Below are 144,179 nucleotides of genomic sequence, written 5' to 3' on the forward strand. Positions count from 1 at the left end.
TGTTCCCACAGAGTTGGATCTAGAGACCTCATTCCCAGTTAACAAGGGTTGGGGGGCTCTTTTCATGGACATGGTACTGGCAGATTAGGTTTAACAAACCTAGCTCTCTTTAGGTTAGAAATTAGGTTCATCATGCTAGGGCACTAGGGCCTACTTCACATTCATTTCATATTACATGTTATTTCAAGATGGTGGGGGCCTTTGTGTTCATGACTCTCGTTTTTACCATTCCGTTTCTTGCATTGTTCATTATCCTAATCATTGCAGCCCATTCAATATACAGTAGATTGCAGTCTTGTTAATAAAACCTATTGAAAATGTACTGCATCTCCTTCATTGCCTGTGTTTGACCGAGACATATTGTTCATGTGAGAAAAGGGTAATCTCTGTTTAACCACGACCTCCCTGAGATGTCGCACTCTTGAGTCCATGTAGAAGGGCTGCCACAAATCACCTTCTACTGTTTTTGGCTTTGGTGAGGTACTGCTTGGGAGCTGGGAAGGTTGGGCCGACAGTTGTGACTTGTTGTAGGATTGGCCTAGTCACCTACAAACAAAAGTGCTGTCATCCCTAAACCAGCAGTCTTGCCTAGAGCAAGAGTCAAACTACGACAATTTGTAACAGCATCCTCGTCAGCACCAGAACTCGCCCAACCGTTCTGCAATTCAGAAAGAAGCTGAAGACCTACCTCTTTCAAGAACACTGCTCTGCTATCCTGATATATAAATACATCCTTAATCGTAAGTCAGGGCTCCCACATTTGTTCAGCACTGTGATACTCTCTTGCTAGGTTCGCACTCTATAAATACCTACACGGACGTGAATATAAAGAAAGCATGCCTCAAACTGGCAAATCATGTGACTGAAGGTCTTCAACTATCTTTTTTGGTGGAAAGAGTGGGTTTTTCCACAGATGCACAGAGGGTGAAGACGCTGAATGTTCCCTAGGTCCTGAACATGGCCACACTGCCTGGAGTGGCACACTGGGGAAAAACACTGGACTAGAATGCAGCTCACTCGATTGCCTGCGGCTGAGACCTTTTAAAAAATTCTGCGTATCGCCTTTGTGTTTTCCCTACACGCTGTCCACAAACAGACCCATCCCATTGCCCACAGCTGTGAGTTGACTACTCTTCTCTCTAAAAAAAATGCACGTTCCCTATTCTGGGAGAACGTCTTCTATGTCCTGTGGTGTGGTTTTAACTGAGGGGAGTAACCTATTGGGGATTGTGACAAGGATTGTTTGTATGGTGTATTGGGATATGTGGCGCTGAGTTTCGTTGGTCAGACAGGTTTGTGACTCCTCTCTTTCCAGCTGTCCAGGACAATCAGGTCAGTGCTTGGTGTCCATTCCTGACAGTGTTTTTTCTGCTCCGTTCCTCACAGATACTGTCTGGGTAGCTCTCAGTTTATGCGATGTGTTAGAACAGATGCTTCCACCACACCTAGACTCTATTAGACTTTCCTTCCTAAGAGGTCAGCCTGGAGTGCCCAGAAACAGGTTAAGTGTTTAACAGTGACTTCCTGTTGCAACTTCCCTATTTGGGTTTATTAGGGCCAGAACCCCTGCTCCTTGAAGTACTTGAAGTGAGCCTCCTAAGCTCCTTCCCTCCAATTAATCTAATCTACTTATCATATTCCTTCACCTATTACTCTAGGGAGCATCAAACACTTCTGGATGATGTCTACCACCAAAGTGGTAAATAAAGCTATTAGATGTTAGTAGAATGGAGGAGTCCTTAAAGCCTTTTGAAGCTTAAATGACATGGTCGTAAGGAGGAAATATCACCTTTTAATAGCTATCTCTCCAATGAAATTTATTTCACAGCCTTGAAAAAGTGGTATAGACCAGTGGTTCTGTGGACCTCCACTGAATCACTACCAGAACCCAGGACCCCACTAAATCATTACTGGAAGCTGGGGACCCCAGTATAAGCATTTATGATGACCTGAAACACAAAACAATACACAAAAATACAGAAATAAGAATTCATCAAACTAATACATAGATTATGACAGTTTGAATTTAATGCATAAACAAATAATAAGAAATCAGAATGTGAATGGGAAGGTTAGAGCTTTTCTAAATTGAATTTAGGTCACTCATCGTCCATACTATAGCCTGCTTAATGCACTTGTACTGCTCCTTCAAATCAGTCTGAGGATACTAACTTAATTTCTAGTCTTCTATTTGAGATTCCTTCACATTTACAGACCGTTTTAAAAATATGAACTTTAAATTTTGCTTTTTCATGTACATACACTTTATTAATCTGTTAATATTATATAATTTTCCAAGCAGTCGTGGACACTCTGGGTAGGCTTCAGGGAAGCCTGTGGGTCCCCGGGCTATAGGATAAGGACCAGTGGTGTAGATGATGTCTCTGATGAACACTAGAGTAGACAGGCATTTGCAATGCAACGGGTCTCACGTTTGCTCGTGTTAGAGCTGATAGCGTTGTAAACTCCTAACCCGACTTTTCACTGGTAATGAAACCTATCGGCAAAATTGCATTTATGTACTAACCGGAAAAAATGCAATTAACTGTGAAACCGGGTCGATATTATGTAAAGCGCTCGACTTCTGCCAAGCAAGATCGCGCTGGGAAAAGAGAGGAAAAAGTAGTCCACGAGCCGGACAGAAAACAGCGAGCCTCGCATGTTTTCTGTACTTGGTCGATGCGCTCGAGGAGGGCTATCCACCGGAAAAGGCATGACGTGAGCATGCCTTCCACTAATGAAATCAAGCAGATTCTAAATGGCAAGCCCACAAGCCAAACACAAACACTGACATGACGTGGACAGGGCTCCGAGCCCTTTTTAGTTACATAAGCGTCTCGCTTAGCGAAACGCATGCGCAAGCGCATGCGACGCAGGCTCGACCCTAAAAAAGGGATCAGACACTTAATATCACTCATTTTAGCCATAACCATTGTCAGACCAAGAACACCGTTTGCATATCTATGCACTGTGTCTACCTAATACAGCATGAACATTATTGTCATCTATTTACTATGTTTACTCAAAATGACATGTTGTAAAATTGTTCATAATCAAACGAGCAAGCATTTGGAATTGTTCATAATAAAACTGATCATTTTATATGACCCATTTAAATTAGATTTTGTTTTTGTCTTTGTACTTTTAAATATTTATATTGTGTTCCAGACAAAATAGGCCTCACTGCAATTCAGCACTTCTTACCAAGATATCCATAACTGTGACCTAATAACAGTCTAATAAATGTGCTTTGGCACTTAGTCAGGGTGATGAAGTGCCTCATAAATACAAATATGGTTTGTTAGCCCTGTGAAGGTTTAAAATTTACAAACTGATGTTAGCAGCAAGTGCATAACTTACTGAATGGTTTATTATAGGACTTTGTGACATAAAGCTCAAATAAGGATCTCTTCAGCAGACACACACTAGATCCCACTGTGCTATATTACTGTCTCAAACACAGCCTGTGGAGTTATACTTATAAAAAGTGCTGCATATGATATATTTTATGTTGCTTCAATCCTGTGACCATCTGGTAATACATAGATTTCTGCAGAAGGTGCATCCACCAACTGAGCTTTTTCACTGTTATATATCCTTAAACTCTGGTTACTAGTAGCTGGGAGGGTTTGGTTGGATTTCTTGCTCCTGATAAAATCTGACTCCCCTACTTTGAGTTTTATCAGGTGTCATAATATGCACCTAATCAGGGAATCTGGGGAAAATATGGATTTTCATGCTTACTGCACCAAAAACCATGCCACAGTAAATACTGTATTCTCGTTCCCTGGTACGTTCTGACAGGTTTGACCTGCCTAAATTTAACAAGGATGTGACCTTTATTACACTGTTAATTACAGAGACATTGATTCATCAAACGGCCTGGAATAACTGCCATCACAAACCATCTGGCCTCAATACCATCACAGGAAGTGACATCATATGATCTTTGACCCCAGATCTTGCAAGGAAATTATGTCACAAGATCCTAATGACATCACCATAATTGATATAGCTGAAATTATGAGCCCTATAATAATTACATGACTAATAGAGCACCACAAGTTACCAACAGATGCATGTTTTAGATGCTATAAATATTTTAAGTAGTGCACTCGCATGATATGCCAGGGGAACATTAATTTCTCTTTTTATCACATGAAAAAATAAGTGTTTGTAAAGAAAACAAAAGTCCCACAGAACAACACTCAGAACTGAAATATTGTTACACCACAAAGTGTCATGATTTTTTGTTTCCCATAGTGAATATATCTATCAGAAATATACTGATAAAGAACAGGAACATGCAAAAAAGAGATTTCAACAAAACAATTGTTGTAGCATCTATCTGTATTATTTCATATGGACCATATATTTAACGTGTACTAATGGCACTGGTTTATTCTGCATTGTTATTACTTTTTGATGTGCAATAATTTGTAAGGCATTATCACTCATGCAGTGCAATCATTTTTCATGCATTCAAAATGATGAAATATGTCAACATTGTGTTTACAAATGTGCTTCTTAATTTATTTCATCCTTTTATTTAATCAGAAGAGTAGGCATTTCTCTGCTGAAGTTATTTAATGTATAGGCCTGAAAGGGAAATGAAGGCCCTGGTACCAATTGAAAACTGCAGACGGTAAACAATGCCCCTTTATTACACTGTTTACTTTCTTTTTTTGGCACTGATTTTGCCACCTCTAATGCCAGGGAATGCAGAGGCAGTACAAGGAGCCACAAGGGGTGAGCCAGCGTTAGCATTTGCTATTCAAGGGGCACCAGCGGGCAGCTGGGGTAGCAATTGCCATCTCTGGTGACCCCTAAATGATGTCCAAAAGTAATTACTGGGTGTGTAATTAATGGGGCAGTAATCTCCACACAACTCAGAGTTTCGATCCTTATACAAACATGGGTTAGCCAAGGATATCAGAAAACTAGTGACACTCATAATCAGGACCTCAGAGATGCCTAATATGCATAGATCTCTCTGACATGTGCCTTAAACCACCTAAGGCACCTTAATAGCAGATACACTTGGCCACCTGATAAATACCAGGATAGGACAGTGGCTCATGCTTCTACTGTGGTAAACCAGAGACCTTGAGTCTCATTCATCAGGCTTGGGATAAGGCAAATTGATCTGAGAATTAACCATCACACTGGGACACCGTATTATCAAACACGGTCTTATTGAGCATTGTGACTTGAGTCTGCAGCCATCTGGCTGGTGGAACAGCGTAGCTTACCAAGATGCAGCTGTATGAATTTTCTCTAATGCATATGTGATGAGTCCATATCATTCTAATGTGAGCACCCACGGGCCACGTGCTAGAGTGTACAAAGGTAACTTGGGCTGTTGCGTGTGGGAGTGTGCCATCAAGTAACGTGCATAAAATTGAGTAATGCTTTTAGTGACCCAGACGTCAGCAGAAGGTGACAAATTATGTCTCATGTTTAACAGCCTAACGTAGAAAGCTGCTGTAAGGTAATGCCGCCTTGGCATGGTTACCCCCTAACTTTTTGCCTTTTGTTGATGCCAGTTATGATTGAAAGTGTGCTGGGATCTTGCTAACCAGGCCCCAGCACCAGTGTTCTTTCCCTAAACTGTACCTTTGTACCCACAATTGGCACAGCCCTGGCACCCAGATAAGTCCCTTGTAAATGGTACCCCTAATGCCAGGGAAGGTCTCTAAGGGCTGCAGCATGTCTTATGCCACCCTGGGAACCCCTTTCTCATCACATGCACACTGCCTCACAGCTTGTGTGTGCTGGTGGGGAGGAAATGACTAAGTCGACATGGCACTCTCCTCAGAGTGCCATGCCCACCTCACACTACCTGTGGCATAGGTAAGTCACCCCTGTAGCAGGCCTTAGAGCCCTAAGGCAGGGTGCACTATACCACAGGTGTGGGCATATGTGCATGAGCACTATGCCCCTACAGAGTCTAAGCAAAACCTTATACATTGTAAGTGCAGGGTAGCCATAAAGAGTATATGGTCTGGGAGTTTGTCAAATACGAACTCCACAGTTCCATAATGGCTACACTAAAATCTGAGAAGTTGGTATCAAACTTCTCAGCACAATAAATGCACACTGATGTCAGTGTGGAATTTATTGTAAAATGCACCCAGAGGGCATCTTAGAGATGCCCCTGAATACCAGTCCAACTCCTAGTGCTAGGCTGACCAGTTTCTGCCAGCCTGCCACAACCAGACGAGTTTCCGGTCACATGGGGGAGAGTGCCTTTGTCACTCTGTGGCCAGGAACAAAGCCTGTACTGGGTTGCTTCTCACCCCCCCTGCAAGAACTGTAACACCTGGCGGTGAGCCTCAAAGGCTCATGCCTTTTGTTACAGCACCCCAGCTAGTGGAGATGCCCGCCCCTCCGGCCACTGCCCCCACTTTTGGCGGCAAGGCTGGAGGAGATAATGAGAAAAACAAGAAGTCACCCACCAGTCAGGACAGCCCCTAAGGTGCCCTGAGCTGAGGTGACCCCTGCCTTTAGAAATCCTCCATCTTGAGATTGGAGGATCCCCCAATAGGATTGGGATGTGCCCCCCTCCCCTCAGGGAGGAGGCAGAAAGAGGGTGTAGCCACCCTCCAGGACAGTAGCCATTGGCTACTGCCCTCCTGACCTAAACACACCCCTAAATCTAGTATTTAGGGGTGACCCTGAACCCAGGAAATCAGATTCCTGCAACCTACAACAAGAAGAAGGACTGCTGACCTGAAAGCCCTGCAGAGACGACAACTGACTTGGCCCCAGCCCTACTGGCCTGTCTCCAGACTCAAAGAACCTAAACAGCTACGCATCCGACAGGGACCAGCAACCTCTGAAGCCTCAGAGGACTGCCCTGAACCGAAGGACCATGAAACTCCAGAGAACAGCGGCACTGTTCAAAAACAGCAACAACTTTGCAACTTTCTAACAAGTTTCAAAGAACTCACTCTTCCTGCCGGAAGAGTGAGACTTCACACTCTGCACCCGACGCCCCCGGCTCGAGCTCCAAAGAACCAACACTGCAGAGAGGACTCCCAGGCAACTGCGACCTCGTGAGTAATCTGAGACGACCGCCCTGCTCCCCCACAGCGACGCATGCAGAGAGGATCCAGAGGCTCTCCCTGACCGCGACTTCCTGGAACAACGAACCTGACGCCTCGTCCAAGCACTGCACCCGCAGCCCCCAGGACCAGAAGGAACCGAACTCCAGTGCAGGAGTGACCATCAGGCGACCCTCTGCCTAGCCCAGTCGGTGGCTGGCCTGGGAAGCCCCCCTGTGCCCTGCCTGCACCGCTAGAGTGACCCCCGGGTCCCTCAATTGATTCCTAATGAAAACCTGACGCCTGCTAAGCACACTGCACCCGTCTACCCCTGTGCCGCTGAGGGTGTGTTTTGGGTGCCTACTTGTGTCCCCCCCAGTGCTCTAGAAAACCCCCCTGGTCTGTCCTCCGAAGACCCAGGTACTTACCTGTTGGAAGACTGCAACTGGAGCACCCCTGTTCTCCATAGGCGCTTATGTGTTTTGGGCCTTCCTTTGACCTCTGCACCTCACCGGCCCTGTGTTGCTGGTGCAGTGACTTTGGGGTTGCCTTGAACCCCCAATGGTGGGCTGCCTATGCCCAGGAAACTGAACTTGTAAGTGCTTTACTAACCTCAGAAACTTAACCTTACTTACCTCCCCCAGGAACTGTTGATTTTTGCACTGTGTCCACTTTTAAAATAGCTTATTGCCATTTTAACTAAAACTGTGTATGTTACTGCTCTAATTCAAAGTTCCTTACTTACCTGTGTGGAGTACCTTGCATTTTATGTATTTAATTTAAATCTTGTGGTTCTAAAATAAATTAAGAAAATATATTTTTCTATATAAAAACCATTGGCCTGGAGTCAAGTCTTTGAGCGCGTGTGTTCCTCATTTATTGCCTGTATGTGTACAACAAATGCTTAAAACTACCCTCTGATAAGCCGACTGCTCGACCACACTACCACAAAATAGAGCATTAGAATTATCTAATTTTGCCATTATCAACCTCTAAGGGGAACCCTTGTACTCTGTGCACACTATCTCTCACTTTGAGATAGTATATACAGAGCCAACTTCCTACAGCTGCATTGACATATTTTAAAAGTGCTCATGTTTTCATTTGTGGTGGTCACAATTGTGCCTACCAGATTTAACAGTCTGCTAATGAAAATGAAATAATGCAAAAGTATATTTTAGACTCTAGACTAACTGCTAGTATCAAAACTAATTTGGTTTTCTAATGCTAAATGTGTGATTTATGAGTTTAAAGTTCTGTGCAAATGAGTATATGTATACGTGTTATACGTGATGTGATGCATTACCAAAGTTTTACAGTTTATAATGAAATGTTTTACATATTCTGATGGTATATTATTAATGCTGAATTTACAAGTTTGCATATTATGTGTGTTTTATTAACAAATGTATTAATGCATTTATATTTCTTGTGTTAGCATAACTAGGCCTGCAGAGCTTGTATTTGTAGTCATATAAAGTGATGAATCATTGTTCTTTCTAATGTGAATTTTTCCACTAGGTTCTGTTTTCATGAGTAACAGTAGGTTTTTTTTTCGACTGCACAGAGACTTTTAGTTAAGTAACTTTGAAAAAGGAACATCAAGGCCTATGGACATAATGTGAAATAAATTGTTTCAACTGACATACAGATTCTCATGGGACTGAGACAAGTCTGTTGTACACCCTGGGAAGAAACTGGATTGTTACAAGAAAAAGCAAATTGGTACAGAACTGTTTTGATTCACACGGAAAGAGGAGACAATCTCAAGCTGGACACGAGAAAGTACCGGACTGTTGCAACCTGACATATTATTGACTTTTGATTTGATGGTGCCCCTTTTTTGTTGTGTGAAGCCACTGAACTGACAAATCAGAGCCATTTGTGTGATTTTCGATAGGGATGGACTTTGTAAGTATCAGTGAGTCTTTCTTTGGCTCTTCAGAACTTGTGACTCTGTGCAGTTCTCTCTCTGCACTTCCTGATGATGCCCGACTGGACTTTGCTGCTGATCCAAATGCTTTACTGATGAAGAATCCTTGAATGCTGTCACTTGGAGAATAGGATCGGCTTGAGGTGCTTTCTAGGAGCGGGGCAGCGCACGCACAGGGGCGAAAGGGAACGTTTTTTTTTTGTAAACACCTGGATCGTTGCCGCTTTTGCCGCCACCACCGCGCTGCTCCTCTGGCTCCTCTGTTGCAGGCACAGGCTCCGGGCCTGCCCTGCGGCCAATCCTGACGCTGCTTAGAGCAGCATAAGGATTGGCTGGGAGCGCCCAGCCAGGGTGCTCTGAGGCAGACTGGGAGCCTGTGCATGCTCTGTCCTGCCCAGCAACACAGTGCCGGGCTGCGGAGAGCCCTGTGCGCATGTGTGTTTGGCCAACCCGAGACGGCCGGTCAAACATAATGCGCATTGAGAAGAGTGCACGTTGCATGTCACAGCCTGTGGCCCCGCCCCTTTTACTACAAAAAAATAATAAACATTATTGTATTGTAGTAAAAAGTTTGCAGCAGCTGCTGCTGCTAGCGGGGGGCGACGCTCCTCCGCCCTAGCAGAGGAGCCGGGTCTGTTGAAGAGGTAAAGCTCCCTGCTCCCTGCTGTACTCCCTTTTCTAGAATAGAAGCTAGCATGCTGACACTCACCTATTTATTTTTCTAGTTAGTAATCTATAGCTCTAGATATATTATTTCCAAATTATTTTTGTCTTCTTTTGCATTTTGCCTGCATGTGTTTGTCCCCACCCATGCATTTCCTAATGTGGTTACCTATAGGGGTAACCTATGTCCAACCCAAAATGTGCATACTGTGCTTAATTGAACTTGACTAGTGTTGATGCAGTCTGACCTGAGATTTGTTTCTGTGTTTCAGATTATCGCTTTAATGATATGTATTTTTCTTCTTGGAAGCTTATTTTTGTTAATACTGTGAAAACTGAATTAATTACCAATAAATTTGCATTGATTAACTGTCAAGAATTTACACGAATTAGGATAACGTAGAGAAAATTGTGTGTCATGGAAAATGTGCCCACTGATGTGGCCATCATGAGATGTACAACAACTAATAATGAATTCACGTTTATAGTCTAAATGATGTGCACATGTAGAATAAAATGTGCTGGTGGGTCGCATTAACATTTTAGTACTATGCTTAAATAATATTAGGCAGTGATCAATTACGAGGTTTGGGCCTAGTCGACAGAGCCTCATGTTAAGTTACCTGGCATGGAAAAATGTTCGTAAATGTTTCATAAAAGCCGAGAAATAATATTGTACATTGTTCACAAGGCGCTGACCAAGCGATTTGTAAATGTCTTAAACTTTCTCATGAGAACTGCCTGTTGGAATGTCTTGCGCTAGAAAATGTTACTTTGTAAATTTGATGCGTGAAGAAGAGACGTTCCCAGGAGCTAACAATGGCCGCAACTGACTACTAAGGATCACCACCAAAGAGTTGCCTGACGAACCTGACGATGGGAACAGGAGAAGAGGAGCCAATCATCGACATGTGAAAGACTGTTTAGTTATATTTTAGATTTATAGTTTACAGCCTATTGGTCCTACTGTAAACTTACGATTTTCTAACCAATTGCAATGTGAGAAAATGCCTAAGGGACTTTAGTATATTCAGACTGCACTTTGTAGGAGGGAGAGCCATTCCTTCCTGTCCTTGCTAGAGTCCTGTTAGTGGAGCACCGCAGTTCTATGCATTCTGTTACATTGCTTGAATGCTATTTCCTTAGCTTGGATGTCTTATAAGTTGGATCAGTTATCTTAGAGCCCAACCGTGGTTGAGCCATCCCTTTATTGCCCCTTTATTGATGCTGACCCGACGGATGTCCACCTGATGAAGTAACCACCTCTTGCTGACTCATTGAGGAGAGGTATAACAAAATGCTATTTTTTTGTGCTATATTTGTAATTTCTTTTAGACTAATCTACGTGATAGCATTGTTAATCTAGGGAAATAAACATTTTAACTTTACTAAAAGGTGTGGTTAGTCATGGCCAGACGGGTCGTGGAGCGTAAAGATTACTGACTCCCAAAGACAGATGGTGTTCATTGAATATGTTGTTCATATTGCTGTTGAAGTCATGAGCTATGGTGGAATCACTCTAAGCGTAGTCAAAAGGTCCATTGAACCTCTAACGCGCCCCCTTATCAATTAAATTATAAAGTACCAAATAAGGCCAGGCTCGCTTACAATACTAATTTGATTGAATTTGTTTTGCTGCTTTGGGCAGCCAATGGTGTTGATATAGCTTTATAATTTGATTTTGCGAACAGTCTTCATGACATTAACGTTGTGGTGATAAAATAAAGCTTTGAAACCTTTCATTGATTGGAGTCTCCTTCCGTGGCTACATTGGCTATGGTGTCTAAATTAATTGTTTGGGTGGTGTTAATGTAAATTTGTGTATGGTTCACCACTCTCTTTCTGAGTCAAAAGGTCAGTCGATCTCATTGAAGCGTTTGATTCCTGTGAAGGATGAAAAACACACCTGCATGTTCAACACATGTGGCCAAAGCTTGAGCAGTTCAACAATGTGCGTACTCTGCAGAGCTGTGAGAAGAGTTGTGAGGAAGTTGGCTGCAATTATCTATTAAAAACTTGGGACTCCACTACTGTGCAGCATCCCCCCCCGCTCAGTCCAACCGCTCTGCTAGGCACTGCTCAGACCAAGTAAACTACTACTCTACCTTTGGTATAGGCTGTGTGCCTTTTATGGGATGCCTGCGACAGAAAGGGGCATAGCCTCCATTAGTGCTGCCGGTCTAGTGACACCGAGGTCCAAAGGCCTCAGGAGCCCACTGAATTGTAATTATTTAATTAATCATTCAAATAGCAGCCAGGGCCACAGTACACAATAGGTTACACTACTGGTGCCAAACCTCCTGTGACTACCTACAGGGACCAGGGCATTAAATTTTCCACATGTAGGAAAGGCAACCCTGGGAACCACTAAGTGATGTAAAGCTATTTTAACCTTGGTTGTTTGTAGCTTGGGAAGGCGTGCTTGGGTGTGGGCAGTTTCTGTTTGTTTTTCAGTATCTTCCACTTAAATGTGTCTTCTATGAATCTACTTTAGTAAGACTTTAATTATTGTTGATATTGGTTGTTGATACATTTTGACTCTTCATAGCATTCCCAGTCACTTCCAGTGTTGTCACCGATAGGAAATGTTGTTGGCATTATAACCAATTATCAGGGGATTAACAACTAACTTTGGGTTCCAGACTAGAATGCTACCCAATATAAAGCACGTAATGTCTTGTCAGTGGTAATAATTAGTATACAAATACTATTACAATGCAATAACTTCACGTAATGTAATCAAATAAGTTAATCAGTTCTCACTACTGAGTTTTCAAAATGTGACTACTCTGGATAAGCTCAATGCAACTTAAAAGATCATGTTTCAATGTTATTGCAACAAGCAAGGCAATTCGATCTTCCATAAATAAAATCAACAACACGAGACCTAACTTTAACTCCCACCGACACGGCCTACTAAATTTTAGCAATACAAGAATGTTCCATACATGCCAACATTTCGAAATAGGATGGAGGGAGATAGTAAAAAAAACAGTCGAGGTAATTTATTTTTTTCCATTAAGATTAAAACAGAGACAATGTCAACTCTACGCTGGCTCACACAACGCATCTCTTGTTCTGTGCCCAGGCACCGAGTCTCAGCCTAGTCCTATTTTTATTTCCACGCTTCAACACTGCAGCTATTGATACGAGCCTTCCGTGGGCTTTCCCTAAGCTGCAGTTCAGCGTGGAATGTCCCTGTCGGGCTCCCGTAGTTGTGGAATGGCACGCCTCCGCTCGGCTTCCGGCTGAGCCGTTTGCTGACGTGCCGCTCAGCTGTGCTCCTCTAGTAAGATGGCGCCGCAGGTCAGGCAGTGTTGGAGGCTCGTGCCCCGGCTCCTGGCAGCTTTGACCCTCGCGCTGGTGACGTGCGGCGGCGCGCGGGGGGAGGACCCGCCCCCTAGTACCGTGGACTTCGACGTGAGACCCGGTGGGCAGGAGCACTCCTTCTCCCGGAGCCTGGTGAGTGATGGGGGATCGGAGCGCCGCAGGAGGGGATGAGGTCCCTGCTGAGGCTACACTGGGAGCTTTACCATTGGTGCACCAGGGAGTAGTTAGGAGGGACCGCTTCTGCTTGCTAAAATTATTTCTTTAGCTGTATCCTGCTTGTAGCATGTTTTACTCTGATGCAAGTTAATGGGGAAATCAAAAACTCCCATTTTTTTTTCTATACAATTCTCCCGCTTAGGTGTTCCCACATATTTGGATGCACGTGAATGGGACCCTATTATGTTACCTGGGTCTCTGTGTGATCTGAGCTGCATGATCCAGTTCTCCTGTTTGCAAAGTGTTGCTTCCTGGAACCTTAATCGTATTGGATCAGTGGATGTTAACAGGACTACATTGCCCAGAATGCATTTTTTTTTTTTAACTGAACGCTCAGGTCTAATGTCAGAGTTCTTCTGCGGACATTTTCTTGGAGAAACTGGCGTAGGGGATTCACCGGAAGGACACACACATGGAGTGACTTCAGAGGGAGGTCTGTGGAGGGGAACTGAGAGGGAGACTTAGAAAGGTCTGATCTACTCCTGGCTCAGAAGGGTGGAATCCTAAAGCTTCTCAGAGGTCCAGAGAAGAAGCTGTGATTGGACACTGGAGGGGACTGAAGGGAAGGCTGGTGGCAGGCTAATGCTCCGGTTACTTATCTGTAAACTTCATTACTTTGAGTCGAGGGCTTCCTCGCCCAGTCAAGGTTCATCAGGTGATGACTGTGGTAAGGAAGGCAGAGGAGAAGGTAATGCCCAAGTTAATTACTGGTAATCATCATTAGCTCGCGCCAATGTCTTCCTCGCCACAGTCAAGGTTCATCAGGTGATGACTGTGGCGAGGAAGGCAGAGGAGAAGGTAATGCCCCAGTTACTTACCGGTAATCGTCATTACTTCGTCAAGGTTCCTCAAGTGATGACTGTGGAGAGAAAGGCGGAGGAGACGGCAGTGCCCCGGTTAATTACTGGTAATCTTCATTACTTTGAGTCAATGTCTTCCTCTCCACAGTCAAGGTTCATCAGGTGATGGAATGTGTCGAGGAAGGTGGAGTGGCATTACCTTCTCCAATTACTTACCGGTAATCTTCATTACCTCGAGTCAATGTCTTCCTCCCCACAGTCAAGGTTCCTCAGGGGATGACTGTGGTGAGGAAGGCAGAGGAGAAGGCGATGCCCCAGTTACTTACCGGTAATCTTCATTACTTCGAGTCAGTGTCTTCCTCGTCACAGTCAAGGTTCCTCAAGTGATGACTGTGGAGAGAAAGGCGGAGGAGACGGCAGTGCCCCGGTTAATTACTGGTAATCTTCATTACTTTGAGTCAATGTCTTCCTCTCCACAGTCAAGGTTCATCAGGTGATGGAATGTGTCGAGGAAGGTGGAGTGGCATTACCTTCTCCAATTACTTACCGGTAATCTTCATTACCTCGAGTCAATGTCTTCCTCCCCACAGTCAAGGTTCCTCAGGGGATGACTGTGGTGAGGAAGGCAGAGGAGAAGGCGATGCCCCAGTTACTTACCGGTAATCTTCATTACTTCGAGTCAGTGTCTTCCTCGTCACAGTCAAGGTTCCTCAAGTGATGACTGTGGAGAGAAAGGCGGAGGAGACGGCAGTGCCCCGGTTAATTACTGGTAATCTTCATTACTTTGAGTCAATGTCTTCCTCTCCACAGTCAAGGTTCATCAGGTGATGGAATGTGTCGAGGAAGGTGGAGTGGCATTACCTTCTCCAATTACTTACCGGTAATCTTCATTACCTCGAGTCAATGTCTTCCTCCCCACAGTCAAGGTTCCTCAGGGGATGACTGTGGTGAGGAAGGCAGAGGAGAAGGCGATGCCCCAGTTACTTACCGGTAATCTTCATTACTTCGAGTCAGTGTCTTCCTCGTCACAGTCAAGGTTAATCAAGTAATGACTGTGGCGAGGAAGGTGGAGGAGAAGGCGACGCCCCAGTTACTTACCTGTAATCTTCATTACTTCGAGTCACAGTCATCGCCTGGTGATTTGTGGCGGTGGTGAGTGAGATGAACGAGGAGGTAATGTGTACAATGAGTGTTTGGGTCTCAATGTAATCTCTGGGTGCACACTAAGGCCGTAAGTGGAGAGACCGGTTTTGTGGGGCCACTGAGAGGCATCCAAATGGACTGGAGGGTCTTTTGAAGGGAGGCGATTGAGAGGGCTCATCTGAATGTGGGGCTACTACTGGAAGGCTTTTTTGAGAAGAGTCTGATGGATGAGTTGTGAGGAAAGTTTGAGGTTGCTTTTGAAGAGAGTATTAACTGTTGCCCTCTCACTAGTATTTTCAGTGCCAATAAATAGTATTTGTTTTCATTTTGAAAAATAAATACAAAATGAAAATGCATAAAAATGTTAATGTTGTCTACACTTGTTTTCACAGCAAATGGAGGCGGATTTGCCATCTTAAAAATAATACAGTTTCACTCACTCCACTATTTTAGTTTCAGTTCCCGGTCTTTCCAGAACTTCCAAAACACACAACCTGAACTACACTCTATGTGCGAAACTCCAGAACTTGCTTTTGATTGAACTACATGTTTAGGATAATTGCAACTGAAAATATCGAATAAGCTCCAACCCACACCTTGTTATACTGATAATTGCCCTCCCACTTACCTTAACATAGGCTGTTGTCCTAAGCGTCAATGGTGTGAAGTGACTGTGTTAATGGAGATCGGATGATAAAACATCCTGACAGATGGAGAGGGGTCTTAACAGAAAGAGCTTAGAAGAATGCGAGCTCAGCGAAGTGAAAATTAGTACTTTCATATTCAAATTCCATGTGCCTTTAAACATGTTATTAACTGAGTGTATGCTTTACAAAGAACTGATGTAATTAGCTTTTATGAAAAAATGGAGGTGTAATTAGATGATATTGCTTTTTCCGTTTCCTTTAAGTGGGTGGTGGGAGAAGGCTGCAGGATTCTACAAGTGCTTTCATATCAGCCTTGGCCTTCAACTTCCTTATTAGAGAAGTCACCTAGGAATTTCACTGCATTAACATGGGTCTCCCACCCCCTTAGACCCACATACACACCCTCTTAGTATTTATTTGCAGCCTAGATGACACATCCCTAGCATTAGTCTCACTCATTGAGTGCGCACACATGGTTGTCCACCATGAGCCTTAATCTTGGAGTATAGACCTCTATGACCCCACTGAAAGTGTACCCCTGAGTGTTCGTCCCCCACTGACCGCAGAATCTTGGCATGGGTCTCCCAAGGACCAAATGTCTTAAGCATAGATTCACCCCGGCCAGAATGTTCTTGAGTGCAGGGTTATCTGCTCACGAAACACCATCTGATCCACATCCTACGTGCTACTAACACCACACAACTAACCTTACACCTCGTGCCAAGCCTGCATGTTCCCAGAGACGAGTGGTAATGGGCTATTCCTTGACAGCCCATAGTCAGATAGCAGTACATTCAGCAGGCTACCTACAGTCGTCAAGCAGCATAGTTTCAGGACATTCACAGTGATAGTAGAACACACTCAAGGCAGGCGTGTGCTAGGCAAATGCCAGCAACACATCTGTGAAAACAGTAACTACCCTAAAGAGTAACACACTGAAAGACTATGTAGTTAAACAACTCAGAGTAAGAACTTTTTGATTCACCATTTGTTGGTCTGGCTTGTATTCATGGTCTGGCCCTTTGGTGCCAGTCAGAAACACAATATCTTGTACAGCATTTATGCAGCATGAGACAACCAGTAAATAAAGGTGAAATGGGGACAAAGTTGGGGCCCTTGGCTGACGATAGAGACGTAGGAGGTCTGAGGATGAGCAAACGTGTTGCAGAAGGTAATGGTCTGATTGCATGGAGATTGGAACCAGAAGGAGTGTTGGTGTTACAGAAGAGATGGGGACTTGAAGCCTATGGGCAAAATGATGCCCGAGGGTGAGATGATGAGGTAAGGCTTTGGGAAACAGGGCAGAGTAATACTGCCATTGTGAGAGAAGGCCGCAGGAAGCGAGAATGTCTGAGGTAGCATTGTGTGCCTTCAGAGAGGAGGGAACTGGACAAAGGGCCTACTGTTACTGAGATGGATTCCTGGGCCTGCTGAGGACAAAACAGATTGAGGTGAGAGTGTAGGTTAAAATAAAGAAGCAGATCTTTGTTAGTTGAGAACTAGCTTGAAATACAGACCTGCCAGGGCGGACCCTGGTGAATATGTAACCCCCAGGAGTAGTAAAGTTACTGAATTGAGTTACCTTATGTAGCATTTGTGAGCAAGGGTTTGAGAGCGGACTCAAATGTTCACAAAATGGCAAATTGGGCGCGTAGTTTGGGGAAATTGAACACCAAGTAGCTATTCACCACTGTCCGAACATTGCCCTAAAGAATATTGATAATACATTTGCATACCCTCAAGGTAGCACTCCTGTTTCACAGCTGAAAATAGTACTAAATCTTCATTTTTGACAACACACCCTTGAAATCTTTTATTATTTTCCAAATGCCCTCACTATTTTATGTAGGAATGTAAATTTTGTTTTAAGTGTATATAATGTTGAAATGTTATTCGAACCTGTAAACAGAACATGTCTCATATATATATATATATGAATCATATTTGCTATAAACAGCCTGGAGAGGAGTCATTGTCGTTTTACCGACTGTAAACGTCCGCTGAGCTCACGGACAAGGGAACACAAATTATTGAACTTATAGTTGTGAAATTTACTTCGAGAATTTTGCTAAATTTTACACTTATGGTTGACAGATTTTGGAAAAACACAATCTAAATATTTGCAATTTACATCAGTACTTTGACTCTTTCGTTATTTACACAATGCTGTAAAGGCTGCAATGGATGCCCCTGGCATTTGATGCACTGAAAATATTGCTGTGAATTGTTCATTTGATGCACTGATAACATTGTTGTGAACTGCTCTTGTCTCCGTTTCAATAAGAAGAGATGCTTTTTGTGTTGCATGCCCGCCTTGGCACTTAGAAACTGTTTTGCGTCTGTGTTAGCGCCTCGTCTGAAATTTCCCTGCGCCGATCCTTTTAGCTTTGGTTGGGTGGGCAGTTGTATACAGCATAAAACTTTTCTTTTTAATGTGGCACCTGCCACTGCAAGAGCTTTGAAAGTCTTTTTCGGAGAATGCCACAAGCTTCTTGTCTTTCTTGTGATGCTTGTATGACATTGCGTACGGTGGTGCTCCATCCGGCTTGCAGCATTCTTTTCATATTTGTAATACATGGAAACTAAGCGCTATGTGTTAAGATAGCTAGATGTTATAGGCATTAGCATTCAGGCTGTTGTTTAGTTGTAATACTCTTTAACCAACGCTAATTGCCTGCCTCTCTTTGTTCTTCTCCAGGGAGAATGCACATGTGCATTCTCTTATGCTGCTCAGGGAGGCACCAATGAGGTAAGTGATTAAGGCCTTGGAGCGCCTTTCTGTGCATGGGCTCAGGCAGCTTCTACTGTACGGTTTCCAGGACACCCGGGGAAGATGTCTGCGAGACACAGAATTTGTTTATCACACATTGGGGTTTGTGGTTGGATGATTTGTCTAGCAGCTTCCCATCTGTGACAATAAGTCAATGCAGACTTCTTTCTGAATTTTTGGAGGGCATTAATCATGAACTCGTGTACAAGCATGCACAACTCTAGCTTCACTCACTTTTCTGCTGGAAGAACAAGATGAGGTGAAGATGATAATCATGCCTTTTTGTTTGTTGCCTTGAGATTGGGACCTCACCTTTCATCTTCTGCCAGCAAAAGCAGGCCCTGCTGGAACAGTGGCACCAAGTGGCCACATGAACGTTGGTTGACCAAAATGGAGGAGGCAGGCGTGGCGGAAGTGACATCATGCACACGTTGACGCCCCCTAACATCACACTGCCTGTCCAGCCTTCTAGCCCCCTATGGCAAGAGTAGGGATGAGAGGAATCTCCAGTTAGTAGTCAAGCTCTCAAAGCCTCGTCTGCTTTCTGTTCAGCTGCTACCCTCATGACCCATGGGAGCATCGGATAGCGGGCACCACTCTAGGGCCAACAACGGGTAGCAGCTGTCACACCTAGCTTTACCTAGCGAGATCCGTGAAAAGCAAGCATGGAGCCGTAGTCACAGTTTAATCTGGATAGTACGCAGCACGAGCGCAATTGCTCGCTAGTCACTGGATGGAGGTATTGATCGTTGATGTGACATAACGATTGCCTTTGATTGGCATGTGGCTTTGCAGGTCGTCCAGACACTGTGAATCAGTCCTTCCTTCCTGTCAAGTTGATGAGCCTGTGAGGTCTGGCAGATGATAAACCTGAAACATGAGGTGGCCAGGCCTTTAGCCCATTTGAATGGTCAGTGTTCATGTCTCAAATTGTCGTGCTTCTCCAAGGCCACTGATTTTCTTTCCTTTAGGTACAATTTCCTCTGAGTCCATGAGTGCAAGCAAGGGCTTTATAGCCTGACCTGTTTTATAGCTTGTCCAGGTCGTTGCGTGTGGTGGACAACTCATGATTATCATTTGGGTCACTCAGCTTAACTTGACCGCAGCAGACTTTTTAGCCATAAGGTTACCATGGCTTTCACCGCACACTTATATGTGAGAAGATTGCACCTAGACTGCCCTATAACCACTTCCGCTCCACATGTAAGGGTAAGGAGAGTGCAATACAATTTCTTAATTGTTGCCAGCATGCGTTTGGGAGGTGGCACAAGAAATGCATTTCTTTCTTCCTTGAAATAGTCATCTTAACATTCCTCTCTAAAACATTGACACACATTTGGCACATTTTGTTGTCAGTTGTAAAAAAAACTCCTCCGCAAAAGTGTGGTGCCTGCAAGCTTGCCATCTGCGCAAAAATATATATTTTTTCCATTTTTGATGCTTGGTGAGCTTTGAAACTTACACACAAACTATAAATTGCATCTGAGTTGCTCTTTCGCTTCTGTTTGCAGCAGTGGCAGATGAGTGTGGCTCTCAGCGAGGGTGGCGGCCTCTTCTCCTGCTCCATATGGAGGTAGGTCTTGTTGAGTCTCTAAGCTTTAAATGGGAGGTTGGGTGAGAGGCGATGGACCACAATTGTGGCATTATTGGATAATGGCATTTCTTTCGTGGGATGTTGTTGCTGCAATATCTTGTGCTGTAATAAACAATGGACTTGACTAGGATAGATTTGCAGTTGGTACTATAACCTTTTGTCTTTCTGGAGTAGATTAGGTTCTGTGGAGAAATGTATTCTCATCTGGTAAGACCGGGTGCTAACGATTGACCGTGCACAATACGCCGTGAAGCCGGATATGTGGGGTGAAAGACTGTGGAGGTGCAGTTCTGACTGGGTGTCTTTATGCAGTGACTATATCAGATGGGATCTGTATCCTGTGCTGTGTGGTTTTATTGAAGGCATTGTGCCAGGTGTAGTAACACTACACAGGCCACAGATAGAATGCGTCCCAAGAGGAAGGGCATCCCAGCAAGACCTGACCATGCATGCAGTGAACCTGCCCTAGGCAGCCACACTGCATGTGGTGATACAACACCGGGAGGCCAGTTAGTGGCAGGCTCGCGGTGCATGTGGCGCCCCTACCCTACGAGGTGGGATCATGTCCGGCATCGCATTGTGCAGGGTGATACAACCCCATGGGAGAGGTAGTGGCAGGCATTGCATTTCATCCAGCGACACTGCCCCGGGAAGTGTGTGGATTCTTGGTGTTGTAAATGTGTGTAGGAGTTGCAGGCACCGGATTGCATCTTGGGGTCCTCCCCAGGAGGTAGTGTGTGGATTTCTGGTGATGTGGTGAGATTCTCCCAGGTGTGTGGTAAGTGCAAGCATTAGATTGTATCTAGAGGGTGCTCACAGGGAGACCCTTTGTGCATCCGCAGTATTGTGATGTGTGTGACAACACTCTCCCTTAAAGTGTGGCAGTCATCTGATTGCACTTGGAGGGTGCTGCGAGGGTCCCCGTATTATAATTTGTGGTGATCCTGCAGGTGCTGAATAGTGCCTAGGGTGCCTCCCGGTTGTCGGAGATATGGCAGGTCCAGTCCTCCATGTATGAGGGGCCTCGCTGTGGTGCACCTTTTGAGGCAACCAAACCACAATGCGGCTTTTGCACCAGAAGACAATGTAGGAATCACCCAGCACATTTAGTGGATGGGTGCAATATGGCTACAAGAGGGCTAGTGATTTTCATAAATGTCTTGGAAAATAAGTATTGGCATCAACTTGACCGTGGCCTGGCAGACTGGATGTGGAATCTGGCTTTGTGGCCAAATTAGTTAAGGTGTTACCGGGAGACGTGGGCATTGAACTTTGTAAATATTTGGTTTGAACTCCACAGATGGGACCTGCTGCAGGTATGCGATTAGTTACAATACGATAAGTTACAATACTTCAATTCTTCTTTATGGGTACTTTCTTATTTTAACAAATGTCCAAATTAGAGAATGCAAACCTGGCAAAACTAGTCACTAAACTGCCATTTTGGAGCATTATCAAAGTAACACAATCCTTTCCCATGGAAATCCTTTTGTGGAAAAATATTTCAGACTTTGTTTGGAAACCTGTAACGTGGCTGTGTGTTTAATCTTTCAGTTCTTAAGACAATAGGACTTATAATAATGAATAAAATAATACAAATAAAGGGTATGTAGTTAATGGTGGGGAATAAAAGCCATCAGTGCCATCTTTTCTTGGTGGGGTGGGGACACTTGTCCAAGACTTTGGATATTAATACAGATGTATTGTGAGTCCCTCACACATAATGTGAATAGTTCCTGTGACCCTTCTAGAGTCCGTCTCTCAGTTGACGCTTCATTCTTAGTAAATTCTATCTTCTCTGTTGAAAATGCAGGATGCATTATGGTGGTTTTATGTCACATATCTTTTGTTCTTGCCTCATCCCCATATAGGCCTCAAGGGGTCTCCTATTTGTACTTCATGCAGTTCAAAGTCGAGGTGAAAGGATGCACCATCGAGTATGCCGAAGCCTATGTAAGTTAAAGTTGAGTAACTTATTGTATGGAATGGGCTGGTTGGAATGTCTGACTGAGTTTATGTGCAGAGAACCTACAACCAACCACGTCCTGGCTGCCAAGGGTAGGGTGAGCTGACTACTGTGGGCTATCAAACTCATACCAGTCATCGGTGTTCAAAAAATCCCAAACAGACAAAGGATTTAAAGAGAAGCAAATTAACATCATTTCCATCCGAAGCAGCTATTCTCAGCAAAAACTGTGGGCGAAACAAAAGTTTTCTCAACTTGTCTTCACTCTTTTGATGTTATCAATGAGACGTGGAGAGGAACCTAAGAATATTTTAAGGCTGAGCCTTGAATACTTTGAAGACAGCTATTCCCGAACCACAAGTGGTGTCTAGAATGCATTCTGAAGTCATACCTCGTGCCTGTTAAACTAATGACTTGTAGAGTCGTATGAATCGTGTGTGTCAAGCTGGTGCAGATTGCTTTCTTGTTACAAAATGACTGTGGTCTGTCGCGTGGAGAGGGCGGATAGAGATCAGTTTTAGAAGCCTAGACCGTGTTTTGCTTTAGGGTTCTGGGATGTTAGAGATGCTACTTGGATAGGATTTAAGAACACTGGGCAAAGCCTCGGCCCCAAAGTGTGGAAGGGAGTCTGCAGCAGAAAAGGCAGCGAGGGAGTGCCAGGGGAGATTTAGCATCAGGATGGACGGAGACTGACTGCAACAAGGAGGATGCTGTGGGTGACTGGCGGCGGCAGAACGAAGATGGCGCGTGAAACTCCACAAACAGGAGGGAAGGAAGGAGGGAGAGAGAGGAACAGGTTATTTTTATATATATATATATATATATATATATATATAAAGCAAGGAAGACTGAAATGATAGTGGAGATGGCAAGGAGACTGCCATCAACATAGCTATTGAGGAGGCCAGTGGCAGCACTGGAGAGAGTGAGTCCCAGCAGCAATAGAGTGCTGATTGCGAGGTAGAGTGGCAGCGGCTGAGTGAAGCTGGTGAGGGTGGTAGAATTGAGAGCAGAGAAGGAATGGTGAGAGTAAGAGACAGCAGCTGAGTGAGTGAGGGTGGTGAGCGAGTCTGGTGGCGGAGCCAAGGTGGCACGGAGAAATGGCAGCCACGCAGAGGAAGTCTGGGAGCAGAATGGGGTCAGCGAGGCAGTCTGACGGCGGCAGAGAGGGGCAGGGAATGGAGACTGTGGGCAACAGAGTGAGAATGTCAAGCGAGAAGGGTACCAGAGGGGTGAGTTGAGAAGCTGGCACTAGCAGACCGATATGAGGAGGGAGACTGGCAGCAGAATGGTGTGGCGAGGGACACTGGTGGTGACGGTGGCAACAAAGGTGGGTGACCACGTACAAATGGCGAGGGGAATTGGCAGCATCTGGGAGAAAGGCGAGGGGATGCTTCAGCTCTTGGTGGGCATCAGTAAAAGCGGCAATGTGGGGCGTAACCTTGAAATATGTCCGCTGCTGGTTTGTGCCACTGAATCTAAAACAGTGTGAGAGCATAGTGGGTGACCGCTTAGCCAGTGGATCTAAAGTGAAGAGAGGGCACGGTGAGTGAATGTCCTGGTAGTGGGTCTAAGGTGGAGAGAGCACACAGAGTGACAGCTGAGCCACAGCACAGTTCCTTTATGAGGTTGGGTGATGGCATTGTTGAGATGTCTGCTGGTGTTTGTGGGATCACCAGAGGCTCGCTAAATCAGAGCACCCGGACTAGTACTGTGCAGAGAAGGCAGACATTACTCGATTCTCGTTCCCACGTGCAAGTGATCTGCATCAGTTTTCTGTGTGAATTTTCTTTCAGTCTCAAGCGGCGTCGAGTGACCATAAAGACCTCCCGCTGAAAAGGGACGAATACGAAGTTGGTCAAACAACAGGTCAGTGTTCGTGTGTGTTTGACAAATCGGTGTGCTTATAAGGTGCCGACTGCCCCTGGAATGGTTTTCAGGGCACACTGGGTCTGACTCATACAGAAAGGGTCCCAGAAGCAGCATCAAATTGCAACATGTTGCACTTTTGTAATCCCCACCCATTGCTTGTTTCTACTTGCCCATCACCATCGAAGTCCAGTGGTTCTTACCCTTTCGAATAGTCTGTTGTTCTGCGGGCAGTCCTTCTGTTGTTGGTGCCCCCTCTGTTCTTTTGTGGAAGGCCTATAGCTCAGCTGAGTCTTTCATGATTCTCTCCTTCGTGAATCGAGACGTGTTTTATATGCAATATGGTCTCTGAGTGCAAGGCGCTTTGACTGGTGTTTGCTTTACTTGCCTCCACAACATGGTCTTCTTAAATCCCTGATTTTATGGGAGTAAGTCTCTTTGTGGTGTACTCTCCTTCACTGCGTTGTATGGGGTGTTCGCTTTCCCTGCTGGTCGCCATTTCCTAGCTGCTGCCAGTAGGGACTGTGTGGTCCAGAGTGGTCTCTGATGAACACACTAATATGGCGTAGCGAAGGGCCTGGGACCCTTACCTGCTTGGCTGGGATATGCGCCATTAATTTAAATGTTTTATTATAACCCTGTAGAATGTCTTGTGAAAATATAGACCTCACCATGTTTAGGGGACAGTTATTGCAGTGGATGCTTTTGTAGTCCATATTTTTATAAACCATCAGATCTTTCCCTCTCCAAGATTACATCCAAAAAAGTCTCCTAAAAAGTGAGGGCGCGAGGGGAAAAGTATAAGGACGTCACTAGCGGGTCCTCCCCAGTGCTTAACTTGTAAATAAAAACGTGCCGGTTCCCAGAGATCTCCTCTGAAACACGTGGCTGCTGCAGTTTAATGCGCGAGCACAGAATACTGAGGCAGCGTAATCCTAACGCCAGCTCGGACCCCTTCAACTCACTCCCACGGTTTTCTGCTTTCTCATTTTGTGACGCTATTTCGTTTTTCTCTTCCTCCGTCTTTCCCCTATGTATCTTTTGCTGGCAGTAAATGCTTGAGTCAAAAATAAGTGGCGGTGCCCCGCACCGGAAACCACTGGGTCAACTTAGGCACTGGTCCTCCCAAAATCAAATTTTACTGAGAGATCAGTGACTGGCCGCAGTGGCCTTGGACCGTCTCGATCCAACGGGTACCAACAGGCTCCCCCTGTCCAGAGTACAGTTCCATTAAGGCCACGGTACATGAACAAGCTCCAGGCTGGGATAGGGACCCAAAGGGGATCTTTGAGATGATGGGCGACCACAGTAGGGTTGTGGTACACGACTCTAATAACAGCAGGTAGAAGATGGATAAAGGAAAACCAGTACCCCTCCACCCCTGCCCTTTCCCTGTCTGCCAAAGTTGTGCTATGAGATTAAAGCTTTTTCAAAAAACGTGTTAGCCACTGGCTGGTCAGGTGACTGAGATGGGCTACTTCACTCATTTCCTTCTGGCCACGTGCATGGTACGATTTTGAGGCACTGTAGGGGTTTCACAGCTTGATCTCTGTACACACAACAAGGACATACATCCTGCAAGGTTGGGCACTCATGGCAGACTTCCCCCCCACCCCCAAAGGGCTCTGACCCTTTAAGGACATGTTCTGTGGCACACAAGTTGACTCCTTTGTTGATGGAGCATAGTTACTTTTCATCGAGGCATGCTTGCTATTGCTTCAATGTCCAAGAAGTTTGCTGTTGAACTGCTGTTCAGTTCTGTATTGGCACCTTGCAGGTCTCTATGCAGTCCAAACTGTGTGTTTTTCACTATTTGCATTAATCCTTGTGTTCCTTTGTGTTCCAGTGACGCACAAGCAAGGGAAGTTCAAGTCGATGCTAGCCAAGGTTGTGATTGTAGCGAAACCTCCGCATCACGAGCTTTGATCCTGGATACAAACCGTGCTGGCCTTGGTCTGCGCAGTGACAGGACATGTCGCTTGTTGGTGTTCACCTGCGCCAAGGATTTGTTACTGACGTGTTGGACTCTGAAGTGAAGGATGTGGCAGAGAAACTATTTTTCAAACATGGACACATGAAAGAAAGCAGCCTTTCCCAGAGGAGTAGTTTTTGTCAGGTTGTCGGGTTGGTATATCTTTTCTTTTTTTTATTTTTTTTTTTATTTAGGGGAAGGAAAGATCTAGCTGTCTTTTTCAAAAACGGGTCCTGAGACTTCTGCATTCCCAAAAAAATGACTGTAAATGAGGGAACAAATAAAGCATCGAGCTACATTTTCAATAAGCGACATCCGTGCTTACTTTCCAAATTAGTGGATCGAACCCTCACTTTTTCCTGCGCCTCTGCCTCTTGGCGCAAAACGAGAAAGCTGGAAATCCTGGATGGGAATGCAGGTTGGCTACTTGTGCTCGCTCAAATGTGCCTTTTCTGTTGTACCCTTATCCCCTTCTCTGGTGGTTGGTTCCCATTCATTGGCCAGATACATTTTACAGTATTTGCATTGACTTTGTAGGAATGAGTCCCTGGGGTCGGGGCGCTGCATTAAAAAGTTTGAAAACCACTGGTCTGGACTGACTTGCACTTTCATTTGACATCTGTAGCTCCTCAACAAGTTGATTGTATCACCCGTCATAAGGATGTATGGGGTATGCTCTTTTATGGCAGATGTATATTACATCATGGGAGCAAAAGATTCACCTTCACCAAAGCTGTATATTGGGTTGCTTTAGGAATTCTTTTTCAATCCTAATGCTGCCAGCATGCACCCTTACCTGCCTGAACACAGTCTACTCTTCCTGTTTGCTCCAAGGACATCCCTCCCCTGCTCTCTAAGCACTGATGTGTGATTGCACCTACTGGTGGGGTTTGTAAAGTGTCAGCCTCTTCCCTTGAATGAGTGAGATCCTTTCAGGCCCTCTAACTGCACGCTTCTTGTACCTGCAGCGATTACCAAGGCATCCGACTGCTGTCTACACCGTGCAGTGCAAGCCTTGGGCTTCTCGTTGAACACGTGCTTCTTTCTGTCCTAGAAACCAGGGTTGCTGCTCTCTAACAGCATGGTTACTGGACTTGCTGTGAGTTCATTTGGTGGCTTTGGTGCTCTCTACCAGCATTTGTCCCGCAGTCGTCTTACAGTGCCAACTGCTTGCCTCGTCTGCTTGCCAGGGATCAGGCGTGGTCCCTGCGTGCTCTGACGCTGCATGCTTATTGTATGTGCCCTCAGGACATGGTTCCTTGCCTGCACACTAAAGGAAGGCAGGCTTGTCCAGCCTGTCCTGGAAACACTGAGGTCCTTGGATGCTGCATGCTTTAATGGTAAAGTCCAGGACTTCTGTCTTACTGCAACATTTTGGTAGGGTCCTTAAAAAACCCATCTTACCTGATTGCTCTTACTGCAAGCTTGTGATGGCTGCCTTGAGACCAGCAAGGTCTTCGATGGTTCTCCAGCTACAGACCTATGGATCCTCCCCAGGAGATGCATGGTTCTTCACAGCCCTTTGGTTCTGGTACTTCCTGGGGAAACGGAATCCATCTTGGCAGCCGTGAGACTGAATGCTGATTGGTCTGTTAACTTCTGACAGCAGTCCTTGCGCGCGCTCTAGAGCACCTCACGAGTTGATTGGTTCGCCCGTAGCATCTGCTGTCATAGCAAAGCCCTGGAGCTCACCAGGAGTTCACGCATGTTGTACCCGCCCTTGACACTGCCAGGTACTGACTGAGCGTACTGCAAGCTGGGGGTGCTTGCCCTGAAGATGGCAGAGTCCTTATTTGATGCAGGATTGTGGCTACATTACAAGCCCGGGAAGAGCGTGCGTGACTCCACCCTCACTGCTTGCCTATTACACCTTAACGGGAGATAATGATGACATTAGATTTATTTTTAGTGCTGTGTACTTCCTACCTCTGCTTTAGAATCTGCAATCTTTTTAATTTTCTCCCTGGAAAATCATGCTTTTATACTGATTCATTTAAAACCTGGTCTGCGGCACGGATGTAAGTGTCACCGGAGCAAGGATTGGAAAAGGGATTGTTCCCCTGGAGCCCAAGCCCGGCCCCCTGGCTTCCAGGAGCCGTCGCAGTGGGGATCGCCAGACGGGCCCTTCTGCTTCCTTCAGAGCGGTGCACAGTGTATGTTCGCTTCAGATGAGTGCTCTTATCAAAGGCGCCAATGACAGCCTGCTTTTACCTTGCCCTGTGGACAGTTTGAGGATCTTCCATAGAGCATGTGCCTGCTCGACCTGCCCTGCAACGAGCGGCCCAGCCTGCTCCCTGCAAGCGCTTGCACATGGTCTGCGCTGGGCTGCTTTTTAGCCCGATTATGGCGCCTGCACAGTAAACTGTAATGCTGCCCCCCACCCCCTGCACCTCTGGTTTATGTGCTGTGCGTAACAGCAGTGGTCATCGCGCGGGACCTAGAAACACTTCCTGCTTGGGACATGTAAGATGCGTAAATACCCCCGCAGTACCGTCCTAGAGTTCACTGAGTAACCTCCTGCCTGCTGTGGGCGCCTTGGAATCGGCCCTAGGCTGCCCGGCGTAGCTGCTCGCACCCCGGATGTGCTATTGAAAAGTTACCCTCCCAGTTCCAGCATGCTTACTGGTCCAGTCGCTCTGCCAGTGGAGCCCTTGCTGGCCCTCTACAACATTTGTGGTTTGGCCCGGCTTCCCATCGCGGCTGTCTACGTGATCTAATGTTACTAATTATTCTAAACCTGCATATACTTTACTTTGGATCCATTCCAAAGTGTATTCCTCTCTCATCTCATGTTATTGGCTGTTTTTTGTATCATTCCGCCTCCTATGAAGATCTTGCATTGTAATGCTCGAGGAGCTATTTTGCACCTGAAAAGACCACTGAATCGTCACACACTTTTCTTTGCCATATTAGTAGGGGCTACAGAAAACATTTTTTAATCTTTTTTTTTTTATCACACCAAACTATTTTTAACGTTTTAGTTGAGGCTTTCATTTTACTTACTGGAGTGCTCCATACACATTGACAAACAAGCATTGGCAAAGATCGGAAGCTTTACTGTGCCAACACGTATACACACATGCTGTCTGCATACTTTTGCTCAATAACACAAGAGTAGTTGGCTCTGCTGTGTCAGTTGCATCTGTTCTAGTAACTGTGATGTGATTGGTGGTTCCATTTTGCAGCACCCTTGTTACTCCTTCATAGAAATCGTGCCCCTCTACGGGGCGCCTTCCAGACCAGATCTTCAATGTCAACAGGGGGAGGCCTTTGCTTGCTCCCTTAAACAGCACCTGCCCAGGAAACCGTAGTTTTTGGTTGCTGGTACAGCACTGGTTTCTGGAGGCAGGTGGCCCTTAACTTCTGTGAATAATTGCATGCTTATTGTGTTTTTTCCTAAAAAGTGATGCCCTTCAGCGGTCCTCGCTCAGCCCAGTCCAGTATATGTGCTCAGGGACACCCTTGGTTGCTCACAGTACCCGCATGCTTGTTGTACCTGCTCGTGGCGGTCTTTGGGGCGCACCACATCCGCTCGCCTACTGTACCTGACCTGGAGTCGTGATGTCCTTGGCTGCTTGCAAACAATGGGTCCATTGTCCCGTTGCAGAAACATAGGTAACCTTAGCTGCTATCAGCGCAGGTGTGGTCCCATGACGAAAACTCAGCAGCTCTGCCTTGTCATATAACTCATTCAGTTATTGCCTATGGTGACACCTACGTCCTTACGTTGATGACGCGCATTTGAGAGCGCACCTCTGGAACTGAGTTCAAGGCGATCACCCCTACATTTTCTGGCTTCTGTTCTTGATCTCGCATCTGTGGAGGTTTCCTCTCCAGGGGACAGTGCGCCCCTTTACATTGGCGGGTCTGTTTCTCTCTTGTGCCAAGTTCTGTCAGTATGGTAGCTCTTTAATTACAACTCCTATTCCAGTGGTCTTCAAACTTTTTATTGCTGTCCCCCTCTTCTCCCCCCCGCCCCCCCAGTGGAAAAAAAAAACCTCGGGACCCCCCTCCGAGTTTTTCACACATTCTATTAAATTGGCAATGTTTAAACATGTCTAGACTTATTTAAACATTGCAATTAAGTTCTGTTACTGTTTTAAAAATGCAATCAAATACATGATGCCAAAAGTACTATTCTGGTTAGGCAGGCCTTACCTAAAAGCATCCACAGTGTGATTATTAGAAGCGGGGGTCGGTGGGGATTTTCAAGAGTATTTGGAGTCCCTTCCCTTTTGACACACACTGGCCCATGACAGAGCGATTTACTGCTGCTCATTTTTTCAGCTTAAATCAAAGCTCTGTTATCAGCATAATGCTGCTTTTGGCCAGAGCATTGTTTACCCCCCCCCCGGGGATCACTTGAGCCCGGCCCCCAGTTAGAAGACCCCTGTCCTATTCTGACTACGGGAAAAAGAAAAAAAACATACAATTAGGGTGCAGGCATGACCCTCAATGCCAAGAAAAGAAAGTTCTAAGAGGGCAGGGGTGTTTACACTAGCAGCAACAGGCCTGTTTTAGGATAAGATATTTATATGACGTACTGAGCTAAAATATTAATTTAATGACTACCTAGATGCTGTGGCAGGGCTGCTTATGGCACCTTAGAAGCATGTAGTAGGTTTAATCTTTGATGCACAGGAGTATAAACTATCACTGCAGTGTAAGGTCATGTCATGATTATCACAAGCCTGTGCTTGTTGGGTGTTTCTGTGCCATGCTGACCCCTCAACTGCGCCCTATGGCGCATGGAATCTTGGTGACCTGCACTTAATGTAAAATGGATGACCAGTTTAGAGCACACAGACTAGAAAGCGCTTGGTAGATGGATGCTGGCTACACAGGCATGGTAAGGCATGGTCAGGCATTAGGAGGTAAGGGTGCGTAATGGGTGGTAGATGTGCACGTACGTGGAAGCAGAAAAGCTCAGACGAGGAGCACCGGGAGGTGCCTTCGGGCACTGCCAGCAGACGCAGCGATGTGTAGACACTGGGTAAGACTGGCAGACTGACCTAGAGAAAAAGTGTTGTGGAGAAAATATGTGGGCACAGTCACCAGGAGACTAGGAAGACCTAGGCATGCGCACATGGGTGGACACTAGAACGCCCGCCCGAACACACCACAAGATCCAGGAGACAGAATCAGAAAGGTATAAGAAGGGCAATGGCAGCGGGTACAGGATCAGTGCATCTCCAAACCAGCCTTCAGGAAACCCCACGTTCAAGTGGAACCACACTATCTAGAAACCCACAGCCCTACATGGTTTTAGAAGATACTGTATAGTGGATCCTCTGCTCTGCAGACCTTGGCTTGAGTTTTTAGTAGTCTACCAGTAGTACAGTTTGCGTTCTGTTGCTCATGTGCAGACCGCAAAGCAACCATGGCCAGGCTCCTACTAAGATCAGTGGACTGGTTAGAGGACTTATTCAGGTTTAATGATTTCATAGTTCTAACATTGTCTGACTTTGGAGTAAGTTGTGCTGTAACTGGTTGTCATCCAACAGAAAATCTTAAAAAACTTTATTTCAGAACTTTTTTTTCCCATTAAACCCTCTCAAAACCCTAAACCCTTTGAGTTACCCAGCAGCCACCGTCTTTGAGGTCTACGTCACTTCTGGCCATCAGCATACTTAAGAGCCATTTTATGTCTTCCTGCGGAGACTATATGCATACAAATATATTTTAAGGTAGATTGATGTAAACATTTTTCTAAGTGTGTTTTCTACAGCTTGCCTTGAAATCCCATTGGGCTTTCTGCGTTCCCTCTCAGGTTTTGGTATTTCTATCAGTTTGGGCTGAAGAAAGCACAAACATTTTAAGAGCACATGAAAACAGCCATGATTTAGGGTTTGGCAAAGCATTTGAAGTTGAACATCTTCCATCAGTCTTGAGCAAGGCTCTTGTCCTTCTCAGTCTTTGCGTCAGAGCTCGGTTGATGGTTAACAGGCAGCATCACATGATCTTGGGGCAGGATGACATACACTTCGGCTCAGTGGTGCCCCCCCCCCCCCACCTTTCACAATGGAACAGATAGGGGTTCTCTCCCCTCCAACCAGGTAACTCCAGTATTTTGGTGGGAAGATCCCAACAAGGGGCCAGACAGGCTGTCCCATTCTCCAGGGCGAAGGGCAGCCTCTGTGTTGTGCAGCCCTGCACATGGTGCCCCAAATGGACAACCAGTGGCCAGGTGTGGAGAACGAAAATGTCCACAGTGATCCCACGCACAAGGGTGGGCAAGGACCCCAATAATGGAGCACAGTGAAAGGACAGTAGGCAGCCTCTCGGCCTGGGATATAGATAAAAAGGCCTCTGCGCCTCAACTTTATCAGACTGCCACAACCACCAGGCCGCCTCAGCTTGGCAAGACGGTGGCTCTAGCCGCTTTTACCATGGTTGGGGTACTCTCTGGGTGTACTCCCTTTCTGCAGAACTTCCGATTGCAGACCACAATGGAGGAAAAACAGTGCCTTTTGGAAAAGGGATGGCCTAGCTTTTCCGGTTCTTTCAGAGAATTTTTGTCCAAACTGAAAATGTACTTAGCACGTGGACTAAACGAATCATTTCAGCACGTGTACCCAGAGCCACTCCCATGGCACTCTCTGTTTAAAGCTGAGGCTAGCTGGACCATATAGAAGGGTAGGATGGAAGCTTTTCATTCAACGACACTGGATGGGCGCTGCCCCATGGCAGGGCCCACCAGCCTTTCATACGAACGAGCCCTTTGGGAAATCTCTAATTTGGTTTTGTCTCTAATCCAGCAGACCTCTTCTTGGCAGGAGATGTGGCCTCATAACTTAAGTTGGTTATTGTGGTCCAACCTGGAATCGTTCCCAGCCTTTCCGACTAGGCCATATCACGTGATGTTTCACCCCTCTGCAATCAATTCAATTATCTGCCAACATTAGGAGCACTAAGGGCAGCTCAACGCTGGGCTATTGCTGTAATGAATAAACAACTGACAGTTAATAAAAACAGAGGTGGCAGATACGTCAGAGCCATGATTGCCTCTTATGGTCCATGGAGGCGTCTACTTGATGGATGGACGGGACCCACCGCCTCCATGTTGTATCCAAGTGAGGCCGAATGGTGCTGCTGGGAGATGCTATAAACAAACTGAAGACATGAGCAATAAACAAGTAATGTGCTGAGAATGTGAAATATGTTTCATTCTGTTAGGTAGAGAATTGGGTGGGTGGAAGCAAAAAGGGAACTGTGGCTGAGTTCTGTTCTTTCAGTCGTGACTGTTTTCTCTGACCAAACTGGGCTTTCATTCAGAGACACGGATGGCATATGTGGGGCATTTTTAAATAGTCTATGCCGGTCAGAAGGGGTGAAGTCTGTGCATATCCAGTGTCAATGTGCAATGAATCTGCATTAAAACCTGATATGCCTCTCAAATTCTGCACTTCTGTCTAAATATCTGGGAATCCTGGCACCTAGTGGTGGGTTAAGCACTGCTCCTATAGATGTTTGAGTGACCTACATGCACTACCTTATATGTTCCACTTTTTCTGCCCATTAGTGAGAAATGGGTCTTATTTCAGCTCTGGTTTTGCTTTCAAACCTTTTTAAATCAAATCAGGGTTTGTAAAGCGCAACTACTCAACCGTAAGGGTCTCAAAGCGCTAAGTGGAGTTGTCCACTGAGCTTCATTTGAAGAGCCAAGTTTTAAGGTCCTTCCTGAATTGAGGTAGTGATGGTGATTGCCTGAGGTGCAGAAGCAGGGTGTTCCAGCTCTTTGCCACGAGGTAGGCGAAGCATCTTCCATCAGCCGAGGTCCTCCGTATTCCCTCTGGCATTTCCCACTCTTATCTCTACTTATGTTCAAGCCAGATAAGTTCTACCTGGCACTTTTGTCACCAGCAGTTTGCAGATGACCAGTGTGACGTTCTGCCTTCTGTGTTGAAAACAGCCACATGGTCCCTTCTGGGCTCTGTGTGCCGCCATCATTAGAAGGATTATCTGACACACGTGCAGACCAGGAGCCACCCTCTGTTCCGGGAGATGCTTTGAGGAGTCGAGATCTCACGCTTGTGGCCTGGGGGCCAGCATGGTCCTGGGTGGACTTTCTGGTCTGGGAAGCTACGAGACACCCTGTCCTGGGATCCGTCCCCACCCACGTGCGGGCCACCATCATGGCGCATACTCCAGGTGTGCGAGTAACAATGCTAAGGATGAAAGTGCCTGGTGAATGACTACCTCTTCCATCAGATTCAGTTAAAAAGTTCTAAAATACGTCCTTGCTTTGGTCACATCGAGAGGCCACACACAGTGCGCTCTCATTGTTTTCTTTTACTCCTGGGCCCTCTGCTTCGGAGAGCCCCGCCAGAGTTCAAGAAAATGTACTTCTTTGCCCCACGTCAGAGTTTGACGCGCTATATAAATGATACCATACAATTAGTGCCTGAAATTGACGTGTTAAGATGCAGGTACTCATTAGCCCGGAGTACGTGTTTGCTGCTGGGATGTGCAGGCTCTTCCCGTTATAAGAATTACGCCCCTGCTGTTAAGTGCCGGTACTCTGCCTTTCAAACGAAAGAAGTGCTAGTGCTCTACCTGCGAATTTAAGACGCTAACAAGATCCCTGCGTCCGAGGGGCTGAGCGCACACTGCTCCTTCCCACAGCTACAGAAGCAGTTTCCTATCCGGCCACGAGGTGGCGTGCTATAAACATGCTGATAATGAGCTCTGCATGTGTTGTGGGGCCATTAGGAAAATGGGCATTTTCGCACGGGCTCTATGCACTTAATCATTCACGCACGTCAGGATATAATGCAGACGTGTGGGTGCAGATATGATGTCACTTGAACCAACCAGGAAACTGCATTATGTTTAATGTGCATTAAATAAAAGCCCGTCGTTTAAAAACCTAAGAGACTGTGTGCAAGGGTGCGTGGCTGTGCTGGACTGTTGCCAGGCGCCTAGGACAGTACCTGTCCGGAGAATTTAGGGGCATATTTATACTCCGTTTGCGCCGAATTTGCGTCGTTTTTTTCGACGCAAATTCGACGCTAAACTAACGCCATATTTATACTATGGCGTTAGAGGCGAATAGCGCCAAAGTTCCCGGAATGTGCGTCATTTTTTAGCGTGAACCCCTTCCTTGCGTTAATGATATGCAAGGGAGGCGTTCCCGTCTAAAAAATGACTCCCAGGCCTTTACGTGGTATTTATACTCCCGGGCAAAAGAGACGCCCGGGAGTGGGCGTGGCTAAAAACGGCGCATTTGCGCCGCTTTTTAACGCCTGGGTCAGGCATGGCGTTAAGGGACAAGTGGGCTCAAAATGAGCCCACAGTGCCCTCCCCTGCCCCCCAGGGACCCCCCCTGCCACCCTTGCCCACCCCAGGAGGACACCCAAGGCTGGAGGGACCCACCCCAGGGACATTCAGGTAAGTTCAGGTAAGTATTTTTTTTAATAATTTTTTTTGGCATAGGGGGGCCTGATTTGTGCCCCCCTACATGCCACTATGCCCAATGACCATGCCCAGGGGACAGAAGTCCCCTGGGCATGGCCATTGGGCAAGGGGGCATGACTCCTATCTTTACAATGATAGGAGTCATGTTGATGGGGGATGGGCGTCGAAAATAAATGGCGCAAGTCGGGTTAAGACGATTTTTTCGACGTAACCTGACTTGCCCCATTTTAAGACGCCCATACGCCATTTTCCCCCTACGCCGGCGCTGTCTGGTCTACGTGGTTTTTTCCCACGCAAACCAGGCAGCGCCGGTCTGATTGCGCCGTCTAACGCCATTCCATAAATACGGCGCCCGCATGGCGCTTCAGAATGGCGTTAGACGGCGCAAAATTTTTTGACGCTAAACTGCGTTAGCGCAGTTTAGCGTCAAAAAGTATAAATATGGGCCTTAATGTGAAAGGACAGACCCTTTCTCTCGCTCTCAACTACAGGGACAAGACCTGACAGCACCGGTGATAAATACTGTGATATCTGTATTTGCACGATACAGGAAGTGCAGGTGCTGTAGCTTCGCAGCGCTTTCAGTCTCCCAGGGTGTTTTTCGCTACTGTCCCTGGCTTTTTATCACAGACCAGAGTTTGATGGTGCAGAAGTGCTTTCAGTACTATTTGTTGAGGAGGTGGCTTATGGTTAAGGGCGTGTGCTGAGGCCTATGTAGGGCCAGTGCTTTAAATGGGCAAGAACCTTCCGGTACGGAGGACCAGCACTTCTTTCTTTTGAAAGGGAGAGTACCTGCACTTCTCAGCACTGCTGTCATACATTTGTGCTGTAATACATTTAATGGAAGAGTTACCTGCACTTCTCAGCACTGATGTGATACATTTGTGCTGTGATACATTAATTGGGAGAGTACCTGCACTTCTCAGCACTGTTGCAATATATTTAATGGGAGAGTACCTGCACTTCTCAGCACTACAGCAATACATTTAATGGGAGAGTACCTGCACTTCTATGGGAGAGTACCAGCATTTCTCAGCACTGCTGTAATACATTTAATGGGAGAGTACCTGCACTTCTCAGCACTGTTGCAGTACATTTAATGGGAGAGTACCTGCACTTCTCAGCACTACAGCAATACATTTAATGGGAGAGTACCGGCACTTCTCAGCACTGCAGCAATACATTTAATGGGAGAGTACCGGCACATCTCAGCACTGCAGCAATACATTTAATGGGAGAATACCGGCACTGTTGCAATACGTTTAATGGGAGAGTACCTGCACTTCTTAGCACTGCTGCGGTACGTTTAATGGAACAGTACCGGCATTACTCAGCACTGCTACAATACATTTAATGGGAGAGTACCAGCAGTTCTCAGAAGCAAACAGGTACTCTAAATAGTGAGTACCTGCACTTCTCAGCACTGCAGCAATACATTTAATGGGAGAGTACTGGCACTTCCAAGCACTGCTGCAATACGTTTAATGGGAGAGTACCTGCACTTCTCAGCACTGCTGCAGTACATTTAATGGGATAGTACCGGCACTTCTCAGCACTGCTACAATACATTTAATGGGAGAGTACCTGCACTTCTCAGCACTGTAGCAATACATTTAATGGGAGAGTAGCGGCACTTCTCAACACTGCTACTGTACATTTAATGGGAGAGTACCGGCACTTCTTAGAAGCAAACAGGTACTCTAAATAGTGAGTACCTGCACTTCCCAGCACTGCTGCAGTACATGTTATGAGAGAGGATTGGCATTTCTCAGCACTGTGGCAATACATTTAGTGGGAGAGTACCTGCACTTCTCAGCAGTGCTACAATACATTTAAGGGGAAAGTACCTGCACTTCACGGCACTGCAGCAATACATTCACTGGGAGAGTACCTGCACTTCTCAGCACTGCTGCAATACATTTAATGGGCGAGTACCTGCACTTCTCATTACTGTAGCAATACATTTAATGGGAGAGTAGCGGCACTTCTCAGCACTGCTACTGTACATTTAATGGGAGAGTACCAGCACTTCTTAGAAGCAAACAGGTACTCTAAATAGTGAGTACCTGCACTTCCCAGCACTGCTGCAGTACATGTTATGAGAGAGGATTGGCATTTCTCAGCACTGTGGCAATACATTTAGTGGGAGAGTACCTGCACTTCTCAGCAGTGCTACAATACATTTAAGGGGAAAGTACCTGCACTTCACAGCACTGCAGCAATACATTCACTGGGAGAGTACCTGCACTTCTCAGCACTGCTGCAATACATTTAATGGGCGAGTACCGGCACTTCTCAGCACTGCAGAAATACATTTAATGGGAGAGTACCGGCACTTATCAGCACTGCAGAAATACATTTAATGGTAGAGTCCCATCATTTCTCAGAAGCAAACAGGTACTCTAGTGAGTACCTGCACTTCCCAGCACTGCAGCAGTACATTTAGTGGATGAGTACCTGCACTTGTCAGCACTGCTGCAATACATTTAGGCCCGTATTTATACTCCGTTTGCGCCGAATTAGCGTCGTTTTTTTCGACGCAAATTCCACGCAAAACTAACGCCATATTTATACTTTGGCGTTAGACGCGTCTAGCGCCAAAGTATGGGCAAATAGCGTCATTTTTTTGCGTGAACGCCTTCCTTGCGTTAATGAGATGCAAGGAAGGCGTTCCCGTCTAAAAAAATGACGGCGACGCAAATGCGTCGTATTTATACTCCCGGGCAAAAATCACGCCCGGGAGGTGGCGGGTCAAAAAACCCCGCATTTGCGCCACTATTTAACGCCTGGGTCAGGGTAGGCGTTAAGGGGCCTGTGGGCTCAAAATGAGCCCACAGGTGCCCTCCCCTGCCCCCAGGGACCCCCCCTGCCCACCCCAGGAGGACACCCAAGGATGGAGGGACCCACCCCAGGGACATTCAGGTAAGTATAATTTTTTATATTTTTTAAATTTTTTTGGGTGGCATAGGGGGGCCTTATTTGTGCCCCCCTACATGCCACTATGCCCAATGACCATGCCCAGGGGACATAAGTCCCCTGGGCATGGCCATTGGGCAAGGGGGCATGACTCCTGTCTTTACTAAGACAGGAGTCATTTAAATGGCGTCTGGGCGTCGAAAATAATGGCGCAAATCGGGTTGAGGCGATTTTTTTGCCTCAACCTGACTTGCCCCATTTTAAGACGCCCTAACGCCATTTTCCCCCTACGCCGGCGCTGCCTGGTCTACGTGGTTTTTTTCCACGCACACCAGGCAGCGCCGGTCTGCTAGCGCCGGCTAACGCCATTCCATAAATACGGCGCCCGCATGGCGCTTCAGAATGGCGTTAGACGGCGCTAAATTTTTTGACGCTAAACTGCGTTAGCGCAGTTTAGCGTCAAAAAGTATAAATATGGGCCTTAATGGGAGAGTACTGGCACTTGTCAGCACTGCTGCAGTACATTTAATGGAAGAGTACCTGCACTTCTCAGCACTGCAGAAATACATTTAATGGGAGAGTACCGGCACTTATCAGCACTGCAGAAATACATTTAATGGTAGAGTCCCATCATTTCTCAGAAGCAAACAGGTACTCTACTGAGTACCTGCACTTCTCAGCACTGCAGCAGTACATTTAGTGGATGAGTACCTGCACTTGTCAGCACTGCTGCAGTACATTTAATGGAAGAGTACCTGCACTTCTCAGCACTGCAGAAATACATTTAATGGGAGAGTGCCAGCACTTCTCAGCACTGTTGCAATATATTTAATGGGAGAGCTTCTTAGCACTGCTGCAATACATTTAATTGGAAAGAACCTGCACATCTCAGGAGCAAACAGGTACTCTAAAGAGGGAGTACCTGAATGACTGTATGTCCAGTTAAAGCACTGTATAAGGTGCTATCTGTTCTGTGCTTCAGTACAAAACCCATGCTAGACTCACACATCCACATTAGAACAAAGGCGTGTGTGTGTGGCGCTAGGTAGCCTGATTGTGGCCAGTGCTAGGGAAGAGAGCAGCAATGCCCTATTTTTGTAGATATGGCGCTGTCCTGCTCCGTTTGTTTCACGCAACACAGCACTTCGCTTACTGTGCTGCGTGGCATTGAATTAAAAGTACATTTGCCCCCAGATTTTCAGGTAATGGTGCAGAAGCCCGATTTCTTTATGTTCCTTGATACACCTCATGAACGAGCTACTGAGTTGTGCCCCCTGCATTTTATTGTATTATTGCTTTACAAGAGAGATTCAGTTTGTGTTTGGATTGTGGCACACATTGTGTGTATGTTCCATGTACTGCAGTTTTACCTACCTCTTCACATGTTAATGTCTGGCACAGACAGAGGCAGCCTTAGCTGTTTTGCCAGTCACATTTACTCAAACATGAAAGAAAAAAAAGGATTCATATATCTATACATACACAGGCGCTCTGCATCAGACATCTTCTTTAATCTGTTCATCTGTCATTCACATTTTGCTTCCAAACACCACAGCATACACCCTGGAGCAATGGTTAAGCCCTCATCACCCATTGGCTCTCTTGCACCGTGGGTGATAGCGTGTTTCCTAAACACAAGCCCACATCTGCCCAGATATGTGTGCTTTATTGTCAGGAATGGAGGGCCAATAATTTACTTCTACCATATTTTGATTCGCTCTCTCTCCTTTTTTTTATTCTTTTCACTCTTCGTTGTGTGTTTAAGCTAGGTCTTCAGGTTACAAATATTCGAAGCTAATAAAACATTTTCTTTCTACCTATTACAATTGTATTTTTGTTATGTACATTAAAACGAAAAAGGATTTTTATACCGGTTTTAAGTTAACCTTCCTGTTTCGGATCACCTGCACTTTACTTTTAAAATTATGTAATACTTCATTTTTTTTTATTAAAATGTTTATTGCAATCAGATAATCACCACTTTTAGGTAGAAGCGTGCTTTATACTTTTTGTGGCACATTCTTGTAATGATTTTTTTTAAATGTAAGCATCACATACGTTTACCAGGCCCTGCTCTAATGAGTTTGCTAAAGGTTGTTGATTTTCGTTTATTGCTTCTCAAGACCAATGAGCTATTGCCAATTTGTTGATGACGCGGATCTCTCTTCCACCATGTGTTAGCTTTCCGTATGGTATAGTTTAAGTTATCTATACAAATATTATGACTGTGATAATCTGGTATGCCGCCACAGTCCATACGTGGCCAACATTTAGATGTTGTTTCTACACAAATATTCTGTTATATGTAAGAAAAAAACACAGAAAGGTGGAGTGCCTTCAACCAAAGATGTCCTCTTAATGTAAACAGCAGCTACTTAACCCACACATGCTCAAGCTTTCTGGACAAATTAGCAATGGGATGTAGAAAACGCCCCTCTGAAATATCTTCAGTTTCTAGCAGAGGACCAGTCTCCCAGTGGTGCCCAGTGATTGGATCCCTGAGATGCCAGTCACTTCCTGCTGGAGGCTGAAAAGGTCAGGTATTGGATGGGGGATGTAAAGGCTTTGAGCGTCCAGAGGAAGAGAGAGGTACGACTGGACCCTCTGTTCTGACTCCGCCCATTTAGTCATCATCCCAAGACAGGGATCTGCCATTACAGTTTCCTCAATATTACATTTACAAGGTCCATCTGTGCTTAGAAATGGGGGACAACCCAAAGGAATGGCTGTCTGGACTGTAGCTTATCCTTTTAGTAGCCTTCACCAGTTGAGAGGAAAGTTGCGTGTTTAATCCTGGTGGGACCCCAAGTCTAGAGTTGGGTTACGGCTGGAGCCGTACAAGCTCTCAAGGTGCTGAGGTGGGCATGGAAGCAAGCTTGCTGGCTTTTGTTCGACAACACTTTCTACGGAGTGGTGTAAAGAGGGGGGGTTCCTATTCACAAAAGTGCCTAGAAGCAGCAATGTCAGGATTGTGCTCCATTATCAAACGCTCTTACGCATGAACATTACCACTCGGTTGACTCAACGGCTTGGAGTCAAGGGACGCACCAGCTGTCGTGGAGAGAAAACATGTTTGGCTAAATATCACAGTTTCCACAATAAAAGAAGTTAGAGATTGCCAAGAGTCCACTCTTTAATTACTTGAGCATATAAAGACTTAGGTGAAATGGTTGTATGTCAGCTAGTTCAGCAGTGCAGACACGCCTCTGGGTACACCGTAACAACATCCTAGAAATATGAAATGACAGCCAACAAGAAGACGCATAAAAATCAAAAAACAGTCATCAACTTAACAGAGCTACCAAGAAAACACACGTTTTGGACTTGAGGTTTATCAAAGTGCACATTTGGTTAACTGCTTCTTAAATGTTTGTCCTTTTCAAAATAAAATGGAAAACCCATCGTGTCATAAAGGCCTCTGGAATAAAACTTCTTGAGGAATGTACAAGTGTTGTGGGAAGAGTGAAGGTTCTTCGTTAATTCACCACGTAAACAGGTCAGGTCGATCCCAATGCTTCGCGTTATCCAAACGCGAGATCCCCAAAGAGTTCAGGATCACCATCAATCAATCAGCATTTATAAAGCGCTACTTATCACCCTGGGGGCGGGTCTCAAGGCACTGAAGGCACCATTGGTCCGATTACATGTGACTTTCTATGTTCAACCTTACCACGCAGCCTTGAGGAGCAACTTTACACATGGAGGTGGAACAGTGCTTCAGGTAGTTCTTCGGCATAGGACAATTTTTTGGAAACTCACATCAAAGTGGTTGTTCATACTTCAGATAGTACATAGGAGATAGTTCTACAAGCGGTGCAAGAAGTCCCATCTCCCGGCTTGCAACTTTCTGCTACGGAGTTGTCCCTCCTCATTGGGCTTGCTCCTTGCCTTCCTGTCTCAGTCTCAGCTAGCCATACCTCAGTCATCGACAATTGAAAAATAGATGTTATATCTATTATCCGTGCGACTGCATATGCTTCTTAGCTGCGGAAGTCTCATAAGAAACAGTAAAAATATTCTTCCTGGATTAACGCGCATCACTTGGAAGCTTGGCAACTGGAACATAAACCCTGACCACGACAAGTGCTAAGAAGAGCTGTTGTAGGACTCCAAGAAGGTTGGCGTGAGGGCTACTTCTGAAACGCCAACATCTGAAGATTGCACTTTCTCCATGCCAAAGGTGAAGCTTGCTCAGTAAGTGTTTGGTCTCAAATTAACAAAAGTGCTTGTCAGACTAACAAGTATGGTCTATAATAAAGAAAAAACAGGTGCACAGGTTTTCCTTGAGATTGTGGCAAACAAGTGATTGAGAGTATAAAAACCAAGAAGTCCATAGTCTTACGTACATCCTTTGCGTTGAGTCTCTAGACTTTGTTTAGCCAGAATATCTGAAATTGAGGTTAAAAGTAGACGAGAATCATAGGATGTTATCCTGCATACCTGGTAGTCCTCAGAAGATGATGAGGACGATGTTTAGCACCGGTACGGAAAGAGTTTGGCTAGTGAGGACGGAGATGAGGCAAAGACACAAACATTCTCTCAGTGGCCTATCAGATGTTTCCCTCATCCAGCATCTTGTTGATTCCCTCACAGATCTTCTTGAGGTGGGTTCGATAGGGTTCCGATGGCCCATAGAGTGCTGACAAGAACTCATAGTCCGCAAAGTGGTTGAAGACATGATTAATTCTGGAGTGAGACTTGGCTGTCAGGTGCCGGTTGACGGCTTGATGCAGCATGTCTCGGCACTCGTTCAGAATGTTGGACATGACCCTTCGGTCGAAGGTGAAGTCTATTTGGTAGAAGCTGACCGCTGTCATAGCCAATGTGTGGACCTTCTTGCGGAAACGCTGCATGATCAGATGCTCATCACCATTGAACTGACCGTTTCGGTAGAGCACGGCAAGCTTCATAATGACCTTAATCAGATTCTTGATGATCTTTTGTGCTTCTTTCCGGTTGCGGGTGTACTCTTTGGTGACGCGGTACAGCTCGTCCAAGATCTCGCTGCTTGTGTCATCGATAAAGACACTTGCCACAGACTTTGAGGCCATCTTGCTGAGGAGCTTCTTCTGCGCCTGCATAGCCAGGTTCTTGGTGCTGAAGGAATCCATCTTCTCTATGGAGAAAGAGCAACACAGAATAGTTACTGTTTAGACTCTACAAATAGACGCAAGAGGCACACTGTTTACTGAATTATTGCCCATAGGATTGTAATATTTGAAGGATTGCAAAGCAGTGCTGTCATTGACGCTGTAGGAAGGTGTGCTCTTTATTCTGGATGTTTAATTTCGCTATCCCATTACTTCGGATCCTTAAATTTGTTTCTACAATTAGTTTCAGATTAATTTGGATTTGTTTTGGAGAGTATGTGTGTGTGTGTATATATACACACACACACACACACACACACCTAATAGGATGTTTTAAGCAGTTGCGGCTTGCCGGGATTGCAAAGGGCGGATGGTGCGCGGTTGGTGGTGGTGGAATATTAATTAAATTAAAAATACATTTTAAAAAAGTACCTCCGTGCCATTGCTCCTTCTTCCTCACGGGAGGCACAGGCTCCCAGCCTGCCCCACGGCCAATCCTGACGCTGCTCGGAGCAGGGTTAGGATTGGCTGGGATCACCCAGCCAGGGCGCTCCTAGGCCGACGGGGAGCCTGTGCCTGCTTTCTCCAGCACGGCACCACACAAAAATACATGAGCACTGAGGGGAGTGCTCTCCACACTCCCCTCCATGGCTGTCATCCCCAGTGCCCCGCCCCTAAACACAGTTTATTATCGTCTTGTAGTAAAAGGTTTGCAGCTGGCGGGGGGTGGGAGGGGTACACTCCTTCGCCCTAGAGGAGGACCCACCACTGGTTTTAAGGTAATTTCAGCTGCTGAAGAACTCATTTTACTCTCAGCTTTCGAAATTAGACAGTAAAATACTCGTTTTTAAAACCTAAAGCCCTTGTGTGATGTTTTTGGTTCCATATAAATCAGGGCACGCAATACGTACCTGTCTCATGTTGCACACTTGTATAGCACATTATAAGCCTCTCAGACTGCCACAAAGAGCTGACGTGGACAGGACAGATGAACAGAAGGGACCGCGAGTGAGTTAGGAAGGAGAGGAGATTCAAGGAATGAGTGAGGGCCCTTGTGGATGTGGATCCCCCCCAAACGCTACTGTTTCCCCAAATGGACAGAACATGAATAAGAAGGCAAAGTAATTTAATACAAGTATGCATAATTAAGGAGTTCAATTACATTTTGGAAAAAAGTTTAGCACCTTTTCTTAAAACTATCTGCAAGGGAAAATCCTGGTGTTCAGCTGATGTAGGTTCAAAATCATGGAGACCTGGAAAAGGGGAATATTATGTCCAGCATGTACTCCGAGAACACATTCAAGGGGCCTGTGTATCCATAGAGCACATCAACCTGGCCAAAGAGCCTGGAAGAAATATTTTATTTTAGTACAAGGTATGCAGAAGTGATTTGAGAGACAAACCAGTAAAATGTTGTGTGTGTTTTTTTTTATCGTCTACCACGTAAGAGTTTAAAAAAAACACAAGGGGCACCTTGTGATCTTGCCACAAACTGTCTCTTTCGAGACCAGTTCTCTCTGGAGAAAAATTCTATGGATCTCGTTTCGCAAGAGAGAATCGTGCAAACTGCACAAGGCCAAAATCTGCCCGTTTTGCATCTTCGCTGCCCTGCATTGCTGGTTTTTTGGGGGTGGGACTCCGCGGAGTGCCTTACAGGTGAGGAAACCACTCTCAGTTCGTTGTGACAGAACTTATCCATTGGAGAAATGGAGAAATTGATGGAGTGTCTTACAAGGGGTGAAGCTGTGCTCAGACAGTCTCTTTCTGCCCACCATGGAAGGCCTAAGAATCTCTCGACCTCACGCGAGGTGGAGATGGGTATGGTTGCACCCGGCTTGGCTTGATAAAATGCCATTTTGTTGCACCTTGAGAAGTTCTGCCACCACTGAACACCTAGAGCAGGATAGAGACTCACCTCCTGGTTAGCTTTGGGGGTTCAGTGGAGACACGCCCTGCATCGAGCCTACAAGCATCCCGCATGGGCCCACAACAGGCTGACTGCACTCTGATCAGTGACTGGTAGGAAGCTTTTTGTTCCACCTATATAAAATGTGCACCAAATGTCTGGAAGAAGTAATTGATGAAAAGGAAGGCGTGACGGGAAAAGGGAAACGTGTTGGGGGGGTAGGTTTAGGGGAAAAATGAGTTTGTTTGGAGTCAAAGTTAGACTTATTACATGTATGTAGATTAGATTTAGGGAGAGGGAAGTTTTTTTAAAGATCAAGCAAATTCTAGATTTGAATAAAATAATTCGAATGAGTAATTTTAAATGTAATTAAGCATTTTCAAATCCATAGCCTTCAGACCTTTAGATTCGAACTACATTCAGTGCTAGCGAATTGGCTTAGATGCTCGCATTGTGCGAGCTGGCAGTGTTGAGGTGGCTTGTCTTGGCATCTGAGGTGTACATGTCCAAGAGATGGCAGCCCCTGGCGCAGACCCATCCTGTGACCTCTAGGACTGGTGTGAGTCTGAGACACGTATGGTTGACTCCACCAGGTCACATGGCACCTCAAGATATCCTTGAAGAGGTGCAGACTTGAGGTTAGGTCCCCACTCTGGAACTGGAACACCCGGGTGCAATCCTGGCTTCCCCCCAGACGCACTAGGTACTCCGGGTCACTTTGCCACCCTGTGCCTGGGTTTCTTTTTGCTTTTGCAAAAGTTGGAAGCGCTTCGGGCTTCTGCTTCACAGAGACGTTACGGAAGACGAAAGGGCGCGATGTTTCTTCGTATTACACTTGAGGCAGTAATGTTTCCCCTCAGATTTCGGGATTACACGTCTGCGCAGCAGACTTCTGGAACAGGCTCATGCCGGCGCCATTGGAAGGACATTAACTTCACCAAGGAGCGCGCTCTGAGCTTGGCGAGGCCGGGAAAGCGCTTCCCAGGGGCCGGGCTCCGGTGACATGTTTGCCGCTGTTTCTGCTCCGAGAATCGGAGTGCGGACTGAAACACATACCGCAACCGGGAGTTTCACCCCGGCAGGGAAGACCGACGCTTGATAGCAAAGGGGCCCTTCACTTACTGGTGGAGGCGGCGAGGGGTCCTCCCAGAGCAGACCCGGTACCGCCAGGCCCGGCAGAAGCATCCGGAGGGTGCAACGGACCCCGGGGCCCATCCAGGCTGTCCCGAGGATGCCACAGATGCCGGGGTCTGGTCACCTTCGAAACTTTATTCTGCTAAATTTAGTAATGACTCCAATTGCTGGAGATGTGACCAGACCAATTGTGATATTGTTCATATCCTATGGGATTGTACTGCACTCCAACCATTCTGGATACAAATATCACAATATTTAAGGAAAGTGATTCCCAATATTTCCTCACACTCACCCCGCTTATTTTTATTACGATACACATGGTCTAGGCACGCTCTCTTCACACTTATTCAGATGGCTCTCTACTGCAATTAGTGTAGCCAAAGTTAATATACTGCGTTTTTGGAAATCTAGGGCCTGATTCTAACTTTGGAGGACGGTGTTAAACCGTCCCAAAAGTGGCGGATATACCACCTACCGTATTACGAGTCCATTATATCCTATGGAACTCGTAATACGGTAGGTGGTATATCCGCCACTTTTGGGACGGTTTAACACCGCCCTCCAAAGTTAGAATCAGGCCCCTAATGTTTTACCATCTGCCCAAATGTGGTTAAAGGATATATGTTTGATATTGCTCTGTTTGAAAGAATGCTATATAAACTGAATGATAATTTACAACAGTTTGATAAAATATGGAATATATTCCTGACCAACTGACAACTTCATATCTCTCTGTTTATATCTTTATATGTTCAATGATTCATGAATAAGATCTCATGGTCTCATTATATTTTCAACACCATTGATAATTATTTTCTTTTCAAGATAGGTTTTAGATAGGTATAACTTTGTAATAACTTACTTTATCATTTTGACTTAATGGATATTTGTTTATTGCTTCTTTGTCATTAATCTCAGATACAATATAAGTAACAATGTTTATTTATGGAAAGTATTTAACTATTTAATTGTACACTGGAATTTCTTTATTGTGAATTTATGCTTTTAATGGACAATTCATAACTATTTTGTTCACTTATAAAAGTTTAATAAAGAATTGAAATACACAGACGCCGGGGTCCAGTCTGGCCCGGGGGCAGCCACCAACCCCGAGGCCGATGCACTCTGTCCCAAGGACACCACCGACCCCGAAGCCTATCCAGTTTGCCACGAGGCAGCCTCCGACCCCGATCCAGTGTTTCCAGAGGATGCCACAGACGCCAGGGCCCATCCAGTTTGACCTGAGGCAGCCGCTGACCCGGAGGCCCATCCAGTCAGTCCCAAGGCTGCATGAACTCTAAACCAATCCAGTCGGTCCAGAGGCTGCCACAGGCCTCCCGAGGCCCATCCAGTCTGTCCCGAGGCTGCCACAGGCCTCCCGAGGCCCATCCAGTCTGTCCCAAGGCTGCATGGACCCTAAACCCACCCAGTCTGTCCCGAGGCTGCCACAGACCCCGAGGCCCATCCAGTCTGTCCCGAGGCTGCCACAGGCCTCCCAAGGCCCATCCAGTCTGTCCCGAGGCTGCATGGACCCTAAACCCATCCAGTCTGTCCCGAGGCTGCCACAGGCCTTCCCAGGCTGCCACAGACCCCGAGGCCCATCCAGTCTGTCCCGAGACTTCCACGGACTCTGACGACCATCCAGTCTGCACCTCTAACTTTTAAACTTGCAACCCAGGCGCTAGGAACAGCATGTTGTCCTCAGATAAGAGCAGCGGTGGGACGGTCCACGTGGAATCAAGTGAACTCGGTACCATCAGACGGACGATGCAGCGAGGGTCAAGTGGTTGTAACCGGAGGTGTGAAGACAAGAGTGTCCAGTGATGTGAGGACAGACAAACGGACACAAGTGGAGTCTTGTGAGCGCAGCTTGAGTGGAAGGAACCAATGTCAACAGACGCAACTGGAGTGAAAAAGACATTTAGGGTCAAATAGGGTGACCACCCGTCCGTAAATTTCACGGACTGTCCGTAATTTCGCCCTGCCGTCCGTTGTCCGTGATGAAACCTTTAACGGACGACATTTGTCCGTAATTTCAGCCCTTCACCTAAAGGACAAGGGGAAGGCAGGGCGAAATTATGGGCAGAAGAGTTTCCCCTGCAGGTTTCAAAGGCAGAGAGTCTCCTGTGCTCTGAGGGAGGGAGGGGCAGAGAGATAAGAATCAGACCTTCTTGCCAGGGGGTCTCCTTCCCTAAAGACATGCAAATGTGCACAACTGGTAAATCTGCAAATACAAAAGGGCTTGAAAACCCGCATTGACTTTACTAAAAGGAGTCACTTTAAGTTTTCTGATGGCAAAGACATTACTTTTAGAGAGGTATTGTAATGGTGTTCCAAGGTGAGCTGTGGAGTGTGTGTGTTTTTAATGGAGTGTTATAATTTTTTTTAGTATTAGGTATAAACTGTATATTATTCAAATCTGTATTTCAGAAGCACTTTTTTTTATTTAACCAAAATGCATTTGCGCTTTTTGTAGCAGCCTTTATTATGATGTAATTGTATTTTTTTACAGTTCTTTCAGGTACTTCGGTACCTCATAGTACTAACAAACATTGGCAAAGCAATAGGTCTCATCTACAAAAGAGTTAGCGGCTTTGTTAATGTGTTTTAGCCATTAGCCATGTTATACACCAGAGTAGCTGCTGTTCAGCATGGCTTAAAGTTAGAGGCATAGTGGTGTGGAGTGGAGTAGAGTAGCATAGGAGCAGTGGCGTAAAGCCCAGTGGTGCAAAGTACAGTGCAGCGGGGTACAGTGCAGTTGTTTAGAGTGTGTTAGCGTAGAGTGCAGTGGTTTAGAGTGCAGTGGCGTGGGACAGAGTAGAGTGGCATAGAGTGCAGTGGATTAGAGTTGCATACATTAGAGTGGCAGAGAGAGCACTAGCGTAGAGTGGTGCAGTGGCATAGATTGCAGAGTAGACTCACGTTGCAGGGAGTGCAGTAGTGTAGAGTGGTGCAGAGTAGTGCAAAGTGCTGTAGAGTGGAGTAATGCAGAGTAGAGTGGCATAGAGTGCAGTGGCATAGAATGCAGTAGTACATAGTACATCGGTGTATAGTACAGTGGTGGAGAGTGCAACGCTGCAGAGTAGAGTTTCAGTGCAGTGATGTAGAGTGGAGTAGAGTGGCACAGAGAGCAGTGGCGTAGAGTACAGTGGTACAGAGTAGAGGGCAGTGGAGTACAGTGCAGTTGTTTAGAGTGCATTGGCGCAGAGTGCAGTGGCATAGAGCGGCATGGGGTAGAGTTACATAGAGTGCAGTGGAGTAGAGTGCCATACAATAGAGTAGCAGAGTGCAGTAATGCAGAGTGGTGCAGTGTCATAGAGTGCAGAGTAGACTCGTGGCACAGAGTGCAGTGGTGTAGAGTGGTGCGGAGTGGAGTATTGTAGAGTAGAGTATAGTGCCTAGAGTGCAGTGGCGTAGAGTAGTGTAGAGTGCAGAGTTGCAAAGAAGAGTGTCAGTGCAGTGGTGTAGAGTGGTACAGAGAACAGTGGCATAGAGTACAGTGGTGCAGAGTAAAGGGCAGTGGCATACAGTGCAGTTGTTTAGAGTGCACTGGTGTAGAGTGCAGTTGCATATAGTGGCATTGGGCAGAGTAGAGCGGCATAGAATGCAGTGGAATAGAGTATATTGGTGCAGAATGAAGTAGTACAGAGCAGAGTGGTGTAGAATATAGTGGCGGCCAGTGCAGTGTTGCAGAGTGTCAGCTTGCACTGGTGTAGAGTGCATTGAACTAGAGTGCAGTGGTCAGAGTGGTATAGAGTACAGTGGCGTAGAATAGATTGTTTCAGAGTAGAGTGCAGTTGCATAGAGTGGAGAGGTGCAGGGTAGAATGCAGTGGCACAGAGTGCAGTGGCATAAAGTAGATTATTTCACAGTAGAGTGAGGTGGCTTAGAGTGGAGAGGTGCAGGTTATAGTGGAGTTGCATAGAGTGTGATGGTGTAAAGTAGTGTAGAGTGCCGTGGCATAGAGTGCAGGGGTGCAGAGTAGAGTAGAGTGATGTACAGTGTACTGATGTAGAGTGCAGGGACATAGAGTTGAGTGTTACAGAGTAAAGTGCATTAGCATAGAGTGTAGAGTTCCATTCATACACTCTAGTGCAGTGAGACTACAGACAAGTTATGGGTGCCTCTCATCCTGACATTAGGTGTGAGACTGCTGCCCACACCCTCTGCCCTGCCTCTTTAAAAAAAAATTAGGTTGAAAGTCCATGGGCGGTTGGGGTAAGCCAGGTGTTTTTGTTCAATTTGTTTAAACTAGCATAAGGTGAATTACCTTAATGTGTCCCAAACTGTTTGCCAGGGGTTTTAAAACGTTCAGAAACATAATCAAATTTTTGCTGTTACTTTCTTTTCAGGAAAGATCGGGTAGATTTGGGTAGGGGTGATGGCCTTGCCGCAGTACTGAAGGGCATTAATTTACTACTGAACAAGGACGTAATGTGACACCTGAATGTAGCATACCAGGAGGCAATCACAAAAGGTCCACAGTGAATAAATAGTGCTATGTTAAAAAAAAGAGTAAATAAATGCACTGACAACACAGTGAGGCATGGCCTCTCTTGCGCATGTCTGTAAAACTGACGTTTGTTCTTGAATTTTTGTCCTGAATTTTGACCCTTTGTCCTGAATTTTTAACAGTCCTGTCCAGAATTTGCCTCAATGCCAGGTGGTCACCCTAAATGAACGGCGCTAGATTCAGACGGGAGTAACATGAATGATGGAAGAGCGCCCCCCCAACATGGGGGGAGCGCGGCCCCTTAGGGATCGGGGACGCTGGGGCCGAGCCTCGCACTAGTTGTGTGCAGGCTGGCCATGGGCTTCCGCTCGCGCGTCTCGCGAGACGCGCGGGTGGAAGTTCGACGCTGGGAGAGCGTCGGTGGTCGGGGCAGCGCTGGACCGGTTTGGGCCGCCGCGCACTGGTGGGGGGGGCATAAAAGCGCCCCCCCCAGAAGGCTTGGCCTTCTTACTTCGTGCGCGGCGGCCCAGGGACAGGCAGACCCATTGGCGATTTTTGGCTTGTAAAGAGTTGCAGCACGGCGGCGAGGGCGAGTGTCTGGGAGGCAGCAGGCTATCCTTGATCGGGAGTTCGAATCCAGCACACGCCGGGAGGCGCCTGAGGACGGACCTGCGAGAAGGGGAGCAGGATTACCGGAGTTCTTCGCGTAGTCAAGAAATCAGAGGGTGCATGAGGATCGGATAGCAGGGGAGCGACCTTGTAGTGTCGGGTGCAGCAAATCGGACGCGTAATTACAGGTGCAGGGGAGCGACCTCGTCAGTCTCGTGTGGGCAAGTAAAGGAAAGCGAGGTGAGTGAGCGCACGGAGGCTAACTCCGTTGTTAGGAGGTTGTTCTGTGCGCGCTCTCACCTGCTAGGGGTTTCACCCCAGGTTAGTTAGTTAAGGGGTTTCTCCCTATATTTTTAAATTTTGTGTTCACCCCAGGTCAGTTAGTTAAAGGGTTTCTCCCTACTTTTAATGGTTGAAACATTTTGTGTGGCACGTGGGAGAGGGCTGTGGCGCTGGGGCAAAAAAGTGTTTGTGCCAACAGATATTTGTTCTCCCATTTCACTTCAGCAGTGTGGTAAAGCGAAAGGGGGTCATATATTCAATTGTTGAAGGTGCTTATTTGCAGGTATAATTGTGATATAATTTTTTCATTAATTTGATTGTGTTTGATTGCGCATTGCGTGACAGTGTCCTAGGACTGATATCCACTGTACTGTGCAAAAGCGTTGTTGGCATTGGGCTAACGGATTATTCCTTTTAGGTTAATAACTTAGATAGTTGCCTTACCACTGCTTACAACTTGTTTACCTAATATTGGCATTATGGCAGCTAATAGGGTGAGAGGAGGTAAGAGGAAGGGCACAGATCCTGATCTTGCCCAGCTATTAAAATTGGTCTTAGCTAAGTTAGGGGGCGGGGATTCAGAAGGTGAGGCTGCTCCTTCAGATGGAGATGACGGTGAGGTAGGGGCTTCCCGCCCGCGCCGCGCGAACGTAGCACCACCTGCAGCTTTTCCCCCAGTTAAGCGTAGGAATAAAAAAACAGACTGGGGAGACGGTAGTTCAACAGCCTACGCCTCAGGCAGTTCTGACCCCTCCCCCCCCCCCCCCCCCCCCCCCTGTGATTGAGTTAGTCACAGTGGTGGCCCCCAGTATTGCAGCGGCTGCGCCTTCTGAAGAAATTGCTGGGCATCACGCAGGGGTAAGGTCATCTAGCACGGGTCCGGCGGGAGGTGTGGAAGCTATGCTGGCGGATATACGGCGTTCTGTAGCAGCATTAGCAGCACCAGCCAGTGATGTACCCACACAAGCATTACCCATTGCGCAGGGAGTGGCACCAGGAGCTAGCGCAGTCACAGAACAGGGGCAGGCGGCTAGGGCCCATCCAGGGGCATCCCAGGACCTGACAACCCAAACATTGGTGTCAGTATCACAGATGTTGGCCAACCTCACTGTGCCAGTGCCAACACCACACCCCACGACCCCATGGGCTAGTGACCCATTGCAGAACTCGGTACTTGAACTTAAGCGCCAGGTGGAGGCATTGGTAGCAGCGCGTAATGTTCCTTCATTGCAGGTGGCGACCTCAGGCCCCAGTGTCAGCCAGGCACCGGGCCCGCTGTCACAGACTCCTCCAGGTGGAAAAGAACATGGTAAGGTCATAGAACAGGGTGGTAACACCATAGTAACACCAGCTGAAGTCACGGGTGCAGACACATTGCTATCTAGGCCGGGGAAGTTAGCTGCACATGTGGCTTCTGAAATCAAGGAAAAAATTTGGAAAGGGGATTTTGTGGACATTTTTAGCCTGGTAAGGGCTAAGAGAAGGGAAGTAGAATCAAAGGATAAAGATACTAAAGCTTCATCATATACAGATAAAAAACCAAAGATAGAAGAGAATATTACAAATTGGTTATTCGGTTTTAATGTGTTTATGTCAGTCATGCTGGAAAAGAAGCCTGACATTGGTCTGTCAATGATATTTTATGCAAACAAAATTTTAAAAGCTCACCATATGTACGGTGGGAACGCTTGGCTGGAGTATGACCGTGATTTCAGGTGGGCAAAGTTAGAGGATCCAGCAATTGGTTGGGACCAGACTGAAGTAAATGTTTGGCTGGAGTGCGTGAACAACAAATTACCCAACAAGCAGCCCTTTCGAGCACAGTATACAAGCGACAAAAAAGGGTCCTGCTGGGCGTTTAACAAGAAAGTATGTTCACGCCCCCCTGGGACGTGCAAATTCAGGCACTCCTGTGCATTTTGTGGGCACCCCTCTCACCCCGAATTTAAATGCCTTAAAAAAGCAAAGGACAGAGCTAAGGAAGGGAGTAAATCCAGTACCTAGTTCTTCCTTGCCTTCTCCCATTCACTTAGAGTTTTTGTTGCCTTGGCTGAAGGTTTACCCAGTCAAGGCTTCAGCTGAACTACTGATTAAAGGTTTTTCACAGGGTTTTAGAATTCCAGCATCCCAGGTCCCCCCCTTAGGTCACTGCAGAAATCTTATGTCTGCCATAAAAAACCCCGGCGTGGTGGCTAGAAAAATTGCAAAAGAATGCGCTCTGGGGAGACTGGCTGGCCCCTTCACTTCCCCACCCACAGCTAATTTTGTCTGTTCCCCATTAGGAGTAGTACCCAAAAAAGAGCCGGGACAGTTCAGACTGATCCATAATCTATCAGCCCCACGCGGCGCCTCAGTGAATGAGGCAATAGACCCGACTTTATGTTCAGTGCGTTACGCTACCGTAGACCAGGCACTAGTGTTGCTGAGGGGTCTGGGGCGGGGTGCGCTCCTAGCAAAAACAGATATCGAAGCAGCTTTCCGGCTTTTGCCAGTTCACCCTGCAGATTACCATTTTTTGGGATTCCAATTTGATGGGGAGTATTTTTATGACAAATGTATGCCCATGGGATGCAGTGTGTCCTGCAGTTATTTCGAACAGTTCAGTTCTGCTTTGCAATGGATTTTCACCAGGCGTATAAGTCATGCAAATGTTATACATTATTTGGATGATTTCCTAGTGTTGGGCCCTCCTGAGTCAAACAAATGCCTTTGGGCCCTGCAGTCTCTGACAACCATGTTCGGGGATTTCGGGGTCCCAATAGCCCAGGAAAAAACAGAAGGCCCCTCCACTTGCATCACTTTCCTGGGCATAGAAATTGACACCGTAGCGGGGGAGTGTCGCCTTCCTCTGGACAAGCTTCAAGTTTTTAAGGGGTCCATCAGAACTGTCTTATCCCATTCCAAGGTCACCCTGCACCAATTGCAAGTCCTGGTGGGTCAATTAAATTTCGCCCTGAGGATCATTCCCATGGCCCGCCCCTTTTCCAGATCCATAGCTAGGTCTATGGCAGGGTTGACCGAGAAACACCATCACACCAGACTGTCTGCGGAAGTAAGGGATGATTTGAGAGTGTGGGAAGCATTCCTTCAAGACTTTAACGGGGCGGTGATCTGGCCTCTTCCCCCTGCCGACAGCCCTTCTCTTGGCCTATTTACAGACGCGGCAGGCAGTGTGGGCTTTGGGGCTATACTTGGTCCTGCATGGTGCCGGGCAGATTGGCCAACTGGTTGGGTAGAGTTGGGGCTCACCAAAAATATTGCATTCTTGGAATTATTTCCCATCATTGTAGCGGTTTCTGTTTGGGAGGACACTTTGAGAAACAAGACAGTAGTATTTTGGTCAGATAACATGGCAGTCGTGGAGTCAATCAATAGACAAAAAGCTAGCTGCAGATGGGTGCTGAGACTACTTAAGTATCTGGTGCTGCAATGTTTGAAACTCAACATCACCTTCCGGGCGAAACATGTTCCTGGGGTAAATAACAATGCAGCTGATGCCTTGTCTCGATCATTAATGCAGGATTTTCAGAGGTTCCACCCACAGGCGTCGGAGAGGATGACAGAGTTTCCAACATCACTGTGGAAGATTGGTGTCCCGCGCTGTCAGCCCTAGTAGGGGCTTCTTTGGCGACACAAACAAAGGGGGCATATGAAAGGGCCTTCTTGAATTATAGACTGTTTTTGAAATCAGTGAACTCCTCAGATTGGTTTTCATCCGAAGCAATCTGTGCCTTTTTGCAACATTTAAAAAACAAGGGAAAGCCGGTCTCGTGCGCTAAGGCCAACTTGGCAGCCATCCGTTTTTTCGCCAAACTAGGAGGGCAAGATGCGAAACTCAATGCCTTTATTATTAAGCAGGCTCTGGTGGGGTGGTCAAGAGCGGAGGGCCCCAAAGTAGACTCCAGGCGACCTATAACCCCCCAGGTATTAGAGAAATTGCTGGGTGCAGTTGCTGTAGTTTCTTCCTCCCCTTTTGAGACTGCCTTATTCACATCAGCTTTTTCAGTGGCCTTCTATGGGGCCTTCCGTATTGGGGAAATGTTAGGTACTTCCAAGAACGACCATGCAGGGGGTCTCCAATGGCCAGATGTAATAATCAATAATAACTCCGCCACCATACTACTGCGCAAATCAAAGACTGATCAATTAGGAAAAGGGGCGAGGATTGCTCTTCGGGCAGCGCAGGGGTCTCTTATCTGTCCGGTTGCCAACCTGGATGCTTACCTAAAGGTGCGCCCTTTAGAAAAATCAACGGCGCTATTCATACACGCAAATGGGGACTGTTTGTCGCGCTACCAATTTACAGAGGTAATGAAAATATCATTAAAGGCAGCAGGCATAGAGCCTTTAGGTTACTCTCCTCACTCGTTCAGGATTGGCGCGGCTACGTTAGCTGCGGGGGCAGGCTTGCCCATCTCTGAAGTCAAGGCCATTGGCAGATGGTCATCTAACTGTTATAAGCGTTACGTTAGGCCAGAGCTGGTCTAATTTGGAGTGTTTGTGTATCTTAACATTCTGTATCATTCCTCACACAATTTTCCCTTTATTGCAGTAGATGGCTCCGCGTGTGGTTTGGGTACTGGGGCATTCATTCGTTCGTCGGGCGGCGTACCGGTTGCAGCAGCTCCGTAAACCGAATCCGGCGACAAACTTAGACGTGGCCTTCAGGTGGTGCGGGGTTGGCGGCAAAGGAATTAAACAGCTACAGCAGCTGGTTGATTTGGCTCGCGGATGTGCAGGGCTCCAATCCCCGGACCTCATCATCATTCACCTTGGGGGCAATGACCTGGTACATCTGGGGCGAAAAGCCCTCAGAGAGGCAATATTCCTAGAAATAACAAAGCTTGCTAAACAATTTCCTAATGCAGCCATCGCCTGGTCTCACATGGTGCCACGGAAAAGATGGGGCCCAGGAATCAAACCAAGAACAATCAATGTGTCAGTTAGGCGGCTTAACGCGGAGATGTCAAAGCTTTGCCCTGGTCCAGGCCGTTTGTGGAACATCCCACATAGACAATTGAAAGGACCTGAAATGTTTCATAGGGATTTGGTTCATTTATCTGATGCAGGTACTGACCAATTCATGGCAGACATGTGGTTTTTCGCTAAGTGTTTGTTTTCTGGTGGGGAGGGCGTATGACCCTGGGGCCCTGGTCGCCCTCGTGGCGCAGAAAGAGAGAATAAAGTAACCGGAAGCAACAGAGGGGACCCCAAGGGTGGGGCCCCGGTATAAGAACAGAGATAGGATCCTGAAGTCCTGGACCAACCTGCGGATGGACACACCTGTTTGGGGGTAGGGAGCCCAGATCACTGGGGTGGTCACGGGGCTCATGCCCTGGGCCGCCCTGGTACACCCCTTGGTTGAGTGGTGTTTGGAGAGGGGGCGGAACCCTGAACAAGGGGTCAAGGAACAGAGGAAGCAGGGATACCGCCCCCCCCTAAGGATACAGGTGACGATCAGTCCCTGTGTGGTCCAAAGGAGGTTCAGGACAGGAAGGGATCCTGTCAAAATCTATGGTTACAAAGTAGCGTCTATAACAGTTTATATATATTAAAGTTTGCAGTGAAATGTTTTTAGTTGAGTAAAGTGCATATGATGACTTCCATAAATTGTGTTTATGAATGTTTATAAAAGTATATTTGAAAATAAATACTTCTTCCAACAAACAAAACTGTCTTGTCGGTTGGTGTATGACCGGTGTTGGGGTGAGGCCCCTATGGCGGCCTCCGAGTCCTATGGAAGAGCGCCCCCCCAACATGGGGGGAGCGCGGCCCCTTAGGGATCGGGACGCTGGGGCCGAGCCTCGCACTAGTTGTGCGCAGGCTGGCCATGGGCTTCCGCTCGCGCGTCTCGCGAGACGCGCGGGCGGAAGTTCGACGCTGGGAGAGCGTCGGTGGTCGGGGCAGCGCTGGACCGGTTTGGGCCGCCGCGCACTGGTGGGGAGGCATAAAAGCGCCCCCCCCAGAAGGCTTGGCCTTCTTACTTCGTGCGCGGCGGCCCAGGGACAGGCAGACCCATCGGCGATTCCCACCCACCCTCTCCTTATTATTAGGCTTGGAGGAAGGGCGCAGAAAGAGAGAATAAAGTAACCGGAAGCAACAGAGGGGACCCCAAGGGTGGGGCCCCGGTATAACAACAGAGATAGGATCCTGAAGTCCTGGACCAACCTGCGGATGGACACACCTGTTTGGGGGTAGGGAGCCCAGATCACTGGGGTGGTCACGGGGCTCATGCCCTGGGCCGCCCTGGTACACCCCTTGGTTGAGTGGTGTTTGGAGAGGGGGCGGAACCCTGAACAAGGGGTCAAGGAACAGAGGAAGCAGGGATACCGCCCCCCCTAAGGATACAGGTGACGATCAGTCCCTGTGTGGTCCAAAGGAGGTTCAGGACAGGAAGGGATCCTGTCAAAATCTATGGTTACAAAGTAGCGTCTATAACAGTTTATATATATTAAAGTTTGCAGTGAAATGTTTTTAGTTGAGTAAAGTGCATATGATGACTTCCATAAATTGTGTTTATGAATGTTTATAAAAGTATATTTGAAAATAAATACTTCTTCCAACAAACAAAACTGTCTTGTCGGTTGGTGTATGACCGGTGTTGGGGTGAGGCCCCTATGGCGGCCTCCGAGTCCTAATGAAATGGACGTCACTGGACTCAAGTGGACGTGTGCATTAAATACCAGGGAGGTGTCTAACACGCAGTCTCTCCCCCACCCCACCGTGCCATAAACCGTGCAGGGCGGGGATGCCAAGCTTCTAACATACAGTGCGGATTTAATCTCGATGCAGCGCCCCGACACGCTTACCTCTCCCAGGCAAGCTCCCAGATCCATCAATTTAAATGAATTATTTCATTTTACTCGGGACTGGTTTTTGAAGAGTCCCCTGGGCTTACTTTTTTGAGCCGCTTCTGACACAAGCCAGCGAAAATCATTTTTTTCATCAATTTCTGCTGTGCCAAGATTGATTGTGCCTTGATGCGGACCCCGCCGGCTTGACCGTGGTGGCGCTTTGCGCTTTCCCGCGCCTCGCTCTCCATGCAGGGCGGGGGGCTGTCCCGAGACCGTTCCCCGTCGGCGCCACTTGCACCGGAAGTGTTGTTCGATGCGGAGCTCAAGGCATCGAAGATGCATACCCTGCGGAGGGGTCCCCCAGGCACCGTAAACGTTAGAGTGCAAATGAGACATTATGCAAATGTGGTGCTATAAACCGTGTTTTAGGTTGCTGCCTGGACCCCCAAGGCCGCTTCGGGGACCAAAAGGGTTTGTTGTGTGCGGCTTGGCCGGTCTTGTGCACGCTAGATCTACCTTTTGAGCCAGCGGGAGGACAAAGCATTCAGCCACTTTTTTGGACAATAATTTAAAGCAAATTTAAATGTAATTTTTTTCTTATTTTTTCCTGCGTACCTTCTACATCTAGCCGCAATCGGAAAATCAAGGTTGTGCAAGGTCACCTGCTAGCCTTTCCATTTTCGTTGCTGAGCTGCGAGCTGGGACCTGGTTGCCTTGCTACCTTTGGGGGTGATCAGTGTATTTATGTTTCATGGATGTGTTATGTATGTAGCGAAAGGGCTGCCGGGCATTGCACAGGCTTAAAGGTAAAGAGGTGGGTGGTTTGTGGACTGTGACCGTGTCATGATGGGGTGCTCTAAAAAGAGGGCCATCTTCAGCTCTCCCCTAAAGTGCAGCTCCTGATGGGTTGGGGGACGTTGTTCCACCTCCATGCGTCCAGCTTTTGTCGACTGAATAACAACTCAATCACGCGGTAGGTAAAACCCACCACTGCGTTTCTTCCTACTCCACCTCGAAGCTGACTTAGTTGACATTCTCTGAAAGGCCTGTATGTGAGGACTGCCACTGCTAAGCTGAACTTATCAAAGGCAGGTCTTGAGGTGGTCTTCAAAGGAGAAGATGCTACGAGGGTTTGGGGTGGGATCACCTTTGGAACGGGACAACTTGCCGCAAAGGATTGTCCACTCGCTACAAAGCATCGTCATCCAAAGCTGACGTGGCTGAATCTGGTGACCACTGAGTTCCACCCATCACTAGCCAAAAGCAGTCGGGTGATGGTGATGAACCATCTAAAACAACAGAACACATGCATCAGATAACCTTTATTTTCAGAATGTCTTCTGCTATTGCTTCTAAACTAAGTCATGGGAGCACAGAAAACGAAAGCCGACATGCATAACAAAGGCAACGGAAGGTTATGTGCAAGGAACTGAAGGGATGAAACAGGAGAGCAGCGCCTGGAGGAGAAGAGCTGTACCCCATCTTCTCAGCTACCAACACTAGCAAGAGTCTCTCTTGCAGCCCGCAGGGTGGGAGGACGAGGATGCATTACCCAGGACACGAGGCACCTGTTCACATCTCAGTGTTTAATATTTCATGGGGGAACACAAAGGGAGCCTGGAAAATGAATATTGAACGGAAGACTCTGGGTGGAAGAGGTTTGCCGAGTGGCGCCCGTTGTTCCATCGTCTTCTATAGTGGTCCATGTTTAGAGACGAAGAGAGCCCTCTTCAGAGAATGTCAAGAAGCCCCCCACTGGACGGTCCTCGTCCAACCATAGGCCTCTCTACCCTCCCTTACCACCCCATCCATCCAGACTGAATAGATGGGCCAACACAACAAGATGGGAGTCGGGCAAAAAAAAAAAAAAAAAAAAAAAAGATTAATTTATTCATACAGGCAGCTCTTCAGATACAAGGCACATTTTATAGGGCAAAACGTGGTCACTGGAGAAAGAAAAGTGAATTTTCCGAGTGTTTTTAGAGTAACTATCATGCCTACCTGCCCAAGACTGTTCTTAGAGATCACTGTTCTTCGTGCTATAAAGTGTTGGAAAGGTCTGGGTCACCAGGGAGTGGGGGCTACTCAAAAAGAATGTCCGAGGAGTTCCATAACCCCAAATCTTGGGTCCTGGGAATCCTCCTCAGTGATGAGATCCACGGCCACAATCTTCAGAGGGAAGACACCCCGAGAAAAGGCGGACACCTGAATATCAATGTCCTGGAATTTGATCAACTTAGTAGGACAGTGGTGAGCGGAAGAAACATCTTCCATCTGAGAGTATTGCGGCAACCAGATCATCGCCAAGATGCAGATATGACCACCCCTGGGAGAAATGTGCAGACCAAGGTCCTGATGAAAATGTTTAACTATTTGCAGAAGGGGGTGGGGCCAGTAAAGGGACAAGTCTTTTATTGCACGCAATGGACTGACGATAGTGCCAAAGAAGTGTTCTATATATGCTCGTTACGGTTTTTCAACATTTTTATGGATGTGATCCCATTTTCCTTATGGAATGACAGATTACGACCACAATGATTTCTTTTTTTTTTTAAACACTTTATTTAGAGTCATTTCCACATACCAACTCTATTTTCAACATTGCGAACGCTGTTGTACTAAGCGCAAACTGTTACCCCATCACAGCTTTCTACCTGACCCAAGTTTTGAAGAAACCACTATTTCAAAGAATTTCAGCTCTCATATGTAGAAATGTTGCATAAGTACACACCCAGAGTATGTTCCATCTTAACTCAGACAACAGGAATGAAACTTGCATTGGCCATTTTAATTCACCAGGCCATGGAAGCGTGCCTTTTGTAAAATGAATGCGATTTCTTGCAAACAAGAGATATGCAAGAAATGGCCAAAAGATTATTTTCATAAAAATAAAGGAGTTATCCAGGAGTACAGGAGCACCAGTCCTGGCAGTGAAGTGCACTCCTTTTCCAAGCAGCGGTGCACCTGTAATGAGGTAAAATGTGGCCAATCAAGGCGCAAGCTAGCCAATGGATGACCCCGGCCGACTCACTGCACCAAGCGGTGTTCTGTGGTGGGAAGAAGCAACGTGTGACTGACTCTTCCATGGAGAAAGAGTTCTGACCGAAAGCCTCTGCACTTTTGTTATGAGTTCTGAGAAAACATGATTCAACGACACAGCTAAAGCTCTCTGTAGCCCAGACCTAAAAAGTATTCTTGGAATCCATTAGGAGGCATCTGGTAAGAGAAGGAGAGGAACACCGGCCAACCAAGAAGGCAATATTCTCTACTTGGGTCTGCATCCAACTACCGCGGCTTGCACCCTTCATGGAGGTGATTGGCTTCTGGGGGCATTCATGGGGGAGAAGTTGGAAACGTACAAGCAAATTTTACCAGTCATCGAACATAAAAGTATCAAAACAAAATATTTGCAGATTGTTTGCAGGAATGCGTGCCCACTACTAACAGTGTTACATTGTTGCCTGCATTACTCCCCTGTCATCGGATTACGTTCTTTAGTATCTGCCTTGCAGCACTCAGAAGGAAAACTAGAATAGTAACATACCACAGGGAGGTCAAGTTTGCAAGATAGTTGCCATTCTAGGGCCGTGGCCTTCCTGGAACATGTGATGAATCCCCTAAGGCAGTGTTCCCCAAACCCCGGGCCGCGGACCGGTGCCGGTCCGCGGATCAATCGGCACCGGGCCGCCCGAGGTCTTCAAATCTTGAAGGCATGTTTAAATACAATTAAATTTAAATTATTAAATCAAAACAAGCGGGCCACGGAAAAATTATCAAACATTTACCGGTCCGCGGCGATAAAAAGGTTGGGATTCACTGCCCTAAGGGCTCAAAAATAAAATCCTTGGAAGATCAGGTTCAAGTGGACCTGTCTGGAGATGGATCTGGTCGACGCTTGTGAAATCGAAAGTGGGACCAAAAGACATATAACATAACAGGACCTCATTCTCTCCACCTATAAACTTCCTACCACTTTTCAAGGCCTCCATTGAGAAAGTTCTGCAGCACGCGAGGCCCTCCATGATGTACCCTTCGAGTGCCTGTCCTCAAAACCTAAGACAACGCTTGTCAAATTCTCTAACACTTGTAGAGTGCATGTTGTTGCAGGGAATCTGTAAATGGGACATAAATTAAGATCGGTTACTCATTTCTTGATCAATATCAGTTATGGATTAATAGGGAAAGGCCTGAGATCTGACAACACAGTTTCTATTCTCTACTTGCCAGACTTTTGCAACCCACCCCACGCCTTTTTGTTTCAGTTCTTGGGAGCTATTTTCGTATGCCCCACGGGGCACAGGTAACCCCGCCACACCCCAAATGAATATATTAATAAGTAATTCTCTTTGGAAAGCCTTTGGGATAGCCCGCCTCCCACGTAAAGGGCTGTTTTTAGCTTTTTGGAGGTAAATAATTTAATAGTCTTAGCATGGCGAGGCAGGTGGGACCAAAACATGCCTGCCAAGGCAGCAGCTGTGGGTTACCCGTTAACCATGGTTACAACGAGCCACCCACGCCTGCCCGACTCTAGCATTCACCATCTGTGCTGGGCGAGCCCGCTGTGCTGCTTCCTTGCTTGTTCTTGGCCACAAAGGTGTCGCACTCGGTTGCCAAGCACTGATGCAGGCACTGTGCACTCAGGAGGGAGTGGAATTAGCTAGAACACAAACAATTGAGGTCAGGTGCAGGAATGACAAGGCGAGAGGCGAGCATCTCAACCGGCAGGCCCCTTTGACAGGCCAACACACACTGTGGCTAGCATCTCAGCAGTGCAGGAAGTCATGCCAGAAGCAATATGGAACTGGTGATCACCAGCAAAAAACAAAAGTGAATCTGCCTCCATCTGGGCAAAGACAAGCATGCAAGTACCATTAAATATTTTCCAAGTTTGCTGCTTTTCCGCCTGAACTGTGCGTTGAAAAACTTCTCACGCGGAAGTCTCAAAGTCTGCAACCGCTTAGAAACTCTGATATTGGAAACTCTGTTTTTGACTAGGTTACTAAAAGTTTTTTAAATCTGTGGTTTACCGATGTTTGGCCCAGACCAACAGAGCATGAAGCCTCTTTTTGTACTCGTTACTCTGAGGTCAGTTTAAGGGATTGGGGCGAGTTAGCCATGATCCAGAGTCTTGTGGCTCAAAGATACAAGCCCTGATACTGAAACATCTAAAGAGGGTCGTGAATTCATTTTTTTATGTCTGTATTTATTTTTCCACTATTTATTTTTAATGCATGGTAACTTGATAAACCAAGTCAGTCCTGGAGAAATGTGTAACCACATACAAAGCGAATCAAAGGAGGGTGACGGGTAGATGGAGTTGCCTCAGTCCCGGGAGCTCAAGGTAAGGGGGCTGGCATTGTGGTATAAGTAGTTTCCAGTGTGGGGGTGTAGGAAAGTGCCACTGTTGGCATGGTTACCACCTCACTTTTTGCATAGTGTTGATGTCAGCTTTGATTGGAAGTGTGCTGGGATCCTGCTAACAAGGCCCCAGCACCAGTGTCCTTTCCCAAAACCTGTACCTTTGTTACCCAATTGGCACAGCCCTGGCACACAGTTAAGTCCCTTGTAAAAGGTACCCATGGTACCAAGGGCCCTGTGGCCAGGGAAGGTCCATAATGGCTGCAGCATGTATTGTGCCACCCTAAGGACCCCTCACTCAGTACATGCACACTGCCTTGCAGCTTGTGTGTGCTAGTGGGTAAAAAAGACAAAGTCGACATGGCATTCTCCTCAGAGTGCCATGCCCACAAACCATTGCCTGTGGCATAGGTAAGTCACCCCTCTAGCACGCCTTACAGCCCTAAGGTAGGGTGCACTATACCACAGGTAATAGCATAGTTGCATGAGCAATATGCCCCTACAGTGTCTAAGTCAATTCTTAGACATTGTAAGTGCAGGGTAACCATACTGAGTATATGGTCTGGGAGTCATCATTATGAACTTCCCGCACCTTAATGGCTACACTGAATACCAGGAAGTTTGGTATCAAACTTCTCAGCACAATAAACTCACACTGATGCCAGTGTGGAAGTTATTGAAAAATGCACACAGAGGGCATCTTAGAGATGCCCCCTGTATGTCAGCCAGCCTGGTAGTGTAGAACTGACCAGTCTATGCCAGCCTGCTGCTGAGAGACGAGTTTCTGACCACATGGGTTGAGTGCCTTTGTGCTCTCTGTGGTCAGAAACAAAAGCCTGTCCTGGGTGGGGGTGTTTCACACCTCCCCCTGCAGGAACCGTAACACCTGGCGGTGAGCCTCAAAGGCTCAGGCCTCGTGTTACAGTGCCCAAGGGTACTCCAGCTAGTGGGATGCCCGCCCCCGAGACAAGCCCCCACTTTTGGAGGCAAGTCCAGAGGGATAATGAGGAAAAATAAGGAGTCACCCCCACAGCTAGGACAACCCCTAAGGTGTCCAGAGCTGAAGTGACCCCCTCCTTGAGAAATTGTCCATCTTGCTTTGGAGGATTAGGACCAATAGGTATAGGGATGTGTCCCCCTCCCCAGAGGGAGTGGGCACAAGGAGGGTGTAGCCACCCTCAGGGACAGTAACCATTGGCTTCTGCCCTCTACCCCTAAAAACGCCCCTAAATCTGGTATTTAAGGGCTCCCTGAACCAAGAGATTTAGATTCCTGATGACCTCAAGAAATGAAGGACTGCTGAGCTGAAAACCCCACAGAGAAGAGAAGGAGACAACAACTGACCCGGCCCCAGCCCCCCCGGCCCTACTCCTGCTTCAAAGACCCTTCAGAAGAAAAGAGACGCATCCTACAGGACCAGAGACTCCTGAAAAGCCTCCAAGGTACTGCCTGCATCACCGAGTACCAAGAAACTCCTGTGGACAGCGGCCCTGTCGAGCAAGAAGAAAAAGCAACCATCTCTAAAGGGACTCCCACCTCACTCCAGAAGCGTGAGTCCAAAACTACTCTCCATCAGACATCCCTGGCCCGTGTCCAGAGAAACCAACCAGCCAGAGAGGACACCCAGGCCATTCCGACCAAGTGGCCATCCTGGGCTGACCTCTCCCCCCCTACTACGACGACACCTGCAGAGGGAATCCCGAGGACCCCTCTGACCGCGACTGCCTGGGACGAAGATACTCGACGACTGGAGAAGCACTGCACCGCAGCCCCCGGACTCGAGAGAAACCGACCAAGTGACCAGCAGGCAGCCCTCCTCCCTGTCCAGTTGGTGGCTTGCCCGAGAAGTCCCCCAGTGCTTTGCCTGCAGCGCTTAAGTGACTCCCGGTTCCGCCCATTGAGTTCTATTGGGAACCCGACGCCCTGTTTGCACCCTGCACCCGGCCGACCCTGTGCCGCTGATGGTGCATGTTTGGTGCCTACTTGGGGCCCCCAAGTACTCCTCTAAACCCCACTCCAACAACGCAGGTACTTATCTGCAAGCAGACCGGAACCGGCGTACCCCCTGTCTCCATAGGCGCCCATGTTATTTTGTCTCCTGTTTGACCTCTGCACCTAACTGGCCCGAGTTGCTGGGTGTTTGGGGTTATCTTGAACCCCCAACGGTGGGCTACCTATGCCCTGGAGACTGAGTCTGTTAGTCATTTACTTACCTCCAAAAGTGTACTGTATTTTCCTCCCCCATGAACTGTTGAAAATTGCAGTGTCCACATTTAAAATAGCTTTTTTCCATTTTAAAGAAAACTGTATGTAATGTTGATTTGATTCAAAGAACTGAACTTACCTATGCAATGTACCTTTCCTTTAATGTACTTACCTGCAAACTGAATCTTGTGGTTCTAAAAATAAATGAACAAAATATATTTTTCTATATAAAAAAACTATTGGTCTGGAGTTAAGTCATTGAGTGGGTGTTTTCACTTACTGCTTGTGTGTGTACAACAAATGCTTAACACTACCCTCTGATAAGCCTAACTGCTCGACCACACTACCACAAAATAGAGCATTAGTATTATCTATTATTGCCTCTGTCAAGCCTCTTGGGGAACCTCTGGACTCTGTGCACACTAGATCTCATTTTGATATAGTATAAACAGAGCCAGCTTCCTACAATGGGTGACTGTCTTCAGGTTCACAAATGAAGGTGACACGGAAAAATACTTCTAGGCCTAGCTGGTGAGCTCTTCCGGCAGATGGGGTTATGTGTCAGCAAGAGTCAGTCTGTCACCATTGTCACATGACGAGACTCTGAGATGTAATTGTATCATTTGAATTTATAACAGTGATCCAGTTACACTCTCTGATGTCCAGAAGTCCTGAACAAACCAACTGGATCCATTTACTGGGGAACCAGAGACATTTATGAAAACAGTAAAGTAACGGATACAAGATTTCGCATCTCAAGAAACTACCGGGGCACTGTTGCTGTTTCACTGCACGCAAGTTGGGGGGTTTCTTAGCGTTAAGTGCCCCATATAGCAACTTCAGTGTGTGTGTGTGTGTGTGTGTGTGAACTTGGGAGGTAGAGATCCCCACCACCTGGAGCTCTGGGGCAGTGCCCCAGAAAGGTCTGACCACAAAGGCAGGCGATGAGGTTCTGTCTGGAGGTACCATGGTCAGTCTTGTGTCTGCTGGTCTCAGGTCATAGAGTCCAAGGCGGGGAACAATTGTCTTTCATAGAATGACAGGGAGGACATGTCAGTAGAGACTGATCGCCTATCTTTAGTAACTTAAGGGTGTATCCATGGTAACAAGGGTCAGGGTCATACACAGACCAGTGTACGTGACCGAGCACCATCTGTTCACACACTCACAGGGGGAGGCTCCAACAGTCGTGCGACCGAACAACACCTGAAGCCAGGTGTGATGCTGTGTTTGGCACCCTTTAAATGTGTTTGAGGTGCTGCAGCCTCTGCCCAACAACTAGCATAACCAACTGTAGGACAGAGATTTGCATCCTCAAAGTTGGCACAATCCTAGGCTCATTGGAAATCGGTCCTTTTGGAGAAAGTGCTGTTGGTTTAACAATTAATTCAAGCATTTCATCCATCACCTGGTTGTTGTTTCAGTTTATGCCCTCGGTGCGATGGATGTGCCCAGCTGCGGGTCCCGTGCTCACTGTGCCATACCACTCAAGCTATCCCTTACTGAGGAGACCTAAGTAGGTGGAAACCAGAGGTTATTTGAAATCCCATCTGGGGAGTGCTTTCCTGGCAGTCGGGTGATACTGTTCCCAAGAGAAGCAGGTTCGGTACTTATTTGCATAAGGCATGCCTTTGTTTAGAGTGGTACGGTGGACAAAAAACAATGGACTGGAATGAGGCCATGACTGCCAGTGGTTGAGATTAATTCAAGAATCCCATCCATCTTTACACCTTTTAAAAAATAAATAAATAAACAAAGCACAATTTCCACTTGACGTAACGCCAAATGTCAGCTTTTCGGCAACCTCAAATCCACAGCGATACCCAAAGTATTTGTGTGGCGTACCGCATGGAGCCCTCCCCGAGCCACCCAGTGATGCAACTTGTTACCCTATCTCCAACTGAAGCGATAGCAGAGTAGGTATTTCTCCCATCTTACTCAGATTCTGAGAATCCAGTTGCTGGAAACCAGACACAGAACATCTGACCTGATACATAACATCCTGAATGGGCATTCACCAACCTCCAAAAACACACCGTCTCTACATCCCGCCTTGCAACCCCTGGTCTACCTCACTATCCAACCCGAATCCACCATACCCAAGAAGAGGAAAGTCGGAGAGCGAAATTTCTGAGTAACAAGGTGGTTGTGAACCTCCTAACCAGAAGAACCTAAATCAGCAGAATCTTGAGGGAAACATAGGACACACTTTTTTTCAAAAGGAACAACTCATACCTTCTGCACAAACTACTTCCTGTCCATTACTACCAGAGCATCATTCATGAAACCAGAAGCCAACAGCTTGGATACACAGTGACTAAGGAGCCACACAAACAAAATACAAACTACTTTGTGTCTCCCGTGAGAATGGCTTCAGACTGCGATTAGCAGGATGGATCTTTTGATCTCGCCAGCTTCCTTCATCGCAGGCGCACTCGCGGTTGCATTGTGTAGCGTTGGCTGCGATACAAGACACAGAGCCAGAAGGCAGGAGGATGTAAATATTTTCAAAATAGACTACTTTTTGGTGTGTTGGGAAATGTTGACTTGAGAGTCATAAAATAAGTTCAGCTTGTGACATCATAAACTCAGTTTAAACATCCCGCAACATAAGAATCCGGAGGTGTTGAAAGAAGATGGAAATTTAGACTCCATGCCAAGATTTTTACGGTGGTGAAGGGTGTTTCAAGCGTTTCACAGTCATGCTGGAGTTCTTTGCACATCTTTTTAAGTCTCGCCTACAGACAGTTTAGCTCTTTGTTGCCAAAGGCCTATTTTGGACGGTACCAATGTGTTGAGCCCATTGGCTAATCTCTTGTCAGTCTCATCATCTTGCTTCGTTGTCATTGGCTAGCCTTCCTCTTCTGGTACTTGTCCCTCCCAAGGCACACAGCCACTTTACCATTCTTTCGACTCTAGGACTTGTATCCTTCAACTGCTTATATTCAGGGAACCACTTTTTTCTTTTTATTTCAATACTCAATGGGAGTGCACACGTTTTCTTGCTCTCTCCCTCATGTGCTTCTTTGCCCTTTAAGTACCCACTTGCGCTTTCTGTGTTACTCGAACACTTGCTCCCAAATGGACTTCCCCTCCCCAAACCCAGTACTCCCCCACTGCTTACAGTCATGTTCTTTAAAAACATAAAACTTTATTTTTTGAAGATTCAAGCTAATCCTTTTTCTTGAATGCACTTTTTTGCATATTTTCTTTAATGTACCACTCAAAGACTGGTGTCCCCGATCATGGAACATTAAATTAAAAGTTTAAAAAATGACTGCCACATCATGATGTACATGCACGTGTCGCAATGCATGCACATGTGTATGTGATCACGCTGCTCTGGCTTGTTTCACTTTTTGCGGATGCTGTCCCAAATCAGCAAACAAGCTTTTTTTCCCCTCAATACAAAACAGCATTGACAAAAAACTTTGGCAAAGCTAGAAGGTTGGGTAATGCCAAATAAAGATAACTAGCATCTTGGACAATGCTTGTTTATTCAAAGCTCAATGTGGACTGAACATAGGACTGTGGAGTGTGGGCCTGAACAGCATTACCAGTGCAGGAAAGGTGGAAACATCCATGACCAGGGTTAGGAAGAGGCTGACATCAGCACCACCACCCAGGGAGCTTAAAGAGATTCATTGGATGCTCCTGGTAGGTTTTCTGAATGGATAAGGAATGGAGGCTGCAGAAATTACAAACGGACCAGCATTATTAAATTTTAAAGTTTTTGTAATTGGGTTAGCCATGCCTCGTAAGCCGCTATCAGAGCACTTTACACACATATTTTACAGTTTTAATTTGTTGACTCTGGTGAATCTAAGCATATTTCGTGCATGTAGCCCAGGTCTTGGATAGGGCTCGTCATAGTCGGTGGGGTTTTGGAGCAGACAGATGTTTGGCAAATGCTGAGTCTCCACAGATGGAATCAGACAACAGAGGAGAAAAGATGAAGGTCTAGACAAGACCATGGAGATGACCGGACAGCAACAGAGGAGAGACAGACTCCATGCGTGGGCATTAGAGAGCACATGGTGACCAAAACCCATGGGGTAGGTCTGGACAGTGGAGACGGGGGCCAACCCCTCAGGGACATGGCTGAAAAGCAACAGAGAGAAGACGAAGGCCGAGACGCCAAGGATGGGAGTGGACAGCAACAGAGAGAAGACGAAGGCGGAGACACCAATTACTGGACTGGATAGCAACAGAGAGATGATGAAGGCCGAGACACCAAGGATGGGCGTGGACAGCAACAGAGAGAAGAGGAAGGCCGAGGTGCCAGGGATGGGACTGGATAGCAACAGAAAGAGGAAGGCCAAGACATCAAGGATGGGAGTGAACAGCCACAGAGAGAAGATGAAGGCCATGACGCCAAGGATGGGAGTGGACAGCAACAGAGAGAAGATGAAGGCAGAGACGCCAGGGATGGGACTGGATAGAAACAGAGAGAAGATGGTGGCCAAGATGCCAGATGTTAGAGTGTACAGCAACAGAGAGGAGACAGACTCCTGGGGTGGGACCGGTGGCATTAGAGAGAATATGGGTAAGTGCCCAAAAAGGAGACAGCCTGCAGCGGTTCTCAATGAGACAGACTTCAAGACTTCCGGGGTTAACGCTGACCAGCAATGCCCATCCAGATGAAGCATGGTACCCACTCCACCCCAAAACATTCTATGCTTTTTGATCAACTCTCCGATGTCCCTCAAAATTAGCTCCACCATAGAATAGGGGGATTCTCATTAAGGAAAAAGTTTCAAAGTAATTGTGTTGTCTGTGTCTATACATTGTGAACCTGATGGGCAGCTGTGATTTTTGCGACCAAGTCTGACCAGTTAATGCCAGTGGGCGCAAGAGGGCAGAATGGGTGACCGAAGGCAGCGGGCAGACCAGAGCAATGTGCCTCGCCCGCATCTGCAGTGATGGGTCAGGGCGGCATCCCAACTATGTATGCAATGCTAGTCATCTTAGAAGCCACTGTCACTGTGTTTATAAAACATAAATGAGACAGCTTGCTTGGTCATACGACACCCTGCAGCAGTAATTCAACACCACCTCCCTTCGCCGCGACCCCGTGGTGCAGGCACAAGAGGAGCCCTCACTGAGACGACTCCGTGATGCTGATCCAACACACTGGCCCACTTCTCCACTTAGTATCCGTTAGCCCACTCCTTCCCCACCTTGCAGCACAAGGGAAGGGATAATGACTTTGTAACTGGACCCAGGTCCTCCACTTGGGCAGTGCTGGCTTAATTTAGGTTCCTTTGGGTTCCAAGCACTAGTGTCATACAATGGCCACCTTTACGTGGCTTCTTCTTTTCCGATCCCATGTACACTCGCATCTCTAGAAGACAGACGTCAACGCCTCCAGTCCAGCGCTCAGACCAGATCAGAGGGAAAGGGGGTATCGTAGAAGCCTTGGTTAGGTACAGAAGGGATAGGATACATTTCAATTACTACATGGATGTCACACACAACTCTACCTGAAAGTCTCATCCGGCCACAACGAATAACTGCTTTTTTGGGATCCAAGCATGGATGGCCGAAACCCACCTCAAATTAAACATGGGCAACATAAAATTGTGGCTTATCATGACTAACTGCAAACAACATTTGTCCAAAGCTGCCTATCCACGATGAATCCTCAAGGATTTATTCCTAGACTCATTAACAGCGCCACGGTTTGGCCTTCTACGCCAGCACCAACGTTGGCTTCAGATTCACACTGGGCAGAAGGTGAAGATTGTCTGCCAAAGTTGGTTCTGCCTGCGGATTGAAGACATTCCTCCATCCGCACTCAGGGTTACCCCTTACCTGCAGGCAATTCTTTGCTTGCGGCTTCCCGGAGATCCACCTGGCACCGCTGTAGTTTCTCCCTTTTGTGGCAGCCCACCTAATCCTAAAGGATCACACCGGATCGTCATAGACCTCCCCTGGCGCCTCCTTGCCATCTCTTCAATGCAAAATCTTGTACCATTGCAAGCACCTAGATGCCCAGAGCTCCACTAAAGAGTTCTCTAGCCAGCCTGCTCCTCTACCACTTGCCTCCTGAGCCAGCTGGTCGCCTCTTCTCGGCCCCTTCCCTACCACAATGTCAAGCACCGTTACTGCTGCTGTTCCCCACCCACTGTAAAACCCTCGTGGCCGCGGAATATTTAAAGTTATACTCAGAACTTCAGGTTTTAGGGAAGATGGCGGCCCGAGGAGGCGTAACCAAGTCTGCCCCTATAGGGAGGTTGCAAAGGATGGTTCTGGGTAGTCTCCTCTCACTCCACTGAAACTTTTAGGGATGTGTGGGGTCACCCAAGGAGCCAAGGTCCATTTGGTTCCGCCCACGCGTCGCTGGACTGAAGTCACCGATGGCTTACACCCTGTGACCACCAGAAGATGGAGGTCACGGGGGAGAACGCAGCTGAGCAAGGGCCCACTGGGAACGAATTCAAAATAATATGGTTTTATGAGGATTAGAATTTGAATGGTTTTATTTTATTTTAGCGTTTTGTAATTTGTATGTTTTTATTGGATGCTACTTTTTGTACACGTTAATGAATAGTTTATTTAGCAAAAAAAAAGTTTTCTTGACTCGGATACTGGCTTCACAGTAAGACCTGTTCCAATTGTCGGGTTGTGTAGGGCGTAAAGCGCTGATACCTTCCAATCGCGGCGGCTTCTAGGGAGTGATGCTGGGTTACAAGACTGCTCCTGGGAGCACTGTGTGGCCAGAGTAAAGGACCCCAGAAGAACCTCAGCTGGGGATCTCTCGGAGAGGAGTCTGGGAAGACCACGTGACTCAGGAACGTGAGGCTGAGATTGGGCAAGTCTTGGTGCGGGCTCTTACTCACCACGGAAGGGGGGTGTTTTTAACAAGTAGATACCCACGAGAGGGGACCTCAGCCTTTCTGAGGCACCCAATACATGTGAATTCTGAGAGCTTAATACAATACAGAGGATTTGTTTTTCACTGGTTATTAAAGACTGTTGTCGGCATTTCACCTCTGCCTTATTCCCTTATTTCATAAAAAAAAATTGAAAAAATTCAAATGTTTTTAATATTTATGACTATTCTACACTTTCTGCTCATGTAATAATAAAAAATATAATCCGGTGTCATAACTTAATTTTTTGGCTGTATGCTCCAACCTGCCTTCCTTGGATAAAACAGTTCCATTTCTAGCAGTCTGTTTCCTCCTACAAACCCATCAAAGCCTGAGTCGCCACCCTCCCCCCCACCCACGACTCATGTCTCTGAATACATAGCCGGTCATGAATTACTGTCTTGCTTCGAGCCCTCCAGGCAATTTTACTATTAAAATTCACACTGAGCACAATTGACCTTCATTGTAAAATCCCCAGTTGGGAGTTTTGCGCATGACATTTTCTATATTGGAATCAGCTGGCCTCTCTGGAAGCATTACTTCTGGAAGATGGAAGGGGGGGCCCTGGAACTGACCCGCAGGTCTAGGAGAAGTGAGGCAGTTATTTTTAGAGTCAGGAACCGCTCATTTGTTACCGCCATTCTCCATCCATCAGCCCTGAAGAAGCTCTGCCCTCTTATCAAGGTCAGGCAGTGACCGAAACGTCTCCACTTTGTTGGATTTTCAGCTTGGGACAATCAAAGGGGAGAATATATAGTAAATGGCCACCGATTGAGCGGCTTCCTTCCTCCACTCCCCTTCCGCTTCCTTCCTTCCTCTCCTACTCGCTGGCCCCGCTACAGGTCTCCTTTTAACATACTTAACGAAACCCGGCCTGGTTTGAGGTGAAGACATTCTGGAGCGCTGCTTCCGGAGCGATAACGTCTAGAGGAGAAGGTACTGTCAACGGGCGGAGGGCAGGCCAATCGGCAAGGCGCGCCAGTTTGACGGTGACCATGAGGCAAAGGGTTGCGCACATTAGACCCATTGTTGGTAATATTCCAACCAAGCCACATGAACCAATGAGCTTGGATCATTGCTGATCAACTTGAGGATGAAGGTGGCTTTTTTTCTTCTTTGGGTACATCTGCGGCAGGGTTGTCCAGTGTAGGTCCAGGAGTGCCTTATCCATGTCAGATTTTCATGATAACCATTGGATATGGGTACACTTAGATTAGTTGCTTCTACGTGTATTTTCAATGAATACCCTGAGAGTTTATCACGGAGCCGGCTCTTCTGAATCCTGATCTGGGACCTCTATAATTTGGATTTAATGGACCCCTAAAAGTTATCACAATTTGAGGGTTTGCTTTGTGTAGACGGTGAGTGAAGAATAATACTAGTGATGCTGGGCGCAAGAAAAGGGATACACACTAACAGTTTAGCAACAGGATACAGATTTATACAAAATTATTTCTGTTCTATCAAACTCCAGCGTATTGCCCTTCAGAGTCACACTACTCAATAAGTTTAGAAATTTCGTATTAGTTTGTTAAGTTTCCTAGCAACACACCTAGTTTACGGCTTGATGGTAAAGGTTTTCGTACATGAGTATCTGCCCTGATGAATGCTCTTGACCCGACAAGGGCACTAAATGAGGCTGAAACATGTAGACATTAAGCATAGGGGGGTCTTAACACAATTCCTGATGGGTTTTCAGTTATGCAAAGGGAGACACAAATATAATTCAGTACTGAAGGACGACCCCCTACACATTTTATCTAAGGTCTTGTACAAAACTTTACCAGTAAGGAGGCATGTTAAGAAAATTACACATGTTTACAGAGTTAATGTGATGTCTGCCACAAATGTGAAATTGCGTCTAAGAACTCCTACACTAACCCACCATCTTCTGAACTGTGGTTGTTGTAAGGAGGTATTTGACGATGAAGCATGCCACAGGATGTGGGTGAGGGCTCACATCCTGTTTTTAAAGAACATTGATAGGGGGCGTAATGAAGAGGCCAGACGGATACAGAATAGACGTTATCCCTGACCTGAATAAGGCCAGCCCCCAGCAACCATCTTCAAATGCTAGGTATATTTTGTGTAATAAGGTTTTACGGAAATATATACCTGGGTTTTGGAATGAATAATCCACTCTCCCCCAAAACGGCGATTAATATGCTAGATTATCTCTCAGGCTGTACCAACAGGACTCTTCCTGGACTTCCTTGTTCCTGAAGTTGGTCCATGAGAAAATTCTCTGAAGAACTAAGGAGAGTTGCACCAACTTCTGAGGATGCTTGTTGCTTCCTGTATGAGTGACCGATTAGGCTTCTTATCATAGATGACTTTTGAGTATCGAGATAAAGGACTATCTCTTTGTCTTGCACCTTCATTCCGTCTGGAAGGATGCAAGTGTTTGGGTAAGATTGTTCCATTCACCGAGCACACTTGCTTTTCTCCCTTCTTCTCTACTTTCTTCTGTCCATGGTCTCTCCTGTCCATCTCTCCTGTCCCACCACAGTGCTCTGAGGCAAACCTGGGTGAGTTAAAGCGCTACGTATGAATACCAGTATAACCATCACAGACTCCAACTAGACACTAAAGTCTAAGAGTTTGCCATCATTAAAGATGCCTTTATTGCCCCGGCAAGTGGCTTACCGCCATTGCAGAGCCTTGAGTTCACAAAACCCATTTTCAGCCCCATATTAATCTCCTGCTTCAAGTCCCAATCTCACAAAGCACCCTCTGAGCAGGCCCAGGCAATGCTGCTTCCCATGGTCCTTTCTGCCTTAAGAGCATCTTTGGATCCTCGCTGTCGAAGCCCACCCACAGATCTAAATGCACCTGTCATTTACATACAGCGCTCTTTGGAAATTTGTAATGGCTAGTTATGCCCTCACCATTCAAGGTACCGCATCCATCGAGTTCTGGGATCTCTCCTTGACCCCAGTCATGGAAGTTTGGTATAATTGTGTTTGGTCAGTGACACCCGGTCTGTTCTGCATAGTCACACGGGATGGTGATTGGTCGTGGTCTAGCCAGATTACCAAAGTACAGTTTGCCTTCACCGGGTTGCTATATCAGAATACTGCATGCATAAATACTGTCTGACTAAAACATTGTGTGATAGACATTGCTCCATTGGGCGTCAGTTTGCTTTTATATACAGAATGGGACAATATTAAGGCACAATATGCTGTACTATATTCTGACAACGATATTCCTGTAGCATGCCTGCATGGGACTTGTGTAATATATACTCTGTGTATAGATACATAAGTCATGGGACTTTAATATTTCTTAGGTTTGAACAATGAGAAGAAGCGACCATCGTCTTATCGGTTGAGTTGAGAAGTTAGGAGGCCACGATAACCAGCGATATAGACTTTGGTGCTGTGTTGCGTGCATGAGGCTGCTGGTGGTTGACCAACGCGTTCTCTTGGCCATGAAAGGCACGGCCATGTGATCCATATGCATACATACTTACTCCACACATATGTACATTAGTTACAGGTCTGCCGGGTTTGAGAGGTATTTGAGCAGGCCAGTGACCCATGATAGCCGTTAGCTACGCTCTTTAGTAGATGTGTAGCCCAACAGTCTAGCACAGGTGTCTCCAACCAGTCCATCATGAACTACCAGTAGATCTCAGACCCCTTCAGAGTAGCTCCTGGCTCTGAGTTCATTTTAAATAAGCACAAGGTCAGAGTTTCCCTTTTAAAGTTGAGGGAAGGTTGGGTTCATTTTACATTATCATCATCAGACTGCAGATAGAGCCTGATAAGTAGCAGTGCTGGGGTCAGATTTATGACCCAGGGTGCAGAGGTGAAGAATTGAAACACTAAAAGTATTTAACTCTTAAATAAAAGTCCTTGTCAATTCAATATTGGAGGTGAGAGCAAAATGATGTTTCGCAATGCTTTTAAATCAGAGAATATTAAAATGAAAATTACCTTATGATTAAGTGAACTTTTCATTTTATTTTTCTCAAATTGTTGCATTTACAAACAGCGGGCCTCTTGCTCCCAGTGGCTAGTAGAACACCGCCATATGTGGCAAAAGGTATGTCCTGTGCCACAAGTACGTAAGACACAGGCTCTAAGTTACCAATACACATATATCCCATTCATATGCACAAATGTTCATATCCCTAAAGCCCACGCTCTCACTGATACACGTGGCAGACTTGTCATAGAGTTCCTAGTCGAAGTATTGTGTTCAAACCACAGTATCTGGCTCTACGGACATTAGGCTTAAAGTCTAGGAAGCTGGGCGTAGGCGTGTCTGGTCATAATGAGTGAGTTGTTTAGCCATGGATAGCTCATGTTGATTTTCACTCATCACAAGTATCTCCCACTACAGAAATGGTTGGAGCAGGGACGGCTTTAGCGCTGGTGGCACCCTGTGTGACAGACACTTTTGGTGCCCCCCACCCCATGACCACCTCCTTGGATTACCTCACTATGACCCAGAAAATGTGCCCCTCATCTCTCTATAGGCCCCCTTTGACATACATTCATTTGTTTTAACATGGTTGTAAAAGCTGGCTTTACTAAACAACTCAGCTATCCACATAAAATATAGCTCTGTTCTTTGCAGCAGGCACATTAACCCTCTTCGCTACTTTATGGCGAGTCTAAGCTGCCTAGACAAAACTCCCACCTCTCTCCCTAGCAGGAAAATTAATCACACTAGGTATCTTCACATTTTAATTGCTTATCGAAGTTTGGACACAAAAAGGAACTTTTCAGAAGATGCTTTTAAATCACAAGTTTCTAAGTTATTGCTAAACACAGCGCACCCCCCTGAGGTCAGCGCCCCCTAATTCAGGTCAGCACCCGGTGCGGCTGCACCGCACGCACCACCCTAAAGCAGGCCCTGGGTTGGAAACCCCTAGTCTAGCACAACTTGAGTTGCTATGTTAGTGTGGACTCCAGCAAATGTGTGCCTTCCCCTCCCTTTCCCACTTGTTTGCTCGATTGTTTGCTCAGTACACGCCTTTCTCGTACCATGTGCCAAGCGTGTGAGAGACCGAACAGGATGCTGCTTAGCTTGAAGCCGGCCAGAAACGTCTAGAGTTCCAATCACTATTAAGCGGAGTTGAGTTTGTGTCAGGACAAGATTGGAGAGATCAAATCCCAGCTGCTAGGAAGGCAGCGGAAATCTCATTTTGACAGCACATTGCGGTACCCCAGGGTCCTGTACGTGCCAGGACTGAAGGCAGTCGGAAGGGCTAAAATCTTATAAACAGGAAGCCGTGATTACAAAAGAGCCGAATGGGATGTTGTTATTACAGGAGCCTTTGTGTACTTTCCCGGTCCAATCCAATATGGCGTCCATCAATGCCCATTCTTGGGCCATTGTTCCCTCTGCCCGGATTGTTCGACCAGCAGGATCCGGCCTCCTCATTACCACCAAGAGGAAGCGGCCGTGCCCTGTCCACAGATGTTTGGCGATGGGACCACTCCTCAAGGCCTTCAGGAAGAGCCAACTCTTGTCGGGAAACTTTCTGGGGCTGCAAACATCCATGATGGCCTTAAGGGTCGGACTGGGGCGCCGGGGGTCCGGGAAATGTCCCTGTGGGCTTCTGCTTTGAAGACAAAGTTCGCCACAGAGGAGCAATTTTTCTGCGTCTTGTAACAGATCTTGGGGTACAAATGCAAAACCAGCTGCCCAAAGAACACAGAAGAGGTCAGACCCCCCTGATTATACTTGCTTGATGCCAGAAACTGCTGGGGTCCCTTTTTCCAGGGGTGCTGGCCTGGCACCCTCAGTGGGCCTTTTGTTTTAGGTGCATGCCCGCCTTTGTACCGCTTCTCCAGCAAACCCAGGCTCAGCCCCAGACTACACTTAGGAGAATGGGGCAAAAAACGGGGTGCCGTTTCCAAGTCCAGGCTCCATTACCGAACCCCGCTTCCAACGGGGTGACGCCAGCTCTGCTACACGCAGCTTGCCAGAGCTCAAGACTTAACTAGCAAGGGAGGGGGAAAGGAAATATATAAAAATGCTGCTTTTGTGCGCCAGGAGAGCTAGCGCTTAACCCACCCTGTGTGATCCTGGGCGAATCGCTTAACGGTCCACCGCCTCGGATCCCTCCTCTGCCAAACTCGAAATGTGAAAAAAATGAGATGAAAAGATGTGTGGGGACATATATCTACAAATAAAGAACATTTATATTGACTTCATTTTAAACTCCTTTCTGACAACACAGCACGCGAAAATGCAGTTTTGCCACTGAGAGCACGAGCATTGTGGTACAACACGATTAGAAATGCTTATATTTGAACATGTTCCTGCGAGGGCTGTCCTAATCCAGTCTGAGTGGTTATAAAATAGTTTTATTATCACCTGACGAGCGTTGACGCTGTAAACAGAGGAGGGTAGACATATGGGATAAGCCGGTGATAAAATCCTGGTGGGCTGGGGGGAGTCGTGGCTGACCCAGCCCTCCCGGGTCATCAGATGTACATTCCTGCAGGGACTGTCTCTCCGTTCAGCTTCAGTCCATTTTAAGAGCATTTCTCACGAATAGCGCCAAGTGTGAAGCGCTGGGCGTCTGCCAGGCGAGGCGTTAGGCACCCGCAGAGTCCGTGCAGTTAATTGGCACACACGCGCGCGTGCCCCAAACACCCGGATGGGCCCCGTGGGGCAGAGTGGGCATGCCATCTGTTCTAAAACAGGAAGGGGGCGCGCATCTCCATGCACGTTCTCAAGGTGGACATCTGTCTCCTCCTGGACGTGCTATTAAATTGTATGTTTCGGGAAGGTCCAAACCACAAAAGCGACAACTACAACATTTCCTGGTATAGGACAGGATGCAGGGACGACTAGGGATCCTTCCTGCCCTAAACTTGAAAAGGCTCACTTTAGCGCTTTGAAGTGGAGTAATCGCTTTGCGGGTGACCGATATGGCACTCTAGGTGAGTGGGGACCACCTGACGGCACACACTGCCCTCTTGTGTGGGATGTACCCTCTTGATGCCAATGCTGTGGGCACAACGCCACACTTCTCTTTTGCACAGGACTGTTCCAGCTACCAGGAGACAGGCGGACAAGAACCTGGAACTTTCGCGTGGATCGGGTTAGGATTGCAGGATTCGCCCCTTCGTGGAAATTCCCCGAGATGATAAGTCACGCCCCGAAAACTACCCCTGTCTGTTTGGAATTAAATATCCCTGAGAAAAGTCAATTCAGTATGAGTCAGGACACAGGGCAACGTCTCCACAAGGCGCCGCGAGGCCAAGCAGAGTTGACACCTTTCTTGGACAAAATACAGGCCATTTCTAATGGCGTTATATATATATATATATATATATATATATATATATATATATATATATATATATATCCTTTGGGATTTATTGTTTAAAAATAATATTTTATAGGGAAAAAATAACAACTTTTGATGGTTCTGCAATATTCTTTCAGGCCTTTGCATAGAGAATCCTATTGATTGATTGATTGAATCCTGGCCAGGTGTAGTGGCGTTACTGGGAGGAGGGTGGGTGGGCAGGTGGGGGCTGAAGCGCCATCTGTAACTGTCCTGGCACCCACCGCCGACACTTCTCTCAGTCTGGGGGCAGCACTGTACCACTTCTATTCCGCTGACATGTTTCTTTCCCGAAGGGGAGTTGCTTTTTTTCAAGGATGCTGTGTTGATGTGTTTTTTTCAAACATCACATTACTCATGTGTAGCGCTCACTGTGAAAAGAAGCGCCTCTATGTATCTCTGTGAGTTGAGGCTGTGGGTGGGGGTTTTAAATGGGGCGCGATTGAGAACTGTGGACTTGGGGCCGAAGGCACGCTGAGCTTCGCAGTGTCCCTCAGTGCTCAATAATCAGGGGTTCACGATGCGTGCTCATCCAGTCCTTGGCCTCTCCGCAGAGCACTAGCCAGGTACGACGACTGTGATTCTGTGCACAAGCGTGTGAAGGAGGTACACAGCTATCGCGATAGTAGCAGGGCGATAGTTAAAGAAAAGGCAGTGCGGGCAGGTGAGTGTGCTCGGTGTGTGTTTGTTTTTTGGGGGGGATACGAATGCGGTGCAAGAAATACAGGGGGACGGAGAGTGAGGCGAGAAAAGGGCTGAGGTGCGTGATATGCAGATGGAAGGTTCCAGAAAGATGTCAAGAGAAAAAGGGTGCAAGCATCTAATCGAAGGACCGCAGAAATGAGCGCCGTGAAGAGTTGAAAAGGAGTGAGCCAGGGCACAGGCACAGCGCATGCGCATCTCACTGCCTGGCACAATATGGATGCGAGTGTAGTTCTGCCCCACACACAGACGACTTTTCAGTAAACATGTTACCGCCGAACACACCTGTAGCACAGGTAAGGACACATTAACAGCAGCAATGCAATATCCATGCACACGTCTCGCATGCAGTGAAAGCTTCCTTCCCGCACACAGTGCATGGTCTGCGAGACCAATAGGAGTGCAAGCTTCCCTCACACAGACCACACGTGCGGCATAGACTGGAGGCACAGCATAAGAGGTGCAAGCTTCTCTCACGCAGAGCGCGTGCAGCATGGACTGGAGGCAGAGAGTAAGAGGTGCAAGCTTCTCTCACACAGAGCACGTGCAGCATGGACCGGAGGCAGAGAGTAAGAGGTGCAAGCTTCCCTCACACAGACCACACGTGCGGCATAGACTGGAGGCAGAGGTAAGAGGTGCAAACTTCTCACGCAGAGCACGTGCAGCATGGACTGGAGGTAGAGAGTAAGAGGTGCAAGCTTCTCTCATGCAGAGCACGTGCAGCATGGACTGGAGGCAGACAGTAAGAGGTGCAAACTTCTCACGCAGAGCACGTGCAGCATGGACTGGAGGCAGACAGTAAGAGGTGCAAGCTTCTCTCACGCAGAGCACGTGCAGCATGGACTGGAGGTAGAGAGTAAGAGGTGCAAGCTTCTCACGCAGAGCACGTGCAGCATGGACTGGAGGCAGAGAGTAAGAGGTGCAAGCTTCTCTCACGCAGAGCACGTGCAGCATGGACTGGAGGCAGACAGTAAGAGGTGCAAGCTTCTCTCACACAGACCACACGTGCGGCATAGACTGGAGGCAGAGGTAAGAGGTGCAAGCTTCTCTCATGCAGAGCACGTGCAGCATGGACTGGAGGCAGAGAGTAAGAGGTGCAAGCTTCTCTCACGCAGAGCACGTGCAGCATGGACTGGAGGCAGACAGTAAGAGGTGCAAGCTTCTCTCACACAGACCACACGTGCGGCATAGACTGGAGGCAGAGGTAAGAGGTGCAAGCTTCTCTCATGCAGAGCACGTGCAGCATGGACTGGAGGCAGACAGTAAGAGGTGCAAACTTCTCACGCAGAGCACGTGCAGCATGGACTGGAGGCAGAGAGTAAGAGGTGCAAGCTTCTCTCACACAGACCACACGTGCGGCATAGACTGGAGGCAGAGGTAAGAGGTGCAAGATTCTCTCACGCAGAGCACGAGCGGCATAGACTGGAGGCAGAGAGTAAGAGGTGCAAGCTTCTCTCACACAGACCACACGTGTGGCATAGACTGGAGGCAGAGGTAAGAGGTGCAATATTCTCTCACGCAGAGCACGTGCAGCCTGGACTGGAGGCAGAGAGTAAGAGGTGCAAGCTTCTCTCACGCAGAGCACGTGCAGCATGGACCGGAGGCAGAGAGTAAGAGGTGCAAGCTTCTCTCACACAGACCACACGTGCGGCATAGACTGGAGGCAGAGGTAAGAGGTGCAAGATTCTCTCACGCAGAGCACACGTGCAGCATTGAATGGAGGCAGAGGTAAGCCGTGCAAGCTTCTCTCACGCAGAGCACTTCCGGCATGGACTGGAGGCAGAGTATGAGGTGCAAGCTTCTCTCACACAGAACACACGTGCAGCATGGAATGGAGGCAAAGGTAAGACGTGCAAGCTTCTGTCATGCAGAGCACGTCCAGCATGGACTGGAGGCAGAGTAAGAGGTGCAAGCTTCTCTCACACAGACCACACGTGCGGCATAGACTGGAGGCAGAGGTAAGAGGTGCAAGATTCTCTCATGCAGAGCACGTGCAGCATGGACTGGAGGCAGATGTAAGAGGTGCAAGCTTCTCTCACACAGACAACACACGTGCGGCATAGACTGGAGGCAGAGGTAAGAGGTGCAAGCTTCTCTCACGCAGAGCACGAACGGCATAGACTGGAGGCAGAGATAAGAGGGGCAAGCTTCTCTCACAGAGCACACAGGTAGCATGGACTGGAGGCAGAGAGTAAGAGGTGCAAGCTTCTCTCACACAGAGCACACGTGCAGCATGGACTGGAGGCAGGGGTAAGAGGTACAAGCTTCTCTCACACAGCACAGGTGCAGCATGGACTGGAGGCAGAGGTAAGAGGTGCAAGCTTCTCTCACACAGAGCACAGGTGCAGCATAGACTGGAGGCAGTAGTAAGAGGTTTAAGCATTTCTCAAACAGAGCACATGTGCCTAATGGACTGGAGGCAGACAGTAAGAGGTGCAAGCTTCTCTCACACAGACTACACGTGCGGCATAGACTGGAGGCAGAGGTAAGAGGTGCAAGCTTCTCTCATGCAGAGCACGTGCAGCATGGACTGGAGGCAGACAGTAAGAGGTGCAAACTTCTCACGCAGAGCACGTGCAGCATGGACTGGAGGCAGAGAGTAAGAGGTGCAAGCTTCTCTCACACAGACCACACGTGCGGCATAGACTGGAGGCAGAGGTAAGAGGTGCAAGATTCTCTCACGCAGAGCACGAGCGGCATAGACTGGAGGCAGAGAGTAAGAGGTGCAAGCTTCTCTCACACAGACCACACGTGTGGCATAGACTGGAGGCAGAGGTAAGAGGTGCAATATTCTCTCACGCAGAGCACGTGCAGCCTGGACTGGAGGCAGAGAGTAAGAGGTGCAAGCTTCTCTCACGCAGAGCACGTGCAGCATGGACCGGAGGCAGAGAGTAAGAGGTGCAAGCTTCTCTCACACAGACCACACGTGCGGCATAGACTGGAGGCAGAGGTAAGAGGTGCAAGATTCTCTCACGCAGAGCACACGTGCAGCATTGAATGGAGGCAGAGGTAAGCCGTGCAAGCTTCTCTCACGCAGAGCACTTCCGGCATGGACTGGAGGCAGAGTATGAGGTGCAAGCTTCTCTCACACAGAACACACGTGCAGCATGGAATGGAGGCAAAGGTAAGACGTGCAAGCTTCTGTCATGCAGAGCACGTCCAGCATGGACTGGAGGCAGAGTAAGAGGTGCAAGCTTCTCTCACACAGACCACACGTGCGGCATAGACTGGAGGCAGAGGTAAGAGGTGCAAGATTCTCTCATGCAGAGCACGTGCAGCATGGACTGGAGGCAGATGTAAAAGGTGCAAGCTTCTCTCACACAGACAACACACGTGCGGCATAGACTGGAGGCAGAGGTAAGAGGTGCAAGCTTCTCTCACGCAGAGCACGAACGGCATAGACTGGAGGCAGAGATAAGAGGGGCAAGCTTCTCTCACAGAGCACACAGGTAGCATGGACTGGAGGCAGAGGTAAGACATGCAAGCTTCTCTCACACAGAGCACACATGCAGCATGGACTGGAGGCAGGGGTAAGAGGTACAAGCTTCTCTCACACAGCACAGGTGCAGCATGGACTGGAGGCAGAGGTAAGAGGTGCAAGCTTCTCTCACACAGAGCACAGGTGCAGCATAGACTGGAGGCAGTAGTAAGAGGTTTAAGCATTTCTCAAACAGAGCACATGTGCCTAATGGACTGGAGGCAGACAGTATGAGGTGCAAGCTTCTCTCACACAGAGCACACATGCAGCATGGAATGTAGGCAGAGCATAAGAGGTGGACGCTTCTCTCACACAGAACACACATGCAGCATGGACTGGAGGCAGAGGTAAGACGTGCAAGCTTCTGTCAAACAGAGCATAGGAGCAGCATGGACTGGAGGCAGAGGTAAGAGGTGCAAGCTTCTCTCACACAGAGCACACGTGTGGCATGGACTGGAGGCAGAGCATGAGAGGTAGAGGCTTCTCTCATACAGAGCACATGTGCGGTGTGGACTAGAGGCACAGCATAAGAGGTGCAAGCTTCTATCACAGAGCACAGGTGCAGCATGGACTGGAGGCAGAGGTAAGAGGGTCAAGCTTCTCACACAGAGCGCAGGTGCAACATGGACTGGAGGCAGAGCACAAGCGCAAGCCTTTCACACACAGAGCACACGTGCGGCATGGACTGGAGACAGTGGTAAGAGGTGCAAGCATCTCTCAAACAGGGCACACATACCTAGTGGACTGGAGGAAGACAGTAAGGAGCAAGCTTCTCTCACACAGAGCACACATGTGGCATGGACTGGAGGCAGAGCATAAGAGGTGCAAGCTTCTCTCACACAGAGCACACGTGCGGCATGGACTGGAGACAGAGCATAAGCGCAAGTTTTTCACACACTGTGCACACGTGCAGCATGAACTGGAGACAGTGGTAAGAGGTGCAAGCATCGATTACACAGAGCAAATGTACCTAGTGGACTGGGGGAAGACAGTAAGGTGCAAGCTTCTCTCACACAGAGCACATGTGTGGCATGGACTGGAGGTGGAGCATAATAAGTGCAAGCTTCTCTCACACAGTGCACACATGCAGCATGGACTGGAGGCAGAGGTAAGAGGTGCAAGCTTCTCCCACACAGAGCACACGTGCGGCATGGACTGGAGGCAGAGCATAAGAGGTGCAAGCTTCTCCCACACAGAGCACACGTGCGGCATGGACTGGAGGCAGAGCATAAGAGGTGCAAGCTTCTCTCACACAGAGCACGCGTGCAGTGTGGACTAGAGGCATAGCATAAGAGGTGCAAGCTTCTATCACACAGCACAGGTGCAGCATGGACTGCAGGCAGAGGTAAGTGGTGCAAGCTTCTCACTCACAGCACATGTGCAGCATGGACTTGAGGCAGAGGTAAGAGGTGCAAGCTTCTCTCACACAGAGCACACGTGCAGCATGGACTGGAGGCAGAGAGTAAGAGGTGCAAGCTTCTCTCACAGAGCACACGTGCAGCATGGACTGGAGGCAGAGAGTAAGTGGTGCAAGCGTCTCTCTCACACAGAGCACACGTGCAGCATGGACTGGATACAGAGTAAGAGGTGCAAGCGTCACACACAGCACACGTGCAGCATGGACTGGAGGCAGAGGTAAGAGGTGCAAGCTTCTCACACAGACCACAGGTGCAGCATGGACTGGAGGCAGAGGTAAGATGTGCAAGGTTCTCTCACACAGAGCACACGTGCAGCATGGACTGGAGGCAGAGAGTAAGTGGTGCAAGCATCACTCACACACTGCAGATGCAGCATGGACTGGAGGCAGAGGTAAGAGGTGCAAGCTTCTCTCACACACAGCACATGTGCAGCATGGACTTGAGGCAGAGGTAAGAGGTGCAAGCTTCTCACACAGACCACAGGTGCAGCATGGACTGGAGGCAGAGGTAAGATGTGCAAGCTTCTCTCACACAGAGCACACGTGCAGAATGGACTGGAGGCAGAGGTAAGAGGTGCAAGCTTCTCTCACACAGCATGGACTGGAGGCAGAGGTAAGAGGTGCAAGCTTCTCTCACACAGAGCACGTGTGTGGAGTGGACTAGAGGCACAGCATAAGAGGTGCAAGATTCTCACACACAGCACACGTGCAGCATGGACTAGAGGCAGAGGTAAGAGGTGCAAGCTTCTCACTCAGAGCACAGGTGCATCATGGACTGGAGGTGGAGTAAGAGGAGCTGCTCTCGCACAGCGCACACCTGCTGCATGGACTGGAGGCAGCGCATCAGAGGTGCAAGCTTCTCTTACACAGAGCCCACGTGCAGCATGGCTAGGCGGCACAGAGTAAGAGGAGCTTCTTTCACCCAGAGCACACGTGCTGCATGGACTGGAGGCAGAGCATAAGAGGTGCAAGCTTCTCTCACACGCAACACACGTGTCACAGATTGTAGCAGTGCAAGCTTCTCTCACACAGCATACGTGCGGCATGGACTGGAGGCAGAGCAAGAGGTGCAAGCTTCTCTCACACAGCACACGTGCAGCATGGACTGGAGGCAGAGAGTAAGAGGTGCAAGCTTCTCTTACACAGAGCACACGTACAGCATGGACAGGTGGCACAGAGTAAGAGGTGCCAGCTTCTCTCGCACAGCGCACACCTGCTGCATGGACTGGAGGCAGTGCATAAGATGTGCAAGCTTCTCTCGCGCAGACCACACATGCTGCATGGAATGGGGGCAGTGCATAAGAGGTGCAAGCTCCTCTCATCCAGAGCACAATTGTGGCATGGACTGGAGGCAGAGCATAAGAGGTGCAAGCTTCTCTCGCACAGCGCACACCTGCTGCATGGACTGGAGGCAGTGCAAGCTTCTCTCGCACAGAGCACACGTGCAACATGGACTGGAGGCAGAGAGTAACTGGTGCAAGCTCCTCTTGCACAGAGCACAATTGTGGCATGGACTGGAGGCAGAGCATAAGCGGTGCAAGCTTCTCTTGGACGGAGCACGTGTGGCATGGCCTGGAGGCATAGCATGAGAGGTGCAGCTTATTTTGCACAGATCACATGTGCAGCATGGACTAGAGGCAGAGGTCAAATATGCAAGCGTCTCTTGTTCAAAACACTTTTACAGCATGGATAGCAGAAGTGCAAGCTTCCCTCACTTGCCAGAGCACAGCATAGGATGGGGCGAGCACAGCATAGGATGCGCAGGTTTCTCTCACACACGTACAGCATAACGTGTAGCAATGCAAGTGTCCAACACCTGCAGGAGCACAGCATAGGATGTGCATGCTTCTCTCACACGTGCACAGCATGTGGTGCAGCAGTGCAAGCTTCCATCACCTGCAGGAGCACAGCATAGGATGTGCAGGCTTCTCTCACACGTGTACAGCAGGAAGTGTAGCAGTGCAAGCTTCCATCACCTGCAGGAGCATAGCATAGATGTGCAGGCTTCTCTCACACATGCACAGCATGGGGTGTGCAGCTTCTCTCACACATGCACAGCATGGGGTGTAGCAGTGCAAGCTTCCATCACGTGCAGGAGCACAGCATAGGATGTGCAGGCTTCTCTCACACATGCACAGCATGGGGTGTAGCAGTGCAAGCTTCCATCACGTGCAGGAGCACAGCATAGGGTGTGCAGGTTCAATCACATGTACACAGCATGTCGTGTAGCAGTGCAAGCTTCCATCACCTGCAGGAACACAGTATAGGATGTGCAGGCTTCTCTCACACGTGTACAGCATGAAGTGTAGTAGTGCAAGCTTCCATCACCTGCAGGAGCATAGCATAGGATGTGCAGGCTTTTCTCACACACACACAGCATGGGATGTGCAGGTTTCTCTCACACGTACAGCATGAAGTGCAGCAGTGCAAGCTTCCATCACCTGCACGAGCACAGCATAGGGTGTGCAGGCTTCTCTCACACGTACTGCATGAAGTGCAGAGGACAAGCTTCTATCACCTGCAGGAGCACAGCATAGGATGTGCAGGCTTTTTTCACACACACACACACACACACACACAGCATAGGATGTGCAGGCTTCTCTCACACACGCACAGCATGGGGTGTAGCAGTGCAAGCTTCCATCACCTGCAGGAGCACAGAATAGGATGTGCAGGTTCAATCACACGTGCACAGCATGGGGTGCAGGAGTGCAAGCTTCCGTCACCTGCAGGAGCACAGCATAGGATGTGCAGGCTTCTCTCACACGTGCACAGATTGTGGTGCAGCAGTGCAAGCTTCCATCACCTGCAGGAGCACAGTATAGGATGTGCAGGCTTCTCTCACCCGTGTACAGCATGAAGTGTAGTAGTGCAAGCTTCCATCACCTGCAGGAGCATAGCATAGGATGTGCAGGCTTTCCTCACACACACACACAGCATGGGATGTGCAGGTTTCTCTCTCACATGCACAGCATGGGGTGTAGCAGTGCAAGCTTCCATCACCTGCAGGAGCACAGCATAGGATGTGCAGGCTTCTCTCACACATGCACAGCATGGGGTGTAGCAGTGCAAGCTTCCATCACCTGCAGGAGCACAGCATAGGATGTGTAGGCTTCTCTCACACACGCACAGCATGGGGTGTAGGAGTGCAAGCTTCCATCACCTGCAGGAGCACAGCATAGGATGTGCAGGCTTTTATCACACGTACAGCATGAAGTGCAGAGGACAAGCTTCCTTCACCTGTACTAGGCAGAACCAGTGCTTAATTTGAGCTGGTGGTTTCCGGTGCTCTGCACCGGCACCTGCTTGTCAGCATCAGTTCTAGTGACAGTCCACCACATGGTTTTGCTGTGTCAGATTTTGAGATATGCACGACAACAGTTTTTAACAAGTCAATATACATAAAAATGAATAACACCTGCCGCTGACAGCATAATATTAGCTTTGCGGGCCTGGAGTTGTTTGAATTGTCACACTTGCAGGGGTGTGATGGTTAGTACTTGTGTTGGTATCGCCGGTAGGGGCAGCGGGTGCTGCAGCCTGCAGGGGCCTCCCGAGAAGGGCCCGGCACTTACTTTCTTACAAATTAAGCACTGGGCAGGAGGTCGGTTCACAAGCACTTGGGTTGTACCAGTGCAAGCCTGCCTCTCGGGCCCTGCAGGGGAACTGAGATGGCGCGAAGGAAAGTTGAAGGCTTTTTGGCGCTGCTGGCCTCGAAACCGCTTTCAGATTTTGCAAGCTGGCCAAAAGTTGCAAGGAAGGCCTACGTCACGGCGTGGTGTCCGCAGACTGCTGACACGGCCACAGTCTGGTGCAAAGAGAAGTGTGGAACCGAGGTTAGTCAGCAGGTGACCTCCCGGGGTTAACTGGCGGGGTTGTGGGAGTAAGGTTTGTGTTACAACACTACTCCTGGCAGGGCTGGCTTCTCGGGGTGTTTTTCCTCTGTCTGCTGACGTCACTGTGAGGGGTCCATCTCCCCCCAGGACCGCCGAATTTAAAGACTGCTGGCCTTGCACGTCTGAGCTTCAGACGTGTGACTCACACACTATAAGCTCTAAAAACCCCGTTCACTCTCGTGCCATCACGTGTGCATGCACGGGTTCTCTCGGCACTACAAAGTGCTTCCATCTGTCTGTACTGAGGAAGGACTCGATTTGTTCATCCCCTCGATGGACAGGGATCTCTTCGACTGAAGGACGCGTCCCTGCTGGTGGATGGGAGGGGGTCGAGGGAGGGGTACGTTCCTAAAAAATATGTCTGTTCCTATCCACTGATAGCATCTTCAGTTTAGCCCTCCCTGCTGAAACCTGTGTGTGACCTGAAAGTGACAGTTTCGAACCCTGGTAGGGTCAACTCAGCCCTTCATCCTTCAAGAGTGACCAAATGTACTACCATTATACCGGGGATATTCGCATCGCCGTGAAAAGGCAAAAGGCTAGTCCTATGGATGAAAAGCTCATTCATCCAAGGGTTTCTCCCTTTGGGATCTGGGGTTCGTAGTTTTGCTGGTCCAATTTCTAAAACCAGGACTACAGCTCCCAGATTGCAAAATTGAACACTGAACTGGAAGAACTACTTGCACGCGAGGAAACGGCACGGCTGCCATCTTTCCTAGATCCACTCAGTGACTTGTCCGGCCAGTACTGTTTTTTTTTCCCTTATAATTCTGGGACTTGTAGTCTTAGTCAACGCAGTGTAAAACCAGCTCTGTGACACAAGGACCTGAGAAACTTGAAAGCTAAGAACTTAAACCTCTGGCAAAACGGAGGTAGCAAGCGCTGCAATAAAACACATCGCTGGTATTCCCGCACACAATGTGAGAAGTCAAGCAGGTCTGTGGATTTTGGTAGCTTCCGGTGTCCCACCAAATTCTGGAGGTGGAATGGACGGACTGAAGCCCACTCTCCTCTCACTTCTTGGGGGGGGAGGGTCAGTGTAGGAGAGGGGCCTAGTGCTTCTGCCTGTGCTGTGAACACTTTGGTCTCCGGTTGGATTGGCGTCTCCCCAGGCCTTACAGGCCCACCAGGGGTTAACTTCTGCTATTCCGTGTTGTTTCCAACCAAACATAGATTTAGAAACAGGCCACCCCCTCCTCCCCCCTCTACTATTGGTCCCCAATTGTCTCTGCATTGTCTTTTTGCCTTGAACAAGCTACAAAGCATATTATAAGCCTGGGCGAGAGGAATACGAGCCTGCCAACCAGGAGTACAATAGCTGAAATACAAATAAAATAATTGAAATGCTCACAGACCTGTTTCCAAAAGCAGTTTTGGTCTGGACAGTTCAACATGCACTAATCAATATGAAGAAAGGTGAGCTCCAGCATTTCTGTCCACAAAAACTAGTGACTCTGGGCTGTAGGGAACATATTAACCCACTCCTGTGCACTTTGGACCGCTGACTGCCTTTTGTTCCCCACCTAGCCAGGTTGGGCTTTGTGGTGGAACTAGGCAGGGCCTTTTCGGTAGCTTTAGGGTTTCAGGGGCAATGTTTCTCATGCAGGATGAATTTTTAAAGAAGTTCTGACGAGTGTCTCATCTGCGCCCCCTGATCGGAGACCTAGTTTAGTATTTGACTAATGTGTCCTCTGTTTTGGCTCATAGACGTTTTGAAACCCTGGTATCCAGTGGTTGGAAAACTGTGTTGCGGAAAAAGAAATTGGTAAATCGGGTTACAGTAAACCATAGAACTAGGCGGAAACTGCACACATCAGGACAAGGTTTCTTCAGGATTAAAACACCCTCTCTGCTTTTCGTAGGACTCTCGCAGGCCTCTTCCCAACTTTTTTGTCTAAATCCTTCTGCGGATGCTGAGAAGATGCTTCATCCTTAGCCTTGAAAAAGCTGCAAAGCTTACTATAAGCCTGAGTGAAACACGTGTCAGCCATGGCGATAATACCTGATACACCAAAGGACGAGCTGGTTCGTTAGGTTATGTGGTCTTAACTTCGAAGGAGGCGCACTGAGCCATCACTCATGTTTGGAGTGCTGTGTTCTCTGCCTAGGATGATGTAAAGGAGGGTGATTGGCCTTCGTGTGTACACGACTGCTACACATCTGGGTGACACAGAGGAATCTGTGTGTTAGGAGGGTGTTACACGTGGGTGTACCAGGTAGCATATGTGCCTGGGCACTCCGTGAGTTTTTTGTTGCTTTGCCCACATGTTCCGGCAGCCTCTCCAACCGTGAAGTATGTCCCAGTTGGCTAACGTGTAGGCATGTATGTATGCGTGGAAACATTTGCAGAGGGAATCTAGCTAGGAAGCAACAAAGCGCTATACAGAGTATGGGTAGCAAATCAGTGTGGTGTAATAGCAAGGGGCAACAAAGCGCTATACGTGGGGGAACGACTCAGAATAAATTGTAAGGACTATGGGCCAGATGTAGCAAAGGGTTTTTCCCATTCTGTGTCAATAGGAAAATGTGTTCGTACATATGGCCCTATACACAGGGGAACAAATCAGTATCGTGTAAATAGCAAGGGAGTCAGGAGGCGCTCTTGGTGCTTTAGCGCCGAGAAATTAGGGCAAGTAAGGTCTATATTGGTGGAGGGACGTGCTATTGAACCGAGAATCTGTGGCGAGGCGCTATAGGACTGAGAAAACCAGAGTCACCAGCAAGGGCTTTGTGTTATACACTTTTGAAGAGCGCCCTGCCCCGTGTAACCGCATTATAACGATTTGCTTTGTTTGCCCTGGAGGTGTAGGCTTCGTGCCCTAAACAGACGGTAACACAATCCCGGCATCTTGTGATCCTGGGCAAAGCCCTCCGCGGGCGGAGCTTTATTGAATCAGTTCGTGATGTAATGTGCCTGAAATGTTTACAGAGCTGTGGTCAGATACTGTCTGAGCCCTGTGCCAGGTTGGGGGGGGGGGGGGGGGGGGGGAGTGGAGGACATGCACTGTGTCAGTCACAGAGACTGTCAGAGCCCTGAGTCAGGAGAGGGTGCCATGCACCTTTGTCAGCTATATAGGCTGTCAGAGCCCTGCGGCAGGTGACCTGTGCCAATCACAGAGACTGTTAGAACCATGCACCAGGTGGGAAGTCACACATTTGTGTCAGCTACATAGACTGTCAGAGCCCTGCGCCAGGAGAGGGGGTCAAGCACCTGTGTCACTCACATAGACTGTCAGAGCCCTGCGTCAGGTGATGGGTCACCCTGGTGTCAGTCACACAGACTATCAGAGCCCTGCGCCAGGAGAGAGGCCAAGCACCTGTGTCAGTCACATAGACTGTCAGAGCCCTGAGTCAGGAGAGGGGTCAAGCACCTGTGTCAGTCACAGAGACTGTCAGAGCCCTGCGCCAGGAGAGGGGTCAAGCACCTGTGTCAGTCACATAGACTGTCAGAGCCCTGCGCCAGGAGAGGGGTCAAGCACCTGTGTCACTCAGATAGACGGTCAGAGCCCTGCGTCAGGTGATGTGTCACCCTGGTGTCAGTCACACAGACTATCAGAGCCCTGCGCCAGGAGAGGGGTCAAGCACCTGTGTCACTCAGGTAGACGGTCAGAGCCCTGCGTCAGGTGATGGGTCACCCTGGTTTCAGTCACAGATTATCAGAGCCCTGCGCCAGGAGAGGGGTCAAGCACCTGTGTCAGTCACATAGACTGTCAGAGCCCTGCGCCAGGAGAGGGGTAAAGCACCTGTGTCAGTCACATAGACTGTCAGAGCCCTGCGTCAGGTGATGTGTCACCCTGGTGTCAGTCACACAGACTATCAGAGCCCTGCGCCAGGAGAGAGGCCAAGCACCTGTGTCACTCAGATAGACGGTCAGAGCCCTGCGTCAGGTGATGTGTCACCCTGGTGTCAGTCACACAGACTATCAGAGCCCTGCGCCACGAGAGGGGGTCAAGCACCTGTGTCACTCAGATAGACGGTCAGAGCCCTGCGTCAGGTGATGTGTCACCCTGGTGCCAGTCACACAGACTATCAGAGCCCTGCGCCAGGAGAGGGGTAAATCACCTGTGTCAGTCACATAGACTGTCAGAGCCCTGCGTCAGGTGATGGGTCACGCTGGTGCCAGTCACACAGACTATCAGAGCCCTGCGCCAGGAGAGAGGCCAAGCACCTGTGTCACTCAGATAGACGGTCAGAGCCCTGCGTCAGGTGATGTGTCACCCTGGTGTCAGTCACACAGACTATCAGAGCCCTGCGCCAGGAGAGGGGTCAAGCACCTGTGTCACTCAGATAGACGGTCAGAGCCCTGCGTCAGGTGATGTGTCACCCTGGTGTCAGTCACACAGACTATCAGAGCCCTGCGCCAAGAGAGAGGCCAAGCACCTGTGTCACTCAGATAGACGGTCAGAGCCCTGCGTCAGGTGATGGGTCACGCTGGTGTCAGTCACACAGACTATCAGAGCCCTGCGTCAGGAGAGGGGTCAAGCACCTGTGTCAGTCACATAGACTGTCAGAGCCCTGCGCCAGGAGAGAGGCCAAGCACCTGTGTCACTCAGATAGACGGTCAGAGCCCTGCGTCAGGTGATGTGTCACCCTGGTGTCAGTCACACAGACTATCAGAGCCCTGCGCCAGGAGAGGGGTCAAGCACCTGTGTCACTCAGATAGACGGTCAGAGCCCTGCGTCAGGTGATGTGTCACCCTGGTGTCAGTCACACAGACTATCAGAGCCCTGCGCCAGGAGAGGGGTCAAGCACCTGTGTCAGTCACATAGACTGTCAGAGCCCTGCGTCAGGTGATGGGTCACGCTGGTGCCAGTCACACAGACTATCAGAGCCCTGCGCCAGGAGAGAGGCCAAGCACCTGTGTCACTCAGATAGACGGTCAGAGCCCTGCGTCAGGTGATGGGTCACCCTGATTTCAGTCACAGATTATCAGAGCCCTGTGCCAGGTGAGGTGTCATGCAACTTTGTCAGTCCTACAGGTTTTCAGAGACCTGAGCAAGAGGAGTGACCTTGTACCAGTGTCAATCTAATGGGCTGTCAAAGCCCTGTGCCATCAGACAGACCTCATGCACCCCTATCCTTCACATAGGCCGTGAGACCCTGTGCTATGCAGATGCGTTGTACACCTGTGCCAGTCCCATACAGAGCATGTGCCAGGAGATGGGACATTCCCCTGTGGTACTCACAGAGGATGTCGGAGATCTGCGTCATGAGAGGGAACATGCTCTTGTGCCAGCCATACATGTGGTCAGAACCCTTGTGAAGGATCTGAAAACTGTCACTGACTATGAAGCTAGCCAATGCCTGAAGTGGGCTGACCCGTTGCCCCATGCTGTAGTAGGAGAAACAACTATGAATGACACAGGAACAGGCCAATGGATGAAGAGGTCTGGCTGAAAACCCTGTAAATAAATATATTTTATGTCTTTTTTAGTAAACTAAAAAAAAATGTATTGGATTAAGCCAGACCTAATAATTATATATGGTGCTCCTGTTTTATGGTACTTTTTTTTTTTACATTGTCGCCTATATTTTTCCATATTTATTTTTTGATAATTGTATCTGTATTTATCTGTGTTGTTTTCTCTTTTGTGAAACAATTAAGCTGAAATGAATATATTACCATATTTATTTAACCGATAAATGCACACTGATACTTGAATATCTGACATGTTTCAATAGCATGAATACCCATTAATGATAAATATGTTAGTATCACCCTTGTACAGCTTTTACAGCCTCATTAGGAAACATTATCTCTTTTTTGACTCGTTAACTGACAATTTTCACAGTTTTTGGCCTAGAAGTCATGACTGCGAGCATTTACAATCACTCAAAAACCAAACATATTTCCGTTTTTCTCCATCTTTAATCATAAATCCAGACATGAAAATAGTTTTTCTGTGTGTATTTATCAGTAAAAATCAGTAGAAATGGAAAGCTATGAGCCTTAATTATGTACAATTTCTGTAAAGTAAATAAAATGCCTAACTAAAAAGGTCTAAAGGCAGGCATGTGCTAAAGAAAGATTCTTGACTAAACTTATTCTGACTGAAAATCCAGTTAGTCACAACTATTCGGTTAATCTGATGAAAACAATCTGCCAGGCGCCCAAGTTGTTACCTGGTTTGATCTTGTGACAACTGCGGAAGGGAGATGCGGCAATTGTGCTCCCACAAACTTTCTAGTCCTCTTGATATAGTTCTTCATGTCCCTACGATTTCTGGACTTTGCTCAATCAACTTGACAGGGAGGGTCCTACATTGGATGGCTTCCCTCTTGTTAAAGCCCCCCCCACCCCTCCATACAGTTCGTTTCCGACGGGCATCCTTCAGGTGTACCACAGCCCCACTACTCTTCAAGCCACCTCAGTTCCCTGGCACTCACCTCTTCCAACCTTACCTGCTACAAGATATCAATCAATCAATCAATCAGGTATTTGTAAAGCGCACTACTCACCGGTGAGGGCCTCAAGGCGCAGATATGTGCTACAACTGTACGGAACTCACCCAAGTCACCATCACATTGGATTCCCGTCCTGCGGCTAATGTCTCATTGAGGTGAGGTTATCTTCCCTCCTCAGATACCACCTCTGTCTTCAAAGTGCCTAGACTCAGGCACCAAAAAGATAGTTACTTCCCCTCTCTAATTCCCTCTTCATCGCGAATACACTTACTACCACGTGAAGCGGTGTAGGGTAGAAGACACTTCATCTGGTCGTTGCCTCCTGCTCTCCCATCCCATCTAAGATCTCCCATTCCGATCTCACCACGCAACGTTCTGCCCTTTACTAACCCACCTCATCTTTCCATGGGCCTTTCTGCGCTTATCACTCCGGAAGTAATTCAACACCGTCCCCAGTCATGCCAAGATCAGCCTCACGGGGTCTGTGTCTAACTTTTCATCTATTAAACCGGTGCCAGCACTCACTTCAGGTCAGAATTCCCCGACTGGCTTGTTGGGAGTCTGAGAGCTGCTCTCCTCGACGAACACCGATAAATTCACTTGGCCTAATTTCAAGCTCCCTTCCACCAACATGGACCCCGAAATGAAGGTATTGGGGGAGAAGAGGGGGGCTTTAGAAGACATCACCGCTCCTCATCAACCCGTAACAGGCTGGAGGGGGGATGTCTGTCACCCCAACACTGGGTCCACGGATTCTGCTTTCTCATCTAATAAAGACCAGAGCAGTTGTCCCCTGTAGCCCCGCCCTCCTCAGCCTCCATCTTTGGAGCTCTCATAGGTTTGGAAAGAAGAGGCCACCACCCCGAGGTGTGTATACTAACACACCTGGTACACTCAGTTTGTAGCAAGCAGCCTTATGTGCGGGTTTGTGGAACAGACGCACAGAACTCTTGGGGTGTCACAGCACCTCACGCCAGGTGAACCCTCTAACACACTTCTAACCAGTCATTGCATGCTCCGGCCTGCAACCGGCCCGGACAAGGGCTCAAAACCCTCTGCGAGGCCTTACTTCTGGTAGAGGTATGCTCGGCCTCAGAAGTGAATATTACCTGACGTCACCTCCCCTCTGCGCTAGTCTGCAGCGAGCACCACCTCCCTCACTTCTGGAGCACCCCAACTGGTGCCATAACTTCTAACTGCACAGCCCCATAGCAAAGGCTGCATCAGCTTTGGGGATCCTGCTTATAGCGCCCAGAGTCTGTCTGTGCAGTACAGTAGCACCTCATTTGTGACATCTCCAGCTGTCACTCCCTCCTCACCTCTGGGGCCTTCCTTAACTCATTTCGGGGGGGCTCTTAGTGCAGCAACCACTACCTCAGTGCAGTAACTAAAACCACAGTGCAATGACTAGCGCCTCATTGCAGGGACTGGTGCCTCACTGCAGGAACCAGCGCCTCACTGCAGAATCTAGCGCCTCAGTGCATGAACTACTGCCATACAACCCTCTCACTTCTATGCAGGGATAACTTCGCACCTCATCTCAAGAATGCATTAGGCTGTCCCACGACAGACCAGAACTAAATACTGCGTCTGCGGTGAGCAGACTATCTGCACCTCACCTTTGGGACCCTCCAAGAAATGAACCCTGCCAGGTTGCCCCAGGTCATATCTAAAATCCCGGTCATACCTACCTTTTTCTGTATCAGCATCGAACGTAAGGGAGTTTGCTGGAGCGCACATTTTGAAGGGAGACTGAAAGTCATGAACCACAAGTCCCAGAATGCAACGTGCCGCTGGCCCAAAAGCCAGGACTGGCTGAATGTGTCAGACATGGCATGGCGGCATTTAGCAGCACAGTCTGTTTCAACCCCGAGCTTGTTTGTTGTACATTAACCTAAATTACTAGCAGCGAAAATATCAAAAATAAAACACACGCCCATCTTAAGTAAATTATCTCTATTTATCACCAGAACGACACCCACCTTAAAACAATACACAGAACCCTCGGGCAATCTGATACAGTGAAAAAGTGACATACATATATTTTAATAATAATCGTGCAATGAGCCCATACACAACTGCATCTGTGAAACTAACATCGAACGTGGTGGTCGGGTCCCAACCTAAACATACAGCCCAGGGTGGGACCCTCCTGGACTGCTGCGGGTCTGTGACCCCCCTTACCTGATGCTCTCATCCGGTGGGGTCGCCTTGTTCTGGATCCGCTGCCGCCTGAGGCCGAGGAGGGAGGCGGCCCCAGCCCCTCTGCCTTCCCTGACAGATGAGGAATGGGAGAGGCGGCGAGCCCCCTGGTCCTGCCTGTCAGAGCCCCTCTCCAGGAGTCAGCCCTCCCCCCTTTGACGTCCCCCCTGCACAGTGAGCCCTCCAGAGAGTGCGCCCTCACCAGGCCGAGCCCCCACCCCCAGGCCTCCTGCCTCGGCTGCTCCACATGTAAAACGTATGCCTGACTCCCTGCCCCGGCTACGCGATCTGAAACCCGAGCCAGGCTCAGAGGAAACAAAGTTTGAAACTCCAGAGCAAAGTTGCTGGAAACAGAAGAAAGGCGGGAGGAAGTGCGAGCCGCCCAATGGGCGACCGAGCTTTCTACGAAGCGGCCAATGGCAGGAGGCCGCGGGGGAGGTGACAGTCCGATCTATTCCCATGGGGATGTCACTGGAGCCTGGGAGGGACAGGCAGCTCTGGGAGGGCGGTGGGGGAGAAGGCATCATATGATGGCCCGTGGGCCGAGTACAGCTGGGCCGAAGTGAGCTGTCAGAGAGGCCGGGACCGACTGACATATCTGTCAGGCGGACTGAGGCAGGGACGGACTGACTGTACCTATCAGCTAGACTCAGTGGCATAGTATGAGTGTCATGGACCCAAATGCAAACAAAGAGGCCGCGTCTCCATCTCCTGGTCTGACAGTAAAAACGGCTATAAATGGAGAAACCACGGCCCCTCAGACCTCTGGGTCCCGGTGCCACTGCACCTGCTGTACTGTTGATAGCTATGCTCCTGGTCAGACTATATACCGCTGCCTTCAAATGGGATCCTTACACAGTGCTTAATGTGTAAATAAAAACGTGCTGGTGCCCAAAGCCCTCCTCTTAAACATGCAGCTGCTGCAAGTAAATGTGCCAGCATAGAATACTGAGGCAGCGTAATCCTGAAGCCACCTGGGCCTCTTTAATCCATTTACAGCCACTCCCTGCCCCTTCAGCTCTCTCTTGCAGCTTGCAGCTTGCAGCTTTTTGCTTTCTCCCATTATGACACTTTTTCGTTTTTCTCTTCCTTCCTCTTTCCCATATGTGTATTTTACTCGCAGTGAATGCTTGAGGCAGAAAAATAAGTGCCGGCCTTCAAAAATAAGTGCCGGTGTTCTGCACAAGAAACAACAAGCACAAATTAAGCACTGTCCATACAGTGTCCGACGTTACAACAAACTGGTGGTGCACAAGCTCAGAGACCTCTGTCCAGGCTCTGAGTACAAAGTATCACATCTCAGTCCTGCCGTGTGGCACACAGCACATCATCAGTCTCAGCCCTGTAGTACAGCACAGCGGCACATCTTATCCTATCCTGGAGCACATAGCAGCACAGCTCATTCTATCCTGGAGCACATTATATCCTGATCCTTTCGGATGCACATTTTATCCTGATCCTTTTCAGATGCACATCTTTTCCTGGACCTTGCCTGATGCACATCTTATCTAGATCCTTTCTGGAAGCACATTTTATTCTGATACTTTGCTGCAGCACATATTATACTGATCCTTTCCAGATGCTCTTCTTATCCTGATCCTTTTCTTCAGCACATTTTTCCCGATCCTTTCTGTATGTACATCTTATCTTTTCAGGGTGCGCATCTTATCCTGATCCTTTTCAGATGCACATCTTATTGATCCTTTCCAGATGTGGATCTTACCCTAATCCTTTCTGGACGCACATCTTATCCTGATCCTTTCTGGATGCACATCTTGTCCTGATCCTTTCATGCAGCACATCTTACCTTAATCATTTCCGAATGCACATTTAATCCTTTCTGGCTGCACATTTTATCCTGATCCTTTCGTCCAGCACAGTATTTCCTATCCTTTCAGGATGTACATCTTATCCTTTTGGGTGGGCATCTTTTTCAGATCCTTTTCAGATGTGCATCTTATTGATCCTTTCTGGATATGGATCTTATACTGACCTTTTCGGGATGCGTGTCTTATCCTCATCCACATCTTTTCCTGCTGCACATCTTAGCCTGATCATTTCCTCTAGCACTCCTTATTCTAATTCTTTCGAGATCAGCATCTGAATCTGATCGTTTCTGGAGGCACATTTTATCTTAATCCTTTCTGGATATATCCCTTATCCTGATGGTTCTGGATGCACATCTTATCCTCATCATTTCCTGCAGCACATCTTATTCTGATCCTTTTAGGATGCACATCTTATCCTGGTCATTTCCGACTGCACATCTTACCATGATCTTTTCCGGGTGCACATCTGATCCTGATCTTTTCCCACAGCACATCTTATCCTGTTGCTTTCCGGATGCACAGCTTTTCCTAATCCTCTCCTGCAGCACATTTTACACTAAACCTTTCTGGATGCACATGTTATCATGATTCTTTCTGGCATCACATTTTATCCTGATCCTTTGTGGCAGTACATCTTATCCTATACTGAAGCACAGCTTATCCTCATCCTATCCAGATGCACATCTTATCCTGATCCTATTCTGTAGCACATCTTACATTGATTCTATCCTGCAGCACATCTCATATATTCTGGAGTACCCAGCATCATACGTGACTCAGTCCTGGAGCGCACAGACTGGAGCATATCTCATCTTAAACTGGAGCACACAGTAGCACAAACCAGGCCTATTCTGGGGTGCACCGCATCGTGTCCTGTCCTACGCTGGAGTACACAGCAGTACATTTTATTCTGTCTTGTAGGCCTACTGACATGCACCCATTGAGGGTAAAATGTTCTAAAATAAACAGGGAAAAACAGAAAGACAAACAGTGGAATGCTGGAGCAGAAGGTTTATACCAGCCATTATTGGCCCTGAGCCACTCTATTGTCTTCAACGGAGCTCCCAACATTCCAATCTTAAAATGTAAGTTTTTGCATCTTTGCCAGTCATTACTTATTGAACCTTCTAACTATGTTTTGGTTTATTTTCTGAATTTCTTAGCTTATTTACTCGAACTATTTTCCACATACCTTTAAAATGCTTCGTACTTGGCTGAAACTTCCAGTAGTACTGATATTTGTTCAGCGTGTTGTACACGGGAACGGTTTTCTCTGCCAGGCTGCTTCTCTTGTCGCTCCATAATAGACGTGTTCATTAAGTCCTCTCTCACGTCCCTCTCCAAATCAGTTTTTAATGTCCAGAGGACACAAAATAACAAGACTTAGCAAAGGAAAAATCTGCATCTGGTACAACCTACTTTTATTTTAATGAGAGTGTTCTAATGATATGTACCATTGGTGGCACTGTGGTGGTACTCACGGTCAACACTAGTGCCACTGCTCCTACTGCTCTAGGATGCCTACACGCTTATCAAAGTGGTTTGTTCGCAATCAGCAACCAGGCACCCTCTCAGTGCCTGTACCAGAGGTATTGCTAGGCTCCCCAGACACCATCAGTACCTCTTGTTACTCTCAGTTTCAGGTAATTTACCCAAGAAGATGGACACACGATATCTAGAGGTTCAACTTGGATGAACTAGACATAGCAAATATTTTAGTAGTAAATCTCATCAGCTGCTGGGACACTGACAGTACCTGGGACCAGACTGCCCACCGCAATAGAAAAAATTAGCGGAAGGCATTTTTTGATGTGTGCATCCTACGTGTACGGGTAATTTCTAACAAATGTAAACTACTAGTGCAAAAGTCAACTCTTGCATGGAGATCTGACCGGAATCATCTAATACATGGCGTATCCAAAGTTTCAAGGAAAACTGCTCTTCATCAGAGTATTGAGAGACGGTGGTGGCAATATCCTGCACGAAGCACAATGTGCATGTAATGAAATAAACTGTAGACATCATTGAACACATAAACTAACCATAAAGTGCAGGACCAGATGCTAAAGATAAATTCTCTGGAAGAGAGGTGTAACAATCATTGTGTGAAATAAAACTAGTATGTATGTAAAGAGAACCATACAATTCACATGGACTAGTACAATTTATGTCTGATGGATAAACCAGCTATAGCTATAACATTTAATAATAAGCCACAAACCATTAATTATACTTCCATAGAAAACTTCCAAGGGTGATTTCTTTAATTACACTTGCTAGTGTAATGTATTTTTTGTATAAAAGTGATCATTTGTAATAAACATTTGGTATTACTTTCAGCTAAACTACCAGATTAATAGTGACACAAAACATACCTCATTCAATCGCCTAAAATAGACAGATTATTATAATAGGAGAAACACAATAATAAAAAAAACATTTATCAGACCCACAGAAAACAATGTTGACGTTTGTAATCTGCTCTTAAACATGATTTTGAAAGGGAGAATTTAAATCAGTGGCCAACTTTAGTTACTTTATTCAACCCATAAATAGGATGAGATTTGTACAAAACCTTCCTTTCTAAAAACCTGCATAAATACAGATAGCTAGTTTCTTTTGTTTTGCTGTGAGTTTTGGGATATTAATGAATTATGTTTATTTATCATTATTGATTGGAAATGGACATTAGAGTTTGGTTTGGTATGAAATTTCCTCTTTTACACTTTTATTCTTAAAAAGGGAATGCCTGTAAATTATGAGGTCTCAGGAATTAATGTGTTTGTACTGGCATTATTTTGTCAAGTTCACAACACAAATGGATGTTATTAAAATAACCACACACAGAAGTGTTCTATGTGGGAAAATTAATGTATTGTGACTCTTTGAAAAGTAAAATTAAAGACATTAATTGGTTGTTTTGGTCAGTTTGTTTTTAAGAGTAAAAACGTAAAGCAATATTCAATGGCGTGCTGCAAGAAAGGCAGCTAAGAGGTCAGTAACAAACAGTTTTTAAAGCCGATGTGAATAAAGCTTGGTTGGCAGAAACAACAAGAGGTGCAGACGAGACAATGGCGGAAGTTCAGACACCAAAGGTGGGCTCTTACAATGTCCTCCCAATGTTCCAGCACCCCATACGATGTTATCATTTATGCATGTGTTTGATGAGTGCTTGTTTCTGTATTTTTTGTGTATTGCTTAGCAGTTGAAATCATCAACAGTGTTTAGACAGGGGGCGCCTTCCAGTAATGACTCAGTGGGGGGTCTCCGGATTCCAATAATGATTCATTGGGGGTCCCTCGGATCCAGTAATAATAAAGTGGGGGTTCACAGAAGTCAAAATGGTACGAACCACCGCCTTAAAGGATGGAGCCAGCTGTTTCCTGCCATTTTATCTGTAACATATTAAACTTTTGGTGAAAGCCCTATGGTTGGTCCAGGTCGCTCTTCATGAAGTCCCAGGCAGGTGCCTCAGTGCCGCACCAGACTTCCTAGATGCCACCAGATCTTGGTGGTCCTGATGGTGAAGGTGGAGGCAGTGCTTTAAATGGCAAAATAGAAGTGCAGGTGCTCTCTACCCAGAGCACCTGTTTGGTCCTGAGAAGTGCAAGCACTCTCCCATGACATGTATTGCAGCAGTACTGAGAAGTGCCGGTACTCTCCCATGACATGTATTGCAGCAGTACTGAGAAGTGCAAGCACTCTCCCATGACATGTATTGCAGCAGTACTGAGAAGTGCAAGCACTCTCCCATGACATGTATTGCAGCAGTACTGAGAAGTGCCGGTACTCTCCCATGACATGTATTGCAGCAGTACTGAGAAGTGCGAGTACTCTCCCTGTCATATTAAATAAGTGCAGGTACTCAGTACCAGACAGTACCTGCCCTTCTAAAACACTGGATGGGGGTGTGTGTGGACAGGACCTTCCTGGATCCCTGGATGAAAGGTCCATGCGTGGCCCACCCATGGTTGGAGATCCTGCCATTGCTTGGTAGATTCCTCGTTACCGCCCACTTTTATAACAGGTGAAGATCTTTTTGGAACCTTTCACAGTCAGAGACTCACAAAACCTGCCTCATCTCTTTGTGATTGTTGGAAGACACATGAAATGCCTAAAATTAAAGGGCGTTTAGCTTCTGAATCTCCCCTACGTGGTGCTGATATATACAGATCTAAATATAGTCTTGCTGCCCGCATTATGACTTTATGCTGCTTTGCACGGCGAGGACAGGCGACCCTGAAAGGCTCGGGCGTGTTTTGGAAGTGAGGACGCACACAGGGGTCACCTGTGCACCGCTGTGCCTGCTGCAATCAGGCAGAGGCCGCGGTGCCCACGGTGTGCCCACAGGGACTCGAGCAATGACCTGTGAGCTGCAGCCCTGCAACAAAGCCTCAAGCACCGATTATGGAAGAAACAGACACACACTGCCAGGTCTGGGACGGTGTCACCCAGCACAGAGCTGATAATGAGGCGCGAGCCCCTCTGGAGCAGCGCGCGCAGGCGAAAACTGAGGCGAACGCAGTCACGGGAGACGTGCAAGTATAGCTGGCTGAAAATGCAAGAGATGGAATTGTATCTTATTAGCTGTCAACACAAACACAGGAGAATCAAAAGTGAGGGTTGTTCTCTACCAGCAAAGCGGCTCGTTACATGAACATCTATCAATGTCCTCGACTGGAGGGGCTGGGATAGAGTCAGTCACATATCAGGCTTTCAGAGGAATTGTGGCAAACTGGTGGACGAGGGTCACAGCACTGACATGAGCTGGCTGAGGGCCCACAGCGCCTGGACAATCTGGCTTCTAGCAGGAAAAGTGGTCTTGTGGGGAATACCGGACTCACCCTGGTAGATGGCTGTGATGTGACAAATAGTGTCTGTAAGCACAAGGCATGCAAAGCACACCCAGCGGGGTCCAGGTACCAGACACTAATGGTATAATAGATATCTAGAGCAAGAAATGAATGAATAAATAAAGACAATTGTGGATTTACTACAGAAACCAACAATCCCCTGAAGATGATCCATGTAGACGCTTAGAGTGTATATAGCCCTAGTTTTAGAATGTCATTCTGTCCACTGTAATCGCTTTTGCTATTGTGAGTGTGGGACTACAAGTCCCATAATGCAAAGGGTAGGAAGAGTGGACGAGCTACCCAGGCCTGGCTTGAGACAACTTGTGCTCTGTGGCCATCCTGTTATAGAGGTGAGGGTCCGCCTCTGATTTGTGTATCAGTGTGTCAGGAGATGTATAGGGTGCAACCAGTTTGTCTATATGATGTGCACTCACCCAGTCTGCACCAGTCCGACCTTGCTAGGGGCTGCCCACCCCGGATAAGGGTGTCCTGCAATAGCTGAGAGAAGTTTCATGCTGCGGCCCCTAAATCTGTACCAAGGAGCAAACTTGATTACTACTTCCTGTGTATCTGCAGCTTTCCCAACCAGAAGCTGTTGCTTCACCGGGAGCAGAGCTCTCCCCTGAGAGAGGCAGAGAATGGGGAGGGCGGAGAGCGAGTGAGAATGGAAGAAGGGCTGTGGAGAGAGGGAGAAAGTGGTAAACTTCAGGTAGGAAGAATGAGTGGAAAACAGGTGAGAGAAAGGTAGAGACAGGAGGAAGGGTAAAAGGGGAGGCGTGGAGGAGAGGGAGGGCCAGAGAAAGAGATTCAAGGAGAGGTTTACGACCCGGGAGTGGAGGCCAACGAAGGAGTAAGGGTGAGATGGGGGATGCTGTGGAGAGAGTGCAGAGAAAGGGGGTAATGGGTGATCTTCACAAAGCTACATGTTCATTGATTCAAACTCAGAGTGTGATATCCAAAGATAGCGCCTTTCAAAAGGTGGCAACCACAGAAACCCCGCGTGTCCCGCGCTTGCTGAAATGTTAAGCACTTTTTTTTAGTTCTGGCCGAGAGATAATGTTAGTTGATTCCTCAAGCTCATTTTTTTCAAAATATTAATAACAAAAGTACATACATATTGACAGTGGCTGCCGGACCACCCCCATTGTTTTTATTTTTTTCCATATTTTGTGCATATTGCAAATGTTTGAAAAAATACGTACAAAGTAAGCCATTGCACCCTAAGTTCAGACCTGTTGTCTTTACCAATGCTTTTTTTTTTTTTTAAATAACTGTAACTGAATGTTTGTCTGGGTTTAGGTTCACCGCAAGCTGGAACTGGTGTGGCTTTGAGTTCTAGGGGTGTAAAAGTATCTTGAGGCGAGGGGAAAAAACAAGCGGGGGCCTGCCCACCGCTTGAACATGAGTGGAACAGTTAATCAGGGCGGGAGGGTGATGACAAGCTATTAATAGAGCCCTTACGTCACGATACTTAAAGTGAGTTAAGATGCACAGAAGCGCTCTGATTTCGAACACTGTGACTTAACCCTTAGAATGCTGAAGTCTACTTTAGATACGTTTGTAGTGGATGAAAGTGATTCTATAAAATGTAACTCGGTGAAAATGCCTCGATAAAATGGCCTGGGGATGGGGCACAGGCTGTGGATAGGATTGGCCGACAGAGGGTGCTGCTATCAGCAGAGAGTGGGGGTAGGGGACTTCCATCAATGATTGCCACGGAGGGGGGGTCATTGGTGCATGCAGAGGAGGCTCTGATGAGAGAGTGTGTGGCCGCAGGGTGACACCGGCACATGTAGTGGAGCTGGTGGAGATATGTGGCAGCACGGTGTCATCAGTGCTGGATGGAGTATGGTGGTGGTGTGTGGCAGCACGGTGTCACCAGTGCTGGAGGGAGGATGTGGCGGTGATGTGTGGCAGCACGGTGTCATCAGTGCTAGATGAAGTATGGTGGTGGTGTGTGGCAGCACAGTGTCACCAGTGTTTAGAGGGGGAATACGGTAGTGGTGTGTGGCAGCACGGTGTCACCAGTACAGGAGGTGGGGATGTGGTGGTGATGTGTGGCAGCACGGTGTCATCAGTGCTAGATGGAGTATGGTGGTGATGTGTGGCAGCACAATGTCACCAGTGTTTAGAGGGGGAATACGGTAGTGATGCGTGGCAGCACGGTGTCACCAGTACAGGAGGTGGGGATATGGTGGTGATGTGTAGCAGCACAGTGTCACCAGTGTTTAGAGGGGGAATACGGTGGTGATGCGTGGCAGCACGGTGTCACCAGTGCAGGAGGGAGGATGTGGTGGTGATGTGTGGCAGCACAGTGTCATCAGTGCTGGATGGAGTATGGTGGTGATGTGTGGCAGCACAGTGTCACCAGTGTTTAGAGGGGGAATACGGTGGTGATGCGTGGCAGCACGGTGTCACTAGTACAGGAGGTGGGGATATGGTGGTGATGTGTGGCAGTACGGTGTCACCAGTGCAGGAGGGAGGATGTGGTGGTGATGTGTGGCTGCACGGTGTCACCAGTGCTTGGTGGGGATTCATTGTGGTGATGTGTGGCAGCAAGGTGCCACCAATACAGGAGTGGGGGATGTGGCGGTGATGTGTGGCAGCACGGTGTCACCAGTGCTTGGAGGGGGGATATGGTGGTGATGTGTGGCTGCACGGAGTCACCAGTGCTTGGTGGGGTGTTCCAGTGGTGATGCGTGGCAGCACGGTGTCTCCAGTACAGGAGGGGGAATGTGGTGGTGATGTGTGGCAGCACGGTTTCACCAGTGCAGGAGGGGGTATGGTGGTGATGTGTGGCAGCACGGTGTCACCAGTGCTTGGAGGTGGGGTATTGACGTGATGTGTGGCAGTACAGTGTCACCAGTGCAGGACAAGGATGTGGTGGTGATTTATGGCAGCACGGTGACACCAGTGCTTGGAGGGGGTATGGTTGTGATGTGTGGCAGCACAGTGTCACCAGTGCTTGGATGGGGGGGGGGGGTATGGTGGTGATGTGTGGCTGCACAGTGTCCCCAGCGCTTGGAGGGGGGTATGGTGGTGATGTGTGGCAGCATGGTGTCACCAGTGCAGGAGGGAGGATGTGGTGGAGATATGTGGCAGCACAGTGTCACCAGTGCTGGAGGGAGGATGTGGTGGTGATGTGTGGCAGCACGGTGTCATCAGTGCTAGATGGAGTATGGTGGTGGTGTGTGGCAGCACAGTGTCACCAGTGTTTAGAGGGAGAATACGGTAGTGACGTGGCAGCACGGTGTCACCAGTACAGGAGGTGGGGATATGGTGGTGATGTGTAGCAGCACAGTGTCACCAGTGTTTATAGGGGGAATACAGTGGTGATGTGTGGCAGCATGGTGTCACCAGTGCAGGAGGGAGGATGTGGTGGTGATGTGTGGCAGCACGGTGTCATCAGTGCTGGATGGAGTATGGTGGTGATGTGTGGCAGCACAGTGTCACCAGTGTTTAGAGGGGGAATACGGTGGTGATGCGTGGCAGCACGGTGTCACCAGTACAGGTGGTGGGGATATGGTGGTGATGTGTGGCTGCACGGTGTCACCAGTACAGGAGGTGGGGATATGGTGGTGATGTGTGGCAGTACGGTGTCACCAGTGCAGGAGGGAGGATGTGGTGGTGATGTGTGGCTGCACGGTGTCACCAGTGCTTGGTGGGGATTCACGGTGGTGATGTGTGGCAGTACGGTGCCACCAATACAGGAGTGGGGGATGTGGCGGTGATGTGTGGCAGCACAGTGTCACCAGTGCTTGGAGGGGGGATATGGTGGTGATGTGTGGCTGCACGGGGTCACCAGTGCTTGGTGGGGTGTTCCAGTGGTGATGCGTGGCAGCACGGTGTCACCAGTACAGGAGGGGGAATGTGGTGGTGATGTATGGCAGCACGGTTTCACCAGTGCAGGAGGGGGTATGGTTGTGATGTGTGGCAGCACAGTGTCACCAGTGCTTGGAGGTGGGGTATTGTCGTGATGTGTGGCAGTACAGTGTCACCAGTGCAGGACGAGGATGTGGTGGTGATTTATGGCAGCACAGTGATATCAGTGCTTGGAAGGGGGGGTATGGTGGTGATGTGTGGCTGCACAGTGTCCCCAGTGCTTGGAGGGGGGTATGGTGGTGATGTGTGGCAGCACGGTGTCACCAGTGCAGTAGGGGGTATGGTGGTGATGTGTGGCTGCACAATGACACCAGTGCTTGCAGGGGGGATACGGTGGTGATCTGTGGCAGCAAGGGTGTCACCAGTGCAGGAGGGCGGATGTGGTGGTGATGTGTGGCTGTCACAGTACTGGAAAGGGTACTGTGGTGATTTGTGGGTGCTCGGTGTTACCAGGGCTTGGAGGGGAGATATAGTTGTGATGTGTGCAGCAAGGTGTCACCAGTGCAGGATGGGGGATGAGGTGGTCATGTGTGGCAGCACGGTGTCGCCAGTGTTTGGAGGGGGGTATGGTGGTGATGTGTGGCAGCACGGTGTCACCAGAGCTTGGAGTGGGGATGCAGTGGTGATGTGTGGCAGCACGGTGTCACCAGTGCTTAGAGGGGGGATACGGTGGTGATGTGTGGCAGCACAGTGTCACCAGTCCTTAGAGGAGGGATACAGTGGTGATGTGTAGCAGCACAGTGTCACCAATGCAGTCGGATGGATGTGATGGTGATATGTGGCTGCACAGTGTCACCAGTGCTGGAAGGGGTAATGTGGTGATTTGTGGCTGCTCGGTGTCACCAGTGGTTGGAGGCAGGATACGGTGATAATGTGTGCAGCATGGTGTCACCAGTGCAGGAGGTGGGGATATGGTGGTGATGTGTGGCAGCACGGTGTCACCATTGTTTGGAGGGGGAGGTTATGGTGGTAATTTGTGACCGCACAGTGTCACCAGTGCTTCAAGGGGGGTATGGTGGTGATGTGTGGCAGCACGGTGTCACCAGTGCTTGGAGGGGGGATATGGTGGTGTTGTGTGGCAGCAAGGGTGTCACAGGATGACAGATGTGGTGGTGATGTGTGGCTGCACGGTGTCACTGGTGCTGGAGGGGGCATGGTGGTGATTTGTGGCTGCTTGGTGTCACCGGTGCAGGACAGGGGATGTGGTGGTGATGTGTGGCAGCACGGTGTCACCAGTGCTTGAAGGGGGGTATGGTGGTGATGTGTGGCAGCATGGTGTCACCAGTGCAGGGGGTGGTATGGTGGTGATGTGTGGCTGCATGGTGTTACCAGTGCTTGGAGGGGGGTACAGTGGTAATGTGTGGCAGCGCAGTGTCACCAGTGCAGGAGGTGGGGATGTGGTGGTGATGTGTGACAGCACGGTGTCACCAGTGGTGGAGGGCGCATGTGGTGGTGATGTGTGGCTGCACGTTGTCACCAGTGCTAGAGGGGGGATACGGTGATGATGTGTGGCAGCACAGTGTCTCCAGTGTCTGGAGGGAGGGGGTATGGTCGTGATGTGTGGCAGCACAGTGTCACCAGTGCATGAGGGGGTATGGTGGTGATGTGTGACTGCACAGTGTTACCAGTGTTTGGAGAGGGTATGGTTGTGATGTGTGGCTGCATTGTGTCACCAGTTTTTGCAGGGGGGACACAGAGGTGATGTGTGGCAGGACTGTATCACCAGTATTTGGAGATGGGGTATGTTGCTGATGTGTGGCAGCACAGTCACCAGTGCTTGGAGGCAGGATACAGTGGTGCTGTGTAGCAGCACGGGGTCACCAGTGCTGGAGGGTGGATGTGGTGGTGATGTGTGGCAGCACAGTGTCACCAGTGTTTGGAGGCAGGATACAGTGATAATGTCTGCAGCATGGTGTCACCGATGCAGGAGGTGGGGATATGGTGGTGATGTGTGGCAGCACAGTGTCACCAGTGCTTGGAGGGTGGATATGGTGATGATGTGTGGCAGCAAGGGTGTCACCAGGAGGGCGGATGTGGTGGTGATGTGTGGCTGCACAATGTCACCAGTGCTGGAGGGGGTACTGTGATGATTTGTGGCTGCTCAGTGTCTCCAGTGCTGTGGTGGTGATGTGTGGCAGCATAATGTCACCAGTGTTTGAAGGGGGTATGGTGGTGATGTGTAGAAGCACGGTGTCACCAGTGCAGGAAGTGGGGATGTGATGGTGATGTGTGGCTGCACAGTGTCACCAATGCTTGGAGGGGGGATATGGTGGTGATGTGTGACAGCACAGTGTCACCACGGTGGAGGCCGCATGTGGTGGTGATGTGTGGCTGCACGGCGTCACTAGTACTAGAGGTGGGATACGGTGGTGATGTGTGGCAGTGCGGTGTCACCAGTGTCTGGAGGGAGGTGGTATGGTGGTGATGTGTGGCAGCACAGTGTCACCAGTGCAGGAGGGGGTATGGTGGTGATGTGTGACTGCATGGTGTCACCAGTGCTTGGAGGGGGTATGGTGGTGATGTGTGGCTGCATGGTGTCACCAGTTTTTGAAGGGGGATTAAGGAGGTGATGCGTGGCAGCACAGTACCACCAGTGTTTGGAGATGTGGTATGGTGCTGATGTGTGGCAGCACAGTCACCTGTGCTTGGCGGCAGGATACAGTGGTGCTGTGTAGCAGCACGGGGTCACTAGTGCTGGAGGGTGGATGTGGCGGTGATGTGTGGCAGCACAGTGTCACCAGCTTCTAGAGGGGGTATGGTGGTGATGTGTGGCAGCACGGTGTCACCAGTGCTGGAGGGGGTATTGTGGTGATGTGTGGCAGCAGCAAGTCCCCAGTGCTTGGAGTGGGTGTATGGTGGTGATGTATGGCTGCACGTTGTCACCAGTGCCGGAGGTGGGGGTATGGTGGTGATGTGTGGCTGCACAGTTTCACCAGTGCTTGGAGGGGGTATTGTGATGATGTGTTGCAGTAAGGTGTCACCAGTGCTTGGAGGGGGATGTGGTGATCATGTGTGGCAGCACGGTGTCACCAGTGTTTGGAGAGGGGTATGGTGGTGATGTATGGCAGCACGGTGTGACCAGTGCAGGAGGGGGTACCAATCAATCAATCAGTCTTTTTTAAAAGACAGCACTATCATCCCTAGGGGTATCTGGGTGCTAAGGTCACTGCAACTGTCTCAGAAAGCCAGGTCTTGAGTTTCTTTCTGAAGTCTGCCTTTGAGGGTGCTGTTCGGAGGTGGAGGTCATTCCAGGATTTGGTGGCGATGTAGGAGAATGTACGACCCAAGCTGCGGGTGATATGAATGTGGTGTACAAGTGTGAGGGCAAGCGAAGTGGAGGTGTCTCGAGGGAAGATGGAAGTTCAGCTGGTGGTTGATGTAGGAAAATCTTCGTTTCTGGAGGGGTTTGTAGGTGTGTGTGAGGTCTTGAACTGGCACCTTTTCTGGACAGAGAGCCCGTGGAGTTTTGTGAGGTGAGGAGTGATGTGGTTATGCTTGGGGAGTCTGGCTGCCGCATTCTGTATTGTCTGGAGTCTTCTGAGGAGCTGGGAGGAGATACCAGTGTAGCGTACGCTGCCGTAGTCGAGGTGGCTGGTAACTAGGGCTTGTGCAACGATCTTTCTGGTGTTTACTGGGATCCATCTGAAGATCTTGCTGAGCATGTTGAGGGTGTAGAAGCAGAAGGAGGCGCCTGCGTTGACTTTTTGTTTCATGGCCAATTGGCTGTCCAAGATTATGCAAGGTTGCGAGCATGGTCAGTAGTTGTGGGAGTGGGCCCGAGTTCTTTCGACCACCAGCTGTGGTCCCAAGCTGAGGTGTTCTTTCCGAAGATCAGTACCTTGGTTTTGGAGGGGTCTTTGGTGAGTGGGAGGACAAGCTAAGTGGCGTAGGAGATGATGTTGAGTCCGTGGGATCTGACGATGTCCACAATTGGGGTCATGGAGATGTTGAACAGCGCGGGGCTGAACAATGATCCTTGGGGCATGTCGCATATGATGTTCTTGGGTTAGGAGGTGAAGGGAGGTAGGCGGATGCTCTGGGTGCATCCTGTGAGGAATGAGGTGATCCATTTGAGTGCGTGTTGTTGGATGTCGATGTTGTGCAGTCTGTCAATGAGAATGTGGTGGGCGATGGTGTTGAATGATGCAGATAGGTCGGGGAGAATCAAAGCCACTGTTTCCCCTTGGTCGAGGAGGGTTCTAATGTTGTCTGTTGTGGCGATGAGCACAGTCTCTGTGCTATGGTTGGCCGGGAAACCCGATTGTGGTGTGTTGAGTAGGTGGTTTCGTTCTAGGTAGTCGGTGAGCTGTTGGTTGATAGCCTTCTCGAGTACTTTGGCTCGAGTACTTTGGCTGGGTATGTGAGCAGGGAGTTCGGTCGGTAGTTCTTGAGGTCACTGGGGTCGGCTGAGGGTGTCTTTAGGAGGGGTCTGATGGGATTTAGATTTCGGCAGATGGGATATTCGTCATCGTTGTGATGGAGTGACACATCCGCCAATTTCTAAATCAGGCCCTTTGCCTTTGCTTTGGCTTTCTGCTGTCACTCAGTTTGATCACTCTGCCTTACCTTCCTTCACTTTTGTTGTTTCCCTCCCTCCCGAGATCCCTCCGGCACTCCTCGCCTTTCCCTTTCGAGTTGCCAACTTTCCTTGTTTACGAGTTGTTTGTTCTGCTGCTCAGCAGCTGCTGTGCTGGAGTTGTCTGCTCCCTGCCGCCCTGGGCATTATAGCTGATATCCGGGTCAAAGTCTGGACTCATTATTGCTAACACCACTCTTGGTCAAGGTAGCAACTCTTTCCTCATTGTGCCATCCCCTCTCTGGTGCTTCTTGTGCACTGACCTGTTGATTTACGCCTTACTTACTTAGAATGCCCTCAATCTACCTCCTCAGGTCACAACTGTACCAGGGGCCTAGCTTGAGAGAGGGAGTGTGGGGTGCCTCAACCCCCAGTAAATGCATTTTCTGATAAATAGTTGGGTACAGAGGCTTTCTGTCGGATATGGTGAGTGGTCTGTTGGATTTCACCAGGAATTTTTGCTACATCTGGACAAAAACACACTCACATTCTCTCCCTCTCGGTTCTGAAAGACCTCAGAAATATTGGTTATTGTACAAACTATTGTGTTTTCTCTCTTAGAGCTCCTACCAATCCTCAGTCCTCTCCCCTTCCACAGCTCTGTAGGCCCCTCTCATGCACTCTGCTTTGCTTGTCCTACAATGTACTTAAACATTATATGTAAGCCTTATTGTTGTAAAATCTGAAGCTCAGCCCCCCCCCCCCCCCCCCCCCCCACCAATCTCACTGACCAGGCTATAGCCCTGAGCTGTACATAAATCCACTACCAGGCTCCACTCCATGCCGGGTATCCCTGACAACGCTGCATGTGTTGTATCTTTCTTTCCTGTCCCCCTCTTTCTCAGATGAAGCATTGGAGATTTTGATACTTGTGAAGGGACTCGTGGGAAGCTGGTATTATCAGTAGATCTCCACCCTCAGGCCCAGAGAGTATGGCTGCCCAGTGCCAGGGGTGCAAGCAGAGGGGGCATTAGTGGTGATGTAGGGCTGCTGGTTGTCACTGGTGAATGTGGTGGGGCACTGGTGGAAATGTGTCACTAGAAGCTGTCACCGGTGCATGCAGAGGGTGCACTGGTGTAAGTGTATGACTAGAAGCTGTCACTGGTGCATGCAGGGGGCACTGGTGGGAGTGTGTGACTAGAAGCTGTCACTGGTGCATGCAGGGGGGACACTGGTGGAAGTGTGTGACTAGAAGCTGTCACAGATGCATGCAGGGGGCAGTGGTGGAAGTGTGTGACTAGAAGCTGTCACTGGTGCATGCAGGGGGCACTGGTGGAAGTGTGTGACTAGAAGCTGTCACCGGTGCATGCAGAGGGGGCACTGGTGGAAGTGTGTTACTAGAAGCTGTCAACAGTGCATGCAGAGGGCACAGGTGGAAGTGTGTGACTAGAAGCTGTCACCGGTGCATGCAGAGGGCACAGGTGGAAGTGTGTGACTAGAAGCTGTCACCGGTGCATGCAGGGGGCACTGGTGGAAGTGTGTGACTAGAAGGTGTCACCGGTGCATGCAGAGGGGACACTGGTGGAAGTGTGTTACTGGAAGCTGTCACCGGTGCATGCAGAGGGCACAGGTGGAAGTGTGTGACTAGAAGCTGTCACCGGTGCATGCAGGGGGCACTGGTGGAAGTGTGTGACTAGAAGCTGTCACCAGTGCATGCAGAGGGGGAACTGGTGGAAGTGTGTTACTAGAAGCTGTCACCGGTGCATGCAGGGGGCACTGGTGGAAGTGTGTGACTAGAAGCTGTCATTGGTGAATGCAGAGGGGCACTGGTGTAAGTGTGTGACTGGAAGCTGTCACCGGTGCATGCAGAGGGCAGTGGTGGAGGTGTGTGACTAGAAGGTGTCACCAGTGCATGTAGAGGGGGCACTGGTGGAAGTGTGTGACTAGAAGCTGCCATTGGTGCATGCAGGGGGCAGTGGTGGGAGTGTGTGACTAGAAGCTGTCACTAGAGCATGCAGAGGGGGCACAGGTGGAAGGTTGTGACTAGAAGCTGTCACTAGTGCATACAGGGGGCACTGGTGGAAGTGTGTGACTGGAAGCTGCCCCTGGTGCATGCAGAGGGCAGTGGTGGAAGTGTGTGACTAGAAGCTGTCACCGGTGCATGCAGAGGGGGCACTGGTGGAAGTGTGTGACTAGAAGTTGTCACCGGTGCATGCAGGGGGCACTGGTGTAAGTGTGTGACTGGAAGCTGTCACCGGTGCATGCAGAGGGGACACTGGTGTAAGTGTGTGACTAGAAGCTGTCACCGGTGCATTCCGAGGGGGCACTGGTGTAAGTGTGTGACTAGAAGCTGTCACTGGTGCATTCCGAGGGGGCACTGGTGGAAGTGTGTGACTAGAAACTTTCACTAGTGCAAGCAGAGGGGGCACTGGTGGGAGTGTGTCACTAGAAATGTCACAGGTGCATGCAGGGGACACTGGTGGAAGTGTGTGACTAGAAGCTGTCACTGGTGCATGCAGGGGGCACTGGTGGGAGTGTGTGACTAGAAGCTGTCACTGGTGCATGCAGGGGGGACACTGGTGGAAGTGTGTGACTAGAAGCTGTCACAGATGCATGCAGGGGGCAGTGGTGGAAGTGTGTGACTAGAAGCTGTCACTGGTGCATGCAGGGGGCACTGGTGGAAGTGTGTGACTAGAAGCTGTCACCGGTGCATGCAGAGGGGGCACTGGTGGAAGTGTGTTACTAGAAGCTGTCAACAGTGCATGCAGAGGGCACAGGTGGAAGTGTGTGACTAGAAGCTGTCACCGGTGCATGCAGAGGGCACAGCTGGAAGTGTGTGACTAGAAGCTGTCACCGGTGCATGCAGGGCGCACTGGTGGAAGTGTGTGACTAGAAGGTGTCACCGGTGCATGCAGAGGGGACACTGGTGGAAGTGTGTTACTGGAAGCTGTCACCGGTGCATGCAGAGGGCACAGGTGGAAGTGTGTGACTAGAAGCTGTCACCAGTGCATGCAGAGGGGGCACTGGTGGAAGTGTGTTACTAGAAGCTGTCACCGGTGCATGCAGGGGGCACTGGTGGAAGTGTGTGACTAGAAGCTGTCATTGGTGAATGCAGAGGGGCACTGGTGTAAGTGTGTGACTGGAAGCTGTCACCGGTGCATGCAGAGGGCAGTGGTGGAGGTGTGTGACTAGAAGGTGTCACCAGTGCATATAGAGGGGGCACTGGTGGAAGTGTGTGACTAGAAGCTGCCATTGGTGCATGCAGGGGGCAGTGGTGGGAGTGTGTGACTAGAAGCTGTCACTAGAGCATGCAGAGGGGGCACAGGTGGAAGGTTGTGACTAGAAGCTGTCACTAGTGCATACAGGGGGCACTGGTGGAAGTGTGTGACTGGAAGCTGCCACTGGTGCATGCAGAGGGCAGTGGTGGAAGTGTGTGACTAGAAGCTGTCACCGGTGCATGCAGAGGGGGCACTGGTGTAAGTGTGTGACTAGAAGTTGTCACCGGTGCATGCAGGGGGCACTGGTGTAAGTGTGTGACTGGAAGCTGTCACCGGTGCATGCAGAGGGGACACTGGTGTAAGTGTGTGACTAGAAGCTGTCACCGGTGCATTCCGAGGGGGCACTGGTGTAAGTGTGTGACTAGAAGCTGTCACTGGTGCATTCCGAGGGGGCACTGGTGGAAGTGTGTGACTAGAAACTTTCACTAGTGCAAGCAGAGGGGGCACTGGTGGGAGTGTGTCACTAGAAATGTCACAGGTGCATGCAGGGGACACTGGTGGAAGTGTGTGACTAGAAGCAGTCACCGGTGCCGGCAGATGGGGCACTGGTGGAAGTGTGTGACTAGAAGCTGTCACTGGTGCAGGCAGACGGGGCACTGGTGGAAGTGTGTGACTAGAAGACGTCATTGGTGCATGCAGGGGGGACACTGGTGGAAGTGTGTGGCTAGAAGCTGTCACCGATGCATGCAGGGGGCACTGGTGGAAGTGTGGGCCTAGAAGCTGTCACTGGTGCATGCAGGGGGCAGTGGTGGGAGTGTGTGACTAGAAGCTGTCACCGGCGCATGCAGGGGGCAGTGGTGGAAGTGTGTGACTGGAAGCTGTCAAAGGTGCATGCAGGGGGCAGTGGTGGAAGTGTGTGACTAGAAGCTGTCACCAGTGCATGCAGAGGGGGCACTGGTGGAAGTGTGTGATTGGAAGCTGTCACTGGTGCATGCAGGGGGCAGTGGTGGGAGTGTGTGACTAGAAGCTGTCACTAGTGCATGCAGGGGGCAGTGGTGGAAGTGTTTGACTAGAAGCTGTCACCGGTGCATGCAGAGGGGGCACTGGTGGGAGTGTGTGACTAGAAGCTGTCACTGGTGCGTGCAGGGGGCACTGGTGGGAGTTTGTGACTAGAAGCTGTCACAGGTGCATGCAGAGGGGGTACTGGTGGGAGTGTGTGACTAGAAGCTGTCACTGGTGCATGCAGAGGGCACTGGTGGGAGTGTGTGGCTAGAAGCTGTCACCGGTGCATGCAGGGGGCACTGGTGGAAGTGTGTGAGTGGAAGCTGTCACCGGTGCATGCAGAGGGGGCACTGGTGGAAGTGTGTGACTAGAAGCTGTCACCGGTGCATGCAGGGGGCACTGGTGGAAGTGTGCGACTGGAAGCTGTCACCGGTGCATGCAGAGGGCACAGGTGGAGGTGTCTGACTAGAAGCTGTCACCAGTGCATGTAGAGGGGGCACTGGTGGAAGTGTGTGACTAGAAGCTGTCACCGGTGCATGCAGAGGGCACAGGTGGAGGTGTCTGACTAGAAGCTGTCACCGGTGCATGTGTGACTAGAAGCTGTTACCGGTGCATGCAGAGGGCAGTGGTGGAAGTGTGGGACTAGAAGCTGTCACTGGTGCATGCAGGGGGCAGTGGTGGAAGTGTGTGACTAGAAGCTGTCACTGGTGCATGCAGAGGGCGCTGCTGGAAGTGTGTGACTAGAAGCTGTCACTAGTGAATGCAGAGGGCAGTGGTGGAAGTGTGGGACTAGAAGCCGTCACCAGTGCATGCAGAGGGGGCACTGGTGGAAGTGTGTGACTAGAAGCTGTCACAGGTGCATTCAGAGGGGGCACTGGTGGAACTGTGTGACTAGAAGCTGTCACCAGTGCATGCAGGGGGCACTGGTGGAAGTGTGTGACTAGAAGCTGTCACCGGTGCATGCAGAGGGGGCACTGGTGGAAGTGTGTGACTAGAAGCTGTCACCGGTGAATGCAGAGGGGCACTGGTCGAAGTGTGTGACTGGAAGCTGTCACCGGTGCATGCAGAGGGCAGTGGTGGAGGTGTGTGACTAGAAGGTGTCACCAGTGCATGTAGAGGGGCACTGGTGGAAGTGTATGGCTAGAAGCTGTCACCGGTGCATGCAGAGGGCAGTGGTGGAAGTGTGTGACTAGAAGCTGTCACCGATGCATGCAGGGGGGGCAGTGGTGGAAGTGTGTGACTAGAAGCTGTCACCGGTTCATGCAGAGGGGGCACTGGTGGAAGTGTGTGACCAGAAGCTGTCACTGGTGCATGCAGGGGGAACTAGTGGAAGTGTGTGACTAGAAGCTGTCACTGGTGCATGCAGAGGGCACTGGTGGAAATGTGTGACTAGAAGCTGTCACCGGTGCATGCAGAGGGGGCACTGGTGGAAATGTGTGACTAGAAGCTGTCACCAGTGCATGCAGAGGGGACACTGGTGTGTGACTAGAAGCTGTCACTGGTGCATGCAGAGGAGGCACTGGTGGAAGTGTGTGACTAGAAGCTGTCACCGGTGCATGCAGAGGGCACTGGTGGAAGTGTGTGACTAGAAGCTGTCACTGGTGCATGCAGAGGGGGTACTGGTGGGAGTGTGTGACTAGAAGCTGTCACTGGTGCATGCAGGGGACAGTGGTGGGAGTGTGTGACTAGAAGCTGTCACCGGTGCATGCAGGGGGCAGTGGTGGAAGTGTGTGACTAGAAGCTGTCACCGGTGCATGCAGAGGGGACACTGGTGGAAGTGTGTGACTAGAAGCTGTCACTAGGGCATGCAGAGGGGGCACTGGTGGGAGTGTGTGACTAGAAGCTGTCACTGGTGCATGTAGAGGGGGCACTGGTGGGAGTGTGTGACTAGAAGCTGTCATTGGTGCATGCAGGGGACAGTGGTGGGAGTGTGTGACTAGAAGCTGTCACCGGTGCATGCAGAGGGGGCACTGGTGGAAGTGTGTGACTAGAAGCTGTCAGAGGTGCATTCAGAGGGGGCACTGGTGGAAGTGTGTGACTAGAAGCTGTCACCGGTGCATGCAGGGGGCACTGGTGGAAGTGTGTGACTAGAAGCTGTCACCGGTGCATGCAGAGGGGGCACTGGTGGAAGTGTGTGACTAGAAGCTGTCACCGGTGAATGCAGAGGGGCACTGGTGGAAGTGTGTGACTGGAAGCTGTCACCGGTGCATGCAGAGGGCAGTGGTGGAGGTGTGTGACTAGAAGGTGTCACCAGTGCATGTAGAGGGGCACTGGTGGAAGTGTATGGCTAGAAGCTGTCACCGGTGCCTGCAGAGGGCAGTGGTGGAAGTGTGTGACTAGAAGCGGTCACCGGTGCATGCAGGGGGGGCAGTGGTGGAAGTGTGTGACTAGAAGCTGTCACCGGTGCATGCAGAGGGGGCACTGGTGGAAGTGTGTGACCAGAAGCTGTCACTGGTGCATGCAGGGGGAACTAGTGGAAGTGTGTGACTAGAAGCTGTCACTGGTGCATGCAGAGGGCACTGGTGGAAATGTGTGACTAGAAGCTGTCACCGGTGCATGCAGAGGGGGCACTGGTGGAAATGTGTGACTAGAAGCTGTCACCAGTGCATGCAGAGGGGACACTGGTGTGTGACTAGAAGCTGTCACTGGTGCATGCAGAGGAGGCACTGGTGGAAGTGTGTGACTAGAAGCTGTCACCGGTGCATGCAGAGGGCACTGGTGGAAGTGTGTGACTAGAAGCTGTCACTGGTGCATGCAGAGGGGGTACTGGTGGGAGTGTGTGACTAGAAGCTGTCACTGGTGCATGCAGGGGACAGTGGTGGGAGTGTGTGACTAGAAGCTGTCACCGGTGCATGCAGGGGGCAGTGGTGGAAGTGTGTGACTAGAAGCTGTCACCGGTGCATGCAGAGGGGACACTGGTGGAAGTGTGTGACTAGAAGCTGTCACTAGGGCATGCAGAGGGGGCACTGGTGGGAGTGTGTGACTAGAAGCTGTCACCGGTGCATGTAGAGGGGGCACTGGTGGGAGTGTGTGACTGGAAGCTGTCACCGGTGCACGCAGAGGGGACACTGGTGGAAGTGTGTGACTAGAAGCTGTCACTGGTGCATGCCGGGGGCACTGGTGGAAGTGTGTTACTGGAAGCTGTCACAGGTGCATGCAGAGGGGACACTGGTGGAAGTGTGTGGCTAGAAGCTGTCATCAGTGCATGCAGAGGGGGCAGTGGTGGAAGTGTGTGACTAGAAGCTGTCACTAGTGCATGCATAGGGCACTGGTGGAAGTGTGTGACTAGAAGCTGTCACCGGAGCATGCAGAGGGCGCTGGTGGAAGTGTGTGACTAGAAGCTGTCACAGGTGCATGCAGAGGGGACACTGGTGGAAGTGTGTGGCTAGAAGCTGTCACTGGTGCATGCAGAAGGGACACTGGTGGAAGTGTGTGGCTAGAAGCTGTCACCGGTGCATGCAGAGGGGGCACTGGTGGAAGTGTGTGACTAGAAGCTGTCACCTGTGCATGCAGAGGGCACAGGTGGAGGTGTCTGAGTAGAAGCTGTCACCAGTGCATGCAGAGGGGGCACTGGTGGAAGTGTGTGACTAGAAGCTGTCACCGGTGCATGCAGAGGGCACAGGTGGAAGTGTGTGACTAGAAGTTGTCACTGGTGCATGCAGGGGCAGTGGTGGAAGTGTGTGACTAGAAGCTGTCACCGGTGCTTGCAGAGGGGGCACTGGTGGAAGTGTGTGACTAGAAGCTGTCACCGGTGCATGCAGAGGGGACACTGGTGGAAGTGTGTGACTAGAAGCTGTCACCGGGGCATGCAGAGGGGGCTCTGGTGGAAGTGTGTGACTAGAAGTTGTCACCGGTGCATGCAGGGGGCAGTGGTGGAAGTGTTTGACTGGAAACTGTCACCGGTGCATGCAGAGGGCAGTGGTGGATGTGTGTGACTAGAAGGTGTCACCAGTGCATGTAGAGGGGCACTGGTGGAAGTGTGTGGCTAGAAGCTGTCACTGGTGCATGCAGAGGAGGCACTGGTGGAAGTGTGTGACTAGAAGCTGTCACTGGTGCATGCAGAGGGGGTACTGGTGGGAGTGTGTGACTAGAAGCTATCACCGGTGCATGCAGAGTGGGCACTGGTGGAAGTGTGTGACTAGAAGCTGTCACTGGTGCATGCAGAGGGGACACTGGTGGAAGTGTGTGGCTAGAAGCTGTCACCGGTGCATTCAGAGGGGGCACTGGTGGAAGTGTGTGACTAGAAGCTGTCACCGGTGCATGCAGAGGGCACAGGTGGAGGTGTCTGACTAGAAGCTGTCACCAGTGCATGCAGAGGGGGCACTGGTGGAATTGTGTGACTAGAAGCTGTCACCGGTGCATGCAGAGGGCACAGGTGGAAGTGTGTGACTACAAGCTGTCACTGGTGCATGCAGGGGGCAGTGGTGGGAGTGTGTGACTGGAAGCTGTCACAGGTGCATGCAGAGGGGACACTGGTGGAAGTGTGTGGCTAGAAGCTGTCACCAGTGCATGCAGAGGGGGCACTGGTGGAATTGTGTGACTAGAAGCTGTCACCGGTGCATGCAGAGGGCACAGGTGGAAGTGTGTGACTACAAGCTGTCACTGGTGCATGCCGGGGGCACTGGTGGAAGTGTGTGACTGGAAGCTGGCACAGGTGCATGCAGAGGGGACACTGGTGGAAGTGTGTGGCTATAAGCTGTCACCAGTGCATGCAGAGGGGGCAGTGGTGGAAGTGTGTGACTAGAAGCTGTCACCGGTGCATGCAGAGGGCACAGGTGGAAGTGTGTGACTAGAAGCTGTCACTGGTGCATGCAGAGGGCACTGGTGGAAGTGTGTGACTAGAAGCTGTCACCGGTGCATGCAGAGGGCGCTGGTGGAAGTGTGTGACTAGAAGCTGTCACAGGTGCATGCAGAGGGGACACTGGTGGAAGTGTGTGGCTAGAAGCTGTCACCGGTGCATGCAGAGGGGACACTGGTGGAAGTGTGTGACTAGAAGCTGTCACTGGTGCATGCAGGGGGCAGTGGTGGAAGTGTGTGACTAGAAGCTGTCACTGGTGCATGCAGGGGGCAGTGGTGGGAGTGTGTGACTAGAAGCTGTCACTAGTGCATGCAGGGGGCAGTGGTGGGAGTGTGTGACTAGAAGCTGTCACAGGTGCATGCAGAGGGCACTGGTGGAAGTGTGTGACTAGAAGGTGTCACCGGTGCATGCAGAGGGGACACTGGTGGAAGTGTGTGGCTAGAAGCTGTCACTGGTACATGCAGAAGGGGCAGTGGTGGAAGTGTGACTAGAAGCTGTCACTGGTGCATGCAGGGGGGGCAGTGGTGGAAGTGTGACTAGAAGCTGTCACTGGTGCATGCAGAGGGGGCACTGGTGGAAGTGTGTGAGTAGAAGGTGCCACCGGTGCATGCACGGGGCACTGGTGGAAGTGTGTGATTAGAATGTGAGTGTGCAGGACGTGGACGTAGAGGAGTATCAGGGCACCTATGAAGATCCGTGTGAGGAGTGTCAGGGCATCGATGGAGATGTAATTGTGCTGGGTGTGATCTTTTGCATGACAGTGGTATCAAGTCACCTATTGAGATGTAAATGTGCTGGGTATCAATGATGCATGGAGAGTGGTCCAGGGCCCCTACGGTGATGAAAGTGTGCTGAGTGTCTCTGATGCGTTGAAAGGGGTGTCAGGGCACCTTTGGAGATGTAAGCGTGCAGGATGTCATTGGTGCACGGAGAGGGAAGGGTATCAAGGCGCCAATAGAGATGTAAGTGTAAACGGTGTCACTGGTGCACAGAGACAGAGGAGTATCAAGGCACCTATGTTGAAGTAAGCGTGCAGTGTAGGAGGCTGGACTGGCTTGTAGTGAGTACCAAGGGGTACTTGCACCTTGCACCAGGCCCAGGTATCCCTTATTAGTGTATAGGGTGTCTAGCAGCTTAGGCTGATAGAAAAGGTAGCTTAGCAGAGCAGCTTAGGCTGAACTAGGAGACGAGTGAAGCTCCTACAGTACCACTAGTGTCATATGCACAATATCATAAGAAAACACAATACACAGATATACTAAAAATAAAGGTACTTTATTTTTATGACAATATGCCAAAGTATCTCAGTGAGTACCCTCAGTATGAGGATGGCAAATATACACAAGATATATGTACACAATACCAAAAATATGCACTAAAGTATTAGAAAACAGTGCAAACAATGTATAGTTACAATAGGATGCAATGGGGACACATAGGGATAGGGGCAACACAAACCATATACTCCAAAAGTGGAATGCGAACCACGAATGGACCCCAAACCTATGTGACCTTGTAGAGGGTCGCTGGGACTGTAAGAAAACAGTGAGGGTTAGAAAAATAGCCCACCCCAAGACCCTGAAAAGTGAGTGCAAAGTGCACTTAAGTTCCCCAAAGAGCACAGAAGTCGTGATAGGGGAATTCTGCAGGAAGGACCAACACCAGAAATGCAACAACGATGGATTTCCAGACTAGAGTACCTGTGGAACAAGGGGACCAAGTCCAAAAGTCACGATCAAGTCGAGAGTGGGCAGATGCCCAGGAAATGCCAGCTGTGGGTGCAAAGAAGCTGCTACTGGACAGTAGAAGCTGAGGATTCTGCAGGAACGACAAGGGCTAGAAACTTCCCCTTTGGAGGATGGATGTCCCACGTCGTAAAGAGTCGTGCAGCAGTGTTTTCCCGCCGAAAGACCGCAAACAAGCCTTGCTAGCTGCAAAACTTGCGGTTAGGGTTTTTGGATGCTGCTGTGGCCCAGGAGGGACCAGGATGTCGCCAATTGCGTCAGGAGACAGAGGGGGCGTCCAGCAAGAAAAGGAGCAGGCAGCACCCACAGAAGTGCCGGAACAGGCACTACGAAGTGGAGTGAAACAGTGCTCACCCGAAGTTGCACAAAGGAGTCCCACGCCGCGGGAGGACAACTCAGGAGGTTGTGCAATGCAGGTTAGAGTGCCGTTGACCCAGGCTTGGCTGTGCACAAAGGATTCCCTCGGAAAGTGCACAGGAGCCGGAGTAGCTGCAAAACACGCGGTTCCCAGCAATGCAGTCTGGTGTGGGGAGGCAAGGACTTACCTCCCCCAAACTTGGACTGAAGAGTCACTGGACTGTGGGAGTCACTTGGACAGAGTTGCTGAGTTCAAGGGACCTCCCTCATCGTGCTGAGAGGAGACCCAGAGGACCGGTGATGCAGTTCTTTGCTGTCTGCGGTTGCAGGGGAAAGATTCCGTCGACCCACGGGAGATTTCTTCGGAGCTTCTAGTGCAGAGAGGAGGCAGACTACCCCCACAGCATGCACCACCAGGAAAACAGTCGAGAAGGCGGCTGGATCAGCGTTACAGTGTCGCAGTAGTCGTCGTTGCTACTTTGTTGCAGTTTTGCAGGCTTCCAGCGCGGTCAGCAGTCGATTCCTTGGCAGAAGGTGAAGAGAGAGATGCAGAGGAACTCTGATGAGCTCTTGCATTCGTTATCTAAGGAAATCCCCAAAGCAGAGACCCTAAATAGCCAGAAAAGAGGGTTTGGCTACTTAGGAGGGAAGATAGGCTAGCAACACCTGAAGGAGCCTATCAGAAGGAGTCTCTGACGTCACCTGCTGGCCCTGGCCACTCAGAGCAGTCCAGTGTGCCAGCAGCACCTATGTTTCCAAGATGGCAGAGGTCTGGAGCACACTGGAGGAGCTCTGGGCACCTCCCAGGGGAGGTGCAGGTCAGGGGAGTGGTCACTCCCCTTTCCTTTGTCCAGTTTCGCGCCAGAGCAGGGCTGAGGGGTCCCTGAACCGGTGTAGACTGGCTTATGCAGAAATGGGCACCGTCTGTGCCCATGAAAGCATTTCCAGAGCATTTCCATGAAAGCTACTCCTCCCCAGCCCTGACACCTTTTTCCAAAGGGAGAGGGTGTAACACCCTCTCTCTGAGGAAGTCCTTTGTTCTGCCTTCCTGGGCCAAGCCTGGCTGGACCCCAGGAGGGCAGAAACCTGTCTGAGGGGTTGGCAGCAGCAGCAGCTGCAGTGAAACCCCTGAAAAGGCAGTTTGGCAGTACCCGCGTCTGTGCTAGAGACCCGTGGGATCATGGGATTGTGCCAACAATGCCAGGATGGCATTGAGGGGGCAATTCCATGATCATAGACATGTTACTTGGCCATATTCGGAGTTACCATTGTGAAGCTACACATAGGTAGTGACCTATGTGTAGTGCACGCGTGTAATGGTGTCCCCGCACTCACAAAGTCTAGGGAATTTGCCCTGAACCATGTGGGGGCACCTTGGCTAGTGCCAGGGTGCCCACACACTAAGGGGGTCATTCTGACCCCGGCGGTCTTAGACCGCCGGGGCCAGGGTAGGCGGGAGCACCGCCGACAGGCCGGCGGTGCCCCGCAGGGCATTCTGACCGCGGCGGTAAAGCCGCGGTCAGACCGGCAACACTGGCGGTCTCCCGCCAGTGTACCGCCGCCCTTTTGAATCCTCCAAGGCGGCGCAGCTAGCTGCGCCGCCGAGGGGATTCCGACCCCCCCTACCGCCATCCAGTTCCCGGCGGTCCGCCCGCCGGGAACCGGATGGCGGTAGGGGGGGTCGCGGGGCCCCTGGGGGCCCCTGCAGTGCCCATGCCACTGGCATGGGCACTGCAGGGGCCCCCATAAGAGGGCCCCTACAAGTATTTCACTGTCTGCTTGGCAGACAGTGAAATACGCGACGGGTGCAACAGCACCCGTCGCACCTTCCCACTCCGCCGGCTCGATTACGAGCCGGCATCCTCGTGGGAAGGGAGTTTTTCCCTGGGCTGGCGGGCGGTCTTTTGGCGACCGCCCGCCAGCCCAGGGAAAAACTTAGAATACCCTCCGCGGTCTTTCGACCGCGGAGCGGTATTTCGGAGGGGGGAACTCTGGCGGGCGGCCTCCGCCGCCCGTCAGGGTCAGAATGCCCCCCTAAGTAACTTAGCACCCAACCTTTACCAGGTAAAGGTTAGACATATAGGTGACTTATCAGTTACTTAAGTGCAGTGTAAAATGGCTGTGAAATAACGTGGACGTTATTTCACTCAGGCTGCAGTGGCAGGCCTGTGTAAGAATTGTCAGAGCTCCCTATGGGTGGCAAAAGAAATGCTGCAGCCCATAGGGATCTCCTGGAACCCCAATACTCTGGGTACCTCAGTACCATATACTAGGGAATTATAAGGGTGTTCCAGTGTGCCAATGTAAATTGGTGAAATTGGTCACTAGCCTGTTAGTGACAATTTGGAAAGAAATGAGAGAGCATAACCACTGAGGTTCTGATTAGCAGAGCCTCAGTGAGACAGTTAGTCATAACACAGGTAACACATGCAGGGCACACTTATGAGCACTGGGGCCCTGGCTGGCAGGGTCCCAGTTACACATACAACTAAAACAACATATATACAGTGAAATATGGGGGTAACATGCCAGGCAAGATGGTACTTTCCTACACAACCCCTCCCCAAACGAAGGACAATAAGACTAGCCATGACCTGATGAGTCTTCATTGTCTAAGTGGAAATATCTGGAGAGTCCATCTGCATTGGAGTGGGTACTCCCAGGTCTATGTTCCACTGTATAATCCATTCCCTGTAGGGATATGGACCACCTCAATAATTTAGGGTTTTCACCTTTCATTTGTTTTAGCCAAAGTAGAGGTTTGTGGTCTGTCTGAACAATGAAGTGAGTGCCAAACAGGTATGGCCTCATCTTCTTCAGGGCCCAGACCACAGCAAAGGCCTCCCTCTCAATGGCAGACCAACGCTTTTCTCTAGGGGTCAACCTCCTGCTGATAAAAGCAACAGGTTGATCCTGGCCCTCAGAATTAAGTTGTGATAAGACTGCCCCTACCCCTAATTCAGATGCATCAGTTTGGACAATGAATTTTTGGAGTAACAGGGGCTTTTCAGGATAGGTGCAGAGCACATGGCCTGCTTCAGCTCCTCAAAAGCTTTCTGACAGCTAGCTGTCCACAATACCTTTTTAGGCATTTTCTTGGATGTGAGGTCATTAAGAAGGGCTGCAATGGAGCCATAGTTCTTTATGAACCTCCTGTAATACCCAGTGAGGCCTAAGAAGGCTCTCACCTGGGTCTGAGTTGTAGGGGGAACCCAATCTATAATAGTTTGGATTTTCCCCTGAAGTGGTGCAATCTGTTCTCCACCTACCAGGTGTCCCAGATAAACCACTTTCCCCTGCCCTATGTGGCACTTTGAAGCCTTGATAGTGAGGCCTGCTTTTTGCAGGGCCTCCAAAACTTTCCATAGGTGGACCAGGTGATCATCCCAGCTGGAGCTAAAGACAGCTATATCATCTAGATATGCTGCACTAAAAGCTTCCAGCCCTTGCAGGACTGTATTCACCAACCTCTGAAAAGTGGCAGGTGCATTTTTCAATCCAAAAGGCATTACTGTGAATTGGTAATGGCCTCCAATGGTTGAAAATGCAGTTTTTGCTTTTGCATCTTCTGATAACTTGATCTGCCAATACCCTGCAGTCAAATCAAAAATGCTTAGATACTTGGCAGATGCCAGTGTATCTATTAGCTCATCTGCCCTGGGTATAGGATGAGCATCAGTTTTGGTTACTTGGTTGAGACCTCTATAGTCTACACAAAACCGCATTTCCTTCTTTCCATCTTTGGAATGAGGTTTTGGTACAAGTACCACAGGAGAGGCCCATGGACTTTCAGAGTGCTCAACCACTCCTAGTTCAAGAATTTTCTGCACCTCTTGTTTTATGCAGTCTCTGACATGGTCAGGCTGCCTATAGATCTTACTTTTAACAGGCAAGCTGTCTCCAGTATCTATTGTGTGCTCACACCAAGAAGTGGTGCATGGCACAGTAGAGAAGAGTTCAGAAAACTGACCTAGGAGATTTATGCAGTGGTCTTTCTGCTCAGCAGTAAGACAATCTGCCAGTACTACACCTTCCACCAGAGCATCTTGTTCTGTGGAAGAGAAGAGATCAGGGAGAGGGTCACTCTCTTCTTCCTGTCCCTCATCTGTTGCCATGAGCAGGGTGGGATCAGCCCTGTCATAGTAGGGTTTCAGGCGATTGACATGGAGCACCCTAAGGGGACTCCTGGCAGTGCCTAAGTCAGCTAAGTAGGTGACTTCACCCTTTTTCTCAACAATTGTGTGGGGTCCACTCCATTTATCTTGGAGTGCTCTTGGGGCCACAGGCTCCAAGACCCACACTTTCTGCCCTGGTTGGTACTGAACCAAAACAGCCTTCTGGTCATGCCATTGCTTTTGGAGCTCTTGGCTGGCCTGAAGGTTTTTACTGGCCTTTTTCATGTACTCAGCCATCCTAGATCTGAGGCCAAGTACATAGTCCACTATGTCTTGCTTTGGAGCTTTTAAAGGTTGTTCCCAACCCTCCTTAACAAGTGTTAGAGGACCTCTCACAGGGTGTCCAAATAGGAGTTCAAAGGGGCTGAAGCCCACTCCTTTTTCGGGTACCTCCCTGTAAGCAAAAAGGAGGCAAGGTAACAGGATATCCCATCTCCTGCAGAGTTTTTCAGGGAGTCCCATAATCATGCCTTTGAGAATTTTGTTAAATCTCTCCACCAGTCCATTTGTTTGTGGATGATAGGGTGTAGTGAACTTGTATGTCACACCACACTCTTTCCACATGGCCTTTAAGTAAGCAGACATGAAATTGCTTCCCCTGTCTGATACCACCTCTTATGGGAAGCCCACCCTGGAAAAGATTCCCAGGAGGGCTTTTGCCACTGCAGGAGCTGTAGTGGTCCTTAGAGGAATTGCTTCAGGATATCTGGTGGCTTGGTCCACTACAACCAAGATAAACCTATTGCCTGAAGCAGTAGGAGGGTCAAGGGGGCCAACTATGTCAACCCCTACCCTTTCAAATGGAACCCCAACCACAGGCAGTGGAATAAGGGGTGCCTTTGGCGTGCCACCTGTCTTGCCACTGGCTTGACAGGTTTCACAGGACTTACAAAATTCCTTTGTGTCCTCTGACATTCTAGGCCAATGAAACAAGGGGACAAGCCTGTCCCAACTTTTCATTTGCCCTAAATGTCCAGATAAGGGAATGTCGTGGGCTAGAGTTAGGAGGAACTTTCTGTACTTCTGAGGAATCACCAATCTCCTGGCAGCTCCAGATTATGGATCCCTTGCTTCAGTGTACAAGAGGTTGTCCTCCCAGTAAACTCTGTGAGAGTCACTGACATCCCCATTTGCTTGTTTGACAGCTTGCTGCCTTAGACCCTCTAGTGTGGGACAGGTCTGCTGTGCCACACTCATCTCCTCCCTGGCAGGCCCCCCTTCACCCAAAAGCTCAGCAGTGTCTGCTTCCAGCTCCTCTGGTGTAGGTTCTGCACAGGGTGGAAATTATTTTTCCTCAGAAGAAGAATCCACTGTAGAGGGAGGGATAGCAGGTAGTGATTTACTTCTCCTAGCCCTAGCTTTAGGGAGCACTTGGTCCATTCTTCCAGGATCCAAGTCACCCTATCCTTTTTGCTTTTTGGCCTGAGCCCTGGTTAAAGCAAAAATATGCCCTGGAATGCCCAGCATTGCTGCATGGGCCTCCAACACATCATCTGACCAAGCTGATGTCTCTAAATCATTTCCAAGTAGACAGTCTACAGGTAAATCTGAGGCAACCACAACTTTCTTTGGACCAGTAACCCCCCCCCCCCCCAGTTGAGATTCACAACAGCCATGGGGTGGCTAAGTGTGTTGTTATGAGTATCAGTTACTTGGTACTGGTGACCAAGTAGGTGTTGTTCAGGGTGGACCAGTTTCTCTATTACCATTGTAACACTGGCACCTGTGTCCCTGTAGGCCTGAACCTCAACACCATTTATTAGGGGTAGTTGCTTGTACTTATCCATGTTAAGGGGACAAGCAACTAAGGTGGCTAAATCAATAGCCCCCTCAGAGACTAACACAGCCTCTGTGGTCTCCCTAACAAGACCAACCCCAACTAAGTTACCAAAAGTGAGCCCAGCTACTCCCTTGGATTGGCTATTAGTAGGTTTGCTCCCACCACCACTGCTATTACTAGGGGCACTAGGTGTAGCAGCAGGGGTTGTAGTGGTAGGAGGCTTGGTGCTTTTCTTTGGACAACTGGGATCTGTTGTCCAATGGCCTTTTATTTTACATAAATAGCACCATGGTTTCTTTTCTTTGTTTTGATTTGAAGAAGATTTGGACCCACCACCCCCACCAGAGTGTTTTTGTGGGCCTGATGAAGACTCATTTTTAGATTTGTCCCCACCCTTGTCAGAAGACTTACCATCCTTCTTCTTGCCATCTTTGTCACCCCCTGTATAAACTTTTCTGTTCGCCCTTGTTCTGACCCATTTGTCTGCCTTCTTTCCCAATTCTTGGGGAGAGGTCAGATCCGAGTCTACCAGGTACTGGTGCAACAAATCAGACACACAATTATTAAGAATATGCTCTCTCAGGATTAAGTTATACAGGCTTTCATAATCAGTAACTTTACTGCTATGTAACCACCCCTCCAAGGCCTTCACTGAATGGTCAACAAAGTCTACCCAGTCTTGTGAAGACTCCTTTTTGGTTTCTCTGAACTTCATCCTGTACTGTTCAGTGGTTAAGCCATAACCATCTAGGAGTGCATTCTTAAGAACTGCAAAATTATTGGCATCACTTTCTTTCACAGTAAGGAGCCTATCCCTACCCTTTCCACTAAATGATAGCCATAGGATAGCAGCCCACTGCCTTTGAGGGACATCCTGTACAACACAGGCCCTCTCAAGTGCAGCAAACCACTTGTTAATGTCATCCCCCTCCTTATAAGGGGGAACTATCTTATGCAGATTCCCAGAATCATGCTCTTTTGCAGGATGACTATGGGGAATACTGCTTCTGCCACCATGGGTTTCTAAACCCAATTTCTGTCTTTCTCTTTCCACTTCTAAGGACTGCCTATCTAAATCCAGCTGTTGCTTCTTGAGCTTCAGTCTGGTTTGTTCCACTCTCAATCTATTGAGCTCCCTTTCTAACACTCTGTCATCAGGGTGGGTGGGTGGGTGGGTCATTCCTTGAAACAGAAGTATGGTGAGAATGAACAGAAGGAGACCTGTCCCTAACAGATGGCACCCTAACAGCTTGGCTAACAGAAACATCACTTCTACCATGATGAGAAGGGATACTCTTACTGTGATGTGAGACAACACTATCAGTATGGTGTGACTCTACATCAGTACCAGCTATGCTAGGTTGTCTGCTAATGGGCAGGCTAGGAAGTTTCCTTTCTAAATCTTTTGCTAGGGGTGCCCCAGGATCAGATTGGGAACCATCAGCTAATTTTTCACCAGAAGTGCCACCTCTGGCTTTATCTTGTTCAACAAGCATGTTAACCAACAGTTCTCTAGAGGGATTCTTCCTTACACTTAAACCTCTTTCTATGCAGAGACTCCTTGCTCCTTTCCAGCTAAGGTGATCATAAGCAAGTTTGGACAGATCAACAGTTTGGCCTGTGCCAGACATTTTAGAAAGTGTTTAAGGGATAGAAAAAGTGAGAAAAAAGTTTTTCAAAACTTTTGGAAAGACAGAAAAAAAACTTTTAAAACTTTTAAAGAACTTTTTAGAAAGTTTAGAGGTACTTTTCAGCACTTTAGAAAAGAAGTGAGAAAAGAAAAGCAAAACTTTTTGGTTATGTGTACATACACTGTGTAGGAAAGTACCATCTTGCCTGGCATGTTACCCCCATATTTCACTGTATGTATGTTGTTTTAGTTGTATGTGTCACTGGGACCCTGCCAGCCAGGGCCCCAGTGCTCATAAGTGTGCCCTGTATGTGTTACCTGTGTTATGACTAACTGTCTCACTGAGGCTCTGCTAATCAGAACCTCAGTGGTTATGCTCTCTCATTTCTTTCCAAATTGTCACTAACAGGCTAGTGACCAATTTTACCGATTTACATTGGCATACTGGAACACCCTTATAATTCCCTAGTATGTGGTACTGAGGTACCCAGGGTATTGGGGTTCCAGGAGATCCCTATGGGCTGAAGCATTTCTTTTGCCGCCCATAGGGAGCTCTGACAATTTTTACACAGGCCTGCCACTGCAACCTGAGTGAAATAACGTCCACGTTATTTCACAGCCACTGCACTGCACTTAAGTAACTTATAAGTCACCTATATGTCTAACCTTTACCTGGTAAAGGTTGGGTGCTAAGTTACTTAGTGTGTGGGCACCCTGGCACTAGCCAAGGGGCCCCCACATTGTTCAGGGCCAATTCCCCGGACTTTGTGAGTGCGGGGACACCATTACACGCCTGCACTACATATAGGTCACTACCTATATGTAGCTTCACAATGGTAACTCCGAACATGGCCATGTAACATGTCTATGATCATGGAATTGCCCCCTCTATACCATCCTGGCATAGTTGGCACAATCCCATGATCCCACGGGTCTCTAGCACAGACCCTGGTACTGCCAAACTGCCTTTCCCGGGGTTTCACTGCAGCTGCTGCTGCTGCCAACCCCTCAGACAGGTTTCTGCCCTCCTGGGGTCCAGCCAGGCTTGGCCCAGGAAGGCAGAACAAAGGACCTCCTCAGAGAGAGGGTGTTACACCCTCTCCCTTTGGAAAATGGTGTTAGGGCTGGGGAGGAGTAGCCTCCCCCAGCCTCTGGAAATGCTTTCATGGGCTCAGATGGTGCCCATTTCTGCATAAGCCAGTCTACACCGGTTTAGGGACCCCTCAGCCCTGCTCTGGCGCAAAACTGGACAAAGGAAAGGGGAGTGACCACTCCCCTGACCTGCACCTCCCCTGGGAGGTGCCCAGAGCTCCTCCAGTGTGCTCCAGACCTTTGCCATCTTGGAAACAGAGGTGCTGCTGGCACACTGGACTGCTCTGAGTGGCCAGTGCCAGCAGGTGACGTCAGAGACTCCTTCTGATAGGCTCCTTCAGGTGTTGCTAGCCTATCCTCTCTCCTAAGTAGCCAAACCCTCTTTTCTGGCTATTTAGGGTCTCTGCTTTGGGGAATTCCTTAGATAACGAATGCAAGAGCTCATCAGAGTTCCTCTGCATCTCTCTCTTCACCTTCTGTCAAGGAATCGACTGCTGACCGCGCTGGAAGCCTGCAAAACTGCAACAAAGTAGCGAGGACGACTACTGCAACTCTGTAACGCTGATCCTGCCGCCTTCTCGACTGCTTTCCTGGTGGTGCATGCTGTGGGGGTAGTCTGCCCCCTCTCTGCACTAGAAGCTCCGAAGGAATCTCCCGTGGGCCGACGGAATCGTCCCCCTGCAACCGCAGGCACCAAAGAACTGCATCACCGGTACCCTGGGTCTCCTCTCAGCACAACGAGCGAGGTCCCTTGAATCCAGCAACTCTGTCCAAGTGACTCCCACAGTCCAGTGACTCTTCAGTCCAAGTTTGGCAGAGGTAAGTCCTTGCCTCCCCACACCAGACTGCATTGCTGGGAACCGCGACTTTTGCAGCTACTCCGGCCTCTGTGCACTTCTGGCGGAAATCCTTAGTGCACAGCCAAGCCAGGGGCCACGGCACTCTAACCTGCATTGCACGACTTTCTAAGTTGTCCTCCGGTGACGTGGGACTCCTTTGTGCGACTTCGGGTGAGCACCATTTCACTCCTCTTCGTAGTGCCTGTTCCGGCACTTCTGCGGATGTTGCCTGCTTCTGAGAGGGCTCCTTGTCTTGCTGGGCGGTCCTTCTGTCCCCTGACGCAATTGGCGACATCCTGGTCCCTCCTGGGCCACAGCAGCATCCAAAAACCCTAACTGCATGACTTGCAGCTAGCAAGGCTTGTTTGCGGTCTTTCTTCAGGAAAACACTTCTGCACGACTCTCCTAGGCGTGGGGCATCCATCCTCCAAAGGGGAAGTCTCTAGCCCTTGTCGTTCCTGCAGAATCTTCAGCTTCTAATATCCAGTAGCAGCTTCTTTGCACCCACAGCTGGCATTTCCTGGGCATCTGCCCATCTCCGACTTGCTTGTGACTTTTGGACTTGGTCCCCTTGTTCCACAGGTACCCTCGTTTGGAAATCCATCATTGTTGCATTGCTGATTTGTGTCTTTCCTGCAGAATTCCCCTATCACGACTTCTGTGCTCTTTGGGGAACTTTAGTGCACTTTGCACTCACTTTTCAGGGTCTTGGGGTGGGCTATTTTTTTAACCCTAACTGTTTTCTTACAGTCCCAGCGACCCTCTACAAGGTCACATAGGTTTGGGGTCCATTCGTGGTTCGCATTCCACTTTTGGAGTATATGGTTTGTGTTGCCCCTATCCCTATGTGTCCCCATTGCATCCTATTGTAACTATACATTGTTTGCACTGTTTTCTAATACTATACTGCATATTTTTGGTATTGTGTACATATATCTTGTGTATATTTGCTATCCTCATACTGAGGGTACTCACTGAGATACTTTTGGCATATTGTCATAAAAATAAAGTACCTTTAATTTTAGTATATCTGTGTATTGTGTTTTCTTATGATATTGTGCACATGACACTAGTGGTACTGTAGGAGCTTCACTCGTCTCATAGTTCAGCCTAAGCTGCTCTGCTAAGCTACCATTATCTATCAGCCTATGCTGCTAGACACCCTATACACTAATAAGGGATAACTGGGCCTGGTGCAAGGTGTAAGTACCCCTTGGTACTCACTACAAGCCAGCCCAGCCTCCTACATTGGTTGTGCAGTGGTGGGATAAGTGCTTTGTAACTACTTACCACTTTTTTCATTGTACTTTTCATAAGAGAAAAATATACAAAACAAGTTCAGTGTATGTACACATAACCAAAAAGTTTTGCATTTCTTTTCTCACTTCTTTTCTAAAGTGCTGAAAAGTACCTCTAACTTTCTAAAAAGTTCTTAAAAAGTTTTTAAAGTTTTTTTCTGTCTTTCTAAAAGTTCAGAAAAACTTTTTTCTTCCTTTTTTCGATCACTTAAACACTTTCTAAAAATGTCTGGCACAGGCCAAACTGTTGATCTGTCCAAACTTGCTTATGATCACCTTAGCTGGAAAGGAGCAAGGAGTCTCTGCATAGAAAGAGGTTTAAGTGTAGGGAAGAATCCCCCTAGAGAACTGTTGGTGAATATGCTTGTTGAACAGGATTAGGCCAGAGCTGGCACTCCTGTTGAAAAGTTAGCTGATGGTTCCCACTCTGATTCTAGGGCACCCCTAGCAAAAGATGTGGGAGGGAAACTTCCAAGCCTGCCCCCTAGCAAACCACCTAGCATAGCTGGTACTGATGTAGAGTCACATCACACTGATAGTGTTGTCTCACATCACAGTAAGAGTATCCCTTCTCATCATAGTAGAAGTGCTGTTTCTGTTAGTCAAGCTATTAGGGTGCCTTCTGTTAGGGCCAGGTCTCCTTCTGTTCTATCTCAGCATACTTCTGTCTATAGACATGCCTCACCCACCCACCCTGATGACAGAGTGTTAGAAAGGGAGCTCAATAGATTGAGAGTGGAACAAACCAGACTGAAGCTCAAGAAGCAACAGCTGGATTTGGATAGGCAGTCCTTAGAGGTGGAAAGGGAAAGACAGAAATTGGGTTTAGAAACCCATGGTGGCAGCAGCAGTATTCCCCATAGTCATCCTGCAAAAGAGCATGATTCTAGGAATCTGCATAAGATAGTTCCCCCTTATAAGGAGGGGGATGACATTAACAAGTGGTTTGCTGCACTTGAGAGGGCCTGTGTTGTACAGGATGTCCCTCAAAGGCAGTGGGCTGCTATCCTATGGCTATCATTTAGTGGAAAGGGGAGGGATAGGCTCCTTACTGTGAAAGAAAGTGATGCCAATAATTTTGCAGTTCTTAAGAATGCACTCCTAGATGGTTATGGCTTAACCACTGAACAGTACAGGATGAAGTTCAGAGAAACCAAAAAGGAGTCTTCACAAGACTGGGTAGACTTTGTTGACCATTCAGTGAAGGCCTTGGAGGGGTGGTTACATGGCAGTAAAGTTACTGATTATGAAAGCCTGTATAACTTAATCCTGAGAGAGCATATACTTAATAACTGTGTGTCTGATTTGTTGCACCAGTACCTGGTGGACTCTGATCTGACCTCTCCCCAAGAATTGGGAAAGAAGGCAGACAAATGGGTCAGAACAAGGGTGAACAGAAAAGTTCATACAGGGGGTGACAAAGATGGCAACAAGAAGAAGGATGGTAAGTCTTCTGACAAGGGTGGGGACAAATCTAAAAATGAGTCTTCATCAGGCCCACAAAATCACTCTGGTGGGGGTGGTGGGTCCAAATCCTCTTCAAATCAAAATAAAGAAAAGAAACCATGGTGCTATTTATGTAAAATAAAAGGCCATTGGACAACAGATCCCAGTTGTCCAAAGAAAAGCACCAAGCCTCCTACCACTACAACCCCTACTGCTACACCTAGTGTCCCTACTAATAGCAGTGGTGGTGGGAACAAACCTACTAATAGCCAATCCAAGGGAGTAGCTGGGCTCACTTTTGGTAACTTAGTTGGGGTTGGTCTTGTTAGGGAGACCACAGAGGCTGTGTTAGTCTCTGAGGGGGCTATTGATTTAGCCACCTTAGTTGCTTGTCCCCTTAACATGGATAAGTACAAGCAACTACCCCTAATAAATGGTGTTGAGGTTCAGGCCTACAGGGACACAGGTGCCAGTGTTACAATGGTAATAGAGAAACTGGTCCACCCTGAACAACACCTACTTGGTCACCAGTACCAAGTAACCGATGCTCACAACAACACACTTAGCCACCCCATGGCTGTTGTAAATCTCAACTGGGGGGGGGTTACTGGTCCAAAGAAAGTTGTGGTTGCCTCAGATTTACCTGTAGACTGTCTACTTGGAAATGATTTAGAGACATCAGCTTGGTCAGATGTGGAGTTGGAGGCCCATGCAGCAATGCTGGGCATTCCAGGCCATATTTTTGCTTTAACCAGGGCTCAGGCCAAAAAGCAAAAAGGACAGGGTGACTTGGATCCTGGAACAATGGACCAAGTGCTCCCTAAAGCTAGGGCTAGTAGAAGTAAAGCACTACCTACTATCCCTCCCTCTACAGTGGATTCTTCTTCTGAGGAAGAAGAATTTCCACCCTGTGCAGAACCTACACCAGAGGAGCTGGAAGCAGACACTGCTGAGCTTTTGGGTGAAGGGGGGCCTGCCAGGGAGGATCTGAGTGTGGCACAGAACACCTGTCACACACTAGAGGGTCTAAGGCAGCAAGCTGTCAAACAAGCTAAAGGGGATGTCAGTGACTCTCACAGAGTTTATTGGGAGGACAACCTCTTGTACACTGAAGCAAGGGATCCAAAACCTGGAGCTGCCAGGAGATTGGTGATTCCTCAGGAGTACAGAAAGTTCCTCCTAACTCTAGCCCACGACATTCCCCTAGCTGGACATTTAGGGCAAATGAAAACTTGGGACAGGCTTGTTCCCTTGTTTCATTGGCCTAGAATGTCAGAGGACACAAAGGAATTTTGTAAGTCCTGTGAAACCTGTCAAGCCAGTGGCAAGACAGGTGGCACTCCAAAGGCACCCCTTATTCCACTGCCTGTGGTTGGGGTTCCCTTTGAAAGGGTAGGGGTTGACATAGTTGGCACCCTTGACCCTCCTACTGCTTCGGGCAATAGGTTTATCTTGGTGGTAGTGGACCATGCCACCCGATATCCTGAAGCAATTCCTCTAAGGACCACTACAGCCCCTGCAGTGGCAAAGGCCCTCCTGGGAATCTTTTCCAGGGTGGGCTTCCCAAAAGAGGTGGTATCAGACAGAGGAAGCAATTTCATGTCTGCTTACTTAAAGGCCACGTGGAAGGAGTGTGGTGTGACATACAAGTTCACTACACCCTATCATCCACAAACAAATGGACTGGTGGAGAGATTTAACAAAACTCTCAAAGGCATGATTATGGGACTCCCTGAAAAACTCCGCAGGAGATGGGATATCCTTTTACCATGCCTCCTTTTTGCTTACAGGGAGGTACCCCAGAAAGGAGTGGGCTTCAGCCCGTTTGAACTCCTATTTGGGCACCCTGTGAGAGGCCCTCTAACACTTGTTAAGGAGGGTTGGGAACAACCTTTAAAAGCTCCAAAGCAAGACATAGTGGACTATGTACTTGGCCTCAGATCAAGGATGGCTGAGTACATGAAAAAGGCCAATAAAAACCTTCAGGCCAGCCAAGAGCTCCAAAAGCAATGGCATGACCAGAAGGCTGTTTTGGTTCAGTACCAACCAGGGCAGAAAGTGTGGGTCTTGGAGCCTGTGGCCCCAAGAGCACTCCAAGATAAATGGAGTGGACCCCACACAATTGTTGAGAAAAAGGGTGAAGTCACCTACTTAGTTGACTTAGGCACTGCCAGGAGGCCCCTTAGGGTGCTCCATGTCAATCGCCTGAAACCCTACTATGACAGGGCTGATCTCACCCTGCTCATGGCAACAGATGAGGGACAGGAAGAAGAGAGTGACCCTCTCCCTGATCTCTTCTCTTCCACAGAACAAGATGCTCTAGTGGAAGGGGTTGTACTGGCAGATTGTCTTACTGCTGAGCAGAAAGACCACTGCATAAATCTCCTGGGTCAGTTTTCTGAACTCTTCTCTACTGTGCCAGGCACCACTTCTTGGTGTGAGCACACAATAGATACTGGAGACAGCTTGCCTGTCAAAAGTAAGATCTATAGGCAGCCTGACCATGTCAGAGACTGCATAAAACAAGAAGTGCAGAAAATGTTAGAACTGGGAGTGGTTGAGCACTCTGAAAGTCCATGGGCCTCTCCTGTGGTACTTGTACCAAAACCTCATTCCAAAGATGGAAAGAAGGAAATGCGGTTTTGTGTAGACTATAGAGGTCTCAACCAAGTAACCAAAACTGATGCTCACCCTATACCCAGGGCAGATGAGCTCATAGATACACTGGCATCTGCCAAATATCTAAGCACTTTTGACTTGACTGCAGGGTATTGGCAGATCAAATTATCAGAAGATGCAAAAGCAAAAACTGCATTTTCAACCATTGGAGGCCATTACCAATTCACAGTAATGCCTTTTGGACTGAAAAATGCACCTGCCACTTTTCAAAGGTTGGTGAATACAGTCCTGCAAGGACTGGAGGCTTTTAGTGCAGCATATCTGGACGATATAGCTGTCTTTAGCTCCAGTTGGGATGATCACTGTTCCACCTATGGAAAGTTTTGGAGGCCCTGCAAAAGGCAGGCCTCACTATCAAGGCTTCAAAGTGCCAGATAGGGCAGGGGAAGGTGGTTTATCTGGGACACCTGGTAGGTGGAGAACAGATTGCACCACTTCAGGGGAAAATCCAAACTATTATAGATTGGGTTCCCCTTACTACTCAGACCCAGGTGAGAGCCTTCTTAGGCCTCACTGGGTATTACAGGAGGTTCATTAAGAACTATGGCTCCATTGCAGCCCCTCTTAATGACCTCACATCCAAGAAAATGCCTAAAAAGGTATTGTGGACAGCTAGCTGTCAGAAAGCTTTTGAGGAGCTGAAGCAGGCCATGTGCTCTGCACCTGTCCTGAAAAGCCCCTGTTACTACAAGAAATTCATTGTCCAAACTGATGCATCTGAATTAGGGGAAGGGGCAGTCCTTTCACAACTTAATTCTGAGGGCCAGGATCAACCTGTTGCTTTTATCAGCAGGAGGTTGACCCCTAGAGAAAAGCGTTGGTCTGCCATAGAGAGGGAGGCCTTTGCTGTGGTCTGGGCACTGAAGAAGTTGAGGCCATCGTTGTTTGGCACTCACTTCATTGTTCAGACAAACCACAAACCTCTACTTTGGCTAAAACAAATGAAAGGTGAAAATCCTAAATTGTTGAGGTGGTCTATATCCCTACAGGGAATGGACTATACAGTGGAACATAGACCTAGGAGTACCCACTCCAATGCAGATGGACTCTCCAGATATTTCCACTTAGACAATGAAGACTTATCAGGTCATGGCTTGTCTTATTGTCCTTCGTTTTGGGGGGGGGGGGTTGTGTAGGAAAGTACCATCTTGCCTGGCATGTTACCCCCATATTTCACTGTATGTATGTTGTTTTAGTTGTATGTGTCACTGGGACCCTGCCAGCCAGGGCCCCAGTGCTCATAAGTGTGCCCTGCATGTGTTACCTGTGTTATGACTAACTGTCTCACTGAGGCTCTGCTAATCAGAACCTCAGTGGTTATGCTCTCTCATTTCTTTCCAAATTGTCACTAAGAGGCTAGTGACCAATTTTACCAATTTACATTGGCATACTGGAACACCCTTATAATTCCCTAGTATGTGGTACTGAGGTACCCAGGGTATTGGGGTTCCAGGAGATCCCTATGGGCTGCAGCATTTCTTTTGCCACCCATAGGGAGCTCTGACAATTCTTACACAGGCCTGCCACTGCAGCCTGAGTGAAATAACGTCCACGTTATTTCACAGCCATTTTACACTGCACTTAAGTAACTTATGAGTCACCTATATGTCTAACCTTTACCTGGTAAAGGTTGGGTGCTAAGTTACTTAGTGTGTGGGCACCCTGGCACTAGCCAAGGTGCCCCCACATTGTTCAGGGCCAATTCCCCGGACTTTGTGAGTGTGGGGACACCATTACACGCGTGCACTACATATAGGTCACTACCTATATGTAGCTTCACAATGGTAACTCCGAATATGGCCATGTAACATGTCTATGATCATGGAATTGCCCCCTCTATACCATCCTGGGATAGTTGGCACAATCCCATGATCCCACGGGTCTCTAGCACAGACCCTGGTACTGCCAAACTGCCTTTCCCGGGGTTTCACTGCAGCTGCTGCTGCTGCCAACCCCTCAGACAGGTTTCTGCCCTCCTGGGGTCCAGCCAGGCTTGGCCCAGGCAGGCAGAACAAAGGACTTCCTCAGAGAGAGGGTGTTACACCCTCTCCCTTTGGAAAATGGTGTTAGGGCTGGGGAGGAGTAGCCTCCCCCAGCCTCTGGAAATGCTTTCATGGGCACAGATGGTGCCCATTTCTGCATAAGCCAGTCTACACCGGTTCAGGGACCCCTCAGCCCTGCTCTGGCTCGAAACTGGACAAAGGAAAGGGGAGTGACCACTCCCCTGACCTGCACCTCCCCTGGGAGGTGCCCAGAGCTCCTCCAGTGTGCTCCAGACCTCTGCCATCTTGGAAACAGAGGTGCTGCTGGAACACTGGACTGCTCTGAGTGACCAGTGCCAGCAGGTGATGTCAGACACTCCTTCTGATAGGCTCCTTCAGGTGTTGCTAGCCTATCCTCTCTCCTAAGTAGCCAAACCCTCTTTTCTGGCTATTTAGGGTCTCTGCTTTGGGGAATTCCTTAGATAACGAATGCAAGAGCTCATCAGAGTTCCTCTGCATCTCTCTCTTCACCTTCTGCCAAGGAATCGACTGCTGACTGCGCTGGAAGCCTGCAAAACTGCAACAAAGTAGCAAAGACGACTACTGCAGCTCTGTAACGCTGATCCTGCCGCCTTCTCGACTGCTTTCCTGGTGGTGCATGCTGTGGGGGTAGTCTGCCTCCTCTCTGCACTAGAAGCTCCGAAGAAATCTCCTGTGGGCCGACGGAATCGTCCCCCTGCAACCGCAGGCACCAAAGAACTGCATCACCGGTACCCTGGGTCTCCTCTCAGCACGACGAGCGAGGTCCCTTGAATCCAGCAACTCTGTCCAAGTGACTCCCACAGTCCAGTGACTCTTCAGTCCCAAGTTTGGTGGAGGTAAGTCCTTACCTCCCCACGCCAGACTGCATTGCTGGGAACTGCGACTTTTGCAGCTACTCCGGCCTCTGTGCACTTCCGGCAGAAATCCTTTGTGCACAGCCAAGCCTGGGTCCACGGCACTCTAACCTGCATTGCACGACTTTCTAAGTTGTCCTCCGGCGACGTGGGACTCCTTTGTGCGACTTCGGGTGAGCACCGTTTCACTCCTCTTTGTAGTGCCTGTTCCGGCACTTCTGCGGGTGCTGCCTGCTTCTGAGAGGGCTCCTTGTCTTGTGGGTGCCCCCTCTGTCCCCTGACGCAATTGGCGACATCCTGGTCCCTCCTGGGCCACAGCAGCTTCCAAAAACCCTAACCGCACGACTTGCAGCTAGAAAGGCTTGTTTGCGGTCTTTCTTCAGGAAAACACTTCTGCACGACTCTCCACGGCGTGCAGCATCCATCCTCCAAAGGGGAAGTCTCTAGCCCTTGTCGTTCCCGCAGAATCTTCAGCTTCTACTGTCCAGTAGCAGCTTCTTTGCACCCACAGCTGGCATTTCCTGAGCATCTGCCCATCTCCGACTTGCTTGTGACTTTTGGACTTGGTCCCCTTGTTCCACAGGTACCCTCGTTTGGAAATCCATCGTTGTTGCATTGCTGATTTGTGTCTTTCCTGCAGAATTCCCCTATCACGTCTTCTGTGCTCTTTGGGGAACTTTAGTGCACTTTGCACTCACTTTTCAGGGTCTTGGGGTGGGCTATTTTTCTAACCCTAACTGTTTTCTTACAGTCCCAGCGACCCTCTACAAGGTCACATAGATTTGGGGTCCATTCGCGGTTCGCATTCCACTTTTGGAGTATATGGTTTGTGCCAGGACACCTATGGAGATGTAACTGTACAGGATGTCACTGGTGCTCACAGAGAGGTGTATGGCACCTATGTAGATTTAAGTGTGCTGGGTGTCACAGGTGCACAGAGAGAGGTGTAGGGCACCTATGTAGATGTAAGTGTGCAGGTTGTCACTGCTATGTCGATCTAAGTGTGCAGAATTTCAGTGGTGCACAGAGAGGTGTAAGGCACCTATGGAGATGTAAGTGTGCAGGGTGTCTCCGGTGCACGGTGAGATGTGTAGGGCACCTATGGAGATGTAAGTGTGCATGGTGTCACTGGTGCACAGAGAGGTGTAAGGCACCTATGGAGATGTAAGTGTGCAGGGTGTCTCCGGTGCACGGTGAGATGTGTAGGGCACCTATGGAGATGTAAGTGTGCATGGTGTCACTGGTGCAAAAAGAGGTGTAGCGCAGCTATGTAAATGTCAGTGTGCAGGGTGTCACTGGTGCACAGAGAAGTGTAGGGCAGCTATGGAGATGTAAGTGTGCATGGTATCACTGGTGCGCAAAGAGGTGCAGCTATGGAGATGTAAGTGTGCAGGATGTCACTGGTGCACAGAGAGGTGCAGGGCAGCTATGGAGATGTAAGTGTGCAGGATGTGACTGGTGCACAGAGAGGGGCAGGGCAGCTATGGAGATGTAAGTGTGCAGGGTGTCAATGGTGCACAGAGAGGTGTAGGGGCAGCTATGTAGATGTAAGTGTGCAGAATGTCAGCGGTGCACAGAGAGGTGTGTATGGCACCTATAGAGATGTAAGTGTGCAGGATGTCACTGGTGCACAGAGAGGTGCAGGGCAGCTATTCAGATGTAAGTGTGCAGGCTATCACTGGTGCACGGAGAGGTGTAGGGCAGCTATGTAGATGTAAGTGTGCAGAATGTCAGTGGTGCACAGAGAGAT

General features: G+C 48.7%; 2 protein-coding genes across 2 annotated transcripts; one reads left to right on the forward strand and one right to left on the reverse strand.

Moving 5' to 3' along the window:
* Positions 1-12,851: 12,851 nt before the first annotated feature.
* MYDGF (myeloid derived growth factor) lies at positions 12,852-26,534 on the forward strand. Its single transcript, XM_069216774.1, has 6 exons — positions 12,852-13,104; positions 18,477-18,527; positions 20,060-20,121; positions 22,014-22,095; positions 23,905-23,977; positions 25,824-26,534. Exons 1-6 carry the CDS (start codon positions 12,937-12,939, stop codon positions 25,901-25,903), a joined length of 516 nt encoding a protein of 171 aa, XP_069072875.1. The 5' UTR covers positions 12,852-12,936; the 3' UTR covers positions 25,904-26,534.
* Positions 26,535-41,390: 14,856 nt separating this feature from the next.
* On the reverse strand, positions 41,391-98,721 carry TNFAIP8L1 (TNF alpha induced protein 8 like 1). The gene is made up of 2 exons (XM_069217034.1): positions 98,392-98,721; positions 41,391-43,398 (listed from the first exon to the last, which is right to left on the reverse strand). The coding sequence occupies exons 1-2, from the start codon at positions 98,402-98,404 to the stop codon at positions 42,833-42,835; spliced, it is 579 nt and encodes a 192-aa protein (XP_069073135.1). The 5' UTR covers positions 98,405-98,721; the 3' UTR covers positions 41,391-42,832.
* Positions 98,722-144,179: the final 45,458 nt, after the last annotated feature.

The sequence above is a fragment of the Pleurodeles waltl genome, chromosome 12 (genome assembly GCF_031143425.1).
Source record: "Pleurodeles waltl isolate 20211129_DDA chromosome 12, aPleWal1.hap1.20221129, whole genome shotgun sequence".
NCBI lineage: Eukaryota > Metazoa > Chordata > Amphibia > Caudata > Salamandridae > Pleurodeles > Pleurodeles waltl.

Bases quoted from the DNA above. Each gene is read 5' to 3' on its own strand.
- MYDGF (XM_069216774.1), top strand. From the start codon at position 12,937: ATGGCGCCGCAGGTCAGGCAGTGTTGGAGGCTCGTGCCCCGGCTCCTG. The intron at 18,528-20,059 runs GTAAGTGATTAA...TTCTGTTTGCAG, and splicing joins CTCAGGGAGGCACCAATGAG to CAGTGGCAGATGAGTGTGGC. The intron at 23,978-25,823 runs GTCAGTGTTCGT...TTTGTGTTCCAG, and splicing joins CGAAGTTGGTCAAACAACAG to TGACGCACAAGCAAGGGAAG.